The 144179-nt window shown below is 40.0% G+C and overlaps 5 protein-coding genes across 12 annotated transcripts in view; 3 read left to right on the top strand and 2 right to left on the bottom strand.

The window, feature by feature from the left end:
- Positions 1-9982: 9982 nt before the first annotated feature.
- Positions 9983-74555, bottom strand: anapc1 (anaphase promoting complex subunit 1). 2 transcript variants are annotated; one of them, XM_040139472.1, is made up of 53 exons: positions 74393-74555; positions 73022-73261; positions 72466-72630; positions 72125-72167; positions 71913-72010; positions 70470-70552; positions 70203-70276; positions 69959-70104; positions 69724-69881; positions 68766-68897; positions 68026-68244; positions 67318-67413; positions 66921-67011; positions 66062-66127; positions 65815-65952; positions 65236-65379; positions 62803-62863; positions 59809-59864; positions 59230-59361; positions 59040-59114; positions 57664-57786; positions 56728-56897; positions 54694-54785; positions 53378-53526; positions 50252-50330; positions 49512-49548; positions 48719-48792; positions 48036-48214; positions 47424-47510; positions 46962-47101; positions 46313-46431; positions 45344-45474; positions 44764-44904; positions 40272-40424; positions 39160-39241; positions 38267-38358; positions 37256-37390; positions 36361-36443; positions 35474-35552; positions 35278-35352; positions 34093-34145; positions 33758-33905; positions 33348-33541; positions 28612-28698; positions 28326-28443; positions 23480-23557; positions 23155-23222; positions 22791-22929; positions 20107-20193; positions 15928-16023; positions 14604-14793; positions 12216-12347; positions 9983-11091 (listed from the first exon to the last, which is right to left on the bottom strand). In XM_040139472.1, the coding sequence occupies exons 2-53, from the start codon at positions 73235-73237 to the stop codon at positions 10943-10945; spliced, it is 5952 nt and encodes a 1983-aa protein (XP_039995406.1). In that variant the 5' UTR covers positions 73238-73261; positions 74393-74555; the 3' UTR covers positions 9983-10942. The 2 variants fall into 2 exon arrangements, with proteins under 2 accessions (XP_039995406.1, XP_039995405.1); XM_040139471.1 differs by having other exon boundaries at positions 9984-11091; positions 33348-33544.
- Positions 74556-88275: 13720 nt separating this feature from the next.
- LOC120796559 (vasoactive intestinal peptide) lies at positions 88276-95557 on the top strand. The gene is made up of 6 exons (XM_040139543.1): positions 88276-88371; positions 89299-89403; positions 90228-90332; positions 91905-92030; positions 93365-93476; positions 93946-95557. Coding segments are annotated over exons 1-6 (459 nt in total). The 5' UTR covers positions 88276-88369; the 3' UTR covers positions 93955-95557.
- A 13278-nt stretch (positions 95558-108835) lies between these two features.
- fbxo5 (F-box protein 5) lies at positions 108836-113223 on the bottom strand. Its single transcript, XM_040139355.1, has 6 exons — positions 113049-113223; positions 111665-112314; positions 110991-111161; positions 110634-110724; positions 110042-110269; positions 108836-109587 (listed from the first exon to the last, which is right to left on the bottom strand). Exons 2-6 carry the CDS (start codon positions 112288-112290, stop codon positions 109327-109329), a joined length of 1377 nt encoding a protein of 458 aa, XP_039995289.1. The 5' UTR covers positions 112291-112314; positions 113049-113223; the 3' UTR covers positions 108836-109326.
- Positions 113224-115297: 2074 nt separating this feature from the next.
- mtrf1l (mitochondrial translational release factor 1-like) lies at positions 115298-121441 on the top strand. Of its 7 annotated transcripts, none has more exons than XM_040140154.1 (10): positions 115299-115607; positions 115997-116040; positions 116117-116403; positions 116690-116769; positions 116919-117023; positions 117414-117492; positions 118128-118291; positions 118720-118837; positions 120153-120289; positions 120688-121441. In XM_040140154.1, exons 3-10 carry the CDS (start codon positions 116220-116222, stop codon positions 120898-120900), a joined length of 1080 nt encoding a protein of 359 aa, XP_039996088.1. In that variant the 5' UTR covers positions 115299-115607; positions 115997-116040; positions 116117-116219; the 3' UTR covers positions 120901-121441. The 7 variants fall into 7 exon arrangements, with proteins under 7 accessions (XP_039996084.1, XP_039996088.1, XP_039996089.1 ...); XM_040140155.1 differs by having other exon boundaries at positions 115299-115458; XM_040140156.1 differs by having other exon boundaries at positions 115533-115551.
- Positions 121442-123021: 1580 nt separating this feature from the next.
- desi2 (desumoylating isopeptidase 2) overlaps positions 123022-144179 on the top strand; it is a 21201-nt gene continuing 43 nt past the window's right edge. Inside the window, exons 1-5 of the mRNA XM_040139932.1 lie at positions 123022-123320; positions 133414-133486; positions 133686-133779; positions 137686-137827; positions 141485-144179. The exon at positions 141485-144179 is cut by the window's right edge and continues 43 nt beyond it. Coding sequence (XP_039995866.1) covers positions 123273-123320; positions 133414-133486; positions 133686-133779; positions 137686-137827; positions 141485-141763 — 636 coding nt within the window. The 5' untranslated portion in view covers positions 123022-123272 and the 3' untranslated portion in view covers positions 141764-144179. The remainder of the gene's footprint in view (positions 123321-133413; positions 133487-133685; positions 133780-137685; positions 137828-141484) is intronic.

Below are 144179 nucleotides of genomic sequence, written 5' to 3' on the forward strand. Positions count from 1 at the left end.
CAATACCACAAAAAAATAGAATTACAATTTAAGTTGTGCTCAATAAGACAATGCACATCGTCTGCCCATGCTTCATATATTATTAATGCAGGACATTATGTAGATTTATTAAAAGGTGTCATGCATAAAAAGACTGGGAAATTCTGTACTTTTTCATTAACGTATTCATACAGAGGAAGTAAAAGCAGAAGTTGTGGCAAAAGCTGGAGAGACTTCCCTGCAGCTTGTTTCGTTTATCTCTTGATGCCTTGATCAAAAGTAGACACGGGCTATTAATAGAGGGGAAAGAGCGTCCTTTTCAATGCCCTGCATGTTTGGAAGTACCAGCCCCTGTCAGTAATTGTTCTCGCTCAAGTCTCCATGGGAAGGATATTATAACTTCCTTGTGTGGACACACAGTTCTGTATTTAACCAAATGAGCTGAGATGGACCCTGCCCAGATTCTGCATAAATGCCAAGTGAGAAATTTCCTGTGAAGATTTACATAATTTCTCTTTCTTCTTTGCAAATTTAGTAGAAACACTAGATTTGATGCAACCGCTGCTTGTAATGTTGACCTGGTGAAGAGAAGTGGACGTTAGAGGGGAGGGAAGTACAGATGTGGTGTAATGTCAGGGACTCCACCCATGACAGATGTTTCAATAAATAAAACTTAAAAAAAAAAAAAAAGACCTGAATGTTGAATGCTGAATTTTTATTCTTTAGTCATTCTGAGGAACACAGAGCAGGATTTCTATATGTTTTTGGAATGAAACATAGACAATTAAGCAAGTAAGGGTGTCATATAAGCCTATATTACCTAAAGCACAAGGGGTTGTGAGATTAACAGGATAAGAAAACAGAAGCAGGCAATTAATTTGTACAAAGCTTTGTAACCAGTGACTTGTTTTCTGTTTTCATTTCTCTTTGATTTTCTTTCACGTTGTGGTCACATTTCAAAAATTAGACTGTAGTATCAGTTACTCATACAGGAATATAACCAGTTAACTGAATGAGTGGAACTGTGTGGAACTTAAAAGAAGAAGACGTATGTAAATGTTGAGCCTGTACGGTCTCAGCCCACCCACCAGCCACAGAGCCAGGGTCCCAAGAGGTCAGGGGGACACAAAATGACCACAGAGATGCAAAACACGACAAAGAGGTGGAAGGAAAAAAAAAAAAACAGAGACAAAGTGACCACAAGGAGACACAAAATGACCAAAGAAATGCAAAATGACGACAAAGAGATGAAAAAAAAAAATGCAAAGAGACAAAATGACTACAAAGAGACACAAAATGGCCTGACAAGCACAAAGAGATGCAAAATGACTATAAACAGGTTGTGTCATTTGTAGTTGTTATTTGGAGTGTAGTTGTTTCGTGTCTTTCGGTCTGGGGGGTCCTATATAGGAGGGGTGGGGGGGCTTTTTACCTGTCTTTGCCCAGGGGCCCATTTTCTCATAATCTGTCAGCTTTGACTACTCGGTGATCAGCAGTCAGGCTGTGGTTTTATGGGCAAGTTCCTGTCAGATCCAAGTCCTTTAAAGCGCCCTCGGTAAGGGTTAACACAAAATGCACGTCAATACTTTGTGCGCCCGTGTGTACAGTTGCGATGTGAGAAAAGCCACAGAGGGTGTGTTCACTGTGACACACTTAGATTGGCTTATTGTGGAAACAAACACAACAGGATTTTTTTTCCTGGAGGCAGCGCTCTTTTTCCCACAGGCTCATTACAGACAGACAGTCATTACAAACACTGGACTCAGTCAAGGCTGTCTTGTTTCACAACACATGCCTCAGAGTCATCTGGGACAGAACACAACTCCCACATTATTACATAGTCTTACAGTCTTTTGGGCATTTAAATCTGATCCAGAGTGACTTACAATAAATCCAGCGAGAAAAATGTTCTGCATCTTCAGTATTATAAATTCACTATTGTAATTATCTATTGGAAGGAAGCCCTATGGGAATAATCAGTGACAGAACACCCCTGGAACTGATAAAGGAACAAACTGCCTAACCTTGACAGCTAGTATGACTAGATAGCTTTTCACCTTTTGTATAAGAGTGGAGGTTCCACTTGGTATGCTAAGTATTTTATTTATACTTTTTTTTTTTTAGCACCACTGTACTCCACAGCAACAGTTCCAGTCAACATCCGACTAATGTCTCCTGTTGCAACAGGGTAGGCAAAGATATAATGCTTTTGATGGTATGTATGAAGTTACTTGCTCAATAAGCTTGCAGCCCGGAAGTCTGCTATGCTGCCAGCAAAAAAAAAAAAAAAAGGGTTTAACACTTCCAAAAAAAGTGGACACGCCAACACGTTGTCATGTCATGATAGCATATACCTCAAGGCACAGCTGAGGTTGGTGACTAGTGTTTAAGGTATCCCGTGATGGGACTGTCCTGAGAAAAACTACAGAATTATTCATTTTTAGCAAATGCTGAAAAAGAACATGGACTCAAGTGCGGATGAGAGTTTTAATAGTTGAAAAAAATTTGATTCTATTTCAGTCCGCACTCTTGTCTGAACTTGTGTTCTTGGCCCGAGATCTAACTCAAAGTCCACATTTAGCCAAGTACAGTCCTAATGCCCAAAAGTGATTTTGCATCACCTGTTTTATTGAGGAGGCATCAGCTTCTGCTCTGAATTTGGGGAAAACGAATATCCCAGCATACATTATACAAATATTAACATAGCGCCCGTTTGTCACACCAGAGACCGGGGTTCGCATCCAGAGTCCCGTCTGTGGTTTGGCTAAGGTTAGGTAAAGATCGTGCTTTTGGTTAAATGTAAATAAACACGCTGTGTCTGAGGTCACTGGGAACTTTTTCTGTATTAAACAAGATGATCCTTCCCTAGCCTTAACCAAGTGCTGTGAGTACATAAGCATAACCACAAAAAGGTTTATTAATGCTGTAGTCACTGCAAGTGGATATTGTACTGCAAATATCAGATAATTTGGTGTAAAATAAATATATTGTCTGTGAACATTTTACTGATACGTTCAGTATCAACATTTTTGCAACTTGCCGAATACATAAATGAACTACATTTTCTTATTACTTTAATAGATAACGTAATCCGGTAACAATTACATTTCCTTCAAAACATATTTGCTGTTGGACATTAATTGTATATCAACGTAATTTCAAGCCCCCAAGATTAATGGTCAGTCAAAGCTCAATATCATCCCAAGCCAGAACAGTCTGTATCTCGGCAAACCCTTTGGTACCAGTGGCACACTTGATACAGAAATTATAATACATATACAGTAAATGACTGGAATTACCATCTCGCAGTTGTATGCCTCCGCTAACCAGTGAAGTTGCACGAAATGTAGTCACAATCTCCTCTTCCTTTCACAAGTTATGGCGTTAAATAATGTCCAGAAAAGTCTTTTTTGCAGAACATTATGCTGTCACAGGGAAGTTGACCTTTGACCGTGTGGATATAAAATGTCATCACTTCATCATTTTATCCTATTAGACATTTGCGTTTAATTTTGTCAAAATTAGCGTTGGAATTCTTGAGTTATGGCCAAGAAAGTGTTTTGTGAGGTCAGTGACCTTGACCTTTGACCACCAAAATCTATTCAGTTCATCCTTTAGTCCAAGTGGATGTTTGTACCAAATTTGAAGCAATTCCCTCTAGACGTTCCTGAGATATAGCATTTCATGAGAATGGGATGGACGGGCGGACAGTCTGAAAACATAAAAATTAACAGAGGCAGGTTAGTGTATAGCTCTCAGCATGAACGCTGGTGTCCCAGTTGCAAAACTGAGTGCACTATATCCTTCCATCCTTTTGAGATTGGACTTCCAACTCCCAAGAACGTGACTTTGAACTTGGCTTACTCTGTATTTAGAAAGGTGAACAAAAGGATGAAAAAGGTAAAAACCCACCATAACCAGGTGGATGGAAACCCACCTATTGTAATCACTTGAGCTTCACTGATAGTTTGGCTAAAATCCAACGTCTCTTGCTTCATTAAGTGGAACTCTTGATAACAGTTTCACCAGAGGTTGCTTCCCCTTTATTTTGATAAATTATAAAGTGTTTGTATATATATATATATATATATATATACACACACACACACACACACACACACATACGTATATTCAGTGCTAGGTCAAGTCAGAATCTAACTGACTTGAAGGCACATCTCAAAGGGCCTCATCTCCTCCCCCTTTGTGAGAAAGTCAGCCCCTTTGTTCCTGAACGCCACAGCCACGTCTTAAGTGAGTCACATCTGTATCAAATGTGTTATCTGCTCGTATTTTTAATTTAGAAAGCAACCACAAAGAAATGAAGACCAGATCAAGTCAGTGTCAGTTAAGTTTCACTTTCACTCAATTATACTTTGCCCCTCTTTGATTCCTATTTCTAATTTCCATCCCTAGTTTCAACTAGGTATCAAAACAAGAAAATGGTACTTTGTGTTTGAGAGGGGAAATTGAAAGATAAGCCTGAGCACATTTTTGATGATCAAGCATGTGTACCCACAAACAACCTGCATCTTGTAATGATCTGCAGTTAGTAAATTACTTTCAGAAATCAGGACATGGCTTTAGACTAAGGATCTCTTTGTGGGCACAAGACATAACTTTTTGCAATTCCCAGCATTTAGCCATTTACTTACAACACACTTTGGCCCTGCGGCTTCACAACAGCAGGACTACAAGTAGCTAATACAAAATCTGAATAGAAGAGCAGTCCTTTAAATGGCAGTCAGTGGAGACTCCAGGACTATTAAAACCAGAGGACTTTGATCATCTTAAAGACACCCACAGGCTGTCCCAGTTCCTGTTAGTCCCAAACTCTCTATTTACTGGTTAATTTCATGTGACATTTCCCTGGAATGTTTTTTGAGACACGTTGACTGAAACGGCACGTGTTTCCATGAAGCAACACACACACACACATTATTAGCCAGCTAAACACAGAGCCAGTTGCCGAAGGCTTGGTTATCTTACAAATTGCACTGAGATAGTGGATACCAAACCTTAAACTATGATGCTAAATGAGAAGCGTGTTGGCATAGTGAGAAGGGAGGTCAAAAAAAAGGTGGCAAACTAATCCAGAGTTTAATAAAAACAGTGTGCAAGTAAACCTTACCCATTTTAATATGTCCCCACATAAGCTACAGCCATGGCCGGAGGCATTATGTTTTTGGATTGTCAGTCCGATCCATCCATCCGTCCCATTTTCGTGAATGCGATATCTCATGAACGCCTTGAGGAAATTTCTTCAAATTTGGCACAAACATCCACTTGGACTAGGGGATGAACGGATTATATTTTGGTGGTCAAAGGTCAAGGCCACTGTGGCCTCACGTCCATTCCATTCTTGTGACCGCGACATGTCAGGAACATCTGGAGGGAATTCCATTACATCTGGAACAAATGTCCACTTGGGCTCAAAGATGAACTGATTCGATTTTGGTGGTTAAAGGTCAAAGGTCAAGGTCACTGTGGCCTCATGTCCATCCCATTCTCGTGAATGCAATAGCTCAAGAACACTTTCAGGGAATTTCTTCCAATTTGGCATAAATCTTCACTTGGACTGAAGGATGAACCAAATAGAAATGATTAAATTACTACAAAGTCTTCACTACATGTTTTCTGGTTGTCCGTTCGTCCGTCCACATGTGCGTCCGTATGTCTGTCTCATTCTCCTGAATGAGATATCTCAGGAATGCCTTGAGGGAATTTTTTTCAAATTTGGACCGCGTTCATTTGGACTCAAGGATGAAATGATTAGGATTTGATGGTCAAAGGTCAAGGTCACTGCGACCTAACAAAACATGTTTTTGGCCATAACTAACGAATTCATATGCTAATTATGATAAAATACACTTAATACCTTTCATTAAATTCCTTCAAAGTCTTCACTACACATATTGTGAGTCTGGACAAATATGTAAACTGCAACTTGACTGGTTGGCAGAAGAATACAACCAGAAGGTGGTAATTCTATTTCTCTCTGAAATTAATGCTTAATTTATATTTAGAGATATACTGTTTTATTATAATTCATCTTTATTTACCTATATTTTGGAGCATTAAAGCTCCATTTAGTTTTTTCATTACTTGAGGGCAGTGGAACAACCTTTAACAAAAAAAAAAACAAACAAAAAAAAAACACAACATTTACTCTTATCACCTTTAAAAGTTGTGATGGTGAACTTGTTACCAAACCTACCAAGCAGGCAGGAAGCATCAGTATTATTCATTTGGAGTGAAATATTCACCCTCCTGAGGGAAATACCTAGCACTCAGGCTTTAGCTGCTAAACAGCTGCATGCTGTGCCTAAAAAAAGAGGTAGATGAGAAGGGAGTTTGAGGCACAGAAAACCAAAATAATGAGCTAAAAGATGCTACAAAGGCTCTGTAGAGCTGGGGGATGAAATTTTTTTGTGGGTTCATCCCACAGGGATTTATCACATTATACTTCGTCATTTGATCCACTGTTAATATAAAAATATTATTGTTATTATAATATCAAATGTGAGGATTTGCTGATTTTCTCAGTTTTAGATCACTGTAAAATGATTACCTTTTGATTTTGATTACATCTTTTTCCATCTGAGCTCCACCCACTTCAAACCAGTATGAAAAGCACAGAGAAAAAACACAAATGCAGAATTTTCTCATGTGAAACATCCAAAACTGTTAAAACTTGGCTGAAAACAGTCTTGTCCCTCTGGCATCCCATTACTCATAATAAGAGGCAGATTGAGAGAACAGATCTGAGGTGCTTTAAATTCTTCAGTCACCATTTTTATTTTGGTGTATACAATGTCCCTGGAGAGAAAGGGATGCAGACAAGAGTTGTCTCATACAACTGAGATTAAACAGAGTAATTACAGCACGAAGAGTCTTAACAGTGATGAGAAAATGAACCATTGGTGTTAAGGTGGAAGCAGGAACCCTGTGAAGAATCCACCCAAACAACTGAGTGATGATAAAAGCCAGGGAGTGTGTTAGAAAGACATAACAGAAATAACCACAAATGTCCTCTTGTGGCAAAATAAAACTCCACACAGTCGTGGGTCTGAAAGTTTCTTTTCATCCATGAAAAGCACGTGAGTCATGTCTGGTTGCTATTTTTGGGCCTTCTCAAAGTTATAATGTTGAGAAAACTGTTCAAAGAAGGTTTGTTTAATACTTTGTTCAGCAGGATTAACAATGGTGTTTAAACGTGGGTGGACCAGGCAATTCAGAGCTTAACAGATGCTTCAAATCCTGCATTTTGTCCGCCCAAACCAGGGGAATTAGCCTCGGTATGAGGAAGAGTGCACTTAAAACACATAGAAAGGACACTTATTTGTCCATTGTTATAACCTCCTTTGGTGCTAAAGACTGACTACCATTGACAAAAAGTTTTTTCCCGAGCAGTAATGGAAATGTATTGTAGGCAGTAAATGATTCTGAGGCAGCTGAAATGTTTACTCCAGCTATGAATTAGGTGAATGAGCCCTTAGAGAAGAACATATTTAATCTCTTTGCCCACATAAAACTAAAATATAAACACATTTTCCCCATCTAAGGAGTTTGATCTGAGTGTGAGGAGCTGCTCTGTGTGTTGCAGCTCTGTGAGGAGGGTGTTGGCCACTTGTTTGTTTGGATGTTTTCCATTTTCTCTGGAATGTTCTCAGAGCTGTTGGTTAAAAGTGATCTGAGACTCTGAGCGGAACACACACTGCACATCCTCCCACACACTAACTTCATGACTTTAGGGTTTCTATTCTCAGCTGGGCATCAAAATCCAAGACTTTTCAATGGTTTTAAAGGCTGAGGCAGGGGTTTTTAATGTCTGACACTGGGATACAACCACAATGAGACATTCTTTGGGTGTACACAGGAAGTATATTCTAATGTTGCCATGGAGTCATTTAGTTAGCTTTGGGCTACTACTAGCCCCAGTTTGTGCCTCTCATTTATAAGCATACTGTACATTCAGGTCATAGAGGTAACCATTGGTTTCTCTAAAAGATAATTAACGGAAGATGTTTGATAATCCCAGGTCTTTTAAAAACTTACCGTTGTCCTGACGCTATTTTTAGAACTATAAAAGACTCTTCTAACCATCTGGATGAAAAAATATTTCATCCACTGTATTATAAAAAATATTTTTAATTTGTTTCCCAAGTTGCAACTCTGTGACCTATCCAGGCGGCTAGCAGGCTGCCATCTTTGCTTTGATTCAGAAACAGGGGCGTCTGGTGAGTCTGGTTTATTATTCAGTGGACAGAATATTTTTTCATTCAGATGGTTACAAGAGTCTTTGGGGATTCTAGAGATACCTCCAGAACATTGGTAAGTGAAGAAAATTGATAACCATCGCTAGTTAATTATCTTATCTAGAAACCAATGGTTACCTCTGTGTTCTGATTTGACTGAGTTATGACTCTGAGAAGGAGTACAATTTTAAACACAATTTGGGGATATTGGGCACCTAGGGTTTTCAATTACAATTACTGACCTTAATTGCCTCCATATTCAGAGTGTCACTGCTGCAAGTGGGCCAAAGTACATTAAATAGTTTAATTTAATTAAGGCTCAAAATGAAAAAATATCCCACCATTTGACTTACACCAAACTCTAGTTTATAGAGATAATCTGATATTGTTAACATAAAATTATGGGTAAATATCACATCTATTCATGTAAATGGAAAAACCAGAAACCCTCGTTGACTTGGTTTATTGATGAGTTTAAGAATTCTTTTTCTTCTTTACGGACACTTGCGTTACAGAGCAGCCAATATAAGAACTAGGCCTATGTCAAACTATATCACAATTTCTTGTGTTTTTCTTTTTTTGCGCCTTCATTGGTCATTGGTCTTTTTTGTTGATTGTATCATGAATCATTGACACCCAATGATTAATTTTAGTTATTTATTTAATTATAAGTGGAAACTTGATCTATTGACTCCTGAAGCGTAAACTTACTCTTTGCGCCACGGTCTAGAAATCTTGTGGGAAAAATTCAGCATAGACCCAAGAAATGGTCGATTAGATTTTGGTGACGATCTGGGATTTCCACCATCAGATATATTTAGGCATTTATACTGCATTCATGCACTGTTAGGAAAGTCCCACAGTCCTAGTTTTCAAAGTTGCTGGCTTAACACAACATACAAGTGCAGCCTTTATGAGAAAATCCAACAGCATTACAGAACTTTGAGAATGTTTTCAAGAAAACACCCTGACACTGTGAAAAATATCTGATTTCATTAGCAACTGTAGCTATTTTTGTGATCACTAGCTGTGTGTTGGTGTTAACTGCTACTGACTGTATTTCTTGGATTTTTTTTAAGTTTAGTTTGACCACTCAGAATATTATTTGGTAATCTTCTCTTCCCACACATCAGAGACTCAGCTGGTAGTGAGGATTTCTGAGTACCTTTATCATTAACGTTTGTTTTTTTGTGTCTTTTAACTGAGCTCTATCACTTTCAAGCAAGAAATGGTGGCCCCAATGGGGCCGTTATTTTACAGTATGAGAGAAAAAAACTTGTGAAAATATGGGCTGTTGAATTTTGGACTACATCAGTCTCAAATATTTCGATTCTGTTTCCAGTTCAGTCCTTGGTTTCCATGAGGACATAAAGTCTATTTAATTCTTTCGTGGGGTAAAATATTGTTAGAAGTCTTCATCAAATATTTTTGTTATTCTAATTTTTTCCAATTAATTTAATTTAATTTAATTTTTTTTACGGATTCTTTTCTTTGTTATATCTGTTTATAATAAGCCTAAATACAATCAAACAGCTTGATCAGAGGCCATAGGACATGATCAGTGCGCCAGATTTGTTATACGGAATCACAAAGCAATTTAAAGGCATCGTTTGATTTATTCAACTCATCTAGTTTAAGAGCCAAAAACAGCCAACTTTTTCCCACTAAGTGCAAAAGTTGAGTAAATTCAGTCTTATCTGTGGAGGACATTGCTTAATTACAAAAACACCACTGGAAGATTAGGGGGATTCCTTTCATGTGGGGAAGCACCCGAAGCAAACCCACAGCCCGTTTTGATCTTCGACTCACTTCAAAAGACCTTCATCTTGACCACAGGGATGCAGTGCTGGCACCACAACAGTAAGATCTGTTTTAACAAATACATGATGGACAATGTTGTATGGAGGCTGATTAGGGTTCAGCCAATGAAGGAACACAGCAAAACCAAAAAAACAGAGCGCTCTTAGAGGTTTAATGAGCAGCAAAACCTCAGCTGGTCTTGTCAAACATAAAATAACACCCAGGAAAAAGCACGAGTGTTTTTCAAAAAGATGTCCTTCAGATTTTCTGCCTCATGGGGAAATGTTAAGACACAGAATAAAACACAGTATTCATGAACTGTACAGGTACTCTTCCATTTTATTGTCTCGCCTCAGTTTTCCTGTCGTCACAGCACACCAGCCTGAACTAAGGAGAGTCCTCAAAGGCAGCATGGTCACTGGTACGACTTTTCATTTTGTATTGACCAGTTGTTTCTGTCCTTGTTTGGCAGGGAGGAAAAGTTGCCTGCTGCTGGACTTTTGAGCAAATGGTACGCATCGAAAAAGTCCGCCTCCTGGTTTTGTTGCACGACAAAAATGGCTCGACACTGCATCATTACTGGAGCCTAAACATTCTTTATATTAAAAAAAAAAAAAAACTAAATAGAAATATTATATTACAAAACTCTAATATTAGTTATTCCATTTTCTAGTGGCAGAGAAGGAAACAAAGTCTGCATTTTTCAAACTGTTCTTCTCAGAGGCAGGGCAGCCACAACACAGGGATGCAAGACGTCTTATGGTCACATTTTGTCTCACTTGCTGCACACGCCCACAGGTGTTACAGGTAGAAATCAGCTATCTGTCCTACCTGTGCTCGCAACGGGAACGTTAAGGCTATGAACTGCATCTCTGAGAGGTTACTGGCCAGCTGAGTCGTTCTGAGCATCAGGATGAAAATGCTTGCAGAGTGAAGCCTGGCAGTGTCTGAGGTCTGGATGCAGAGTCCAGCAGGATGGGTACCAGCCTTAGCAGGTCTCTGAGAGGGATGCCCAACTGGCTGCTACGTGACAATAAATCCCCGAGTGAGCTGCAGCCTGCAGGGAGAGAGGACAGAGTTTCAGACGAGTTCAGCATCACTGTCACAAGAGTAATTTCCTACGATGGTATGCAGTTTTTCCATATGAACATGATGTTGGGAACGGATTTGGCTAGAGCAGACTCAATTATATAATTTGATGAAAGTAAGTTCTTTGTTGGCAGAAGCACCCAAATACTTTAGTTCAGTAAGAGTACATATACAATAATGTAAAAAACTCCATTACAAATAAAGTCCTGTATCCAAAATCCTTCTACAGTAAGAGTACAAAGGTATAATCAGCAGAAACTGATATATTATTATTATATGTGACATTATTAGATTGTTAATACTAATTAAACAAACAACATGTAAACAGGTAGTTTAGTCCAGCGATTCCCCACCTAGGGTTCAGGCCCCTCCAAACAATCAGAAGATAAATCTGAAGGGTCGTGAGATGATTATTGAAGGATGGAAAGAAGAAAAAAACAAAGTTAATTTCTGGGGACTTTTATCTCATCTTTGCTTTTTTGTGAAATATTAAGAGAATTTTACCCTTTTGGGCCTTGAAGAATTATTTGAATGAAACCATCTGAGTAGAAATATCACTCTGTTAGAACTGCTAACAACTCATAGACATCTGAAACCTGAGGCCAAGGGCCTCTAGTAGACACCGCTTTTTTGTATTGGGTAACAAGCCAAAAAAGGCTGGGAAACACTGGTTTAATCTTTAGCGATGCATCAGATTTTACAAACTCATCATGCGTTGTTTTTTTTTGTTTTTTTTGTTTTTTTACAGTTTGTAACCTCTTAATCAAAAAGAAACTTGTAACTACATCTGTCAGATAAATGTTCTGCAAAAAGTGCAATATTTCTATCTGAAATGTATTGAAGAAGAACTGTCAAGTAGCAGAGAACGGATATACTCGAGTAAAGTACCTCAGGATTGCACTCAAGTACAGTACTTATGTAAATGTACTTAGTTACTTTCCACCACGGAGCGAGTCTAAAGTAGTGTGTTTTTAAAACTGCGTGATGGAATTAAACTCCTGACGCTGAGAACAGCGTCCTTTTGTTTACATGCAAATATAGGTGTACACAGGTGAAGCTATCCACTTCAGTGTGATCATGTGTTTGTCTTACCCTCCAGCTGCGTTTGTGTGTTCCTGAGGCAGGGGATGGAGCGGTACACCAAGAAGCAGGCCAATGTGATGGACTGGGACTCCTTGGGGAGGGCTTCGCCTCTCATGTAGGACTTCAACACTGAGCTGTTTTCTAGAGGAGGAAACGCACACAGGGAATACAGGTATTTTCATTTACAGTCGGGTGTTTTGTATATCAACTTTACCTACAGCTGTCATTAAAATTACTTTTACCCGGCGAAAAATTCAAGCCAAATGTTCTGTATGCAAGACAAATTTAACACAAAATTCAAGAAACAAACATCGTTTCTGATTTAACATAAGATAAATGAAAGCATACAGGATAGTGTTGACATGTTTGATGATTTGAGGGGCTCGTGCTAGAAACAGATTTGTTCTTAAATTGTATGAAATTAGAGTTTTCTATACGATCGAACAAAATTGACAAGTGGCCCAGAGCCGTCGTACAAGTCAGACAATCTGCCTCCACAGAGTTCAAAACACTTGTTAACACCTTAATCTGAATGAATTTAGAGTTTAAATATGAAACTGAAATTAACTAAAATAAAATACATAACAAAAGTAATCTCAATGTAAAATTAATATTTCGTTCACCATATTACCATCATCATGGTTTGACAAAACTTACTGGGACTGCAACTAACTTGATAGTTCCAATTATTGTTTTGTCCATAAAATGAAAGTAAATAGCAATAAATGCCCGTTATAATTTCCCACCGACCAGGGTGATGTCTTCAAATGTCTTGTGTTATCAAAGACATTGAGTTTATTATTATGTGTGACAAAGAAAAGCATCAAATCCTCAAATTTGAGGAGCAGGATACAGAAAATATTTCACATTTTTGCTTAGGAAAGACTCAAATGATTGTTCAGTTGTCAAAATAGTTGTCGATTCAGTTTCTGTCAATCAACTGATGAATTAATCGACTAATCTTTGCAGTTAAACAATTTACTGAGAGGTTTTTCTTAGATTACATGATTTTTATTGGCATATTTTTTTTTTACATATTGTGCTAATTATTTCAGGGCTTTTAATACCACTACTGACACTGCTACATCTGTCTCTGGCTTAAGGACTTGAAGCTCAGCGTCGGGGAAGTCTCCTTTTTTCCCCTTTTGGCAACATTTTAGTGAATGAAACTTGCCCACAAACGGAGCAGAACAGCCAGCCTTAAATGGCAATTTCAGGGTCGTCGATTACACTAATGATGAACCTCCTCGTGAACCTCCTCATGAACAGGTGACATTCATCATGCTGAAATGAGCAATTTAGAACAAGGTCTCAGAACCAGCTGATACAACAGATGTGTGCTGCATTTCTGTCACGTTGACCATTTGTAAAATTCTGTGATAAATAAGAAAAAATAACAAGGACAGATCTAGACACATATTTCATTCATGGGTGAGTTCCAGAGAACAGGAACATTCCTGATGCTTGAGGTCAACGTAGTTCGGTTCTCCTTCGAAACATCCGCCAGAGTCAAGAGGATTCATGAAACATGAAAGTGAAGGCACGCTTGAACTGATTAGATTATCACGGTCTCGTCCAGCTACTTCACCTGTTTCCCACGCCTCTCGCTGTGCGTTTATCACTGTAAATGTGTGCATGTGCATGTACGAGTGACGGAATGTGTTTTTTTGTGTTTTGGGTTTTTTTTTTTTTTTTTAATTGAGTGTCTTCACAGCCTGTTTAACTTCATTGGTATGACATTGGTGTGCTACACCCAGTACAGGAAAACATGTTGAAACACATCCAACCTGTGAAATTTTCAAGCAGTGACACTGCTGCTCGACAGAGCCAATAGTTACTTCTTGTGTGAAACCCAAATTAGATTTCATTTTTGTTTTAAGAAATGCTCTCTCTTTACAGCAAGAAAAAAAAAAACTGGGACAGTCCACATTTTTAACTGTTATTTTGAATGTTATTTTTAACTGCATTTGCAGGAATCAGACTCATTACTTCGTAGGCTTGACCCCTGACTTAACTGCATCCTCTTTTGTTCAATTTAAGGCCTCAAAAAATAAATCGGTCAATCATTTGATCTATAGAATGTGTGAAAGTTGTGACTAACGCCCATCGCAATTTCCCAAAGCACAAGGTGATGACAACAAATTGCTTTTCGCCTTTTTTCGTAGCCTCTCTACTTTCAAGATTTTTAAATTGAAATCTCTTAACTTTTATAAACATCTGTGCTTACTCAAAGACTGTGTCCACATTTGTGCAGCCATAGACGGAGCATTTGATATTTTTACTTGATAAATGACTCAAACTACTGCTAGATTATCATTTAAGTTATTTCAGCACAATCCATCTGTCCAAACACACTCCTTCATCCATCCGTCCATCGTCCGTCTCGCCTCTCCTCACCTTTGAGCCAGCTGTCCAGTGCCACATCCACTGTGTTCTTCATGACGGGCAGAAACTCGGAGGTGAGCAGGACGTCATGGCGATTAGTGGCACCCCGCAGCACCCTGCTGTCCCACAGCTCCACCACCAGACGCAGCTGCCAGAGGGGGAAGGTCTGCATCAGGTCACCCCGACGCAGGGCACCTACCGCCTGAGAGACACCAGTGAAGACGTGGGTTAACGTCTCTGCCATTGACTTTAGATTTCAATCTGTATCAGTCACCAGATATTTCACAACCCCATAAACAGATTTCCATTATATCTGATTGTCAGACTGGCCATAGCCAAAGAAAAACATGTTTAGATTTTGGTGGTGATTCAAATCTGGGATTTTTGCCAGTGGACAATTATTGTTTGTTTTTTCCCCCGATTCTTTATTACTTAGTTTATTACCTTCATTTTTGTGGTTCGTTATGTTGTTGAGTGTGTTAGTCATGTGATACCTTTATTTCACTCATAGAAAAGTCAGTCAAGATATTAAGTTTACCATCATGTATAACAAAGAAAGGAATCAAATCCTCACATTTGAGACGCTTGAAGCAGCAAATATTTTCCATGTTTGCTTTAAAAAAATGACTAAAACAATTATTCTTTTATCAAAATAGCTGCGGATTAATTTTCCATTGAACTGATTAATCGACTAATCATTGCAGCTGTAATTGAAACACCACAGCACCAGAACAAAGCATTATACGTATTTCAATTTATTTCCAAATTTACAGGTTGCCGTTGGATTCAGTCCTTTTCACTACAGAATGAAAACCAACGTAGAGACCCAAAAAGAACTGGAGACTAATCTTTACGGGTGAAAATTTCATTTCACTGCGTTTACTTATTTATTCATTGGAACATTGGCCTTATCATTGCTTGATAATGTAATTGCACTACAAATAAAACAGTGACAAGCAAGAGTCAGGTGGACTATTCAACACTGTTATCACACAGCATGTGTGTGTCTGTGTGTGTGTACAGTTGTCCTTCTGGCTTTGTACTGACCGGTTTGACTTTTTGGCCTTGAGAGCGAGGACATTTTGGCTGGTCCCTCACTCTTTAAAAGGGCTATTCAAGAGTTAAGATTTGGTTTTAGGGTTCAGGTTAGATTTAGGTTTAGGTTAGGGGCTAGGGAATGCATTATGTCAATGAGTGTGTGTGTGTGTGTGTGTGTGTGTGTGTGTGTGTGTGTGTGTGTGTGTGTGTGTGTGTGTGTGTGTGTGTGTGTGTGTGTGTGTGTGTGTGTGTGTGTGTGTGTGTGTGTGTGTGTGTGTGTGTGTGGTTTTTTTTAAACCTGCTCAATAGCGATGTATGTGGGCAGCATCTCCGGACACTCCTGCGTCACACATTCATAAAGCATGGCCGAGAACAACACCAGAGTATCCTCCCGCTGCAAAAAACACAACACAGATTGCCTGAGTATTTGTGTGTGCGTTTGTGTGCGTGTGTTTGTTAACTGAATAAAAACACAAACAGGTTGGTGCATACATTACATAAATTCTCTCTAAAATAACAGAAATCTCTACAATATGTAGATATATCCATGACACTAAAAACTCAAATGCTCTCCCCTTTGATCCAAGCTCATTTAGGTTTATTAAGCAGCTACAGTATTTGGTTATTTCAGCTATTTATTTCAAAATGATCCTTTTTTTCTCTGTGTGTCTTGGTGGGTTACAGTTTTTGAAGTTCCCAATTACGCTCAGTTGCATATTCTGCATGAACATGTGGTATTGATGATGGTGAAACTGGAAACATTTTGCTTTTAGCATTAAACACTCCCTGTATACCAGCAAGTGCATTTAAGTTTGTGTTTTTTTAACAGAGGTCCTTTACACAAGATTAAAGACTTTCAAATGACTTGGAAGGTCACGTCAACGAAACTGAAGCCATGGAATGGGGTCAAACAGGGAAATCATCAAACCTATACATTGTATAGGGCCTTGTTTGTTACTCCTTCTCTTTTTGAGTCACAAAATCTGAGTTCATGTAAGTGAGTTAATTAAAAACAGCGATCACAGGTTTTTCCTCAGAACACAAAGCACTAAGCGCTTTATAAATTTAGAAGTTGTACAAACCAAATCAAATGGTTTCAAGGCCATCGATTCGTTTTCACAAGCCTTTAAAAACTAGGAGAAATAAGGGGTCGGGAAGGATGCAGCCTGTACATTCGGGTCTAGACATGGAGCTATTTCACGCTACATTAATAAAACCAGACAGCAACAAATCTTGCAATTACCTGCCAGGCAACACAATGTCCAAAATGTAAATACAAAGAATGTTTTTACATTCAATAAACAAGGAGAGGCAGAGCTGGTGTGACTGGACTGATAATAACAGATAAACGGCAAAGGAATCTCATCCTGTTGTCGTTAAATTCAATTACAAAGGTTACGCTACAGAATGGCGAATTTTCTTCCATTTCACTATGCAAGCTGCAACCAGTGACCCAACCAATCAACCTGCAGCTGTGATGAAGCAGCCTCTTTACACAGATAAAAGGAGTCAAGTGATTAACAGGCAGATGAAGCATTGGTCGTGGCAATCTATAAAATCGGTTACAACTCTGAAAATTACCTTGTGTATGACATGTGCTTCACATCTAAAGTTGCTTTGCGTTTAAAGCTGAGAAAATCTGCCTTGTTGCAGCAAAGACACCTGGAGAGCCTGCTCTTAGTGTGCTGCAGTTAAGGCTTTTCCCCCCCCCATGAATCTTGTTTGCAAACCTGCTTTTAGCCACTCAAGTGGCATGGCTCTATGGATGGCAAAGATGGCCTCTTGTTGAGCCTACCACTTTGGTGCAGACATTAAATTTTGTAAAGACATTCATGGTTCCTGAGAGATTAATCCTAATGACTATGGTGACCACCGAACTTTTCATTAAGCCTTGTTCATTCTTGCAATACTTTGGTTTATGACTGAATAACTGCAAAAAATAATGATATTCCCATCAGCTGTACTTTGTGCCATTTGGCGAATGTTAGTTCAAACGCTAAACTAAGATGATGAGAACGGAAAACAGTATGACTCCTAAACATTAGCATGTTAGCATCCTGCTGCTGACACTTGGCTCAAGTACGGCCTCACAGATCCTCTAGCATGGCTGTAGACTCTTAGTCGTGTTGGCATTTTGAGTCAAAGTCATGGTTGAAAGCCCTTCTCAAAATATTTCCACAATTTCGATCAAGAGCACAGACATTGCTGAACCCTGGAAACTGTTTTGTTTTTGCTTCTTCCTAATATAGTCACATTTCAAGGTGTTTCATTTAACTTATCTACAAACTATTACTGAATGTAAACATACAAAAACAAAGACAGAAAGTCTGGCCAACAATTTATATTTGATTTTACTTCTAATTCATCTCTACTGAAGGCAGACCTGGTTGTTTGTGGAATTAGTTTGACTTTGAAGTGCAAGATCTGACATTGATAATGTTTGTTACACACATTTTAAGTGTTGTATGTCTTCATGCAAACTGATGCTCTAATGCTATTAAAAGGAAGCAAAGCAAAATCGTTTTAAAAGAGCTGATACATGTTAACAACATTACCATTTACTGAAATGGGAACATGTATTTTCCCTGACTATTAGATGCTGGAATATTCTAGCTCTGGTATACAAAGATTTTATCCAGGACACATGTTGGCATTCAAACTTATCCTGGCGTTTATTATTTGCTCTGGCAGTTTCAAAGTTTGTTTCTAAACAAGTGTTGTTCACATTTAATATTCAAAATATTAAACATATTTGTGACTAGATACGAAGGTGCTTATAAACAGTCTATCCTTAAGAAGACTTGAATCAGGATATACAATATTAACAGGAATGCAAGGTGTATGTAAATATGTTTATTCTGGTTTTGATAAATACAACAAACATGTCTGAGCATTTTCCCTGCCGGCTGGGAGGAACTTGTTTGGGGCTGAGTTTCAACAGAGCGGAGAGTTTCTGCAGTGATAGCCAGGCCGACCACACACGAACAGAAAATTAATGTTGCTCAAATTGTGAAACAGTGCTCAATTTCCAATGTGGCTCTGGAAAAGCATAAAATTATCCTTTCATGACCTTCCGTGATTAAGGTCTGATCACCTCCAGGAACTAAAAGCTTGACTCCATCCTGGTCTGTTAATGTTATTTTAAAAAGGGGGAGAACAGTTTCGTTTCCACTGCAGAAGCCAACTGTATAGAGCAATAAATGTGTGAGTCAGCCTATTAAATACATGGTATCTACATAGTAAAATAACCATATGCTCTCAGACTTGCTGAGAAAATCAACAAACTCCCCAGGGGTTTCCTGTCCATAATAAAATTCTAAAAAACCCATGCTTTTGCTTAGTTATAACATAAGTGTTTACAAAGTGGCAATTTACTCGTCTCTAAATTAAAACAGTTTGCACCACACACACTAGTTCTTACGTAGAGATTAGTTGTTCCAAAATTTTATCACGGTCACAGGTTGTCATTTGTTATTTTTAATTCACTGCCAAACAGAGCAGTTCTCTCTTAATTTGAGTCTGTCTATGACACCAGGGAGGAGAGTGGAGATGTGATAGCATGAGACTGGTGTGTTGTTATTAGACGCCACCTTTCACTGAGACTGTACAATGAATGACAAGTTAAAGTACAAATACAGCAGTGTAAAAATTCTCTATTACAAGTAAGAGTCCTGCGTGAAGTTTTCTTCTTACTTTGAGGTCTAAAAGTCTGAGACTTGAATGGGAAAGTGGCCTCAGGTAAGTAAAAGTCGAAAAGAACTATCAGCAAAATGTACTTAAAGTATCAGAATAAAAGCCCTTGCTCTGCTGTGACTGATACTTATTCTATCTGACATTATTAGATTGTTAATAGTTAGTCATCAATGTGTCAGCAGCATTTTACTGTTGTAGCTGCTCAAGGTGGAGATAGTTTCAACTAATCTATTTTTTAGTCACAAGGATAAAAGGTTGTGGACAACTGGTTTAATCTTTAACAATGCGTTGTATTTTCTAAACTGTAGGTGTAATTGGATATTTCCATCATTCCTCATTCTAAACAATGCTAACTCTGAAACACATATTGCTCCATGTGCAAATATAAAAATAAAACAACGTAATACCTGAATTCACAAAGAGATTACTGTCAAATTTTAATTGCAGTCGACCAAAAAAATCTCAGGCATCTGAAATGATACCTACTCTTCAACCAATCAATTGTAAACAGGAGGAAAAAAAAATCTGCACGTTGAACTAGATTAACTAAATCGGCCACAGTGTATTCTCAAGCTTTATTAGCCTAAATGAATTATAAATTAACGTAACTATTTTTTAAGATGGGCTGGTGAAAACAACAGTATAATATATTGCTTTAGATTGTTGGAACTGATAACAGATGTTTGACCAGTCAAACCGGCCATGAAGTCTCTCAGGACAGTAAAATGGCTGCAAGGACATGGAATCAAGGAGCCCACATCTATTGTTGTGTGTTAAAACTCACGTGTTTCATTCCTTCAGAGGTTTTACAGAAGAACTCGGCAAAAGAGACCAAGGCGGGCTCAGAGGTGAACATAGAGATGGCTTCGGGCTGCAGAAAACACATGAGGAAGTTATATAGATTACCCAACACATAAAGGAAGTATAAAGAAACAGGGACAGACACAAAAGCCAGTCAAGGAAGAGTAAGAGGAACATAAGAAGAAAAGGATTCTTTGGACAATACAAAGCCAGGAGGATGAATGGGAGATTAGGGTATATGGAGATGTGATCGAGAGAACGAAGAAAGGAAGGAAAGATGAATGCACAAGAAGAAAAAAATGAAGGGGGGCAAGGACAGTGAGGACGAGTGGAATAAATAATGTGTGTTTTGTGGACCTGCAGGTGTATTGACAGCATACACTAAGGCCATCAGGAAACCAATAATAGTCTGTCAACAACACAGCTGCCTGCTGCACCTGTAGTGACAACCTGCCAAGACTGGACACAACCAGCCACAGGGGAGGAGGCCAATTCTATTCCACTCACTTCTATTTGTAGTCTGTTGTTGGTGCAGACTCATTTCTTAAAATGTGTTGCTCTGTTTTCAAGCTCGGTTATTCAAGGAAAAGTCCACTGTAAGTGATAGACATTGCAATTTTGGGTCTAGTTTGAAAACATATCAGGACATTTCCTGCAGAGTGCAATGGAGTTTGACTGCAGAAAATGTTTCAGTCATCCAAAGCGTTCGCAGTAAATGTCAAGTTCTGGCTATTTAACAATCACACAGTGTGAAACCCATTGTAGAAAAAGACCCAAAAAAAGACTGTGAGTAACGAAGCCCTGGCTGAGGCTCAATCACACAAATATAGATGATCACAAATTACATATCCCCACTAGGCTCACCTTTGACTAAAGAAACAACACCTCACCTCTTCTCGGCGATTGATAGAAGGCATTGGAGAGATGAGGGAAATCACTAACAGAGGTACTTGGAGCAGATTTTAGGAAGCTGGGTTTACCACAAAACCTCAGCACTGAGTAACTGACTGAATGAACATTGAAAATCTACAAAACCTGCATCTGCTGAGCAACAGACTGATTAGCTACTGAGAGCCACGGCCAACTTTCCTCAGGCTTCCTTAAGATGTGTGCAGATTAAACACTAAGCAAATCTTGCTGAGAGTTTGTTTACATACTTACTAAATGGCAAGATGTAAACAGATGCAAACAGACAAGAGTTTGTCCAAAGTGGTGCAAATCGATGATGTGAGGATGTGTCTGCACAACTTGACTGAAAACTTATCCTCTGCAGCATGACTTCAGGAATATACTGAGGTAATTGTAAAAACAAAAAGGTAAATTGGAGCAAAAAACTGCTGTTCTTGTAATCTTTGTGTAACTGAGACCAAGACGTCACTCTCCACATGGGAGACTCCCGACAGACCGCGACAACCTGCAAGGCAAGGTTCAGTGGGACAGAGGTCAGTGGGCTAGTTTTCGGCAGCCTTGCTTGTTTGTCTACTTGTATTATAGAAGAATGTAAATGGTGAATTAATGCAAGATAATACAACTGTCCTTGGGAAATTAGTACAACTTTCTACATCAAAGAGAAAAAAAACAAGGTACAGCTGTTCAACAACCTGCCGCATTTCTTTCTGTATTAAGAAGAGCTGCAATGAGTCGTCGATTAATCGATTAGAACAGAGAGAAAATGAATGAGCAACTATTTTGCTAATCAATGAATTGTTGGTTCAAATGTGAGGTTTTGCTGCTTTTCTTTACTGTGTATCACTGTGAACTGAAGATAGGTTTTGGACTGTTGGTTGGACAAAGAAGACATTTGATGACGCCACCATGGACTCGAAAATGTGATTAATTGTGAAAATAACGGGCAGATAATATCATCAGTAATGAAAATTATTAAATTTTGACAAATTGTGATTTGAGCAATGCAAAAGTTTAAAAAAAAAAATGATCATTAGAGAAACACGCTTGTAGCAAGCTTACCTTCCTCCAAAACATGACATTATATTCTTTATGAATAACTAAGCAAACAATCAAATTTGATTTGATTGAAAATCCATTTTCAATATCTTACAGTTCTAATTTTCCTCAAGAATCTTCCTTGAATTCTCGAGTCTGACTTTCAGCAGCTCTGTTCAGAATTTCTGGAGACATATCAGATTATGAAGAGGACACACCTCAGTGCAACTGTAAATATAAGACCTAAAAAATAAAATAAAAATAAAAAAAAGATTAAAACTCTTAAAATAACAATCTCAAACCCACAGCCAGCCTGTGACATAACATTACAACAGTGGTCAGTCAGCACTAACAAGCTAGCAGATTAACAGCCAAGAGCAGCCAGCTCCAGTGCCCCTGTTGGTCAGTGACTCTTGCCTTGTGGTCGTAGTGGTCCATCGAGAGTCTCCCATGTGGATTGTGACAACTTGGTCTTTTTTTTCTTTTCTTTTTTCTTTTTTTTTTTTTTTACCTCTTATTTTCCTCAAGACTTTCTCAGTGTATTCCTTTAGTATTATTATAAATATAAAAAGGAGGAAATATGATGCGTTCGGTCAACACATTCTCTAAAAGGTGGCCAAGTTGCCCAGATCAGCCCCTCAGCTCTATTGAAACTAAATGGACCTCTAGTGACGGATGTTGGCATTACTGGGTACAGTATCTGGGACATCTCCGCGTGTTTACCTTGAAGGCTCGGACTCCAGAGTTGCGATGGTTGACGGTGGAGGCCAGCAGGCTCTTCCAGCCCTGAGGGTCGTCTTTGTAGGGCAGCTGGCCGGCCCGTAGTTTCACATACAACACCCCATCTCTAGACAGGATGGACCTGAGGGAGATATAGAGAGAAATTCTCCTTTAAATCAGTAACCCAAATCCATACATGAGGTCAAATGAGTCTCTCCCTGTATTCCAATAAACCAGCTGTGGCACAAAAAGACGAAGGGGGTTCCTCATCACTTTCACGCACTGTGTATTTAGTGGTTTAATTTGACTGACTGAAACTGAAGCAAAGGGTTAAAAGGCAAAGAGATGCAGTTTCCTCTATACTTACTTCAGATGCTGCGTTTCTTTGCTGAGGTCTACGGACAGTTCCCAGTAACGTGGCCCCTTCACCTTTACCTGCAATGAATAAATAAACATACATTAGAAAATAAAAGCACTAAGATATCAGGTTGTGCTTGATTTATCTTCAAATAGGTTGGGTGGCATGAGGAATCAGTACTGTTAACATTCTGTACATTTATCAATACACTAAATTCAACCCATCACATGGTTCATCCCCAGCAGAGAGGGAGCTGCTATTTCAACACTGGAAAATCTAGTTACCACTGGGCTACAAAGTCCAGAAGCTGTAAAGTTTTGCTCTCAGGCTTTACCCGTTTGAGGTGGTGCAGCTCAGGAAGCATGGTGGGAGCCATCAGTTCTACTGTCGTCTCATCGTACCACTTGGTCTCCTGAAACAAGAGGAAAATATGTCATCACAACGTACACGAGCAAAAGGGTCATACTTACACAGATTCACACTCTCACAGATTATTAAACCTAACAAAGGATGCCTTAAAATCGGTCGGCAAGATCTTAAAGTCTGATTTCCACACGCAGCCCATGTAAAGCGGCTGAAATAATCTTGCCTCCTGGAATTAATGAGAAGTCTAGAGGCGTGAATTCTGCACAGGCTGCAGGCGATAGTGAGAGTCTCGCCTCTGATCAGAGTGTGGATAATTAGCGGCGTTCAGATATGAGCAGTAAAAAGCACAAACCCCTTTTAATTAAGACAATTTATTACGAAATGAGTTGCTCCTGAATCAGCTTAACCAAGTAGGAGAGGGGCTGTAGACTTATTTGTATTCAGGTGAAGGGAGTTAAGGGGCATTATGGGTGTAATATTTGACAGAGAGTACATGGGTGTACAGTATGTAGCAGCAGGAGTCATCTTCAAGTGTATAGAGAGCCGGATATTGTTTATGTAGCAATGAAACAGGTTTTTGTGCTTAAAAATATAATCACCAAGACGTGACAATGCGCAACAGCCAAGAACTGAACCCCGAGGCACAAAACTTTGCTTTTCCTCTCTATTTAGGGTAAATGCTAGAATATATAATTAAATTTAAAGTTTCTGAAAGAATTTTAGTCAAATGGACTCGAACAGAGCCTATAAAATGTGCATGAATGTTTTCAGTCCTGCCACACAAAGAGTCACGAGATAAGTAATTGACGGTGGTGTCAATCTGAGCTTTCCACTTTGAATTAAATTAAAGTGAGGAATGCTGTCAGAGCTGGTCCTCACTGTGGACAACAACCTCCATCCTTGACCTTCGTCCTTCACCTGTGGAAATACTGAAATAGCGGGGGCTTAAATCCATAGTGAAGGGCCGGCCCATGGCCTAGGGGTTAAGACGCCAACCATGAACTGCAATGATGCGGGTTCGAGTCCATCCAGGGACCTTTGAAAGATCCACTGTGGTTACAGACGCTTTTAATAAATTGCATCACAAGTCCTGCACTGACCTACAGCAGAAAAATCGTACAGACAGAAGGAGGAGTTAGGCTGGGTCCAGACAGAAAACAATGGATGCAGGTGTTTTAACTAGCGCCACACTCCACCTGTGTGCGTTGCTCTTTTTCAACCATATCCTGACTTTTGAAGAGGTTTATAAACATTTTGATAGTTCCAGCATTCACAAGGCAAGTCAAGTCAATTATATTTATATTGCCCAATATAAGGGGGCTTAACAATCTGCACAGCATACACCCTCTGTCCTTAGACCCTCGATTAGGATAAGAAGCCTACAATGGGAAAAAAAATGGAAGAAGCCTCAGGGAGAGCAACAGAGGAGGTATCCCTCTGCCAGGAAAGACAGACATTCAAAAGATGTCAACCAGATGTCAAACAGATGTTAACCAACTTCATTTCCTCATATTCAAAGCTTAAACCTGTTGCTGGCTGATGCAGCGTGGGCTCCTTAGTTTTTGCAGAAAACTGAGGTGCTGTTCAATGACTTCACTAAGATTTTTCCAGATGATCTGGGATATAAATTTGCAAATTTTCAGTCACAAGTCATCCTGCTTCAATAAAACTCTATGACCTACCCTCCCACTGGATGTGCACGTTTTTGATCTTCTCAATGTTTCCCATTCCCAAAGGTCACACATCGCGCTTTAGCAGACAGCAATGCACACTGGCCTACTTTTTACCGAGAGAAGGATTCACAAATACAAAATTTCACAGTGAGAACAAAGTGAGATATCTAAAAACAACCACACCTATACAGAGCAGCAACAAAACCTCACAAGGGGAGATTGAGAAATGACTGCTCCTATAATTCAGGAGCTATTTACTGCATCTGTGAAGACACAGCTATGGTATTGCAACAGAGGCTGTGGAATGTACATGTTAGAAAAAGCTGGGGCACTCCAAATAGACTCGGAGAAAATTCTAGCTGAGTAAACCTGGAACACTAGAAAAACATCTACAGTTATTCTCATCTAAGCATCTCATTTTCTGGTCGAACATTATGATGGTTAAGATAATAAAATTGTTAGTGTATGCCTGTTTCCTGCTTCACATGGAAATTGACATGACAGAACGCACATGATCCAAATGACATAACTGGGGCTTAAATGAATGGACACGCAGCAGTCTTGTGCAAGGTCATGCGACACCGGATGTCTGAACCACTGTGGTTCAAAAATCCAGGACTGGCTGAGCAAAAAGAAACCAGAACTATTGACTGGTTTCACGTGTTGTTTTTTGGATTTGAAAAGCAGTTTTGCACAATAAATCTGGTTTTATTCAGATTTACATCAATTTTGGATGTCCGGCAATTTATCACCATGATCTGACTTGTCTGGTGGTAGTCACCATTTTCTGCATTGTCTTCTACAGAGTCAACATTTCCTTGGCACACGTGTTTTGCGTTATGTACCTCGTTGAGATTGTGCAAATTCTAAATACCCGTACTTCTAGACACGTCAAAACCTCAAAGTGACCTATAATTATATTGGTAAAACCATTTTTTTATACCCTTTAGTGAACTGAAGGTAGGCAGTTTCCTGTCCTACAAGATAGATGGATCCACTTACTTCTAGGGGTATAATGAAAAGCTACTATCTGTATCTGTTTATGTCACATAAATATCTGTGTTTGTATCTATGATCTGATTTTCACCAGAAGTTGTTTTTTTCTGCATTCAATGGTTTTCTACTGCAATTTATATTCCTTATACATGTGTTTATACGTTTAGCTGGCAACAAAGTGACAATATTTCAATCATGTACCTGAATTAATCAGATAATGAAACGTGAATTGTATTTGAAACCCGTCTTCAAAAAAAAAAGAAAATACAAGACAGAGTATGGCTCTCTATAAGCACTGGAGGTTGCGCATATAACTGGAGCGGGTCCAGATGAATCTAAAATCGGTTTTAAGAGTCTATGATTAAAAAAATGAGTAAGCTACTGACAGACACTTGAAAAGCTGCCTTGGCCCATTTACATACACTTTTAAGATGTTCCCTAACTTCAGGTCATTTGTTTCCAGGGGTGCTGGGATGAATATTACTGCAGAAACTCAGATGTTTTTCATATCTTTCAGAGCGCATTATTTATGCATATCCCTATAGAGTACATTTATTTGTTTAGAATCCTACTCACTACCTTCTGAAGTTATATTTCGCTAACATTGACAAAATGGATTCCAAATTGACCCTTGCTGCCTGTCAAAAGCTGATTTCATCGACTGATTATGGTGCTTATGTAGAAAACACTAAATGCACAGTATCCTATTGTACCAGGATGACTGAGACAATTATGTCTTCCAGACCCTAAAACAAATTATTTGAAGGACATAGTTCGATGCAGACCTTGCAGAGTTTCCTCAGACCCAAATTCCTCAGACTGGAACCTTTTACCAACAAACATCAAATACTTACTAATCCAAGGAGCCTAAAACTAAAGAGAAATATACTTCATTTAATATGGTCTAATGTAAACACTTAACTCTGTGTTCCTTTTCCTCTCTTTCTAGGGGCACACCAGTGTGGCCTTGTTTAATAATTGCGTAATTAATTATCTCATTTTTCTTGTATTCCGTTTTTTTTCCATGTTATTTTCGTCTTCTCTCTTTATAACTGTTGATGTCTAGCCCTTGTCCCATTTATATCTGTGTGTATTTACAGACCCCAGAAAGCCTAGCAACCGCATCAGCAGAAGCAAAACGGGATCCTATGAACAAGTAACGATAAACAATATTTCAGCTGGTTAGAAAATGGTACTAAAATATAAAAAACAGCTGCTCTCACAATGCACTACAGTCAAGCATAAATATGAATGCGATGCAAGATGCCACAAATGTAGTGTTAGGAACTTAGATTAGTTTGTTACGATTTTTATATTTTTTGAACTAATTCAGGGAAAGAAAAAAAAACTGTGAACCTTATTTATCTGAGAGAAAGCAGAAAACTGGCCTTGACTGAATGGAGTGAGCATTTTGCAAAAACTACTCCTCCAGCATCTGAACTGTGATCTGGAGGAAGCGGCCCAGCTGACAGCAGTAATGCTGACGAGAAGCAGAACACGGTGGTTTCGTGGGCAGGAGCGTTTTTTTTTTTTTTTTTTTTAAATGAACTGACACCAGGACATATTGTACATTACAGTTCATGATAGTATGTGTGCGTTAGTGTGTGTATGTGTGTGTGTGTTTGTGCGTTAGTGTGTGTGTGTGTATGTGTGTGTGTGTTTGTGCGTTAGTGTGTGTGTGTGTGTGTGTGTGCGTTAGTGTGTGTGTGTGTGTGTGTGTGTGTGTGTGTGTGTGTGTGTGTGTGTGCGTGCGCGTGAGTGAATGTGTTTGAAGAGGAAGTGTGGTGATCTACAAGTAAGTGTGTAAGAGATAGGTAGGAACTGTGCAGTTATGGAACAGAAATTTTTTACAAATTGCTCTTACGGACATAAAGCTACAGAAAGTTTCATTCTGTAATATTAGAAAGAAAGAGCTTGTGAGTTTGGATTATAGTCCTGGCTGCTTTACAGCTGACCTTTTTTTATTTACTCCAAACACACTTTGTGACATCAATTTAAAGACAAACTACAAAATCAGCCGCTACACTAAAGCAGCGTTGGGACGCACGCCTCACACAAGGGGAGCTCATGAAGCAATGGGGGCATTTCCTTCATTCACAGGTTTGTGGCTACCTTTGTCAGCCAGACCAACCTTGATGAATTTACCTTGTAGGTGACCTCTAAGAGGGCGTAGCAGGGCTTCAGGGAGTCCACGTCCACAGGGACCAGCAGGCGTGGCTCGGCAGCCAGCACGGCCAGGTGCCGCAGGGCCTGCAGGTGGTATCTGCAGCAACAAGAGCAACATCAACAAACAGCTTTGGATTTACAGCAGAATATAACTGGGGCAGACGGATCCAGTATACGGTATATTCTATGTACATACGGTACATACAGACAATAACAGTCATGTTACTCTCCTGTACGATGGAAGCTAAGTGTGTGTCAGTCTCACCGGTTGTCAGTACTGTGAGCAGGGAAGTGTGGGTACAGGGCACACAGCAGAGCAGCGATGGCTGAATCGGAGGTGCTCAGGGTGTACCTAGCATAGGACAACATCATAAGTACCGTAAATGCGTTCCTCTCCCTCAATCTCTTTCCTTCACTCACACACACACACACACACCATTAAACTCACCCCACTTTCCACAAGCATCAGTAAAGTTTGCACTAAAATTGCCCATTTGTTGTAACAGTCCTAATCAAAAAAAAAAATGCCGACCAACTGGCACTGACACACACGCATGCACGCACACGCACACACAAGCACGCACACACACATGGGTATGTAAATAACAAGTGGGACAGTAGAATAACAATAACAAAATTACAGTGTTGATGATCACAAGAAATGCTTTCTTGCCTTGCACTTAAAACAAAGCACAAAGCACAGTAAATAATTCAAATTTTGAAAGACACACTGCTCTAAATCTAACACTTTTTATAAACCCTCTGTTCTCTGTTAGTGAAACCAGGTGTGTGGTGTGAGTTAACGTCATCACAGGCCACAACAGAGCCTCTTAAACATAATAGTTTGCAGTCAAGTGTGTACTTTGACTAATGGAGTCATTATAATAAAGTACGGTCGGACAATAAAGGTTGCGGTCAACTGAGGTAAATTATGTTGCTCTTCACTTAAATGGCTGCTTCTGTCATGTTTAGCAGGTTTCCAAACCTCAACTTCACTGAAGATTACATTCTTTTCCCATGTGTTTACAGCTCAAAAGACCTAAAATACAGACACATAGGCAGTAAAGATGATGAAAAACAGGCATACTTGTGGGAAAATGAGGGCAAGTTTCACCAGAATTGGGCAATGAATGAACGGTGACTGACAAAATTGGAGATAGTAAACTGACAATTTTGATGGTGGGAAAAGTGACAAATCGAACAAAAAGCTGACACTGCTGCCATTGTTATCAAATAGCCAGTGAAATCTTGAAAATTGTATCCACCAGTTGTTTCAAAACTGTTTAAGGCTGAGGAGAGAAATTTTCTAGTATCAGTTTCAAACTGACCTTTAAACTTGTGGATTAAAAGCAAACAAACTGTGTTCAGTGAGAGGTCTCTCAGTGGTCAGTGGTCAGTTCATGCTTACAAAAAAAGACCACCAAACAATACCACAGCGGAAAAAAAAAAAAAAAACATCGGCATATTTCACGAAAGGCTTTTTATTCCTCTACTCCAATGGTTCCCAGCCTGAGGGTCAGGATCCCCTAGAGGTCCAAAGAGTGGGTTACAGGAGTGTTGAAACATATACATTCCTGTTACACAAAAATACACGTATTTTCGTCTTACTTTTCCCTATTTTTTGTTGAAATAGTTGATACTTTCACCTCTTCATACCGATATATTTTAAGAGGTCAAAAGTCAAAAAGGCTGGGAACCACTGCTCTACTCTGGTGGTTAAATACTTCATACTGCTTCAATAAGTCACCTTGATCATACTGCAACAGTTTTGTGTTTTAAAACAGTCACATACTTTCGCTGACCATTACGTGAAATCTGTAACTTTACAACTGAAGCTCAAACTGACAAAATGTAACACTTGTGACAGAAACTTCCTGCCCTGAGGGTTTGGTCCACTGCTGCTACAGAAACCGGACGATGGAGGCATTAAAGGGAGGATTGCTGGCAACAAGTTCTACTGAGTCACTTTCCTTTTATGCTAGGCTTGGAATTTTCAACTGCTGATGTATAAACTTCCAGTATGTGCAGCGAAAAATACATCTTCAAGCTGTTGTACTATTGTTTCTACTTCCCATAAAGTTGTGTGAAGTTATACTTTATTAATCCTTCTGGGGAAATATGCCCTCGACATTCGATCCACACTACCTATTTTAGGAGCAGTGGACAGTATCCAGGGACCAACTCAAGGTATAAGGCCAGTGTTCGGCCAAGGGCAACAGCAGGAATATTCATAATACCTCACATGCTCCTACTTGGTTTGGAAGGAAAACAGAGCACTCATAGGGAACCCAAGCAAAACGAGAAGAACATGCAAACTTGAAAGAAGAAAAGCTCCTGTCAGCCTTGGGTATAGGCTGTTACAGTCCCACAGTATGCTGTACTGGCAATCAGTGTGAATGCAATATGTGACTTTGGGTGGACAAACTTAACTTTCACTTCAGTTTCCTGCTAGAAAAACTGAATAAATGGGAAGAGAAACTAACTGAGCGAACAGACAGAGAGAGGGAGGAAGGAAGGGTGAGGAAAGGAACAAAAAAGACGCCATGCAACAGAGATTGCAAGAGGAAACGAGGAAAAACAGGGGTGAGAAAATGAATGAGAAAAACTGAATTACACTGATGCAGAGATGACGAAATGTTCGGCAATGTGAATAGAAAAATGCAAGTGGGTGAGGGACTGAATGACTGACGAGCGGAGGGAGAGAATGAAGGATATACAAAGACATGGCATGACCCTGCTCTCCAGCATGACCTCTAACCTCTGCAGGCCTCTGGGTAACACACTCACAGTAACACACTACAGTGACGCTCTGCATGTGCATGGGCTTTCAGTCGGCAGGTCTAAAATAAAACGTAACCTAAATAAAATCAGACGGCTCGTCTGATTGTGGCTGTAGGTGGAGATACATTTGCAACATGTAATGAGAGTGGGAGCTGTTGTTTCAGGTCAGTGGTTAGAGGAACCTGGTTCGGGTGTGTTCGTGAGAGTGTATGAGTAAACGTCATTCATTATGCGCAAAACAGTACTCAAAACACACTTGTGTGTATTTGTGTGGCTAACCCACACACCCTGTTTGTGTACGTGGCATACCTGGTCCTTCCCAGAAATAGACGTCCCAAATCTGATGGGTATGTTCTGGTATGTATGTGTTCAGTTTGAGTCTTGTTGTCCTACAGACATTCAGGTGCAGTATGACAGGCTACACCTAAAACATAATAAACTTCATTGTCCTCGTGGTAAATGAACTGCACTTATGTAGCACTTTTCTAGCCTATCGACCACTAAAAGCGCTTCACAACGTATGTCTCATTCACCCATTCGCACACACATTCACACACTGATGGCGCAACATCGGGAGCAGTTAGGGGTTCGGTGTCTTGCTCGAAGACACTTCGACACACTCTCTGGAGGAGCCAGGAATCAAAACAGGAACTTTCCGATTACTAGATGATTAACAGCGACAGTTTGGTGCAGAGTGCCTTGCCCACTGTGACTAGTGATTGTAAAACAATCACTTTCTAACCTCTTCTTGTCCATGTATATGTGCCTCACAAGTTTCTTGCCACAGTGGTCATATTTTGGTCTTTGTGCTCTATACCTTTAAAGTGTATCGTATTAGTTTGCTATATCTGCATTTTGGCCTTACATACACACATTATGCTCAAGGTGGGAAACTGTCTGACAACAGCAAACAATACTCGAGCAGTTGGGTATAGTTGACAAAACATACTGTATTGCTTAAATGCGTAGTTAGACTCAATGTTCCGCCCTGTGTCTGCCTACAGCACAATTTGGAAAAGTGCTGTTTTGGCTAGGTTACGGAGCGAGGGAGGCTTGCCATGGGGGAGGTATGTCTTTGAAACAAACATCTGTCCATCTGACGCAGGAATACTGGACATGAAATTGGGGTGGAATCAGAGTGGGTAGCAGATTGAAAAGCTTAGATGCTAGAGGACAGTATCTGTTGTTTGACCCGAAATTTCAAAGATGTAGAAATCGTGACTGGTCCTGAGCACCACAAAAACAAAGGAGACCATTGTGGACTTTAGGAGATCCAGGGAGACCACACAGCCCCCTCTGCACATAAATGGTGAGGAGGTGGAGAGTGTCAACAACATCAAATTCCTGGGAATCCATATAACGAAAGATCTCTCATGGTCCCTTAACACCTCCCACCCGGTGAAGAAAGCTCAACGGAGGTTTTTCTTCCAAAGAAAACTCAAAACAGGCCAAACTTCCCTCTCAGCTCCTAGTAAACTTTTACAGAAGCACCATAGAGAGTATCCTCTGCCACTTTGCCACACTGTGGTATGCCAGCTGCACTGCCGAGAACCTGAAGGACTTGGTCCAGGTGGTAAAATCGGCACAGAGGATTGTGGAAACTATGCTCCCAAACCTGGGCACAGTGTATGCTAGCCGTCTACACAAGAAGGTTAGTAACATCAGTAAGGACCCAACCCACCCAGGTCGCAGTCTGTTTGTCCCCATGTCAGTCAGGGAAGAGATATAGAGCCATCAAATCCCGATCTAACGGCATGAAGAACCGCTGTAGCCTCCGTCACATTTTATTTACTATATGCAGACAGAGGATACTACTTTTATGCTAACATGTCTCTGTATTGATTTAATGCTGTATTTTTCTCATTTTTATTTTATGCCTTTTTGTTGCAATAACAGCTGTCTAATTTATTGTGCAATATATTTTATACTGCACTGTTTGCTCCTCATCCAAGTGCCTTTATCATATACAGATAGAGGATGCTACCTCCTCATATTTACCTTATGAGCATCATGTGATTAACTGATTTATTAACTAATCTTTTCAGTATTACTTTAGTCATTTCGACCCCAAATGTACAGTGGCTTTAAAATAGCTGCTGTGAAAAAAGGTCAATAAAGCAGTACCTGAAAAGTGTGTGTGTGTGTGTGTGTGTGTGTGTGCGTGCGTGTGTGTGTGTGCGTGTGTGTGTGTGTGCACGTGCGTCACTGCCTGCGTCTCACCTCCCCCCTCCAAGGAAGAGCAGGCCCAGTGCCATGTGATGAGCCATGTGGAAGCCGTAGTTCATCTCGCCGCCGGTTCGCTTGTGGAAGAAGCGACAGAGCTGCAGGACCTTGAGGTTCCCGGTACCGGACATCACCATGGACATAGCCAGCAGGATCATTGACAGACAGGTCTGCAGATTGTAATAACCTGTCTGCTAGGGGAACCAGCACACATGTTGACAGACAGGGAACGACAGAACAAAGGGGAAATATAGGAAATCATTACCTTTAAATCATCAAATCATTTTCTCAAAGTATACGTTAGTGAGGCAACAAAGCACTTTTTTTTAACTGTGACAATCTTGTAAGGTCATTCTTACAATGGATCAAAGTACAAATTTAAACACACACATAAAAAAAACACTTACAACAGCAGCTGTACCAGCGAAGGACATGATCTTCATGAAGCTCCTGGCAAACTCGTAGAGGCAGTCGAAGGCATCGGAGTTGGCAGAACCGGCGAAGCGTAAGCCCAGTGCCATACAGGCCCCAGCTGTAATGTAGTCTTGGGCTTGGCTGAGAGAAACAAATAACATGACATAATCAGTCATGGTGGTGGGACATTGTGGAGAACATCACTACAACAATCACAGAGGGTGGTGATATAAAGGAATAATGGATTAAGTTGAATTCCCCTGAAGAGCTACAATATTCAAGGTTTAAAAGAGAAAATGTAATGGCCATTTTTGTCTCAAATACTTACGCCATTGTCTCCATGTTAATGTCCTCTGAAGGGTCAAAAGTCCCTCTCATGATCTGAAAACAAAATAAATGTAGAAAAAAAGATACAGAGGTAAGTGGCCAGGTATCGGGGGTAACAGTCTGATTGATACTTTGCTTACTTGCTGTTGTGGCGTTTGCTGGAAAGATAGCAGAAGTACAAGACACCGTATATAAAAGACAGCGGTTGCATTAAGAAATAGCCAGTCAACGTCAATAAAATTGTTTTACCAGTTCTGGTCATGACGGGCTGAAGCAAGTAAGTTCTCTTTAGGGTTATGAACCAATTTAAGCCCTCTGGTGTGGTTTTTTGTTCCTGATTACAATGACCAAGTGTTCTGAATGTGCTAAGGCACTGGTTACTAGTATTTATTGCCATAAACATACTAATCTAACAGGAAAAAAAACAATACATTGCTCCTATAATACCATGTAATTCTCTAGAAGACTCCCATGTTTACAGAGGAGACAAATATTCCCAGCACACCAGTTCCACACATTTTGTTACTTAACAGCAGACAAAAACAGACAACAAAAATCTTGACAGACGACTAACTGCACTAAGCGGAGCAGTGTGAGGTTCACCACCTCGCTCCTCTATGGTAGGTGTTAAGGTAAAAAAAAAAGGTTGTTTTTCCAAAAGATCCATGTTATTTTTAATATCATCTGGGGTATGTCAGATTCTAAGCAATCATTGTTGAAGTGTTTCCGCAAAGCAATTTCTTCAGATAACTCGTCAAACAAACATTCCTCAGCGGATTAGCGGTTTATGAAGTTGATCTTTTCTTGTTTATCCAGGGTGGCCATTTCCTCTGTGCGCGCATCAGGGAAAAGCTACTAGGCAGTGAGCGTGCGTGACAGCAAATGGAGAAGCTCTCATGAACTGAATATGCAGTAGCTGGAGTAACCATTCTGTCACAACGATCACAGACGAAGCAACAAAATCAGTGCACTGGCTGACACAAATCAGCCGCTGGAATTGATAAAATAACTGAACTGAAGACGTTAAATCTGCCCCCTCCGCAGAAATGAACCAAACCTCACAGCTGGGAATTCTTTACAAGTCACAGTGACTTGTTTGCCAAGACTGCTGTATCACAGCTCCAAATATGTCCGCTCCATAATAATGTGTATGCGTGCGTATGTGCATGTGTGTGTATTTTCTCACCTGGGGTATGTTACTCTTGACCCACTCAGTATTAGGGAGGATTTCATCCCACATGATAATACACCGAGCAAGAGTCTGTGAGGATAGAGAGGCAAAAAAAAAAAAAGGAGAGAGATAGGTGTACCAGATTAAGAGAAAGGTGAGAAGAATGATCTCACACACAAACACACGTGTACACAGCTAGAGCCACACTAACCCTCAGCAGCAGAAACTCTGGCTTGATGAAATCCAACAGGAACCAAGTGTCTGGAGGTTTCAGCCAATCAGCAATCGACCTAGTGGACAGAACCACAGAGAAACAAGGAGGTGTTAATACCCCCCTTCAGCACCCACTAAACCAAAAGACAGCCGGCATCAGGTGATCCTTGAAGAAGACAGGAACCTCTTGACCAATAGCAGAAAGCTAGGAGATGGAGGAGTCTTGTTCTTCTGTGGCGTAATGTGACGACTGGACTCACTGAGAGATGATATTTTCCATCAGGCAGGTTACGATGCTCTGCTCGATGACATAGAAAGCACCACACTTTGGCCTTATTTATAAAACTAAACATACTGGTTAGCGCAGCAATGGTAGATGATTCTGTGCCTGTTGTAAACTTTGTTGTTCTTAAATGTACAACACTGGCTCCGAGGTACCACATACTGTTTACTCTAACTTTTTTTTAATTTCTTTGTCTCAAAATAAAATGGAAAATGGGTCAGTATGATATCTCATTTTGATTCAGAATAGCACATAGTCATATCAGTAATGCTTCCTGACCTGTACATATTGTGTTCATATTTAACGGATCAGGGGTCAGCAGTTAGGCCTGACTGTGGGCCAGTTTTTTTTTTAAGCAGCCCTTTGGACACCTGGAGCTATTGTTTAGTAGAAGCACTTGTGGCAGCAAGGGAACAATCTGAAAATGTCTTGCCAGTGATTCATAAAACTGAACCACTGCACAAAGGTTGTTGGTGGTAGTACCAAATAACAACACTTGGAAAGTACAAGGACTCATTTTACATCTATAAAATGAGTTTCTTGTTTGGTTCTATGCTTGAAAAGATGGTGGGTGAATTGATCAGTTGTTTGTCTTTTCTCACCTGTTGTTGGTCTTGAGGTAAATCATGGCAAGGGCCAACGTGGCCCCTGGACACGTCACATCCACATTGATTGTGTCACCTTCCTGAAACGACCATTGATAGTAATTGAAGAAGGGGCGGCTGTAGGTGAGCTAGCTAACCACAGTAACTAATCGGCTAATGACCAGTGTCTTGTATTTCATTTTATCATCTGTGAAACGCCGTTTTGTGTTGCGCTGACTCTTTATCTAAAGAGGTGCGCGTACCACTTTCATACCCTTGTCATAACTATGTAATGAAAACTGATGAGAATATTATATGAATATCAATATGTATCAATTTGTATGACTCATTACAACCAACTGACAACTACCTAATCAGCCAATATCGGCTTTTAAGGTAAGAGCATAAAATAAACAATTGTTGTTGATGAGGATTGGATTACTAAAGAATTGTGACCAGGACACATACTGAGTGGACATTTCACAGCTGAAAAATAAAACTTGTAGGCACTCTCTGATGGAGTAACTATAGAAGTGTTTCTGATGTATCACAAAAAACTCTTTGTAATATTTGTGCTGCAGTTTCTTGTTATTTATCAGCAGACTTCCATGCCAATACAGCATATTTGTGAAAAACAAATATTGGATACCATACCAAACGTATTCGTCGGGCTCTACAAGGTAGCCTTTATATATAATGAAGTTAGAACACTATTAAATGCTATAATAAGAGTGCTATGAATCAATTACTGGGCCTTCAAGAGACATGGAAGAGTTTAGAAGACCCATAAAGCTAGCACTAACGTGTTATTACATATAGTGGTACAGTTTTCACCGTTATATTAGTACAGCGAAATACCACTGTTGAACATTCGAGAAAAATAACAGAAAAAGACAAGGATTTTTCCACCTACCTTGATTTGGTAGCTGGGAGACTTATGTCTCTCCCGGTTGGCCCCGGCCTGAGCCCTGCGGTGGCCCCCCACCATGTACTGGTACAACTGCTCAGGAACATTCAGGTCTGTCATCCCAATCAGGTTACTGCCATGCTGCAAGGAGAGAGAGGGGGAACAGAGGGCGGGCAAGGAGTTGGTTACCTCGCCGAGAAGTCGGAGGTGTGCAGCCTTTCGCCTGCGGCTCTTCATCTAACAGGTCAATGTGGCCGCTCCTTCTTGTTCGGTTACTCCCTGCAATATTTCAAACTGATCCGCTGTCCAGAAATGCCCGAAATGACCGTTGTCTTGTTTTGCAGACGCATTTTTGATGAACAACAGCGTTAAGTGCGTAGCTCAAAGACAAACATTTTATTTCCTGTTACTACTTCACGATAAAAGTCAACTCATGTTTCGCCAGTTAAATGTTTTTAACGTTCTCTTTGAATTGGCAGTAACTTAATACTGCATTTTTTCGGGTAATGTCGCCAAAGACACCCAGTTTGTAACACTGCAAGTATATAAATATTGAAATACTTTCATCAGTGGGCCATAGCCTCAGTCACCATTGTGTTACCTCGTTCGGTGATAGATAGTGACTGAACAGACATTAATTTGAATGAAAATTTTTGAAATTGCCACTTAAGGGGCAGAAATTGTTTCTGTTCTAAAATATCAATGATAAACATCAGGTTTTGTGAGAAAGCAGTGGTTTCTCTCTGGAGTTGCCCTTTGGCACAACGATAAACACATAAACAAGAAGAAATCCAGAGGAAAATAGCACAATAGCACAGCCACAATATCAAATCATAACGCAAAGGGCAAAGTAAAGTTCATGTAACTTTCTGTGACCGCCAATCTCCCTGAAAACAATCTGATTCATTCTGAAATGAACCCCACCCTCCAGCAACTTCCAGCAGGTTAAAACAACACTAACATTTTTCTGCAAATATTTGTTTGAGCAGCAGCATGTTTTCATGTGTTGTGACTTACCCCCAGACAGACCATGCCCAGGGCGAGTCCAGCAGCTAGTGAATAGGACTCTCTGTCTGTACAGTACTCCATCTCCGGACCAGGGGGTCGACCTAAGAGACACACACAGACAAACACAATTTTGCCAACTATCCGTGACAAGCAAATGCAAGAAACAGACTCAAAGCAAGATTACAGGTCAAGAGAGGAACACCATGGTACAGGAGGTCAACCACTTCTACCTGAATGCGTATAAAGTCAGTGCTTTTCATATTGACCAACAGAGCTTGAGTATTACTTAAAACCAGGGATTTTCAAAGTCCGGGCCAAGGTCAGGATCCAGACTGACCGCCTAATCAATCTGGATTGGACCACAAGTCACTTATTAAGTTATTAGGATATATTTTCTTATGTTTAAGTGTTTGGGTTAGACTGTTTACACTACAAAGACAGTGCAGAAAATATAAGGTAAAGACAAGTTATCCAACGTTATACAGTATGTTTCCCACAGCCCAATGAGGTGTATTAAAATGTCTTGTTTTATTCAACCAACCCACAGATATTCAAATTTACTATCATATCTGAAAAACAAAACATCAAATCCACTTATTTGAGAAGCTGGAACCAGTTTGGCATTTTTGCTTGAAAAATGACTGAAACGATTGATGATGAAAACAGTTGCTGGTAAATTTCCTGTCAATCGACTAATCGCTGCAGCTCTATTTATGAGTTGCACATTTTGAAAGCATTAGGTCAAGTAAAATTCACCTGCATATTTGATTAAAAGTTTGAGTATCCCGGTTTTAAACCCATAGTTAATCCGGGTCTTGTTTGAAAAAGTGTCCTCTGTCTGTCCACCGTGCAAAATATGCGCACACGCATGTACACACGCACGCACGCACACACACACACACCTATCTCAGACAGCAAGACTTCAGCATTGTGTCTGTGTCCTGTTCCCTGGTAGACCAGCCCAATGCCAATTACAGCAGCAACCTGCAGAACAGACAGAGAGAGAATTGATCTTGTAGATATTTGTGAGTTCTTAGTTCTTAATTGTAGTTAACAACTAATTAACTGTAGTTCTTAATATAAACCATACAGAGACACAGTTAGACACATAGTTACTTAATTACTCATATATAAATCACTTACTGCAATTCTAACTGCACCGATACACTGATCTATTCTCATGCAGACTTTTTTTATTCTTACTCTTATTCTTACTCTTAACTTTTATTTAACCAGGTAAATCCCACTGAGGTTATAAACCTCTTTTCAAGGGAGACCTGACCAGGACAGCAGCATTACAAGTTTCGGACAAGACAAGACAATAGTAAGCACACAAATAAACTATAATTAAAAATCAGGTGACGATCGATGGAGGCTAAATAAACAACAGAGAAAGTTACCAAACAATAAAGAGCTAAAAAACAGAGACTATTAGTCAAATGTATTTTTAGAGCCTATTTAAAAACAACAACAGGCATTGTTGTGCAATGTGCTTTACAGTGAGAAATTACAATACAAGTCACAAATTAAAACAAGACAGCTAAATAATAAAATTAAATTGAATAACAAAATAATTCTTTAATTAAATTTTATAAAATTAGTTAAATCATGAAAACAAAAAATAGAAGGGTACTAACTTTGACAGACAACATATAATACTTTATAATACTATATAATATTTTTAAGTTACTATTTATAAAGACTTGAAAGTAACTGCATAAGGTTAGGTCTTTAGCCACGATTTAAAAGTGACGACAGATCGAAAAGATCTGACACTGAGGGGTAAAATGCTCCAAATGTACAAGGAGTCATTTACCATACAGTTTTGAATAGCTTTGAATTCACTTTGGGATACGCAGTTCTTTAATTCAATTTCCCTCTGTAAACTAGTCCAAGTGCCTGGGGCAGAAAACATGAAAGCTTTCTTTCCCATCTCTGTGTGCTAGGGACAAACGGCAGATATGTGTCACGTGATCTAGGATGATTTGAGCTAAGTATGCACTCTCACTCTTACCTGAACATTGTGTGGTACATCCAGCTCAGTAGAGGTGGGTGGGAGCAGGGCAGGGATGTGTATACTAAGCAGGCGGGTAACTGACATGTCCATCGTGCCCAGTTTGGCTGAAGACACGCCCAGTAGGAGCCCAATACTGGTCATCTCATGGCCCTGACAGGGTGGAGGGGATACAAAAATGTGGATTTGGGGCGACAAAGAGATAGCCGAAAAGTTGTCAATGATAAATATGAATAATAATAACTTCCTGTCACAGTATTAACACACAATACAGAGAGTGGACACTTTGAAAGCTGAGATCTGAGGGATTCTTTTCCTAAGAACAGTATGTCCGTTAAAGAATGGTCAGTTTTAGCAAAATGTAACCGTCAATCTATATCACACCACGTAACGTGATGTTTGTCTCTGTGTACAAGATAACGGCTGCTGCAGAAAAAATTATTTCCAATGTAATCGGCTCTAACTGTGACTCTGATATCTGAGGAGTCCAAATCAGTTTCCACACCAGCTCACCATGACTGACAGCTTTCTTTGGACTCCTGTGCATCACCTGTGTGTGTGTGTGTTTAATAATAATGTGTGTCTAATGACAACATGCGAGTAGACCATGCTCTGCCTGCAAACACTCTGAAAAGGGTCATCTATAATTTAAAATTTTGAGTGTGAAGTCAACACTCAACACTTTTGCTCTTTATTGAAATGAAAAGATCCAATCACCATTTTTTTATAGGATAGTCAGAGATCAATCACTCTGTTTAAGAAACTGACTGACAATTAACAATTAAAATGCCAATGAACCCTTCCAGTTAGGTCCGTAAGTATTTGCGCAGTGACACGATTTTCATAACTTTGCCTCTGTACATCACCACAGTGGATATGAAACGACAACATCAAGATGTGATTGAAGTGTAGACGTTCAGCTTTAATTCAAGAGGGTTAAAAAAAAAAAAAAAAACATCACATTAACCGTTTGGGAATTAAAGACATTTTTATACATAGTCCCTCATTTTCAGAGGCTCAAAAGTAGTTGGACATTTGACTGACAATCAGTTTCATGGCCAGGTTTGGCTTGTTCCCTCATTATTTCATGACAAAGGAAGCAGATAAAATGTCTGGAGTTTATTCCAAATGTTGAACAAGCATTTAGTAGCTGTTCATGGGAACTCTCAACATGTGGTCCAAAGAGGTGTCGATGCAAATGAAGGAGACCGTCATGGGGCTGAAAAAACACAACAAACCTATCAGACGGCAGAAACTTTAGGAGTAGCCAAATCAACAATTTGGCTCATTTTTAAAAAGAAAGAATACACTGGCAAGCTCAGCAACTCCAAAAGGCCTGGAAGACCACGGACACCAAATGAAGTGGATGATCGCGGAATTCTTTCCTTGTTCAAGAAAAACCCTTCACAACATCTAGCCAGGTCAAGAACACTCTCTAGGAGACAGGAGTATTATTGTCAAAGTCTACAATCAGGAGATGCCTTCATGAATGTAAATACAGACAGTCAGTGTTACCATCAACTACTGGTAACACTCAACCTTGTGGTAAACAAGGTGCAAATTGCTGGTAACACTCAAGAACAGAAAGGCCAGAATAGACTTTGCTAGAAACCCTCTAAAAAAGCCCAGTTCTGGAACAAGAGTCTTTGGACAGATGAGACCAAGATTAACTTGTACCAGAATGATGGGAAGAGAAGAGTATGGAGAAGGAAAGGAACGGCTCATGATCCAAAACATACCACATCATCTGTCAAACATGGTGGAGGCAGTGTTATGACATGGGCATGTATGGCTGCCAGTGGAACTTGGTCAGTGGTGTTTATTGATGATGTGACTGCTGATTGAAGTAGCAGGATGAATTCTGGAGTGTACAGGTCTATACTATCTGCTCAGATTCAGCCAAATGCTTCAAAACTGATAGGACGGTGCTTCATAGTACAGATGGATAATGGCCCAAAACATACTGCGAAAACACCTCGAGAGCTTCTCAAGGCAAAGATTTGGAATATTCTTCAATGGCCAAGTCAGTCACCTGACCTCAACCCAACTGAGATTTCTTTTCACTTACTGAAGAAAAAATCTGAGGGCAGAAAGACCCACCAACAAGCAGCAACTGAAGGCAGCTGCAGTAAAGGCCTGGCAAAGCATCGCAAGGGAGGAAACTCAGCATTTGGTGACGTCCATGGGTTCCAGACCTTAGGCAGTCATTCACTACAAAGGATTTTCATCCAAGCATTGAAAACAATCCGTATATCATAATTATGTTAGTTTGTCCAATTACTTTTGAGCCTCTGAAAATTACAGACTATGTATAAAAATGGTAATTCCTAAACAGTTAATGTGATATCTTTGTTACACCCCTTTAATGAAAGCTGAAAGTCTACACTTCAATCACATCTTGACGGCTGTTTCGAATCCACTGTGGTGGTGTACACAAGCAAAATTAAAAAAATTATGTCACTGTCCAAATACTCATGTAACTAACTGTAAATTGTCAAACAAACATTCAGCCATTCATGAGTTAACGCCCCGATCAGTAAACTTTAAACCTTTTTTCTATAAACATAAACACAATAATTCATTCCGAAATTCTGAAAAATATCCAGGAAAAGATCCAACAACAAGATTTCAAGATTTTTGAAAAAAATGGGAAAATTAAATCCCAGTGTGAGTGTCAGACTACTGTCATTTCTCTCATTTTCTTTCTTTTAAAATTGTCTCATCAGAAAATAAAGGAAAAAAACTGAACTTTTAAATCTTTTAAATGAACAGTAAAACTCAAATGATTGATACAAGTTTAAAGATTTTAAAGCCACAATTGAAAAAAGAAAATACGCTGTCTCAGTTTGTCTTCGTAAAAGGCTGCAATAACAAGTTGAACACACTGGGATGCTTAAATGAGGGACACACACACACACACACACACACAAACACACACACACACACACACACAAATTCTCTCTAAAACCACAACGATACACAATTCTGATGAACTGATCCAAAGTATGTCAGTGTAATTTTTCTTCTACAGCGAGAATAGAAACCAACAGAAAACCACCAGCTACAAACAGGCTTCACTGTAAACCACGTTCATGGCTTTCATTCAGACTTGAGGCCCAGAGTTACTGTCATATTTTACTGTGCAACTTTACATCATTTTTCATCTGAGCTGTTAGTGTCTCTGTCCAAAAATTAGTTTCTGTGTATTAATTGTAATGGATAAAATAGGGGACTCTGATTGCACTGTATAGTTATTTTACTTACAGTATAATTAATCGCAATAGATTCTGACTACCATAAGAATTTAACCAAACATAAAAAACATATTATTGGTGGAGTTTATAATGTGTAAGGTGAGATGAGTTAGTTACGGTTTTGATGATTCCCTCAACACACCAGACCAAGTTCCTAACTTCAGCATTGTGAAAAAAGGAAATTCTGACCAATTACATGATTTCAGCATCAAATTAATACCATAACCTTTATGTATATGAAGCCAGCTTGAATTTACGAGAAAACTCTTTTCGAGCTAGAACACCACATAGAGGCAGAGAAAAAAAAGATTGAAAATGTCGTGGAGAACATCTTGCAGATCACATGAGCATTTGGAACCGAAATTTTAACCCTTTTTTTCCTGAGCTGGCAGCTTTCTGAATGGATCGGGGTCGAAACAGTCACATTTCAAATCGACCACTTTAGAAAGTGGATTTTCTCTAAATTTAAGGTACTTTAAAGTCCGTATGAGAACACTCTCATCTCGTCTATAGAGAAATGACTGATACGGAAAGCTCGCTCGTCTTTATGACCTGCTGCTTCAATTCACATCTTGAATCAAAATGGGAAATGAAAATGAATCAATCTCGAACCCGGTGTGGATACTGTGTGGATTTGGTGCAAGGGTTCCTCTTCATCTTTAACCACATCTTTACACTGACTTTTTAATTGAGCAAGAATAAGCTTTGGCTTGCAGCATCCTGTTATTTTTCTCACCTGAAAGTGGGAAGGACTCGTCTTGTTTCAAAGTTCTCGCAGAGTTTCGATTTGACTGGCTGCCTGGCTCTGCTGCAAGTTTACATATCTCATTTACAGTCATCTAGAGAAAAATGTGTGTGTAAGGGTGTGTGTGTGTGTGTACGTGTGTGTGTGTGTATGCGAGGGTGTATGTGCATGTTAATGTAAGTAGATGGGAGGTACCTTTGCGTAAACTGTGTTTAGGTTAATTTTTGCTTTACTTTCTTGCAATTCTTTGTAAGTCGGTGTGCGTACTCTGTGTGTGTGAGTGTTTATACCGCAGTAGTTTAGAAAGAAACAGTCATTTAGCGCACCACCTACAGTAAACTGAGCATTAAGGTAGAAAGTATTCGTTAAAGCCTATAATTTGTCTGCCTGTGTATGCAAGTATGGTTATAAATAAAATGTGTATGTTTGCTCTGTTTGTGCTGGGAAACTCAAGGTGTGAAACATGTACGCTTTTGTGTGCATGTGTGTGTACCTTGGTGAGGTAGTCATGTATGTTGAGCGTGGCCAGCTTGGTGAGGTGTCCGTTGAGGCCCAGGGCCATAAGGAAGCCCGCATACTCATTAGCCAGCTCAGGGCTCTTTGGCTTGTTGTACGCAATCCAGGCTGAGTCCACCTTAACAAACAAAAAGAGAAGTCGCGTTTATTTGTACAAGAATAAGGAAGGTTTGTTTACTGCGGGAGGGTGAGAACGTTTACAATGCAAGCTTGAACAACCGCGACCAGATTATCTACGAGTTTGTTTGAGTATTTCCAAATTTAAGAAGTTTTAAGGGATCATGAATGCCCTCGATACATTTCATGTTAATTGTTTTTCCTTGTATACAAGTCGAAATTTCAGCCTTATGGAGACATTAGAGGAAATGTTACAGCTTCATCAAAAACATTAGGTTTTATCATGATGACTATTAGTACACACAGCAAATTTAATTAAAAAAAAAAAAAAAAAATCCAACAGGGCAGACTGTAGAAACAACTGAGTAATGAGCCGCAGGTAAGTAAAACTGAACACAAGTCCTGATGAGGAGTTAATGCAGCTCTGGTTTCAGACTGACCTGTGAAGCTGGGGCTATTTTAAGTCCAGCAGCCACTCCATTATGGAAGCTGGGCCAGCCAGTCATATTGGGAGGAACGTCAATATTCCCGCTGTTCAGGTCTACCATAGTGTTCCGAGGCGGGGCGCGGCCTGGAGTAGAACAAGAGAAATACACAGACTCTGAACATAACATCAACATTTAACATTTTCTGTTAAAAGAAACTTAAGTATTCACAATATTAACATTAAGAATGAGTGGGTGGATTTCAAGATATTCAACAGGGCGTCCTTCTTTCTCAATGATTTTGTATATTTCTCTATACGCAGCAATCAGACTCATTACTTCGTAGGCTTGACCCTGTCTATCATTCATCTATGCGGTTTATTTTCAATCTCGGAACAGGAAATCATTTCTGTAATCTATGCAAGTTGACTGGACGGACTTTCTCCTGTTTCTAACAGCTATCATCCAGATGGATAATCTGATGTGTCCCTAGAGTCTGCTCAGATTTTAGTAAAACTGCACGTAAACATCATAAACATAATGACAAAACTGGAATGACTTTCTTCATACCACACACTCAAACATCATATTCAAAAAATGTTTCATGAGAAAGGCCGTTGTTTTAAACAGTAAAGTTTTTCTCAGTTCCTGTTTTGTTGTCTTCTCCTGTGTTAGATGTGATTGTTTTAAATGAATGATGTGTGTTCTTCTGTAACTATTTGACACTTACAGTATTTTACAATGCCATTTTGGACAGGTCTCTCTTACAAGAGATATAATGTATATCAAGAGATGCCCTGGCTAAATAAATAAAACCCAGTCTAGGGTGAATATTTAAACACCAATGCACTAAATGAATTTTTCTCAGACTCCCTGTCTGTAACACACTTTTTTTCAAATTTCCCAGTATTCCAAATATTTAATGATATTACCCAATGCATTGACACTGGTGAGAATGTTGACATTTCAACGTTATCACATTACCTGTGAGGTTGAGTTTGGGGACAGGTAAAGGTTCAGTCGGTACAGGGTGATAGGAGAAGAGAGTGAAGAGGCCTCGGCCAACTGGGAGAGCCATGGTCCTCTGACACAACTGCAGGAGTCTGGGGAGGATACAAAGACGTGGCCAAAAAGAGAGCAGGGTATCAAAACTAAGGAAACATTACAGAGTCTGAGTCAGAAAAAAAAATATGTAATTTATACTGTATAAACCCTGGATTACAGCAGGCATCCCAGTGATTTCTCAAAGTTAAACTGTGAGACAGAGACAAAATGAGGACAGAGCTTGAGACGAAAGAAAACACTGAAAATAGAACTGTCAGCAAAAGAACATTTTGGAGAAACCCAGACCGATTTGAAACAGTAGAAAAGAGTAACAAAAATCTCAAATAAACAAATGAGAAGAAAGGCACCAGAGGACAGAAAACCATACTGTGTCCCACCAAACCAGAGTTTAACCGTCTGTGTGTATCTATGTTCCAAGACAAGAGGCAGTCAGGACACACACACACACACACACACACACACACACACACACACACACACACACACACACACACACACACACACACACACACACACACACACACACACACACACACACACACACACACACACAGTACATTATTCTTACTTGTTCTCTTTCTCCTCTATGTACTCGTGGTCAGAAACCTCCGGTAGCTGGACAACACTGACTCGGACCGGTCTGGAACTCTGCAGGAGCCTCCGGACCTCCTGGACCCTAAGATCCTGACTCCAGATCAGCCCTGTGACCTGGAGAGGAGAGAGACAGGGCATGAATACTGTAAATTTTCAAATGATAAACAGATTCAAATAATGGCTAAGTCTGAAAATAATAGTCGGGGCACGGTTTATCTGGAAGAGCCTCAGAAAACAAACAGCTAGCCTGCACTAGATCAGTGATTCCCAACCAGGGGTTAGCTAAGCTAAGTAATGGTAGAAATGGACAACTAAAATAATTAGTAATCAGTTTAGAGAACCACTTCTCTAGATAACTAACAATGATTAGAGAACATTATCTTTGAAGTGGAGCCAGACCAGTAATGTAGGAGATGATGTTTACTCAGTCTGTTACCTCTTGAATGATGTCTGACATCCCATCTTCCTCCTCATCTGCTTCTGCCGTCGCAGGAGGCTCCAAGGACAGACCTGAGCCTACAGACTGGAGACGCACGCAAGTGATACACATTCACATACAGCCACAGTGACAGCTGCCGACAAAATATACTGTGGCTATAATCCAATTTTAAACTCTAAACCCGTAGAAAAAAGTCTGGACAGTCTTCAGTGACTCATGTTTTGTCTCAACAAGCTCACTGGTTTTAAGATTTATTACACAGACAGATGTCCATTAATTTGGGGTGGTGAAAATGGCAGGAAAAATCTGCCGTGGTTTTGGCACTTTTGAAAATATTGTGAGGGTTGGGCCAAGCTGCAAGCCCTCACAAATACTGCTGGGATTGGGGGCAATTTGCATACGTTGTTTGCGCTCACAAACCTTTACCTGGGGGGGTAAAGGTTTTGGACTGAGAAATACAAGGTGAGTCACAATAAAATACCATTGTATTTGTCCGTGATAACAAGACTTGTAGTTTTATTCACAGCTGAGATGTAACAGTGTCTGTTTCCTAATCTAGCTCTTAATGACAAAGAAAAAGCTCTGGGTTTCAATTTATTTCACACTCACAGCTTTGCTCTTGGCCAGGGTCATCTTGTGGGCTTGTTTGGTCAAATCCTGTCGCCCAATCAGCATACAGACCTCCTCAGACCAATCAGAACACGGCTGTTCCCTGCAGCGGTAGATGGCCTCTCGGATGGGCAGAGCCACGCCAAACGGGACTGAGTCCAGGTCCTTCAGGGTGAAACCTAAACCAGTGAAATGAGAGGGATGAGTGTTTATTTAAACAGGTTACACACAAAGCTGTGCCCTGATATAGAGGTTTCCGCATCTGAGATTAAAAAGAAACGCATCATAACAGATAACGCAGCTGTCCCCTTCCAAATAGAAATGCAGCTTTTTCCACTCAAATTTTGTTCAATGAAGCACTTAAGCCATTAACACCACAGTTTTTATGTTGTATGTACATGCTTTACATCATTATCAGATCACCGTTATACACTTTAAATACTGTAAACTTTCATTGGATTTATAGTGTAGCTACTTTATTATAAGAAGTGTCCAGGCACAAACAAAAACTCTGAATTTACTAACACTTCACAATGTGTTTTGGCTGTAAGAGAGCCCCGTTCCCAGGCTGTGGGTTCACTGGAAAGATGTGAATGCCTAAATTTGCATTAATGCAAACTGGTTTGGTGCCGATATGGCGGCCCTGTACAGATAAAAGGGGAAAGAAGACCTGCTCGTCTTACCCTCCGAGGTGAGCCAGACCACAAGCTGCTCAGACAGACTCACACAGGAAAGCATGGTCTTCACGCTGCTCTGTCTAGAATAAATACATATGAACATCAGTAAGACGAACAACTAACGATCTAATGTAATGAAAGGCAAAAAAGGAATAAATGCAGATGAAAATAATCAGAAGAAAACATAGAATTTCAAAGCCTTTTTTAAAAATTCCTTCTCAATTCTAATTCAAAGTTTTAACTTAATCGGTTCAAGCATAATGGCTCAAAAAATATTTTGCTGCAATTTGATCTTTGAGTTATTACACGTTGGCATGCTTTTTTTGAAAGAAAGAAAAAAAAAATCCAAATCATAAAAAGAAAAAAAAACTTCAAGGCGGTGATTTTCAGCTATTTTACTGTGACTTCAAAAACCTTATCATTGCACGTAATTCTGCTTTGCTGCTATAAAACCACAAAAAAACTAGAATGGCAATCAGCAGAACGTATACCGCCGCCGAGGCCAAACGATGACGATAATGTTGAGAAACGGCCTCTCTCGCAATGTTAAGAAAAGTAATAAAAAAATTCTTGGGTCTGCCCCTTTAACCGAATCCACACCAAAATTTAATGGGTTCCTCTCCGGCCCATGACCCATCCCTCCACTGAGTTTGATGGAAATCGGTTCGGTACTTTTTACGTAATCCTGCTGACAAATAAACAAACAAGCCAACAAACAGACGAGGGTGAAAACACAACCTCCTCGTCAGAGGTAATAAAATCATAAAGCTCTTCCTCTCACTGCTGTGAGCTGAATTACCTTCTGTAATGCGGTTCACTGGCACAGGACTTCTGGCCTGAGATAGATGAAGATGAGAGAGAGAGAAAGAGATTGGAGGGGGCGACAGCAGGGGAAAGAGGTCAACGGAAAATCATGCTCATCACATTCTATTCTCGACCGTATTCCAGCATTTTCAAACCTACACTGACTGGTTGTTAAATTTGTCACTAAAAAGAAACGGGCGCTAAAATTAAGTGGAAATTAAGTGGAAATTAAGTGAAATTAAGGTGTCATTTCTTTCCTGATGAGTGGAGGGCTGTGTTTATGTGGATCACATCTGTTGTTGTTTGGTTTTGTTTTGTCACTGAAAAAGGCCATCGCAGCGCTGGGAAAAAAACAGTCCCTCTGGATGCACCACCCACCAAGTCAAAATCCAATTCTGCGTCCGTGGGATAAGGGCTGATCAAAGACCTGCAGCGACTGCTGTCACCTCAGCACTGCGTTGGGTTTTTTTTGTCGAAGCAAAGAACAAATAGCAGAGATCAGGTGACACACAAACCTGCGTCACACACCTTTCTTTCTGCGTTACCGGGCCATGAAGCAGGGAACTACGGGCCTGGCAGATAATAAGGGCTGATTGTCAATAAATGTTCACAACCACAAACAAAAACAGTCAAAGGGTTCAGTCAGAAACACATACACAGTCCCAGGATACAATCAAAGACAAGTACAATGATCTTTGAGGCTGGTGACAAAACCCACATGCACATGCAACAGACCTGCAGAGAGCTTGACCAGGTACTTTGACACATCTGTCGAAGTAGCATTTTCATCTCCGGTGATGTAGAGCGCATAACTCTGAGGGGGAAAAAAAAAAAACGACACAGAAACAAAGACAAAGAGGAGGGATAAGAAGATCATAAGGCAGGCATCATTTCTGCATAGTCAAAAGCTCGACTTCATAACAGTTACATCATAAGATTTTGGTTTTCGCAGAGGAAAGGTATCTGAAGATGGATCTTTCTAACAATTCAACTGATAAGCAGAAAGGAAAAGCTTGGCAGACAGAGTGGGACTGAAGATACGGGCTGTGGGGAAAAATATATTTAACTCAGGGGGCATTTAGAATTACAGGGAGGTGAACCAGAGGGCTAGCTCCTAAGCCACTTCTACTATAATAGCATTACTCTTCCTACTGCAGATCCCGGCAAACATTACATCCGTCACGATATAAACTATCATAGTGTACGGAGAAGCTGCGTAAGGGTCAAAGCAAAGTCTAGAGCCAAGAGCATGCACATACAGTACATGTTCACATACTGTACATGCACACAGTTGTGAGTAAAAAGACTGTATGAGGGGCCAGTCTGCTTGTATCCATGTCAGGCTGTCCTGTACTCCGCCCGAGAACGCAGTGTTGTTGATATGAAGCATCCAAATTTAGGCTCCCTTAACGCAGCCAGTATTATCTACTTGCAAGCTGCAGTGTCAGACCTGCAGGCCAGTGCAACCTGCGCCACCTATGGGCAAAAAAAGGGAACACCTGCAGCAGCCGAAGTGCGCCATCTACACAGACTAACTTCTATCTCTGGTGCTGAAGATTTTAAGTGCAATTTTAAGTGCCATGGGAACCGTTGCATATCTGATGTTTATGGTAGAATAGGCCAGAGAGCGAGCTCTGGGGCCGGTTTCATCAAGTTTCACAAAGCTATTTTGCGCTTAGATAAGTCTAATGCAATCAGACAGTTTCACAAAAATAAAGACTGACTTATTTTAAGCCTAAAAAGCTCAAAATGTCAGCTTCCCTGCCCCTAGAATGAGCCTAGGCTTCCATGTTTCCATCTGTCTCATAGTCGTCAGTAGCCCAAGTTTGTGCCTCCCCTTTATTAGCATACATTCGTGTCACAGAGGTGACTACCAGTTTTTTCCAAAAGATAATTAACCAGCGGCGTTTGTAAAACGCAGAAGATTCGTTTAACAACACTACACACTGTTCTGAAGGTATCTCTGGAATCCCCAAAGAATCCTCTAACCATCTGGATAAAAATAAAAACATTTTTAAAAAATCCGTCCGCTAAGTGATGACAAAGGAACAGAGTCGCAACATGAGAAACGGGTTAAAAATCTTTTTTTAATCATGCAGCGGCCTGTGACCCAGATCGATGCCATTACATACAGACAGACTGGGGCTAAGTCATCATCACCGTCATCACTGTCTACAGTAACAATAGTGGCTGGAAACAAAGACTTCTTTTTAAGTGTCCTTCCTTCCTCGATAAGCGAAGGTTGAATCCATCAGCCCCACACACATGTACTGTACATGTACACGTCTCCATTAATACCATGACGCAGTTGCTCTTTAGGTTCAGAAAAAAAAATCACCGACGTGCTGCACAAACAGATTATATGACTGCATCTCAATCAAAGCTCCACTCTTTATCTTCACTATCTCTCTCTCTCTCTCACACTTGATGGCTTTCACTACTAAGCCTGAAAGCAGGTGGAAAGTCAAGTTTAAAAAGACCAACACAAAGATGTAAAAGCTAAGTACAAAACACGCAGTTAGCAACCGCAGCCCTCTAAATTCTGTATAATTTCTGACAAATCATATCCGCGCTTACTAAAATCAAGTTGCACTAATGTGAAAATTTTACTTAACCTTTCAGTTACAGCTGCAAGTAGCAACAAAATATTAAAATATAGTGATTATCTGAGGTCCCAGTTTAAGGATTTTGGTGCGATTCGGTGAAAGTAAGTCCCCTTTTCTTTTGTATTGTACAGATTATAATGACTTTCCACGAAATGGCTTGACAAAACCCCGAATATGTTCAAGTGTACAGATGATCAAATGTGTGTTTAAGTTTGCTGATTTTGCCTCAGAAGCCTGAAAAACAAGTCAGGATGGCCTATGTAATTAGGATTTACTCTGATTTCTCCAGTACTATATGTTTTTGTTGGTGATTTTATGAACTCTGCTGTAGACAATGACAGGTCAGAAGATTTGATTGTGGAAGTTGCTCAGTTGCTTCTCTACTTTTGGACCTTTTTGATTGTGTTAAAATGTATACGCAGCACTCTGTTTCTGTCTTATATGAATTGAGTGTCTTCTGAGCACATGTGGGCTGGGGATGGTTTTACATATAACACAATAATAAAAATTCCATTCATTGATCTATCTTTCAGATTATTTTAAAACTGATACTACATATTACACTACACTCCTACATGCTAGCCAGCCAAATATATCTGAACTATTTTGCTCAGTGATTTCTATTACTGTATATAAATGTAATTTAGTCACCATCTGTACTTGTTATACGTTTGCATTTTTTATTACATTTTGGGATCCTGATTACTAATAATATTCACTCTTCCTTATTGTTTCTTTTTTTGGGGGGAAACATAACTAAAATTTTATTTTTTCACAGCAGCATTATTATTATTGTGTCCAAATAATAATGATTACGTTTGGCAGCAGCAGGTACGAGCCAAGGATGGACTGGTTTTTCATCACCTACATTAAAAACAAATTGTTTGACGTCCTTGTAGCCTGGTCACCTAAGAAGTGTACCATGTGACCGTCCCTGGTTCGGTGACCTGGGTTGCGTGTCTTCCCCCTTTGTTTCTACCCATGGTTTCAGTCTTCCTCTACTGTTTACCATTATATAAAAAGGAAAAATGCCAACAACGAATGACTGACGATAACCCAGTTTTATGAACTTCAATATCGTTTTCATAATTTTCCCCAGGAATTTCGATCTAATCTGTTCGGTGTGTCATGATTCTATTCTCCAACACTTAAATTTCATGACTGCACATTACAGAAACAAGAATTTCAAACTCACAGTATTGACTATACTACAATAACTTTGTTTTTATCAAATACAGAGGAGCTTTGGTCGTACCAGAACCAGCAGCCTGGTCCTCTGACAGATGCCAGGCAGGTAGGGGAAAGGAGGGATCTCTTCTCCTCTCAGACAGCTACTGAGCCAGCTGAACACACATGGAGGCTCCGCTCTCAGGAAGGATGGACGCTGCATTTGACCAATCAGAGCTGAGGTAGGACAGGTGAGGAGCAGGAGGAGGAGGAGTGAGGAATAGAAGGAGGGTGAGGGAACAGAGACGGAAGAAGCGGAAAGAGAGGGAAGGGTTGACAGTGTGTGAGGAACACGCAAGTTGGGGTGGAAGTGGAAACAATGGAGGATGGAGGAAGGAAAAGGGTTGAACAGGATATGGTTTTTAATGACAGAGAATGGGGGAGGAGAGGAAAGGAGCAAGGGAGGAAGGAGATGATACAATCAGTGAGTCAACTGTGTTGAAACGTTTTTTTTTTAAAAATAGTACAGAGAGACAGTGCACTGTTCTGCTGCGAATCACTAAATGTGTATTATTCCACCACTAAAAAATAGTTCCCAAAAAATTAAGTCCTGTCTGACCGATGTTTGCTAAAAACTACAGTGCCCAGCTATATTTGGAAAGTATTTTTGTCTTTGTCTTAAAAAAAAAAAAAAAAAAAGAAACTATATATTTGTTAGTCAGTTTTAAAGATTTTTGTCTTTCGGAGGATCAGTGGGCTTAGGGCTGAGAGCCACAGACAGGGTAGGGAAATCAGAGAGAAATATATATTGTTGATTTTAGCCTTTTTATGAAATTTCTTGACAGTAAGAAAAAATATTGAATAACAAAAGTCTTATCCTTTAATGGCCATTCTTGAGACCTTAATTTCCCATATTAATTAGGGAAATACCCCTTTAAGAGGCAGTCAATCAAGTGTACATGCGTGCATTTATTCCAGAAGGATTTCCTTTTTCACGTCGTGTTAATGTCGCACACGTTGAATACCAGTTACATACAGAGGTGGACAAAATCACAGAAAACACCTTGCATTCTAACAGATCTGCAAGTACCCATTCACTGAGGCACACATAGTGTTTGCTGACCGGTGTAGATAAGATAAAACAGTGGTTACAAGTGGATCTTCACCAGCAGCGACTGAATGGCACTTAACAAGATATTACCTGTTGTTAAGTGCCTTTCCTATTATTCTGTCCAAACCGTGTGTAAATTCGCTATTTAAGAGTTATACTACACGAAACCCCAGACATACAATGGAACCGTAGAGCCGGCCTTTACCAGCAGCAGACAATCCAGCCCCACCTCAAGCAGGTCTTGTCGGTTTCCTGACTTGATACCATTTATTAGATTATTAAAGGGGTCTCACCCTGGTCTATGAGGCAGCTCTCAGTGAAGCCGCTAATTAATGAAGGGTAGTCTCTCCAGTACAGATCCACATATTCATCCAACTGGAGGTCCCTGCAAACAAAAACAAACCGATCAATATTTATCAATATTCCTGTATAGCAATGACTCCATGTACATGAATACATCACACACACTCACATACTGGAGATACGTACATCATAAGAGGATTGGAGGTTGGATTTTTTTGTTTTTGTTTGTTTGTTTGTTTAACTACACCACAGTGACGAAACGAAGTTATTAAGTCTACCTCGTACCAGGTCTTTCCTAGTGTCTATCTCTGCCTATCCGGACACTAAATTGCTACAGGACATTGAATCAAATCTAAAAATGGCTCTACATTCTCAAAGTGCCTCTGTGGCATTAACTTGTTTTTGAGCAGCACACGAACTCACAGCCAGAGTAATTAACAGCTGTGAGTCATTCCCATTCTACTTAACATCAAATAATCAATAGTTTTTAATCCTGGTACCAAGCCCCGACTCCCACACAATTTGAGAGTGTGTGTGTGTGTATGTGTATGTGTTTCCTACATCGGGAAGTAGTTAATGTGTTAGTTATCCAGTTTTGAAAACTGATTAAAGAATTCACGTGTATGCCTGTTAATCTAAATCCTTTAAGCCTTCAGCTTTCAGCCTTCTCAATTCCCTTTTATGCTTTTACACAACCTAATTACCATGTGTTTTTTTTTGTTTTTTTTTATATTTATGGTTATTTTTTATGTGTTTATTACCAATTCCACATATAGTTTTTAAGCTTATAGCTTTTGATTGTTTTTAGGTTTGTGATTTTAAAAAAGACTGTATAAAAGTCAATAATAAGCATATAGAAAAAAAAGAAAAGAAATAATATATTTTAAATTTAATATTTAAGACTGTATTTTAAATATCTAAATCTGATATTGACGGTACAGTAATTACACTACTGAAATTGTAACATCAAGAAATGGTACTGTACAGTGATAAGTCAGCACATAAATGTGACCTATATTAATGTGTCTGATCAGGGTGTAGGTAGTGAAATTTGCTGCAATCTGGGAGATACCTCTGGCTTTTGCCCTCAACATTTGATGTGTCACTTTCCTATGGGGTAGAACTTTCCTGCACCAGGAAATCATTTCTGTAAAATATCAAAGCAATGGAACACTCTTACATGTTGAGGCTGCACTTTGCGACGTAGCCTAGTCAAATCACTGTCAATTTACACGATATTCTCTACGTATACTTTTATATTATTATTTTTTAAATCTGTTTCGAGATTACGAAACTGCTTTATCATAAAATGGTATTATAAAATGTGTGAGGAGGATTAAAACCAATTTCTTCCTTAAATCCTTTAGATAAAGTTTAAAAAATGAAATCTACCCCGAAGAATATCTAATAAAACAATCGAGACCGCCATTTTCACCATAACCAGCCTGATAAAGCAGCAAGAGTATAAAAAAAAATTGCACCATACTTCACAGCATCCCACATACTAACCAACACAGGCCAATTACTCTGTAGAGCGCTTCACTCTCCCACTCCACCTATTATGTTTATGCCATTGCCACCAATCACAGCAGTCACTTGACAACCTGTTGAAGTTTATTTCGAGGTACACACCACTAAAGAGCCTTGATTACACACAAGCTTTCACTAAAAACAAAGAACAACGTGTTCACCCTTTCTTCTCATGGTAGGAGTAAAAAGTAGTTGGTGGAAAAGTAGACCAGGTTTTCTTTGTTGTAATAAATGTCACAAGTCTCTTCTTTGTTTAGTAACCTTTATGTATCAAAGCAACCGTTCTTGCTTTTTCTGCTACTTCACATTCATTCAGATCTATGTGAGCAATACTCCCCAAATCAATTTGTAAATACACAGTACACTGTACTCACCTGGCCAGCCTGCACCAGCCACATGCTATTTACTTTCCTCGAAGCAGCTAATAGAGACATTAAAACACACACACACGCGCGCACACACACACACACACACACACGTACAGCAGTGGTTACCTGGCCAGCTGCTGCAGCAGACAAACCAGTGATGAGGCTCTTGCTCTCTGCAGCTCGTCCAGCTGCAGCTCCTGATAGAGCAGATGGAGAACGTAGAAAAGTGCGGGAATGTGGGGGAAGAGAGGAGCTGAACTGTCCAACTTCAGGGATGGACTGGGAGGAGAAGACACCTAGGACAAAGGAAGAAGAGAAGAGGGGGAAAAGTTAAGGGTACAAGGCAAAGAGGGGTGTACGGAAGGGGTAGATGTATCAGTAAATTTGTACGTACACAACATAATCAAGAAGACTGCAGGTATTACTATCTATTTTTACTAAAGACGTGTTCATGTTAGGGTAAAATGGTCTTTCAAATATCATTTAGACAAGTGATTCCCAACCTTTTTGTCTGACGTACCCCTGACATACCCCCACAGCGCTGTCAGATAAGCTCCAGTACCCCTTCATCAGCACCACCCGTCACGTTCCAAATGTGTTCTTGTGTATTGATGTTAAACTGGATCATATTATGATAACTCTTTTGATCCTAAAATTGTTGATCTATAATGTAGGTTTGGTCTCGTTTTTACAGTAGTTTGGGCCAAGGTTGCATTTGGACTTTCGCAACTTTCAGAACTCAGAGTTTCAACCATTTATCCATTACTTTTCACTATTGATGTCCTCTCCACACTTTTCACTCGCTAACTAGTTTAAACACACTGTGACCTCCAGCAGGTGGTGTTCTGCTGACGCAGGTTGGTGGGTAAATATACTAAAGATGAACAAAGAGGAGGTAGACGAACACATGCATCAAGAAAGATGCAGCAGAATCTATGTAACATCAAGTCTTATCCAAACAAAGTGCATCATATCCATCATGATCTAAACCAGATATGCAGCGCAAACAAACTAAATCAAACATCATACAATAAACAGATCCACCCAGAGTGAGTTACATACAGAGGACAGGCCCTCAGTTTCTGTGGTGAGAGTGTTGTTGGAGCCACTGGAGTCCACTGGACCGCAGGAAGGCTGAAAATTCATCTGACCGTGGTAATGAGACCCCAATAAATAGTCCCAGTCCTGCAGAGAGAGGAGACAGGTATAAAAATGAGGTAAAAAGGTGAGTTAACTGTTTCACCAGTCAGTGTTTTGGCTGTAGAGCATAGTATCACAAATAAAAAGAATAAATAAAAGGCTGAAAAGATCTGAAGATTTTGTTTTTGATGGGAGAAAAAGGTAGCATGTGTTAAAGGAAAAAGAACCTGAACATTATTGTTTACAGAATAGAAAAAAAACATTGAAATGAATCTTGTGTATCTATTGTAGTGCAAGAATAGTTGTGAAGCATGTGGAAGACGCAGGGCTCAGAGATCACAGGCTGAAGAGGTCAACAGTATGCTTTAATCTGAGTAATGCAGACAGACACACACACACACACACACACACACACAGAGCAGAGCCTAAGCCTCCAGCTGATTGACATTTGACAGTCACGTTTCGCTCTGATGAGAACACACACAAACACAGAGATTACTCCACCTCCAGGAATATTTTTAAAAAGTGTGTTATGTGCGTGCGTGCGTGCGTGCATGCATTATTGTGTGTGTGTGTGTGTGTGTGTGTTTAGGACTTCAGGACAGACTACACGTTATTTTCTCTGTTATGTCACATGCTTATTTCAGAAACACACTGTCACCTGGGGTAACCAGGTTCGTCTATAGTACTGGGCTTTCCCCATAGCTGTTAGGGCACATTTTCTGGCTGCAATGTTTTTATTTTTTATTGTTTTTATTTTCTCACCCACGGGAAATTATGAAAGCAAAATAATTTCTCAGACTGGCTTTCCATGGCACATGAAAAAGGCTGCCAAATTTTTCTAGTGTCTGTACAAATTTTATATCACTTATTAAATATCTATATAAAATGTTTCAGGTTCTCTTCTTACCTTAGGGAACTCCCAGGCGCTGTTGGCATTAATGTTTTTTCAAAACCTAGAAACTATGATTTCCAGGATGTTCCCAAAACATTTCAGAGATAAAGTCTAGGTCTGACCTTTTCTGTCGGGAAAACTACCCTTACGCTAGTTGGTTGTGTCACAAGGTGGTTGAGTCAATTTAGAGTATTTATCCCGTTTTGAAGATCACTCTAGTTACAAAGCACCCTCTTTCATTGTCTTTGCTCCACATGAAAGGCTGTACAGTCCATTCCTCACAAAAGCGTAATGTCCCTAATATTTTACACATCTACAAGTTTTCTTAAACTAGACATCAAAGATGGTTATTGTTGCTAATTGTGCCACAAACATTGCAACCAATCACACTTCAGTCCCACACCTCATCAGAGCCTCCGTCAGATGGACGAGCCTTCTTGGCTGCAATCACCGGAGAGAGAGGCACTTCAAAATGCAGCTGGGGAAAGACGGGGGAGGACAGAGAGCAAGGTCAAAACAGGTGATTTAGCGTTCAGAGTTAAATGAAGGTTTTTACAGGTTCGGAACAGGAGACACTTCTACAGCTGACTTACGTTTCTTGTCCAAGTCAGGCGTTCAGTGTTGTAGCCCATCAGTGTCATGAAACAGGTGACAAACAGGTTCCACTCTGCATGGGCACTGGGACCGCCGGGGGCGTTGTAGATGTTATACCACTTCACCAAAACCTGCACAATAACGTGAACAGTTTTTACTGAATTTTTAAATTAGCCGACTTGAAATTAAATGTATAATGAGTTTCTCAATTATCACGAATGGATTTTATTCCAGCAAATATATCGATTTAGATTTATGTCATTTTAAATAAAACATTGAGAATGCACTTGCCAAAAAATAACGATGGAGGCTGGGCATAATGGTTACTTTTCATAGCAGACAGAACATCTGGTTGCATTGTACCATTGGTTCTCTTAGTGAAGAATCTCTGCACAACACGTTACATATTCGATATATACAGTTCACCTAGAAACAACTTCGCTGGCATGGCATTACTGAAGTAATAGATAATGCAGTGCCAGTATGGGTTTGCCCACATCTGTCTAAAGAAGAATCCATGCAGCCTGATGTGGTTTCTTTCTGCAGTGTTTCCAAAATTAACCATCAGTCCCACAAACCTTCATGGCAGCTTCCTTGGGCAGGATTAAACGAATCGCCTGAAGGCATTTCCTCACTGAAACAAATCAGAGAGAAAAAAAGGTGACAATAGAGAAATACAAGATGTAATTTTATAGAAATCTTTATTCCATATCAGTAAAATATTAACAAAAACTTATCAATAGTTTTCTTTAACAAAATCCCAAGTTATTTATTTAAAAAGGACCACTCTGGGATTCCCTGGTAGCCTTTGGGTTGAAGGCGCTGACCATGCACTGTAAAATCCCACTTTTTTTTCTGACACTCCATCTTTCTCTCCCCTCATTCAACTAGTGCTGCACCCATTTTTTTCCAGTTTAAAATTTTCAGTTTATAAATGAGCATGGATTCCTTTGCTTTAAGTCATATATTATATCAGTTCTTGTCTTTGTCCCTCGTGACAGCGTTTGCAGTCACAATACAACCAATGACACTGTTATCTAATATCATTCACATTGCTCAAGTACCCGAATTACAGACCTGTCTTCATCACAGTTTGTGTTGTTTTACTTTTGACCAGAGAGAGAAGACCGTCTGACACTTCGTAGACCCATAAATAAAAAGACCCATTGCAGCCTCGATCATGTAGTTTTTTTCCATACTAGAAAAAAGAGGGATTTCTGGGAAATTTTAACCTCAATGCAATGCATCCTGGGAAGTATATGCAAATAATCTAAAAATATTCTGAAATAACTTAAATCAGTTGTTTACGAAAACAAACCATTGGACATTTTTGTCGATTGAACTCATTATTATTAGTTCTCAAAGTGATAATTAAACAATTTCAACTTGAATCTGACAAACGCGAGCTGGCCGAACATTCTCTATTTGTAATGGATCACAGATTAAGATTATACATTCTCAGGACTTCCTCACTTTCAAATGGAATTCACCTCAATCTCCTACAAAATTAAAATATGTTTTAAATCTGCTTAATCTAAAGTGTTCTGGCCTCATCTAGAGCTGAATACCTGAAAACAGAGATCATGGTATGTCCCCGCACTTCTCCCTACATCATGAGCAATAACACACATCTCTCATGGCTACTAATGCAGTCCGGTGTTCAAACGTTGTTAGTAGAGTAACATAGCTGGATTAACTTTTGACCTGCAAATCATAAATATCAAACATTCAACATTTTAACAGCCTGTTCTTCTTAAGATCAGAAAACAAAAGAGGAAATTAAAAAAGAACCACCACTAGGACAGTAATTAGTGTTACTGTGTCTCCTACCGACTCAGACCAATCAGATTCCTAATCAACGTCACCAGGCTATCTTAATTGGACATCCAGAGTGGGAAAGGTCAGGGAAGAGGTGGATAAATGCCATTTCATTAGAGGGAGAAAGCCTCATCTATAGAATCGATTACTAAATAATGGGGAGCAACGCATGGAAAAGACACAAAGGCAGGCACACACAAGGCAGACAGTCAGACACACACACCTTTGTGACGCAGTGGGCTTTTAAAAAATAAATACGTTTTTTGTTGTTGTTTTTTTTTTTTTTTTAAAAGGTGAGCTTTAACCAAAGCTAGAGGTGATTCAGAAACTTCATTCATTCATTCATTCATTCATTCAAGGTTCATGGTCGGAGCAGATGTTGAGATCTGAACAGATCCAGGGTCCCATTAGTGCGTAAACAACAAAGAAGATGACCAGGTGACCTCTTTATTTTGTTAGAGAATAAAATATATCGTGAGTGTAATGCATATCAATTATTAAGTACTTGGTCATTGACTAGTTTTTGTATTAAAGAGATGAAAATCAGGATGGAAATGGAGATTTTTATTTTTGGTCGAGCAGCTGCAGGAGCAAGTCATTTTCAGAACTTTGTTTACCAACCATTTGTGAACCAACTAGGACCTCAGCACAAATAATAAAGCACATGTAGGAGGTTACCAAGTAATAGCAGACATGAATCTTTGTGCTCAACTTACAGACCTAGAAACCAGCACATTACCTTACCACCCTGGCACATTAATCTGTTTAAAGAAAAGCTGTGAATTTTACTGACCCCAGGAACAGAGAGGTTGTGGGTTAATTTGCTTATTACCTGAGGTTCCCAAGCCATACCCATATTATATATTTCCCACGTAATTAGGTCTTTCAATTCCGCTCTTATTTCCCCCCAAAAGTTAATATCTAAATGCCTTAAAAGGGTTAATTTAAACTTTGCTCTGTAAAACATAAAGCTCCCAAGGGAGAAAATAAAGATCAGTTCATGTAAGATCTTTATTTATAGTCCACTAACATGCTTGCCACAGATAACTGAGAAGAAAAATAGAATTAAAAAAAGCACAGAAACATGTGGTCCTGATTTTTTCTTATTTTTCTCTCAGAGCTACACATTGAAATTTCACTGTGGCTTAATGATTAACAGTGGGATGCTGTGTGTGCGTGTGTGCGTGTGTGTGTGTGTGTCTCCCCTGTAATGGCATCCTCAATGCATCAAGATTATACGTCACTATGTAACGACGCAGGGCAGCTCTCAAACCTGATTTCCAGGACTTAACAGCTCTGACTCAGCCATCTGTGTGTGTCTGGTTGTGTGTCTGGTTGTGTGTGTGTGTGTGTGTGTCTGTGTGTGTGACAGAGTGTGTGACAGAGTGTGTGACAGAGTGTGTGAGAGTGCGTGTGTGTGAGAGTGCGTGTGTGTGAGAGTGCGTGTGTGTGTGTGTGTGTGTATGAGCGAGAGTGTGTGAGAGTGTGTACATTCGTGTGTGTCCGTGTGCGTGTGTGAAAGGGAGAGTGTGTGCGTTCGTGTGCGTACCAAGTTTGAGTTTTAGACCTTGTAAGTGAGAGCATTTTGGGAAATTGAGGATATTTTGCCTGGTCCTCACTTTCTGACACACCTCCAAAGGGCTGTCTTTATGACCTGGGTTAAGACTTGGTATTATGGTTTAGGGTAGCTCTTTAGGAAGTATAAACATGTGTGTGCGTGTGCGTGTGTGTGCGTGTGTGTGCGTAAGTCTCACCCAGCTCTGAGGTAGCGATCTCTGGAATAGAGATCCTCAGCATTGTGCCACTATTTAGTTCCTAGACAGAGAAAGAGAGGGTGCACAAATTAAATTCATACGCTTTCAGCTCAGTTTCATATCAGGGCAATACAACTGGATCAGCTCTCAAGCAGAGTTACAGTGTTGTAGCAGCTCTATGACAATAAAATATCTGCAGTTAATCCTATGCTTGACTATAAATCTATTTCTACAGAGGAACGAAGAATCAGAAGGAGGAGACATTTTGATTTGTCACAGAAGGAAAAGCATAGATGTCACTAATAACATTAACAATGGCTCTGTTCTAGTCAAATGGTCCAGTAAGCCATGAGAGTGGGACAGCATGCACACAAACCAAGACTCTGGCTAAATGGAATCCATCATTCACACCTGTGCTTTTCCTGCTGTGACATGTCGAAATGTCTGCTCAGTGTTCACCACCAGGCAACGAAATACCTCTGCAGAGAATTTAAAAAAAAAAATCCAGCCTAACAGAAAAATAAAGTAGTGTGCAAATGATTCAGTGTCTCCGAGTACGCAGACACCAGCACTTAAAGAGTAGAGGCTGAAAACTGCTGCTGTTCCTCTCTGTATCAGACTAAACTTTCAAGCCTCGCCCCATTCAGCGATATCACAGCAGGTACTTACCGACTGGGGTTTCGCCACAAAAATGCTTGAAAGTTTCAACCCATATAGACACAGTCCGACCTACGCTGACTCCATGATACGGTGAGTTATTACCTCTTGCTTTGGAAGCAGTGTTTCCTGTATATATCTATTTGTTCGGCCTACACAAAAAGTTATGTATGCTTTTTAGTGTCCTTCCTCTCAAACAGGTTTTAGGAATCAAATAAATGCAAGATGGAAATCCTAGAAATCTTATCCATTTTTGACACTGACAACAAGTAATAAAAAATAAAAAATAAAAATAAAAATCTAGCATACTAGTTGGAATACTTCAAATGTAATCCGCATGAAACAGGTTTTATACATATGATCCTGACAAAAATGTTCCACATCTAAAACCTGAATTATGCAGAATAATTTACAACCTACCGCAGCAAAAAAAAAAAATAAATAAAAACACGCAACTCAATTTACAAGATTTCCAACATCACACCTCACATTTGTCACGACCAAAAAATGACTGACTGAATAATATTTTTACCTGTGAATGCGCAGCTCCCATTTTTTAGGAATCCAAGTGTATACATCATCATTCTAAATATTTCAATTACTTTTGAATAGTTGCTTTATAGAGGAAGAATAGACCACTACATCTTGTTAATTTAACGTCGTGTTTTCTCCAGCGGAGTGGCCCCATTCTTGTCATTATTTCACAGCACTGAACTGATAAGCGAGAACCCCTGATGTGCGGCTTTGATAAGTCCAGCAAGCTGCATTTGCAAACAATTAAGTGTCCAGACACATCAAGGAGTCAAAGGATCAACAAACAACACTGTTTGGTTAAGGGTGGTTGCTGTTGATGTGTGCGGGAGAGAAAGAAACTGTGACATTCTGTTGGTGAGTCCCAGGACTGAAGAGGACTGCCTGTACCAAGTCTGACAGGACTAACCCATGGGGCAGAAACACACGCAGAGAGATACTCAAGGCTTTGCGGCTCTCATTCACAAATATTAATGGACCTGAATCACACATACACACACGCATCACTGACTAGAAATACCCCCTGGAGGGAGACTATGCTGTTCTCTATGAACAATCGGAACGGCAGCAGCAGTCAGTATGAAGTTCCCTTTAATGCACTACTACCCTCTACTTTTTTGTTTAATTTCTGCAGTGTGTGCCACAACAGCAGTTCCCCAAAAGCAGACCAAATCATTTACTATAAAGAACTGATTCAACTTCAAAGGATAAGTGTGGGTTCAATCAGTAAACTGCAATGAGCGTTGACATATGACTGCCATTACTTGAAACTTCCAGACTTCACAAACAGCAATTTAAACCACTGCAGATACAAAATTACGCATGATTCTGGAACAGCTAGTCCTATATTTTGCCTCAAAGTTATTCAAAATGTTTTTCTGCTGGACAGACTTAGGCAAATCCAAAAAGGTTTGTTGAGAAGTCGTCTTTTTCTTCCACTAAAGTCACAATAAAATCGGAGGACAGTAAGTTTTGGAAGGGTTCCTGCTGGTGATCATCCCTTCAAAATCCATTTTCAGTCATAGTTGCCTTAATTTAGAATTACTACTTCTTGCAATTTCTAATTCTTGAGAAAATAAAACGAAAAAGACTAACTTGATCTGTCCTAAACCCCATTAGCATTTGATGCATTTGAATGAAATTTTCTGATGTAGAGTACCAAGCATTTCTACTGGTCAAAGTGTTGGAGTTAGACCAAAAGTCATGTGTTTCTCCTCTTGAAGACACACACACAAACCAACCTACCAGAGTGACGCGGTTGCAGACGGGGTCCCGCAAGGCATGGATGTAGGGCATGGCTTGTTGGAAAGTGTAATCTTCCAAAAATGAGGCTTCGTGGTGTTTCATGTTTGAACTCCTCAGCTCTGACACTGGTGAAGGCATCACGGCCTGGAGGAGAGGAGAAGAAAGTGAGAGGCGAAGCAAAAGTGGAGAGAAAAAAGGAAAACGGAAGGAAAAAAACTGATCATAAATAAAAAAAAGTCACGGGTGTAGCAATACAGGCTGTAAGGTATAATGTGTGTGAGAGTTTATTTCCCGATTATTTCAAGCAGCAGAATGGAATAATTATAAAACAGGAAACCAAATCAAGCTTCCATGTGTACTGTGACAGATTATCTCGCGCTGTGGAAATTGTTTCTTACACGGCAGCGAGGAGGAAAACTGATATCTACAACTATAACAACTTAGTTCAGATAACACAAGGAGGAATGCACCGAGGCAAAGATAACCTAAAAATGCATTATTACAAAAAAGTACCAAAAAATCCAATTATTGAATCTATCAACGTGAAAAGGACAGTATGTTTACAACACATGGCAGTACCTCATCCAGTCTTTGGAGGTGCCTGCTACCAGCGTTAGCCGGCGTGCTAACGTTCTCCACCGGCGTGCTGAGGTGAGGGAGGTGGTTGGTCAGGCTGAAGGTGGGCGACAGGAGTCCAGGGACAAACACCTTACTGACCTAGAGGAACATGTCCATTAATTGTTATCATTTGGTAAAGGCTGTTGTGGATCAAACTGCTGTGATGGACTAATCTGACTAAGTCTCGGAGGTTTGACTTGGTCCTTACCCTGGTGATTCCTGTGTAGAGGACCAGACTGCCACAGGCCTCCAGAACCAGCATGGCATCTATATTCTGAGGACCAAAGTTTTATGATCCGATACATTTTAAATGCTGCAAATAATAATTATTTTCAATACTGATTAATCTGCTTATGATAATTCAATGCAAACTGTATCTAAAAACTAAACTATGTATTCAAGGTTGTGTTTTACACAGTTTTGAGAGAGTTTTGTTTGATGTTAAGCATAGCAGAGGAACACGGTTTACGATATCGCAAATCAGTTTGATTATTTTACATGATTTTGCACACGTTTGCCATGAAATGGTATATAGTTATAAACCATACCTTGTATAGCAAAGATTAACGAAATATTAAAAGCTTTTTTTTTCTTTTTTAAATTAAAAACAGGCTGCTATCTGGCTATTGACACAACTAAAACACTGCTGGAAAACCCCGCACCGTATCGTCTGCTTTTAGTACCTGCTTGGTCTTGCTGTACTCTACTGTAGCCTACAGTGAGTTCAGAATGGCCTCTAGCAATTAAATGATTTTAAAAGATACACAGGTCACGTTTAAAACTGATATTCATTGTTTTTCATGAGAGTACAAACCCTGATTCAGGTTAACTATCCTAGATGACTAATATACCAGCAAATGTTCACATGTGAGAAACTGGAGCTGGACAACTTTTAGCATTCTTGTTTTAAAAAAAAAAAAAAAAAAAAAGACGACATAAATTTTCACTCAATTAGTAACATTGTTGCTGATTAAATGTAAATCAACTAATTGTTTGTGCCCTAACTTGTGTCGCTAACCTTCACCTACTCTCTGAAAATTGTATAAAGCCTAAACATTGCAATGTACCTGCAGAGGTTCGGCATCTTTGGCAGGGATGGTCGTTACAGAGGCGAAGATGAGCTGAGATGTATCATTGCTCTCAATAAACTTCACACATCTGTGGAAACAATGAAAAAGATGTTCAATCGTAAATGGAGACGTCACCGCAAAATCCCAAGGTTACATTTTAACTGCATGTATTTTAAGTGGTTTGTCCGGTGTTCTACGTACTTGAGAGATCAATGTTTCTGTGAGCATTGTTCAGTAACTGCCGGACTGCTCTGTAGAACCTTAGATTTAAATAAGTCGAGACTTTTCCAGACTGTTTTTATGGGCCCCAAGATTCCATAATATATAATATGTGCCTGCTAGGGTCTATTTCAAATATGCATTGTGTAAGAATACAGTGGGTATGTTTGCTCACCTGAGCTGTTGATGGGACTCCACCAGGAAACAGAGGTAGCGGTTCTCACAGACGTCAGAGGTCAGGAATACTTTAGATGCCTGGCTGCTCATCTCCCTGAAAACGCAAAAACACAAACAATCCGAAAACAATCTCACATTAAACATCACTGTGAGGACCCAAGCTCATATGTGATTTAGAAATAATCTTTCGAGCTAGAAAAAGGACAAGAGCTTTGAAGTTGGTGATGATGGTTGCAGATGTGACACCCTCTTTTTGACGCCGTTATCGGCATAAATCACAGGAACTTTTTAACAATTAAGTAATTCTAAATAAACTGGCCAATTTGGGTCGGTCAGTCAAAATGAAATGCTGCACTTCTCTCTACCTGGGTGCTAACAAACTTCCTCATGGTGTGACAGAGAAACCCACAAAAACATGTGTTTGAGGAGTACCTAATTACAAATGTACTAAGATTACATTAAAAATCCAAATTTATCAAGAAAATTATCTGACGTAACACAACGGAGGAATACATTTCTGGATTTCTGAAAACTAAGTAGCTTTACATAACTGAACTCACCAGAAGAAAGGCCATCAAAGTCGAAATCACATTAAAATAAAACTATCGATAATTCACCCTCAATAATTGTCTGTCACTGACAGAAATGAATCATGGGCCAGTACAGACTGCATCTGTTTTCAGTAGGGTCCAGTCCTGGTAATCACCTGTGACAGCCGGCGGTGACCGTCTCACTCCACAGCTGTTCCATGCAGAGGTCGGGTATGATGGGCTCCATCTCTGGCACGAGCATCGTCTCATTGACCGTGCTGTTGGGCGACGGTAACAAGCCATGGTGCCCCCTGGGGGACGGGCTGTGGAAAGACGTGTTGAAACGAGCCACACCTGAAAAGGACGGAGCCGCCATGCCTGGGGAGTGGGCGCGGCTGGGAGAGAGGGATGGCAGAAGAGAAAAAGTCGCAGAGTAGAGTTTTTGATCGCTAGTTGTGTTGTGGAGGAAAGTTTCAATGAGCGGATACTACTCAAGGACGCACATGTAGGTGCATTTCTGCCAACTGCAGGAGGAGATGAAGCAAATGTGTGTCGTTGGCAATAGACCAAACAGAGTAGATTTACAAAATGCTTACTCTGAAGCATGTTAGGATTTTAAGCATGTAACTAGATAATCCTGTGTCCATGCCGGCTTTTTTTTTTTTTTTTAAACAAATTTTTGGTCTTACCAGTTGTGCTAATAAAGCCTTATTCAGCTTTTACATTTAATGCTTTTAGGGCATTCTTAAATCTGCCTGGGAGGGTCAGTAAGGAGCTGGGTCTGCATTTGTACCCGATGTCACATACTGCATACAGTATATTCTCTGAATTGTTTCTTTAAAAAAAAAAAAAATAATAAAAATAAAATAAAATAAATAAATAAATACGTGCCTCTTCACTTTAAGGTCAAACTCACCTGAGGGCAGCCATGTTGGATATACTCGGGGAATGAACACGGGAGTGTAAACCTGGTGAGGACGTCATGATCCTGCTCTGGTTGCTGTGCAGAGCGCTGTAGTGGAGAGGAGAGCCTGTGCCAACAGGACAACTAGAGGCAGAAAAAACAAGGATGGGGTCAGACAACAGCCAGGGACCCGCGGGGTTCAACTGAAGTCATGATACCATTGGAAACATCTGACATTATGAAAAATGAAAATTTGTCATGCTTTCCTTCTCTCTTTTCTGTGCTTGATTGATTTGTTTTTGTCATTCTCACACATTTACTGTTTGTCTTTTAGTCATTTAACAACAGTCAGTCCAAGGAGAGAGGGAGCTGTGTCAGGATTGACTGTGTCATCCTTAAGTGTGTGTTTGTTTATTCTCCATGTACGCATTATATCGAGATACTACTGTATTAATATTGATGTCTTGTCAAGGTTTTGCTCGGGAAAAAAAACATTTCTTATGCATATAAATATTTAATAATAATTGCAAACATGATTGAGGCCCTTTCATATGAAATCCAAAAGACTCTGAAGTGGACATAAGGCTGCAACTAAGAATTATTTTGATAAGCAATTAAATCTGTCGATTGGTATGTCTTTAATATATTAAAAAAAATAGTGAAAAATGTCTATTATAATTTTCCAAAGCCCAAGGTGATGTCATCAAATTTTTTGTTTTATTCAACCACCAGCCCAAAAAAACAAAGGTAATGTGTTTACTATCATATATAACATAGAAAGCAGCAAATCCTCATGTTTGAGAACCTGGAACCAGAGAATATGTGGCATTTTTCACTTTAAAAATGACTAAATTAATGAATCAATTATTCAAATGGTTGCCAATTAATATTCTATCTATCAATTAATCGATAAATCAAATAATTATTGCAGCTCTATATGCATACAACACTTTCACCTGACTTTCATTACCTTGCTCCGGTTCCAGGACCGAGCCCAGCTGCCCCACTCCCACCGGGGGAGTCGAGGCGGGAGATGTTACGGAGGTGAGAGGTCAGGAAGCCTGAAGCCATCAGACCTAACGGTGTGCCGACTGGCTCGGTCGGACACCGCAGGACTGCAGACCGCTCCTGATGGAGGTAAGAGGCTCACGATTAGGGACAGGTAGACTCTGTGTGTGTTTGTGTGTTTGCGTGTGATCACTCACATCATGCGTGACCTTGCGCAGGGCCCAGACAGAGTGTATTCCCTGAACAGTGTCATAGGAGACAACGATAGAGGGCTGACAGCAACAGAACACTATCTTCATGGTGGAGTCAGACGCATACTGCACACAGGAGCCTTCAAACAGGCCTGGAAAACACACACACACAGATTCAGGTCAAAATATGGTGGTTACTCATTCAGGGAGAGAGAGACAGAAAATGCGTGTGATCATGTGTGTGTCATACCCGCAGGCTTACACACCACTGGCGCGATCTCGTCTAGAGGATGCAGCATGCTGAACAATGTGGGCAAAGGTTCCCTGTAGAAAAAAAAAAAAAAACTCAGTGACTCAGTAATCTTCCAAATGACAACGGTTTGTTTGTACACGAGTGTGTGATTGGGACGATGCCTTTTATGTAGACACATTTGTTCAAGTTCCGAGCTTGTGTGTGTGAGACTTCATCTTCACCGTGAGCCTGTGCATGCACATGTGTGTGAGTGCTGGTGCGTACCCGGGGGGGCTCAGTTGGGCGTCGGTCGCTGTGTTTTTTCGTTCCAACAAAAGTCCAAACTTGGTCGCCAAGACATCTGAGACCTGGAGGAGACGAGAGGTTGGACAGGAGAGACACGTTGTTGTATTATAGTTTAATAATGATGGCAATATTGATCAATTAATATTCAGGAAAAGATGCCATTCTATGGACCTTGTGTTACACGGAAAACCAGAAGTGCACTTTCCCTTTAAACTGACCCATCATGACTACAGACAAACAAGGATACTGACGTTCATCAAAAGACATTATTTAATGAACATTAAATATTTGTGGCCAAAACTACTAGTTCCATCCTCTAACGTGGGAGCATTTGCAGGTTTTCTAAGCCTTCTGTGATAGCACAATTTTGGACTTTTAGCATGACAAAAAAAGGAATTTGAAGATGTCACTTTGGGCTCTGGGAACCTGTGATGGACATTTTTTTTTACTGTTTAATTACTTTTAACTGATCAAACGGTTAGTTGATTAATTGAGAAAATAATCAGCAGATTATTTAATAAAGAAAATAACTGTTACTTGCAGCCCTATTGATATTCTTAGCCACCAAATAGAGCTAAAGGGTCAACTAGAGAGCAGCACCCCAAGGGATTCAGTGTCAATTACACCCCAGCGATGTCACATAGGCTCTCACAAGGATTTTCTTGCTCTGCTGACAACACAAACCAACAACTAGTAACACTCATAACACTTCATGACCATGTTTATAGGCCTCAAACAAGAAAAACACACACAGGAACAAAAACTTGATTTCCCCTGAGCAGCTCACAAACACTGTTTCTACAACTTATTTGTAATAACAGATCCCTGAATTGAATTACATCTTGTTGCTGTGCAACAGACTGATGAGACCCACACACACACACACACAGACACACAAACACATAACACTTAAATTCACATGTGCATACACACATATACACAAACACACACACACACACACACACACACACACACACACACACACACACACACACACACACACACACACACACACACACACACACACACACACACACACACACACACACACACACACACACATAGGGGAGAAAAGCATCCAACCATGCATACACACATACACACACTCGTTCCAGCTCAGCACATACACAAACACAAGAGGGGATTTATACACACACACAATTAAAACACAGACATTTGATATGGATGAGGTTGATTCCCCATTGTCAGTGATCCAAATTTTCCAATACTATTAGTTAGCCAGACAATAGCTCAGTCCAGGGGAATAGCACTAATCTGAGGCATGCAGCATATATGTAGAAAAGACACAGTTAGGGACTTTCTCCGGCTAACTGAAATTTAACATATGCTTTTTGAATTTCTCTGAATCTTGACTCCTCTTATCCTGTAGAAAAAAAAAGTTTTTCCACCAGTATCCCTCACCTGGAAGGGTAGTGGTGAGATGAAATCCTTCCCGGTCACAGTGTGAACATTGACACAGCTACTCTGGATGATACACACTGTCTGCTCCACTTCTTCCTCTGCAAAACAACATTAAAGATAAATAGTTTCTTTATAAATTGAACAGAACTACAACATACATTAAAAGATAACTAGAAATAATAATTGCTTCTTAAATTTTAATGATACTGTACCATCTTTCTTTGACTGAGGAACAGCAAAGTTACACCATAAGGCCTGCAGACAGAATAAAAGAATGCTTGAAATGTTTTGCCCAAAATAGCCCACATTATATGGCAAAAGAAAACTTTTCTTATTATTTTATTCACATGCATGGCCTTTGTGTTACCTAGGAAGATGAATGAAATTTAACTGGCACCTGAATTACCATCTAAAGTTTCAAAATAAGATTTAAAAATGAAACACTTAAGGTTAAGCCAAATTACATTTTTCCTAATAAAAATCGACCCATCCTCAGACACTAGAATAGCATTGCAGTTAGCTTGCAGTCTGAAAACAGGGTTTAGTGACCGACCTGCTGCACTGGGCTGTCAACGGTGAAGGCCTTGTATACATTGGAGGCTTGGGTCCGACTGCCCTGGCTCCAGACGACCACATTTCCTGCTGCGTAGAGCTCCTCTTCAAACTCCACATCCTCCTCCCTGACTCCCATGCAGCCCTTCCTAAGCTGCCAGCATTCCTGCCAATCAAAACACTGGTCAACACAACAAGGACAAAATCAAAAATACACACAGTTCCGAGTTATGTGTATAGAAGTATTACTTTCATGATTAAGGAAGTGATGAAACATTACTTTTGGTAATGTTTAGTACTACTATGTTACTTTTAGAGACGAAGAAAAACAAAGAAAGAGTTTTTCAGTGCCATGCAAGAGAATAATTTTAAAACAACAAACGTGATTTAAAAAAAAAATTTAATTTTCCTTACTTTATTTTGTTGTACTTCCAATTTTTCTCCTTATGCACTCCTGGAGCTTTTATCTTAATTTAGTGTTTTATAAAGAGAAGCGCTCGTATAGCTGTCATATTAGCACCATTATGTTAAAGCCATGTAATGCCCTGCAATCTCACCCTCTCTCGCTCCTGGAGACTCACTTCCTGCAGGGACCCCACAAGGCCGGCGGCGCCGTCTGACGACCAGAGCTCGGAGGCAGGCTGAAGCTCTCTGAGCTGCAGGTTGAAGGCATTTGGATGGTTCCTGCAGTGCTCGCGGCCAAACGGGACAAACGACTGCAATTCCCCTGCGGCGATCATCGTGGCTGTCTCTTCATACACGACTTCCGACATGAGTTACAGATATCAGCATTATTTCTGGAAAGAAAATGGGATGAAGAAGACAGAAAAAAGTTTATAAGCTGTGTTTTGTTTTTTTCCAATTTACTGGCCATAGCACAATCTGATGGGTTTAATATATTCTACCAGACATTTCACTGTTGTGCATGTAGATAAGATCATTCAGAGTATGACAGGAGAGCGGGGAGAAAAGAGGGACGACTCTGTGTGCCATAAAAGAAATCTAGAGGCGTAGCTACACCAATCCGAAACCTAGCTAAAACCTAGATTGTAAACATGGAACAACTACCCACAGTCAAAAACATAAGTAGAAGGTAGAGGCAGAGTGACCGCGGGGTTTTCCAATGGAGTTAACAAGGTTCTCTGTAAATAAAAAAAGTTGTGTAGCTGTTAAGACAGCGGTTGTCAAATGATGGTACTGGGTCTTGAAGCTGTACTTGAGGTGGTCCCATCAAACAAACAAACGTAGAGCTGCAGCGATTAGTCGAGCGACAGAAAATTACTCGGCGACCGATCTGACGATCGATTAATAGTTCTGAGTAAAAACGTCTCTGATTCAAGCTAGTCCAGTGTGATTATTTGCCGTTCTCCCGAGTGTTCTACAATAAATATTTCAATAGTGATGGACATAAGATAACAGGCAGATCAACTGGTAAAGAAAATAAATGTCATTTCTTCGCGCCGACGTAGCTGGAAGTGTTGTCTGTATGTTGTCTCTATTTCCACAGCCCTAGTTTGGCCATGATGACACAGTCTCCAACCAGGCTTAAATTAACTTTATCCCTCACAACAGTTCATGATTCACGGTGCAACACGGCATACAAATCACTAGATAACAATTTTGCAGCATTAATATCATATTATTTCTACTTTTACATGGTGCTGTTGACTCTGACAGATGCTACATGCTAGCAGATCCTCAACTTGCAAATTGAGCTCAAACGAAACTCAGGATTTGTCAGTGAATATGATGCAGTGATTAAAATAAATACACGTGTTGACATTTATTCTGTGATGTGACTGGCAAATTAGCCTTAGCACGCTAACGCTAAACACCCGTAGAGTACCGTTGATCTCACTGGCTCGATTAGCACGCATGCTAACGTTAGCCCCAGCTGGCTTTGAATTAGAGACAATTTGGCCGCTAACCTGATAATAAGGAATAGTCTGGCTCTTGTCGCGGAGTCCTTGTCTTTCCTCTGTATGAGCCTCCACCGGCGGCAACATAAAAACAAATCGGATCAGGAGCCAAACTGCGGATTTGGCTACGGCAGGTTTTCAAACAAGCGCGGACATCATTGCTGTCCCGACATCCTCTTCCTCCAAGAGTCAGCCAATCAGCGGCGAGGTGCAGGCAAGGGCAGAGCTGATTGGCCGACTTCATCAAGGCCGTTTCATCCAGATGTTCAGCAATCTGTCCCACTTCACTCCCAACATCTGCTCTCCTTGACCCCCTTCATCCTCTACCGTCAGGGGTGGAGGTAAAGATTTGGATCAGTAGATCAGACTCTTTCTCAAAATAAACATCTGCTTCTGCTCATGTGTAGTAAAATACACCTCGTAGTCACATTTATATGCGACCACAAAATGCAGTTGTCATCATCAAATGCTTCCTGCACTGCTCTTTTTTACTTGACTTTTTCAAATGTTGGACTTAAGATAGGAACATCCTGCATAGTATAGTTCCTTTAATGTTTAAGTTTTGGCAGCAACATTAAATATTTTGGCTATGGTACCACTTGGGCCACTTCATCCAAAAGAATCATATATTATATAATGTGCCCTCGTCAGGCATTTTACTGCTTATTGCTTTGCTCTCAAAACAGCCTCAGTTCTTCGTGGCATGGTTTCCACAAGATGTTGGAAAACTTCCCTTTGAGATTCCAGTTCGTGTTCACATGACTGCATCACATCATTTTTGCAGATTTGTCAGTTGCACAGTCATGCTGCCAGGCTTCCGTTCTACCACATCCCAAAGGTGTTCCATTGGATTCAGATCTGGTGACTGGGGAGGCCACTGGAGTTCACTGAACTCATTGTCATGTTCAAGAAACCAGTTTGAGATGACTTTTGCTTAGTGACGTGGTGCATTATCATGCTGGAAGTAGCCATTGGAAGATGGTAAATTGTGGCTATAGAGGGATGCGCATGGTCAGCAACAACACTCAGATAGGCTGCTGCATTCAACCCATGATTGATTGGTATTAAGGGGCCCAAAGTGTGCCGAGAAAAACAATCTCCACACCATTACGCCACCAGCAGCAGCCTGGACTGTTGAGACGAGGCCGGTCGGGTCCATGGATTCATGCTATCGACGCCGAATTCTGACACATGGTAAGCAGATCGTAATCAGCGTGCTTCAACTTGAGATTGTTCAAACCAGCCTACATTTTTTCAGTCTTCAACTATCGCATTTTGATGAGCCTGTGCCCACTGCAGCCTCAGATTTGTGTACATTTTGGGGGTAAATAAAACTTGAAAAATGTATAAAAGCTAAGATTAGTTGATAAATCTAATTGGTAAATGGTAGTTCTAAAAACCAACTGGCATAGCTTATCTTAAGGTTAATTAAATAAATGATGAAATGAATCTATGAACTTTGACCCCCTGACAAGAGGTCTCAATACAAAGATAATATAAATTTCAAAGAGTGATGTCTAATCGACTTTCAGACCTGACAACATGGTTAAATGTGGAGGATATTAATAAATGTTGCAGAGAGAATCAGTGTCACCCTAATTAAGAATAAATAAGCTGATATTTATATGGGGAAGTGGTGAGTAATTACCAGCATCTGTTTAAAGTCACACTCAGATTCAGACCCAGACAACAATTATTTAACTATTTTACATTTTATTTTTATATTAGATTATTATTTTTAGTTTTTATTTTATTATGTGAGAAATAAGTTATTTGCAGAATGCTAGCTTTGTTTAGAAAAACAATACAATATGATGTTGACATCAACATATGTAAATCAAATGTGATTAGCAAGTACAATAATAATATATAATAATAACGTATATTCATCCTATGTAACAAGGCTCTCCAAAATATAATCAGGTCATCTACTGAACATCGGATGTAGAATGAAGTTTCATATTGTTGACAGACAGATAAATGGACAGACTGCATACTGTACTGTTCATGTAACTCCTTCTGCATCTAAGAAATCAAATTCAGCAAAAGGTGGTCATGAAAAATTATATCAGAAGGGTAAATCATCAGGTCTGGGTGGTACGGTTGCTGATGGGTGTGATGGATGTCGCACAACAACACAGAATGATCAGACTGAGTTAACTCTCCCAAACAATATCAGTGGAGCTCCCTGGGTGGTGTGTGTGTGTGTGTGTGTGTGTGTGTGTGTGTGTGTGTGTGTGTGTGTGTGTGTGTGTGTGTGTGTGTGTGTGTGTGTCAGAGAGAGAAAGAGAGAGTGAGAACGTTTTATCTATTGAATCTATAAGGACATGTTAAAGATATAAGACAGAAAACAAAAAATGGGAGAATGTGTGTTCATATGTATGACTCCAACAGATAAAACTAATTATAATTATTATTTTTCCCCAATTCATTATTCCCTCTCTGTCTCACTCTTTGTTTTATATTCACTGTATTTCATACAGACATCAGTTTTTTGCTGCTCTTCTCACTGGGGAGCGTCTTGATTTCAGATGAAAACAATTTGTGAAGTTCAAATAGATGTTAGAAAAGTCTTTGGGGACAAAAACATGTGATTTTTTACCAGTTTCATTTGAGGCAGGTGAAGACAGTAGTGTAATTAGTTTTATTTATTTTGTGATCTCAACATACATTTAAAAGCATCGCTTTGATGCGTTTCAGTCGCTTGTTACGTCCAGATCGTCCAGTAACTATTTTTTATGCAGAGATCATAATAAAATGATAGAAATTCTTGTTATCTTAGGAAAACAGGCTTGTTATGTCAAGATCACAAAATAAATTTCTCGGGCTACAAGAAAACTAAATGGTCTTCCCTCTATATATTTACTGTGCAGACGATTTCTGGGCAGGAATGAGTATAATGAATAATGAATAAGGTACCCCTGGAACTGAGGATTGTGGGTTTAAGTCCCACCTGGGTTGATCCTCACAGGGTTATTTGTCCAGTCTGAGAAAAACTGAACACATACAGTAGTAAAGAGTTGTAAAAACAGCAGTTTTTTAGGTAAATTCTGCTGCAATCCAGGCTGCTGATACCCTTCTGAATACCAGAAAACAGCAAAACAATGAGCAAAACAGACGTCCGCCTAATTGTTGGACAAGCTGTTATTATTTTGGGCAAAATTGGCCTTTTTCAAGCTGCCATTCCACGAAAACTGGGAAATAAACTTTACAGCGCTGTAACTCCGCAACCAGCTCCCATACAGCCACGGCAGACACCTCATTATCTTCATTTAGCTGGAGCAGGTTGGGTGTTTGAGGTGAGGTCATCCTGCCACAACAGGTGCTCAGATTTCATTACTGCAGGGCTGCTAAAGCATCCATGAGCAACAACTGTCTGTGGTGACGCACTGCAGTCGACCGGGGAGGGACAGTGATAGAAGTGGACAGCGAAAGAAGAATCTGCACAGAGACAGAGCTCCCACGGTGACTTCAATCGTTTGCAATGTTTCGGTCCATTACAGACCTTGCTCAGGCACTAAGTGAAAAATGCAGTTTACAAATGCATCAGATACACATGTACAATCTGATATAAAGCTGCACGTAAGCAGTACGTAAGCCCTGCAACACATCTTACCTTCGTGAAGCTCATCATTTTGCTGCTTCAGAGAAGTGTTGGTTAAACTCAATGATCATTTTTAAGCCCATAATTAGTGAATTTGTTATGTTGAAGTATGTATTGTTGTATTGAAAGCTGCTCATGTTTTTATTGCTACATGAGTAAAAGTAGCAGGGAAGGAAAACAATGTTTACAAAAGGAAATGTTCGATGCTTACGTATGTACGTTAATATACACACATCAGCTGTAAAGTCGCAGTCAAAAGAAAAACGTGTAAGCTTGGGTAACTGATTAATTGTTTTAAAGGAGAAATGCCAAATATTCTTTCAAATATGAGGATTTGCTGCTTTCTGCATAATATCTGATAGTAAACATATTATCTGTGGGTTTTAGACTGTTGGTTGAATAAAACATGTAAGCTGATGACATCAACTTGAGCTGTGCAAAAGTGTAATGGGTAGACAAAACAATTAACCTATTAAGAATTAACCTATTAACCTATTAAGAATAAGAACATAATCAGCACCTAGAGTCATTTGTTTTACAAAAATATGATCATAATCCTTTTGTTTTGGCTTCTCAAATGTGAATATTTTTCTGATTTTCTTAGTCTTCTATGATAGTAAACTCAATATCTTTGGGTTTTGGACTGTTTCTTGTACAAAACACAAATAATGAAGATGTCAACTTTGACTTTGGGAAACTGGGATGGACCTTTTAACGATTAATCAAAGAAAAATAATTAACAGATTAATCAACAGTAAAAATAATCATTAGTTGCAGCCCTGGTCGTCAAATAGTGAAAATCAAACCTAAGAGAAAAACACTGTGAAAAATCGCAGATGCACTGTTTGTATTTCTAGTGCAGTGCGTATAAGATATGGAACATGCAGAGTAGTGGTAGGTGAGAGGAGAGTAGAGCCCTTTTCATAATGCTATCCACTGCAACACATCCACTAATTACGGCCACAGAAATGACCACAAAGTTGAATCAACAACTCGACCACAGTGTCAACCAACTAAACATCAGCTTCACATATTTCAGATTAGATACATCATCAGCCATTAGTTCAAAAAAGGCAATAAACTTTCATTTATTTGATTTATTTACTTTATTTATTTGACAGTCGTCTACATGTCCATAGCTTAAGACCTCTCTCAAGACATTTTCTCATGTCATAGCTGAAAGGCACAGCCGCAACTCACGTCATTAACGATGGCTCTGTTATATGCAGGTGCGCTGGTGACCATCCAAATGGAATGCAGCCCTTATAATATTATTAGCTACACCTGTTTGATGCATGAAAATGTCTGCAGCAACAAACGTGCGTGTACGAATCAAGACTTTGCTTTGATTAGACACTGTTACACTTTCCCTCCCCTACAAAGAGCTCTCAGGTCTGACACATGGCACAGGCACATGGCAGATAGATAGATAGATAGATAGATAGATAGATAGATAGATAGATAGATAGATAGATAGATAGATAGATAGATAGATAGATAGATAGATGGATAGATATCATCTAATGTCAAATTATGTTGTTTTCCCACACATGGAAGGCAAAGTAATCCGATTGGTCCCCATGCGAGCTAGACCCGAGCACAACATGGGTAGGGTTTTGCTGGTTAATGAGAGCTAATGATGTTGAACTAATTAAAGTCTCTAGATGAAATTGCTCTACGTAATGTCTGCCATGGGGCGGAATCCAGGCCAAATGTATTTATGTATTTACTTAATTTAGGATGCAATGAAGAGCTCTGGCGGTGTAATCGATCTGTGCAGGAGGCCACACACCAAAAACAAGGCCTCCATTAACGGAACCTCCAGGGACCCGGGCTCTGATGAGTGTGTGAGGTGTGTGACTGTGTGTGTGTGTGTGTGTGTGTGTGTGTGTGCGTGTGTGTGTGTGTGTGTGTGTGTGTGTGTGAGAGAGAGAGAGAGAGAGAGAGAGAGAAATAAAACTGGACGATTCTCTATTTGTGTGTGTTGCTTTGTTTGCGTGAAAAGAAATACAGCTAAATACCGAAACCCTGGACAGGGCGGTCTCTTGACTAGTGGAAACAGGTACCCAGTCGTTGTGTGCAAGGATTATCGTGAGGGTCCAGTTATTGGATGTCTTGGGTCATGATAAACTTTAAAAGGAACGTTGTTGGGAAACACACCTATTTTCTGTCTCTCTGAGAGTTAAATGAGAAGATCGAGACTAGTCTCATGCCTTTGTGTTACATACAGAGTTCGGGACATGCTTAGCCTAGCTTAGCAGAGGGGGGAACAGCTAGCCTCTCCAAAGTAAAAAAAAACAAACCACTTCCAAAGCTCAAACATTAACACAATGTACCTAGTTTGTTTATCCTGTACATAAAGAGAAAATGTACAATCGACAATTTGTTATTTTAGGGCAAGTTACGTGACAGAGCTATTTCTTGTCAAACAGTAGTCTATTCGTCACAAAGTGATATTCGCTCGTACACGTGAAATAGGTGAATCTGGAAGTCTAGAGCAGGGCTAGTTTGTGAACTGCTGTGACCGGTGAGCTAACTGTTAGCCCACTAGCCAGCCGGGCCAGGCTGGTGCCCGTCAGTCGCATTTGCTCCCAGAGCTTCTCTCTATTTTCTCTCTGCTGCTCTGGTTACTTCCCCCTGGAATTTTAATGAGGATTGCACACCATTTCGTTCAATAAAAACCGACTGACGAGGGGAAATAAAGCTGACAAGCTTGCTAACAGTCAGCTAGTAAGCGCTTAGAATAACGGGAGGTTTTCGTCTTCTTCCCATTCTGCCGATATTTCGTGAATCCAGCATGAGATATATGGTAGTCACTTAGCTTTAGAGTGCTTCAAACAGAGCCGGGCTAGGTGTTTCCCACTGCCTCCAGTCAGTTTGAGTTACCTTACTTTGGATCTAACCACAGTTGAAACTTGCCAAAACGAAAATTGTGAAAACGGCATGTGTGACCAGAAAATGCTATTATCCAGTTCATTGGGGAGGAATTATGTACACATGATTTGTGTAGAAAACATATCATTTGCATTACAACATTAATACAGCTCATTTCCCAAATTTCATCCGGCAGTGTTGACCTATTGTCTCCATTTTCGGCTCTGAATGCAGCCTGTCTCCTGCTGCAGTAAACCAGGTTTGGCCGTCAGGGGAGTTTTGCTGTAATGCATCAGGCTAATCTCCTCTGGCTGTGGAGGGCAATCCATCACCAAACCCAGCTGGGTCCACCCTGAGCCGGGAGGAGAAGAGTCTCCCGCACGGGATACGGAAACCTGTTTGATACTGGCACCTATGACGACATTTCAGATGGGCGTAAAGGCATGTCATTTGTCTGTGGAGGGATGTCCTGGCACTGTCACCTCCGCTCTATTGACATAATGGTCAGGATTTAATCATACTGTAACGCATAGTGATGCATATTCGATCATTTTTTGTTAGCTCCCTTTTTACTGTACCTCGTAGCATGAATTTACCTCCATCACTCACACACAAACCCTCAAGTTTTCCAGAAGTGTTATTGGGGCACACTACTCTAACACAGTCCCTGCACTAGTGTCAGCCATTACATTATATGTTATACAGTGGAAAGCGTTCACACATTTCATGTCAGTCTTGCACACGCGAGGCGAGGAAATGTTGCATTTAAGATTCATGATGAAGAACATGCTTTATTGCTTTTTTGTGCCATGAGCACACAGGGGTTGAACTACTAGCTTTCCCTATAAAACTACTTTAATGCTCTGTCAATATTTTTGAAGGCATGTGAAACAGTTATCTTAGTCTGTCTCACCTCAATTTCTATTGATACAGGATTAATAGCAGCTCTGTTGAAGAGACTCAAGGTGGGTGACAACAACTATGTTTATTTTAGTTATAAAAAATATGTAATTGTTGCAATTTTGCACGTACTTCTGCAAGTATTAAGAAAATTTGAGGCCAACAAGAGCAAGTATTTCCCTGCGTAGGAGATGAGCTGCTTCTTAATCAAATAGACATGCGAAGCAATAATTTTACTATTCAACATAACATTATACTACCTGCAAAGACAAAGGTTTCTGTGACTTTATCTAACTCTGGTAGGAACAAAAAATGAACTCAAGTTCTTGCAAAATGTGAATATCTAACTTTTGTACTCTCTGATGGTAACAGCTGCTAATTATCTGCTCATTTGAACAATTTCCATATTTCGCAGTTAAGTGATCCTTTGACAAAAAACAAATGGATGACACATTTATGCCACACCTGAGGTTGATGTTAAAGATTTCTTCTGCCTATGTAGGTTTGCACTACTGTTTGTTTGGTGACTGTAACCTTTTACAAGCTGGACGTGAAAAAAATTGCCGGTTCAGTTTTAATTTCAATAACTTGCTTACATTTTCTTTCTGATTTCATGTTGATTCCTCAGATCATGCTTGTCTTTCACCGCTCTCCATCTTTTCTCTCAGTCACTCTCCCGTCTCTGTCTCTGCCTTGGTGTCTGTCTTTGATACAGTGTCTCTTTTCTACTTTTTCTATCATAATTTCTAAGTGCTATACGAAGGCAACTGGACTTGCTCGAGGTTTCTATCATCGTCTGTTTCTATCTTATCTCGGTATCTTTATTCCATCTCTCCACCTGCCACATATGCACTCACATAGGAGGCACAGAGTGACAGAGAGAGAGCCCATCGAGTCTCGTCAGGCTGCCAACAGTAATATGCCATCAGAGTCGTCACTCTGTGGTTTGCTAATTGGATAATGTGGTGCAGAGGAGGCATTCAGCAAGCCAGGGGATTCCCCTCATCACACAGGTTGGTGGGAGAGTCGTGATGCAAAGTGTCTCGTCACGAAGACATCCACCATTTGCACCTAAAAGTAGAATCCACTTCTGAGCTTCACCCCATGTATTGTTATTTAACACAGACAACTCTGTCTTTCAAAAAGTCTGTAGGTACAAGTAGTTGCAAAACTAATGTTATTTGTGCAATAAGTAGCAGTAGCAGTGAGGCTGCTCCCACAGTTTGACACTACCCTTCATCATGGTTCATCATGTTTTCAGCATTATAAAAAGTATCATCCATGACTTACTGTATCTTAACATGCATCAAAGACACACAGCAAGTTTCCATCATATATATATTTTCTTCAACCTAAAAAAAAAAAGTAGAGTCTCTGGAAAGTTTGACCTCTCAAACAATGAAGACTGCTAATATGCTGATCCTGTTTCTTTAGAAACTTAATTTAATGAGCTGAATGAAGTGCCTACATTCATTCAATTCATTCAAAGATAGAAGAACTCATTTTTACAAGTTCTGATGTTATTAAGTTGTAAATTGAAAATACTTACATATTTATATTAAGTAGATTAGTTGATTCCACTAAACTCCTGTATGATGTTTTAGTGTAGACGTATCACTGGTGACAGTAGCTGTAGTAGCAGACGTGGATGTGATATTAGAGGTAACAATAATAATGCCAGCAGTAGTAGTTGTTGCAGTAGAAGTGGTACAAGTAGACTTAGTAGCACTAGTGGAGGTTTCAGGGGTAGTCAAAGTACCAGTAAGAAACAGGAGAGGACTTTACATTGTCGTTGTCTCCAGTCCTCTGTGTCGTACAGAGGTGAGGCGGCCTGTTATTCGTCTATAGGAACGTTTTCTTCTTTACATTCCATCAACATCAGCATAATAACGCTGATGTTTCCTCCATCAGCTTCCTCTTCCTGCAGCGATCTGTCTCCAATCACTGCTGTCAATTAGACCAGCTCCTCCTCCCATGGACTTCTGCGTAATCCACTTTCTTTCTGGACTGATCACATTAAGGTTCCGATGGTGCCATCATGGTTGAGAAGAAGGGGGAGGAGGAGGAGGAGGAGAGGGGGGCCAGAGACACTGTTGTCATGATGTAGAGGTAAATAAAATTTGTGATCATCATCGGGTACGCAACCACAAATGCCAGCAAAAATGAATCATATTCTCCATGTAATGCTTGCTCACACATTGTTTTCATATAACTCATCATATATCTCACATTACTTTTGAAGTTTTACAATATTATTGTCATTGCAGTGAGTACAAAATTTAGTTCTCCTCCATTATACTCTTAATACTAAAAGTTTCTTGTTTTTGTTTTTTTGTGATTTGCGTGATTTGTGCTTTAAAGTATTTTGAGCACAAAATGGAAAACCATATGGACCCATTACATTTATATTTATGTAATACGATTGAATATTCTGTGTGTTGCATTTTACTGTGTAAAGTTTCTCCAGTAAATGCCACATCAGGTTTTTAAATATGAATAATGAATGGATCTGAAATGGATAATACATAAAACCATTACCATTGCATTAATTGATTTTTGACCACTTGGAGGCAGTGTAAAAAGCTGTAAACCATGTTGCAAAATTGGACACTTTTCCGGCCAAATGGGCAAATTTTTATTTGATTGGGCAAGTAAAAATGGCTTTTGATGGCTTGTGACAATTTGGCCTACTTGTTAATTTCTGTATTTGGCATGTGGCAAATACACTGATACTGAATGTATTGCTAAAATGTTCATGGACAACAAAATATCCGATCTTGCAGTATAATATCAATCTGTAGTGACAACAGCATTATTAAACTTTTTTATGGCTATGTTTATGCACTCTCAGCACAAAATTGAGCCAGCATTTACAATTACCACAACGTAATTAAGAAAACTGTTCAGTGATATATGAACATAATTTCTAAGCGACAGTGTTGAAAAAAATATGGCATGTCTTAGGACTTGAAACTGTCCAACATCTGATATAAAAACTGCGTTACTTTTTTAGCGATTGGATGGATTTGAGGCCCAGCTTGTGCTACTCGGTGTCAGTCAAATCTGGGAGACAACATTAAGGTTTTATCACCTTATATAGTTAAGATGGCGAACATGTTAGCACAAAATTTTGGGTCTCCACTACCTCCTGAGGGATATATTTGGCTCTTTAGCTGCTAAATGCTCCACTGTGTTCACCGGCTAGTTGATAATTGTGTCTGCCTGTCGTTTGGTGCTTATTGTGAACAATGTGTGTTTCATAGCTGAAAACATTTGCCGGCTGCAGCCAAAAGAAAAGTGGATGTGAGCATTGAGAGTGAACCAAAACAAAGTTTCGGGCCATAAAACCAAAACAATGAGCTAAAGGACCCTATAGTGCTCTGTGTAGTCAAGGGAGCTGCAGCGTTGGTGATAATTTCGTCATTCCGAACCCTTTTTACATTACACGCAGTCACGTGATCTATTGTTAGTATAAAAATACTGATTAGAGCAGCTTTAATACATAAAAACAATAATATTAGCAGGATAAATAGGACCAGAAATTCCTGAAAGCACGGATTTAGTTTGCCCAGCAAAATCCAATCCAAAACCGTTTGTTTTAAATGTCAGATATAATCCAGAAGTGTCGTCATTCTTTGCAGATATGGACATGATGGTGAAGTTTTATAAAATTTACTTCATACACTCTTCATTTAAAGGCCCAACGTGTTTCAGAGCGAACAGGTTTTTTGTACAGAGCTGTGCTACACGATTGTGCAAACACTGTGTTCAGACACTTAAATGTCCTTACAGGAACCAAAATCAGGTCCGTTTTATTTCCTTAGCCCGAAATCACAATTCGTCCAAGAGGGCTTTACAATCTGTACAACCTGCGACAGCATCATAGTTAGACCCTTGATTCAGATATGGAAAAATTTCCCCAAAAATGCCATTAAGGGGCAAAAAAGGGATAAACCTCAAAAAGAGCAACAGAGGAGGGTTCCCTCTGCCAGACTTGCAATACCTGTCATGAGAGTATAGCAGTAGCAGGACTATAACATGGACACGGACTGCAGAGCTTCTATAGATGACAGAGCAGAGAGATGAAGAGAAAGGGAGAAAAACTCTTTTCCTCTCCGTCGCTCTGTAAGTCATGTCAAAGCCAATCATGTTTTTGTCTCCAATGATACTCACTAAATGGTTCACACTAATTTAGATGGATGGATGGATGGATGGATGGATGGATGGATGGATGGATGGATGGATGGATGGATGGATGGATGGAGCGCCGGCCGACGTCACGGCTAATTCACGTGTAATTCCCGCAGAGCAAATCAGACTCATCAGGGACACTGTGGGTGGATTCAGTAACACTTCAGTCCTGCATGGTGTTCTTTTGTAAAAGCCCAACACAACCTGAAATAGAAAACAGTGGCAGTATCATGCAAACACCCTCTAAAATGTTATTGTCTTTATTTAAAGTGGTAATCTGCAAGATGTTTGCGTTTTTATTCAGTCTTCAGCAGCATCTGTGGTCCTCAGCACTCACTGCCGTGGAGGTAGACAAGTGGATATAAATAGCAGCAGCAGGATTTTGATAATATTGTTGAGGAATTAAGTATTTGTGTCGTGGCAGGACAATCCATGAGATAAGAAAGGAAATGTTTAAAGCATAAAATTATGCCCGGAAACACAATCTTTTTCTGTCCGATATCTTGCACAAAAATATCTTTTTAGGACAAGAATAAGCGCCATTCAAACTGGGTTCCACGAGCAAACGTTGGACTGGCACCCTCTGAAAAAATTAGCCCAAATCTCCAGGCATGGTACAGTTTCTGTATCTTTTTAAAAAAATCAATGAAAAAAGCATTGTACCACGTAATGTCCAGCGTGTTTGAGAGCTCAAGATCAATGAAAACTACATATAACTCATCAAAATTTAACAATCCCCGTGCAGCAATGTACATCAGAGCCGTGTCTTGCCCGAAGACAGATGTGACAGTCTCGGTTCTTTATTTGCTGAATTTTATATTACAGGCTGGACCGTTTTATCGACAGTTCTTTATGATTTGTACTCTGCGCCGTTTGACTGATATTTAGTGTTTCAGACGGGATTATATACAGCAATATACTTCGAACTGATTACTGCACATTTTACACTCTCAGTGAGTAGCCTACTGATGTTTTGCTGACAACTTCTCTCCAGTCGCGTGTCGACTGGAAAGTTAGGAAGCTGATTTGGGTTGATACTAAAATCTAAAAAGAAGCTAAATGACCTCTAATAGGTGCGGGCTGACCTAACTGTAGAGAGCAGTTCTCAGACATTGTGCATTAAACACTTTACATCCCAGGAGCTGAAAGAACAAGAGCTAAGTGACCTTCAGAGACGCTTGTCAAGGTAATCCTGAGGGGAAAAGTCCGACAGAACCTTCCCACTTCATAATGCACAGATTTCTCCACAGTACAATCATCAGAATAATGTAACACTGAAAGTGTAAGAATCAACACAACAGGCAACTATATATCAATCCTTCTTTAAATCCGCTCAACATAGATGCAAGACATTGCATCTATGTTGAGGCTTTTACCCATTAGGTTTAGCCCATTTTACCAGTTCTGGGCACAGTATCGGCTCTATGAGTGCACCAGCGAGAGGAACACAAAAGCTCACACGTCACCGCACATCAAGCACAATGGAAGTACAACAAACCATGGAAAGCACAAAACCACATCGAAGCCTAATTACCTCAAAGATTCAAAACTCATTGACTAACTTGTTTGCCTTTCTTTATCTCGGTCACTGGCCTTGTGATCAGTATGTTTGTTGATAAAAGAATTGAATGAGGGATACAAATTGTTACAAGGTTAATCACCTTCACCTCACGGAGAAAGCCTCCCAGGGGTCCCTAAAACCTTTGTACATGTACGGCGACAATGTGGCATGGATATTTATTTCATATATTTTAAGGATATGGGTATTTTATTTCTGGATTCCCTTGGATGCTTATTGAAAATATAAAGCTGTTTTTTTTTAAAGTAATTTCACTTGGTTTGTCCAGACTTGGCCCTGTGCCCTGTGCCCTCTTCCTCTTTTCTTTTCTTCTTCTTCTTCTTCTATCTTGTATCACAGATCCGCAGAAAACTTTGAGTTCGACTTCGAGTCTCACATCTTTTCCATTTAGTCCAATTTCCAGTTTCTCCCTTCCTGGCCCCCTCCAGCAGCTGACCCGCATTGTGTTGGGAGAGGAGCCCAGGGGAAAATGATCAGATGAGTCAACAGCATCAGCCCTGGCTTATAAATGAGTTATTCCTACGATTAATTGGAAGAAAAGGAAAAAAAAAAATCCCCATTAATTTCACCATAGGTCTGTTTGGTCCCGACCGTAAGCAAGACCAATGACGGAAGCAGCGACCTACTGACGTCTCAGGCCCCTGATTGAATCTGATGTCCCCTCCTGCTCCATGAGAAAAATCCAGGTGTATAAAACGGGAGCAGAGCTGAAGGCGAGCAGAAAGACAGACTCAGGAAGCATCGGATCAACAGAGTGGACATACAGCGCCGGCTCCAGATCAGGACTTTGGAGAGCGCAGCGGGAAGAGCCAAACGCAGACAACTTTCTCTAGAGCACATGTAAGATTTCATATTTCCATAGAAATGATTTTAGGGGTTTCTTTAAGACGTTGCGTACTCGGTGGTCTCCGTTTTTGGTCATTTTGAACTTGTGTATTTGCTTGTTTTTTTGCGCGCTCCATCCAGGTTTTGGATAAGTCTTTCCATTGAGTGTTGTTGGGTTTTATGTCGAATAAATTGCTCGCTGTAATCGAAGGAGCAGCTCCACACATTAAATCCGGTTTGTGGTCTGTGACGGTTAACAGAATGTCAGCGTCTCCGCGGTGTAATAAGGTGTTTAAGCATCGCTACTTACCCCGCGCTCTGCGTAATTACGCATGGGATTCCGAGAGTTCTCTTTCTGTCCTCTGTGGGAATTCCCAATTAATCGAGAAGTTTGCCAAAGATCAATACACCGGCAGTCCTCGGAGGCTAAAGCATTCTCTTTTGTTCCTTCCAGGTGACAAGTAGTTCGTTGGGAGTATGAGAACTGAACTGGTTAAAAACTAAAATGATCTGTCGAAATGCGCAGAGGAGATTGTTTACATTTCGACAGATGAATTTACTTTTACTTTTTTTTTTATTTGATGAAAATTTTTTATAAGTCGACCCGTTAAATTTGGTTTGTGGTGCAGTTTCAAAATATTTCGTCCTGGACAGTTCCCGGGCCGTGCGTAATTACGCATTTGGATTCCACTGAGTTGTTTTCTTCGGTCAAAAATCAACATCAAACAAAGATCAATGTCCAAAAGGCTCCTCGTGGCTGAACTACTCTTCTTTTTTCTGCTGTAGAGCAATTCTCCACTTCTTTACGACCTGAAAATGCTAATGAATTAAACCTACGGGGTAATGATGAGAGGATAGTGCATGATCTTTTTTTTTTCGCCGTCGGTGGACTGGTGTGTTCAGGTCAGAGGGAGAATAACCCGTCACCGTTTCCATCCTCAGGTGTAAAGCGATGTTACAACGGACCGGCCCCCAGCTGCTTCTCTTAATAGCCCTGTGCAGTGTGTTGTGCTCCCGGACTCTGGGTCTGCCGTACACATCCATGAGGTGAGACGAAAACCTGTGCCCTTTCCAACTATGTCTCCGGACTCCCGCTCGGGTTCGTTCATCGCGACAGCAAACGAGAATTCTTGACTTTTAACGCATGCCGCCATCACCGAGGTCAGAAATCGTCCCGAATATTGGCGCCGTGTTCTGTTTTTAGTCGATGCCAGAGGTCGCAGATCACCTGAATGTGACTCAGAAGGAGACTGGTTGTGTCGAGGTGAACAGAAAAAAAACCTCCCTCAATAACAAATGCTTTAATATTTCCATAATCTATTCACGACAGTTTATGGTGAGCCTGGAAAGAAAGGTGATGCTTGGGTTCTGATGTTGCCGTGTATCTATCTCATACGGCATCATCATAAACCGTCTGGTCGAAGGGCTCACACATGCTGTGATCGAATCATAGAATAATAATAGAGCAATGATAACATTATTATTATCCATAATAATGATGATAATAATAATAGAATTTGATGTATAATGATTGAGGATATATTTGATATATACATGGTGATGAATTTACGCACGTTGGTACATTTAAGGAATGAAGTCAGAAATCGTTTTCATGGCAGGTATGCTGAGTGTAGAATTCTCTTTTGGATCATTATAAGGGCTTTTGTATTTTTTTTGGAGCAAACGTAAAAAAGAAAACCTCTGCACTGCTCCTTTTAGACCATAATGAGAGCTATTATAACCAGTACACCATCGGGTTCTGGGCTGGTGCGCGCCCATTTTGCATTTCTTGGTTGTTGTTTCAATCCACCGGTTGTGCTCAGACTTTAATGCCACCGTTCCCGTGTGGATGTAACTGTGGTGCTGTGCAGAACGACGAGACACGCGGACGGTCTGTTTACCAGCGGATACAGCAAGCTCCTGGGACAGCTGTCGGCGCGGAGGTACCTGGAGTCTCTGATCGGCAAGCGGGTCAGGTAGGTTGACCTTGCCGCCCGGGGAGCTCCGGGGGGCGGCGAGCTGCAGAGGGGCAGGCAGGCAGGCTTCGGAGGAGGCTGAATTTCGCTTTCGAATCGCGAGTAAAGGGAGAACGTCGTGCTGTGTTTATCTAGTTATTGGCCAATTTTGTTTTCAAAGCTACGCCTTGAATCGTTAGATCGGATTTAAAGCCACCTTTAATCAGTTTTTTAGGTTTTCAGATTTGGAAAAAAAGAAAAATCGTTTTTTGTTTTTGTTTTTTTCTGTCAAGACTGAAGCCAATTCCAGGTCTTGGCTTTATAAACCTATGCGTAGACCTGTCAAACCCACACTACAAGAAAATGTCTAGACCAAAGGCTTTTTAAAGCCTGGTTTCAGATTAATAAAACTTTTAATTCCATTTTTTGTAAAAACATAAACATCGAAGAATGACAGCACGACCTGAAGCCAACCTCAGCCTCCTCCTAACGAATAGATGGAGTTCTTCTGAATGTATAATCCACAAGGAATTCGATTTAGTGGGTTAATTGTTATAGGACAAAATGCACAATGGTTTCTGTTTTAGAAAGGAAACAGGAGGCCAAAATGTCTCCAGACTGTCTTTGTTCACTTCAGGAAACAAACACACAGTGAATTTCGAACCTTTTTCCTGTAGTGGACAGTTTGAAAGTTGACAGCGGGAAAAGTGGAACATTAATGTAGATTAAAGGCAAATGGACGTAGAAGTCCAGAAGTATGTCATCCTAAACAGTGTGTGAAATGTAGAAAACCTCAATATAACACACTGCTCATGTGAATCACGTTTAAGGAGAAAATATCAGGGCTTCTCTGGCAGTCAGAGTTGTTTGTGTTCACACAGAAGTTCACTCACACAAAAACAAAGAAAACACAAAGCATTTTTGAAATGTGGGTTTTAGTTTTCAGGGAAAATAGCTTCATTGTGCATCCCCTCATTCTGGCTGTTCAACTTAAGTCGGCAAATTCTCCATCAGAACACAAAATTCAGAAATGAGCTTAAAGAACAGTCCAAAAGTGAATCAGGTTCTTGATAAAGCAAACATCAAAAGGTTGATTTTACTTCCCAAATTTCATCCATGGATTTCCTGAATACCTTTAGTCATGCAAATCTAGGGAAATGGAAATAAAGTACATCAAAGTTTTTGATATTTCTTGTCAAAACCACATTTTGTAACGTTCACATCAGGTTAAGACTTTTTGCACGTCATGTTTAACTATTTCATGTAGAGAGAGGCCAACCCTTTCCTCTAATGTTCGCTGTTTAACAGAGAGGACCCGCTGACATTTACAATGAAAGGACCCGCCCTGCTCGATGATGCGTTTCATAATCGACTAAACATTTTTAAAGGTTAATTTTTGCCATTACGGCATCATTACATGTTTGTTGTACAGCCAGGAGGGACTGTCAAAACACACGACGAAAAGACACCGTGAATCACGGATCCTGAGCTGCGGTGACCTTGTATTGTGACCCGCTGCCCTCTGAACCGTGGTCACGCTCTAATGCAACCCTTCTTCTCTTTGTTTCCTTTCGTGATCCCTCCTCTGTCCAGTGATGAGCTGATGGAGGAGCCAGTGAAGCGGCACTCAGACGCCATCTTTACAGACAATTACAGCCGATTCCGCAAACAGATGGCCGTCAAGAAATACCTGAACTCAGTCTTATCAGGAAAGAGAAGGTAGTAATCAGTCCTCCACATGCCCACCTTGGTTCCCCCCTCTACCTCTACCTTAAGCTGAGTGTATACAGTAGGTAAATAACCTTATGACTCATTGAAAGTACCTCCACCTTGGATAAAAGTAAAAGTGCAAGAAAATAGTCCCGGTATCAGTTGGCCCTACCGACAATACCTTTGCCTTTTTATTTTGGCCTAACCTGAATGTCTCGAGCTCAGTTTTTGTAATGAGATGTAAAAACGAAAGAAACCTCCTCATTTAAAAGAGGTTGGGATTTTAAATGGACTTCTATACAGCTGATGATCTCTGATGAACCAGTGCGTACAGCAGCGGCCTTTACTTTGGCTTTGCCACTCAGTTTTGAAGCTAATGGAAACCTCATTAACCGACAAATTATGAGTTCAAATGATAACAAGACCAAAAAAAAACCCCCAGAACCTTGTGCGCAGCTTTTTAAATATGGCATGGTAGATCTACACTGGGCCTAGTTCTCCCCTCAAATGTATTCTGAAAGCAATTTTAATGGATAAATAACAATGAATGAAGCTAAATCAGCTGACTGGTATGCTGGACTATCACTCCTGTCTTTAGGAAGTTCATTTTATGGCTCAGAGACCCAACCAGTTCAGGTGAACTTAAAAGTGTCTCCTCCTCGTGCTAACGAATAATGTGTTTATTAAGGTAAACTTTTGATAAAGCACAAAAATAATGAATTTAGTATAATTCTCCTACATCCAAGTCCGCCATAACAGTTTGGAACGGCATGAATGGAATGGCCTTTAGCAGCTAACGTGGACTTTCCCAGCAGTAGATTAAAACAGCACAATCAAAAGTGCTAGAAAAAAACGATAAACGCAAAAATGTCAGATCCAAAACGACATAAAATCGATTCAGTTGATTTTTTCACCCAGACTAAACAGGCACATCTGTAGCTTGAAAGTTTTGGAGGTATCTGGCTTAAGAAATACACAGACACTTAAAGCACAGCCAACTCCGCCGAACATGTTTAACCTCATGTTGCTTCATGCAGAAATGAAGACCTGTGCAGTCACAACAATGATGACAAAATGAGAAATTGTCAATGGATACAATGACATTGGACTAAGAGAAGTATAAAGCTATACATCTGCAGAAAATGCACTTGTACATTTTAATGTATTGTTAAGAGAAAAAACATAGGAAGGAAGAATTTAGGCCAAAAAATACTTTTTTCCCTGTTAGGTGTCACCTTATATTTTCCATGATCTTTTCCCTGATTGGGCCTTCGACTAATAAATATTTGTGTAAATAAAATGTTATGGAATAAAACTCTTCATACGTATTCATATGCACACAGCCTAGAAGATCCTGGAACCACTGACCTGGAGGAGTCCAGGGATGAACCCAACACCTTCCAGGAGAACTACGACGACATCAACGTAGATCAACTCCTAAACAACTTTCAGCTGGTAGGTGCTGACACAAACACTTACACAAAGATGTTTGTGATGTGTGTTAAGCATGGCCCACACTGACATATTGACATATTTCCTAAACTTAACCTTAACCTGATTGTAACCTTGAGCCTAAAACCAAGTCCCAAAAGTCTTCATTGGAGAAGCGAGGACCAGCAGAGAAACCCTCACTTTCAACAAATGTCCTCAATTTTGAGATCTAAAACTCAAATGTGTCCTCACAAAGACGGAAACCCAAGAGTAAACACATAATGTCCACGCTTGATATATGAACAAACATACACTCGAACAGTATGAAGGACAACTGACATTTGCAACGATATTAGATTAATACATTTGTGAGGGGAATACTGTATTTCACTCTCTCAGTCCAGCAGGATTGTCATTTGTCCTAGATCAATAACATCTCTCCTTCTCTGTCCACTTTCTCTCCTGTTTTTTTTGGGCTTTTTTTTTTCTGCAGCCACTTTGAGGAGGGGCCCGTTCTCGTGTGAATACCTCAACTCATCCTCATGAAACCGCCCATTCCAAAAACGACACAATATTAACCCAAAGGACATTCGAAAGTCAAACGAACCAACAATAATGTGTTCTCCAATGTGATTATCTATCTATCCATCCACAAAGTACATGTTTATACTGTATATATATACACACACAATACTTATTACTAAAGATTCTGGCCCAAAGACTCTTCAGGCCGCACCGAGCAACATGCAGTTTGGCCAATCAGCATTTGAAGATGGCACCAGGCAACAGTAATTTTAAACAGAAGTACCACGTTTGTTTTCTTTTTTAAAATCAACGTTGTTCCACTAACTTTCAATGGAAACATTTCTCCCCTGATAACTTTTATAAGGAATCACTGTCTTGTTAAATTCGAGTGAAATCTGTCCAATCAATTTTCCGTTGAACATTTGACCCACTGAATGTCAATAGAACAACATTTACTTTCAATAGCGTACCTTTCCCCTTGATTTTCAGTGGAGATACTGTAACTTCAGCTGTATGTGACCAACGCTTGTTCAGTTAACGTTGGATGGAAAATAGGTCTGATTGAATTCCTATGAATTTTCACTCACATAAGTTTCATTAGCTTTCAGTGGAGAACATGTCCAGTTACTCTTCAATGAAACGCTAGCACCGTTAGCTGCCAGTGGAATCACTGCTTGATTGAAATTCAAGAGGAACAAAATGGATTAGTAACTTCAACTGAACCATGTCCCATTTATTTTTATTAGAACAATAGTTATATAAAATATGAATGGAATATTTGTCACATTTTGTTTCAAGATTATTGTTGCACTATAAACTTTCAATGGAAATATTTCCCAAAATAACTTTTAATGGAATAAATGTTCTATTAAATTTGAGTGACTTTTATTTATTTATTTAATTGTACTCTCAGTTGAACATTTGACCTGTTGAACTTCAATGAAAGAGCCATTGAATATACTTTCGATAGAAAAAGCTGTCCCATTTATTTTCAGTCGATCCACTGTCACTCACAATTAGTTAATTTTGAAAGGAACATCTCTATGAGTGATTGAATTTCTTATTTCCAGTTATCAATATTTCCATTACTTTTCAGTAGAGCACTTGTCCATATAATCTTTAATGGATGCTGGCACCATTAGCTTGAGGTGGAATCACTGCTTTGGAACCAATTGTACTATTAACTTAAACTGAACCTTGGCCCCATTTACTTTTGATAAGGCAATACTTGTGTAAAATGGAATTTCAAAGGAAACCATTTTGACTAGTAACTTTTTAATGGAAACGCTTGACCTATTACATTTGAGTGAAATTTGTCCCGTTAGATTTCTTTTAAACATCTGACCCATTGAATGTTAGTGAAACCACATTTCAACAACTTTCCCACTGAATTTTGGTGAATCTTTTGTAACCTTAGTTTTGTCCAATGAATGTCCTGTGAATGGAACAACTGATTGAGTTCTGACTTATTTTTCACTAACCCACAGTTCCACTGACTTTCAACAGAGCACTTAAAAATTAATCTTCATTAGCTTTCAGTGGAATCACGGCTTTGTAGAAATGTCAATGGAATATTTGTCACATTACTTCAAGGTAATTGTTGCTCTGTTAATTTTCAATGGAAATATTTCCCAAAATCACTTTTAATGGAACAACTGTTTATCTCATTAAATTTCAGTGACTTTTATTTATTTATTTAATTGTACTCTCAGTTGAACATTTGACCTGTTGAACTTCAATGAAAGAGCCATTGAATTTACTTTCGATAGAAAAAGCTGTCCCATTTATTTTCAGTCGATCCACTGTCACTCACAATTAGTTAATTTTGAAAGGAACATCTCTATGAGTGATTGAATTTCTTATTTCCAGTTATCAATATTTCCATTAGTTTTCAGTAGAGCACTTGTCCATATAATCTTTAATGGACGCTGGCACCATTAGCTTGAGGTAGAATCACTGCTTTGGAACCAATTGTACTATTAACTTAAACTGAACCATGGCCCCATTTACTTTTGATAAGGCAATACTTGTGTAAAATGGAATTTCAAAGGAAACCATTTTGACTAGTAACTTTTTAATGGAAACGCTTGACCTATTACATTTGAGTGAAATTTGTCCCGTTAGATTTCTTTTAAACATCTGACCCATTGAATGTTAGTGAAACCACATTTCAACAACTTTCCCACTGAATTTTGGTGAATCTTTTGTAACCTTAGTTTTGTCCAATTAATGTCCTGTGAATGGAACAACTGATTGAGTTCTGACTTATTTTTCACTAACCCACAGTTCCATTGACTTTCAACAGAGCACTTAAAAATTAATCTTCATTAGCTTTCAGTGGAATCACGGCTTTGTAGAAATGTCAATGGAATATTTGTCACATTACTTCAAGGTAACAGTTGCTCTGTTAATTTTCAATGGAAATATTTCCCCTAATCACATTTAATGGAACAACTGTTTATCTCATTAACTTTCAGTTTAACATTTGACCTGTTGAACGCCAATGGAACAGCATTTGTTTTTATTTATTTATTTTATTTTCAGTGTATCTAGTGAAACATTTGTCCAATTAACTTCAAATGGAATATCTGTGTGATTGGATTTTGATTAATTTTCGCTAACCAATAGTTCCATCAACTTTAAATAAAGAACTCCAGTACCACTGACTTTCAGGAGAATCACTGCTTTACAAAAAATTCTATCATCCCATCTAGAACAATAGCTGCATAGAATTACAATGGATCATTTAATTTTCTTTGTTTCATTAGGATGATAATAATAAGTAGATTTATTGACACAAGGGATAATAATTTGGGACAAATTTCAATAGAACATCCATTGTGTTAAATTCAAATTAACAGTTGTGCCATAAATTTTCAATGATGCAGTTGCGATCTAAGTGCTGAGTGAGTTGAATTAGAGAACCCGAATGTGGTCATTTGATGATAAAACAGAGATCCATGAGGAAGAGGGAGGGGGAACACATTTTGAATGGACACAGATGCATATAATCACTTTATACTATTCAATATGTAGAGCTAAGAAGTTATAACTGAGCATAGACCTGCCTTTAGTGCGTATAGTGATGTACACCTCTCACCAAATAAAAGATGTTGGTTTATTTTTCAAAGCTGAGTTGTTTTGTCTGGCTGATTGTTTGACGATTGAAGGACATGAGTGTGATCATTTCTGGTTTTTGATAGATAACGCGTGCAGAACATAGGCTGCTGATGGTAGCTACTTGTGCTTTTGACGGTTTTCCTTCTAGAATCCGCTGAAAATTCTACAGGATTGTGTATTTTCCCCAAAATGTCATTCTTTTTTGGGTGAAAAGCAGCATATAGACCACTGGGACTGAAGGTCCAGTGAATTAAAATTTTTGGGGTGTCTGTAATGCTTTAAGAGGAGCTTTAAAGTAACACCTTAAACCATCAATTGCAATGAATATTTATTTAAATTTTTCTCAAAATTACCCTATATTTCATTGTTTTAAAACAAATATTGCTGTCCCAGGGTAGCTAATCAGACTTTATGTTAAAAAAAAAAGAAGCCTTGGATGTGACAACATGCTGACATATATGAGTATAAAGCAGCAAGCGACCTTCACTTCTTCCCCATGGGTGTCAGCTGACTGACTTGAAGTTCACCGATACTGACATGAAAAGACTGGGTACAGACCGAGTGTGTTTCTTTAGCCTTAAAAAGCCTCCTTCTTTCCTCGTTGACCCAGGAACTGATTTAGGTGCCACCACTTGCCAACTTTCCCAGTACCGGGAGAAGCAGGTTTGAGACCTCCTGGGAAGCTTTGTCTGAACATCATATTAGGAAGTATCTTGTCTTCCTCATTTGTTGCACTGATAGATGCTGTGTCATGCTGTTTCCAGTTCAGAAACAAGATGAGGAAAGTTTTTTTTTTGTAATCAGCTTTTTGGAAGGAAATGTACGGCCAAAGCAAAAAAGGTTCCCAATTTTGTTCTACTGCACCCTTTTTTTTAATTCACTTTTGCCCACTTTTCAATACTTCAATCCAAAATTGTTTGTGATAGGAGACACAGGATCATTTGGGAGGATTCAAAAAACAATGGACAAGAGACCTGGCTATGGTCATTTCTCTATCTCCTGAGGACTGGAAATCAAGTTTGAGTAACATTAGTACAATGTACTAAGCAGTAGGTTTAGCCAACTGAAAATAATAAACAGATGGCATCACACACCATGGCAATTTTATAAATGGAAATGAATACCAGTAGACTCTTGCTGGAGATGTGAAGAGGACGGTGCCTCTTTCCTACATGCAGTATACTTCAGACATGTTCAGCATTTAAAGATTGGTGGAATAATGTCCAACAATTTTATTTCAGAGGTCCTAAACAAGAAGTTTTGAATCGCTCCAAAACCATTTTGGGTTCAAGCAATGAACTCCAGGACTCTGACTTCTCTTCGGCTGAAAGGAAGAGATTTTGGGTGTTTAGTTTTATTAAGTCTCCTATTAAGTTAAGGGATCGTTACCCATCTTTGTGCCCTTGTTTAAACTTTCAATAAAATGTTCATTACGAAAAAAAAAAAAAGAAATACTAGGTGAGAAGAATAAACGAGCAGTAGGAAACAAAACAGAGGGATTGTGAGACTCTGGGTGGACAAGAACAAGAACTTCAGCACCATGGACAGCGACCCTTTGTCAGTAATTGAGTTTTGGCCGAGTTTGTACAAAGTTTTGTACCTTTTTTTCTGTATTAAAATATTTTCTTCTTTTAAATCAATTGTTATGAGGTTCACCGATTAAATGTCTTCTTCAGTTACCAGCTTAAAAGTCTTTTTATAACAAGGACTTTCTGAAACGCTTCCAGAACCCAGACCAGTGGGAAACAACTGCGTGATAATGTTTCAACTCCGTCTCTTCCCGCTCAGCTCAGGCGGGTGTGGAGATGCCACAGCTACTGTCAAACCTGCTGGCTTTAAAGGGGGAAGCTCTAGCCACCTGGTGAGAGGAGAGGGAGGTGGTGGCAGCAAGACTGCTATATTACAAGTGTTTGCAACCAGAAACCAAAATGATCAGGTTAAACAGCAGTTTGGTTTCTCACTCCCTGCGTCTAATACTTCTTCAGGTTGTCAAGTTTTTTCTCTCCAGAGGTTTAAGTACACAAGAAATACATGCACTATGACAGAAACCTGGTTTGATGGTGGTTAGGATTAAGCAACTGAACAAAATTGTTTAAAGTTATGGTTAGCTCTGACTTAGAGTTGAAGAAAACTAGAAAATGAAAAAGGTTACTGTTACTGTTCTGAGTTGGAAACTGAATCTGAGTTGTCTCACATGAAGGATAAGTCTAGTGTTTCCTAATTTCTGTCTTGTTCTGGGAATTGTTTAAAGTAACAAAACTATCAAATATTGCCACCCTTATTCTGAAAAGATTTTGTCGGTCTGCATTCCTGTTCGTGGCATAAACCCGGGCTTTACTTTTGTTCAACATGGTTTGAATCAAAACACTCAATACAATCAAAACATGGATCGCAAGATGTCCGCTATTATCTATATAACTACATCGTAGGCTACAGAATCAATGTACTATCACACAGTTAATTCCTATTCAGCCAGCTTTCACAGTTGTGGATGGTTGGGAGGTTGTTTAAAGGTCTGGAAGTAGACTTGCTTTCAGTCATGTTGTCTGCTAATGCTTCACACCATTCACACCATTAGCAGACTTCTCAGTCAACCAACTGTGACTTTCCACAGCTCTGCTCTGTAATGGCTCCCGCGATAAGAGGAAACAGGTGATGAAAGAAGTTCAAGCATACACGGACTGTTCTGTTCATCACAGTTTTGTGGCATTAAAAAGGGGTGTCTTATTTTCTCTCTTTAGTAGCTTTCTGTCTGTCCTGCAATGCCTGAATGCTAAATCGGGGTCGTAATCTGTGACATTTCCGTAAATGTCTTTCTCGCTGCTCCCTGTCCCAACTGCAGTGGCGCAGTAATGATTCACCCTATATGCACCTCACGAACGCTTTTCCATGCACGGCTCTAGTGCTCAGTGTTTGGAGCGCTTTCCTGCAGCAAAGGTAGTTGTGGTACAGATGTGAAGCACTTTGCGGCTTCTGTCACAAACTAACGTATTCTTGCCGAGCGGGCCGCGGCTTTTCCAAGAGATGGAGCTCTCTGGTCATTGTGTGACCAGTGCCACACATTGCCAACCTGCGCCACCTATAGGAAGGAAAGGTAGCAGCCATGTAGACATGTTGATGTCGCCATCTGCTGGCAAAGAAAAGTATAGCTGCCGTAATTTTAACATGAACACCACCTGCAGGCGATGACTGTTACTACTGCAGCATTTTCTAGCTGCTATTTAGAAGATTTTGTGATTTCATTTATCATTTATTTACCTTTTTGAACATCCGTAAACAAAGCTTAAAGCTTTTTACCACTTATACTACTTCTCAGTTGGGTAATGCTTGTTTTTACCTCTACTGTCCACAGGCATTTTTGCATCAAAGTCACAAAATAAAACAAACAAATGAAAAACACCATTCCCACACTGTTTTCTCCAAATTAATAAATTCTGGTGTAAACTTGAGATATAATTGTTCACGCTCTCTGTTGTGACTCACTTTGTTTACAAGCGCCAAAATGGCAGCGGATATTTGACTCATAGAGTAAATGTCATAAGCAATGTTCTGCAGGGCTGCGCCCAGATCAGCCAATCTTATTATTAGAAGCAAAGATGTCACTCTCTGGGGGTGAACGACTTAAAGGACTTTGCTGACTCAGCAATAGTTAGTATCGTTTTCAATCAGATGGCTTGACTTCACGTGTGGTAAAACAAGACCAAGATTCTACAGCCATGCTAGAGGCTTCACTAGGCTGTATTCAGGCACAGAGGTGCTTTGAGCTAAATGCTGACATCCAGTGTTGGAAAAAGAAATATTGTTATATTAATAATAATGTTTCTAATAATGAATGAATAGTGATTGAATATTTACTTTGGTTTAAATGAAGCTTTTCCTTGAAGGACATCCCTTCTTTGCCGGTTATTTGTATAGACTTACACAGTTTTTTTTTTTTTTTCAGGTAGATTCTTGGAAATTGACAGGAAATAATGTGAAAATTACAGAGTTGTAAAATAGGGTTACCAAATATATTCCTGAATTTAAAAAATTGTAAAGCAAACAAAATCCCCCCCAAAAAAACGAACCTAGAAAATCCACTCTGTAGAGCGCAGACATCCGCCAAGGCCAATGTCAACAACATACACCAGACTTCAGAGGAAAAAATTCAAATTCATAGTAAATGATATGGATCTGCCCCAAAATTTAATGGGTTCCTCCCTGGCCCATGCTCCATCCCGCCGCCAAGTTTGGTGCAAATCGGATTGGTAGTTTGAGCGTTATCCTGCTGACAAATACACAAACAAACAAACCAACGGACGCCGATGATTACATTGCATTCTTGGCGTGTTGAAGTACACCCATACATTATTACATCAACTTGACAGTATTAAGCTTTATGTGACCATTATAAAAGTAAGTGGAAAGCTGCATTTGGTGACTTGTCCCGAGAAAAAGCAGTCATCCTTTGTGAGTGTGTCTTTTGACTTTAACTGTCTTTTTAATGTATACAGTAAATCTTGTATTGTTGCCTGTTTTAAGCACATCCAATAGCCTTCAACAACATAAGTACACACTGTTAATGTGCTTATGTTTTTATGCATGTTCGTCTGTATGTGTGTGTGTGTGTGTGTGTGTGTGTGTGTGTGTGTGTGTGTGTGTGTGTGTGTGTGTGTGTGTGTGTGTGTGTGTGTGTGTGCTTGTGGGTCTTCGGGACGTTTGTGATTACTGCCTGTTTTGTGGAGAGAGTTCATTGATTATCTCTCATCTCTGCTGATCTTAATGGACCAAACAGAGTAAAAATAGACAGAGAGAGAGAGAGAGAGAGAGAGAGAGAAGGGGCTTCGGCCTTTTAACACCAAGCACTGTGCGTGCGTGCGTGTGTGTGTGTATGTATGTGTGTTTGTGTAAGTGTGTGTATGTGTCATTCATAACACAAACATAAGTTAACAAAGATGTCATTAGTGCAGATTCTGACCATTCAGTCTGTACAACACCCACAAACAGTCATTATTACAGTTGTGCAGGTTAAGTGAAAGATGCAGTTTGCGTGCAAAATCACGAATCATACACAGAAATAAAATGGTGGGGAACCTGGTTTGGGGCTTCATTGGTCATTTTTGCTCCAAAGTCCCCTTGAGGATTAATCTGGCCCGAAGTTGAACTGGGACGTTGGTCTGTGAACTGTGATCGATGCACGCAACGGACAGCTTCGGTAGCTTCTCGTTTCTCCTCCAAATAAGTTTGGCTAACATGGAACTTCTGTTTTAAAACTGTTTGATCACCTGACTGCTTGTCCTACCCTGTCTCTCAAGTGTAACTGCAATAAGATTACGTTTTATTTTAATGTACTGAGGACATGTTGTTAATTTACGTCTTTGGCAAGTTGCAAATCTGTTGATGCTGAACGTATCAGTGAAATTTTTACAGTCAGTTTTATTTGTTTGCTACCAAAATATCCGATCTTGTAGCACAACATCCGCTGGTAAACTCTGTGGCTATGTTTTGGCAGTCACAGCGCTTGGTTAAGGTTAGGTAAAGATCGGGAACAGAAAAAGTTCACCGCAACTTCAAACACAACATGTTTATTTACATTTAACCGAGACCCCAACCTTTCCCTAACCTTAAGCAAAGTGCTTTTGTCGCTTAAACGTAACCACAGATGGATTGTGGGTATCAACCTTGGTCCCTGGTGTCACAGTCAGGAGCTTTGTACACCTGCCATCCACCGCAACCGCCCCCTGGCCACTTGGTTGCAGGGCAGAAATCTGGAACGTCATTCAATCAAAAAAAAAACCTTGCCGCTGCAGGAAATCCAGCCAGCGATTACGTTGCCACCACAACGCCATCGGGACACAATTTAGTAATATATGAGCACAATTTCTAGGAGACAGGGTCGGCTTGTTGTAGCAACATCCATCTTTTTAGTGATGTGAAAGTGTTCCCAGATCTCAGCATTAAGAAAACACTTTAGATGCCATCTTGCTCCCAAACAGCCGATAAACTACAGAACTTAGCATTCATGTTCTGCCTGTGTTTTGATTAGACACATAAAGTCACCAGCCGGGCTTCATTTTTCCCTCAGTCTGAAAACTTGATTCACCTCCTGCTTCCTTCTCGTTTCCCCGGAGGCGATCGAGTTTCAGGGCTTTTACAGTTCAACTTTGGTGACATACGATCGACATGTGGAAGTCACTGTGCATCAAGATCATCAACCTGAAACAAACACACACACAAACACACACACTCATCTTTTTCTGCTCATCTTTTGAATATCAAAAGATGAGCAGATAAAATGCTGAGAATAGTGACAGAAAAGAGTAAAGAAGACGGGATGATGGGAAAAGGACAGACACTGATTTGCCTTGTTATCAGGAAAACACTTTCAAACAAAATAGTGAAATTAAAACACCTTTTCTTGCCTTTCATCAACATTATAAGTCAGTGGATATTCTGTGTTTTGTGACATAACATATTTAACAAAATGTTGACCCGCAGCAAATCGCTCTAAATGCTTTAACAACATAGGAGGTTTCAGCTACAGTGTAAGTGTTCCAGTTACCATGGTTATTAACACGCACACACACTCACATACACACACACACACACACACACACACACACACACACACACACACACACACACACACACAGTAACACACACACAGACACACACACAGCTCTAATCTCTTTTACAATTAGCAGCAGGTCTGACTGTGTAGGGTTTGTGTCTCGGTGCAGCAGCCGATCAATAAATCTGCCAGATAAATGATCCTGAGTCGCGGAGGGAGCGAAAGGCCACAGCACAGATTAATCAGCGGCCCGCCACCACAGGGACATCGGCAGCTCTGACGTTTTAACAAAATACTCCATTTAGTTCCATCATCGTGACATTTTCTTACATGTTAGGTCTACAGCTGCTGCTCTTCTCTCTGCTATATTGACCCACCTGTGTCTCTTCTTCAGGGCAACAGGTATGCGTCGATTCTAAGCCAACAAAATGTACATTTGTTGACACTTCGCACACGTCGCGTTGAAAGAAGAGCCTGGTAGATACTGGATTTCCGAGACCGACAACTATGTCAATATTGGAAAGGTTAAAAAATCTGATAACTATATTGCAGCTGAGATTTGTTTTTTAACTTAAAAATTTCCAATAAACGTCGCTTAAACCTGCAATAACGGGGTTTTTTTTGGAGACAAGTTGTGAACACAGCACTGACATATCATCATCTTTTAAGTTGATATCAAGAACTCGTCGGGAAACAGTTGCTTATTTACACATCAAACACATACGCAACATTAGCTTTCATGTGTGGTTTTGTTTCTGACCACCTCTAAAACGTAAGTCCGCTATCCCCTCTCCTTTTGCTCTGCTTTTGGTCTCCACCAACTCCTGAAGGAAATATCCGGGCCTTTAGCTGCTACATGCTTCACTATGTCCACCGGCTCTTCCGCAACTGTGTCATCCAAAGGGAACATTTTCTAAACTCCCGTACTGATTCAATGGGGAGACATTTTTTGTCCGTGCTTTAAAAAGAAACCAGAGAGACGGTAACTTTTCTTTACATCGAAGCCAGTCGCAGAATGTTTTTAGGCAAAATTCCACTCATTCTAAGCAGCACTGAGGATTCCTTTTACTGATATTTTCAGGCCCAGCGGTTCGATTGACATGATACACAATCGTTTTACGGTAGCCTGTTCTGACAGTGACCGCTAAGAGGGGCTAAATATCACACGGGAACATATACATGTACAAGCACACCACAATAGTGTTTGTTGATGAGTGAAACTACAGCTTGTAGTTTAAATTACACAGTAATGATAAATTACATGGGCTTTCATATAATGTGTTCTCCCCTTTTTGCTCTTTCACTACACAGTAAACGCAGCAATATTTTAACACAACTTTTTCCTGATTTCAGTTTTGTTTCCAATACTGTTCCTCATGGGTACCCAGGATAATTTGTTTCTGCTTTTCCAGCCTATTGTTCCCCATAGTCTTGTTTTCTTCCGCCGTACCTACCCACTGTTTTATTTGTACCTGATCCACCTACACACACACACAGTAAAAAGAAATACGACAAAGCTAGAAACAAGAGAAAGTACTAACTCTAGCCCATATAATTTAAAGACTAACTATTAGGAAATACAGTGTTTTATGGCGCACTCTAACAAAGACGCACAGCCGGATGGATACATAGTGCCACAACTACATACTGCAATTTGAATGTTTTCTGAGAAACTAGCAGGGTTTTTCCACATCACAGGACATCCAGCTTAACAGAAATAATTCCCATGCAAAGAGTTGAAACATGAATGAAAGTTGACTGACGTTAACATGTGTCATCACAACAAAACACAGAGCGACTCAGCTACAAAAGAGAGAGAGAGAGAGAGAGAGAGCGAGAGAGAGACGCGGGAGCCAAATGGGTCATCCTGCAAATGTCAGAGGTAACCATCTAATGTCAGCGATGCTCATTCGTAGCTTCACAACTCTCCGAAACAACTGATTCAGGCAAACTTTGTTTTCTGAAGAGTTTTTTTTATCCTCAGAGGAATTTTCCAAAAGCTGGTGGGTGTTTGTTTTCCCAGTCAGATTCTCAGGGATGAAAAATGGTAAAAGATATTTCTTCTCTCGAATCAAAGCAAACTGATAATAAAATGACCACAGCGCAGTTTTGTCAGACTATTCACAATTTACCTGAAGTGCAGCTCACAAGGTGTTATAAAGCACTACAAGAACAGTATAAAAGCACGGTGAGTGCACTTTGAAAGACCCCTTTTAGTGCCACAATATAAAACTTGTCTCATCAGTATTAAAATATGATGGAAAACCAGCAGAGACAGTATGAGTATGTCCTAAACTTATTTATTATTATATCACAATTACACATACAACAATAACTCCTGATATAATGAATTAAATTAACATGACCCGGACCAAGATAAGCGGAAGTGAACAGACGGTTTAGTTAATTCTTTTAAGTTTATTTAGTTTTGTTAAATTTGACTACTCAGTGCTTGCTGCAGGTCTGATGGTGTAGACTGAAACTCCACCAATAAAAAAAAAAAAAAAAAAATGAAGTGCCCCCTGAAGCACAAACACTGTCAGAAGCAGTCCCACTTTTAGTTTAGAGGTGTGTAATGTCACCACATTTTTATAACTAACATTACTGCCTACAGCAGACGAGAGAAAATATTTAAGACTTCTGTACATTAAATTCAAGATTTTTTAATACCTTCTAAGGAATGTATGTTTTCACAAGAAACTTTTTGTGACGAGAATGATTTTAATGTGTCAAATTGGCGGAGTTCGCCGTAACGTTACACCTCAAGTTATTTAATACTATATACTTAAAATCTTAAATTTCAATAATGCCCCAACTGCTCAAAGAAAGTGGTCTCCAGCATAAAAGTCCAGCTACTGAAATAATTCTTAATTTCTATGTTTCCAACACGACATTTTATTTCACACATACAAGAAGCAGTAAAATATTCACATCATGATAAAAGGTTCATCAGATACTGAGTTCGCAAATATCCAGCCTATACTGTTTCACACCAAAAACACATTTCAAAAGGTGACATATTAGTGGTATCAAGCACAAATGTTAATGATATTTTGCAGCGCCACAGGATAAAGTAATTCTCCTGAATGTGTTCTGAGCATTGATAGACCTATTTATCTAAGTATTTGCATGTGCAGTTCACATCAATTTAATCACTCAACTTGCAGTATGACTCTGTTGAATTCAATTTATTATGAGATGTGTTTATTCATCATTATACGTATGTATCGGACTAATTACTGGAAGAGAAATTGTCTCTTGTTTCTGTGATTTGACCTCTTCAGTGACATAGGTTGCTGTCTGTGGCACAAAGACACTCTTTATTGTATTGCAGCATGCAGCAGTTAGATCTTTACTTTTTTTTTCTGAGTTTCAAAAATACTCTGAAAGAAAAAGCTGTGAGATACAAAACGAGAGGCCCGGTACCAGCGATCCAGAGATGAGGAGCCCTGGATCAGAGGGAGGAAAGAATGCTGCCCTCTAGTGAAATGAATCAGAACGTGACCAGGGCTGAAATGCCAGAAAAACTGTCTCCTCATGTGTGTCCACGCATACAGATAGTCCAAGTAGTGAATGACTTTCAAGTTTCCCTTTAAGTTTAAAGGGTTAGATAACACCTGACACATTTACAACAATGCAAAGGAAAAGGAAACACTGCTTTTCCTTGAAGGTTGGAGAAGTGTCAGCGCATGTGCTCCTTGTTAAATAAAGTAACTTTTTGATGTCTGGGAGAACTGATGAAACAGCAAAAAAATAAAAATAAAAATGTCATTTTAAATATGATATTTGGTGTTTTATTCTGTTCAAACCCTATTTCACATTTACACACCTTGGGGAGGGGTTTGTTTACATAACACAGAATCCAAAATGGACGAACTTTAATGTTGATGAACTCAGATCCTTTACTTAAGTAAAAGTACTAATACCACACTAAACATACTCCAATGCAAGTAAAAGTTCTGCAAATTATGTAAATATGATCAGGAAAATGGACCTAAAGTTTTAGAAGTACTCATGCAGAAAAATGTCCTGTGACTGTTACTATATATTATATCAGTAGATGATTACTCATACATTAATGCACATCTTCTTTACAGCAGCATTTTACTATTGTAGTTGGTTGAGGCTGAGCTAATTGTTAACTATTTTATACAGCGTGAGACTGGAAACTAATGATTATTTTCATAATGAATGAATTTTCCCGATTAATCAATAGATTGTTTGGTTTGTAAAAATTCAGAAAATAGCGAGAAATGCCGCCACAATTACCCAGAGCCCAAAATGGCACCTTCACAATGCGCGTCATGTACAACCGATAGTCCAGACCTCAAAATGATTAAAAAACAAATAAAAATGAAATAATTAAAGCAGCAAATCCCCACATTTGTGAGGCAGGAACCATGAAATGTTTGGCATGTTTTAAGTGAAAAATGACAAACAATTCTCAAAATAGCTGCCAATTAATTTTGAGTCAAACAATCATTAGTGTGACTGTATATACTTTGGAATAGATTAATCTATAATAAAGTGTGATATTTGATAAGCTCTCTATATATTTAGTATGAAACAATCTTAATTTTTAAAGTAACTAGTAACTGTAGCTGGCATTTAAATGTAGTGCATTAAAATGTACAATATTTCCCTCTGAAATGCAGTGGAAGTATCATCAAATGAAAATTCTTAAGTAAAGTACCTAAAATTTGTACTTAAGAACAGTACTTGAGTATATGTACTTAGTTACATTCCACCAAAGGAAGTTTAAAACAGAAGAGAAAAAAAAAAAAAAAAAAAAAAGCACCAGGTCTGCATCATTTCTCAGAATATATAGCATTTTTCAGACTGTAAAACATCAGAAAAGTGCCCATCGCAATTTCCAATATTCCAAGGTGACATCTTCAAGTGTCGTTTTGTCCTATCAACAGCCCAAAACCCAAGGATATCAAGTTTCCTATTATGTGAGAAAACAAAAAACCACAAACTGTCAAATTTGAGAAGGCGGAACTAAGTCGGCTTTGACATTTTGCAAGAAAAATGACTTCAGTTATCAAGTTGACCCAAAACAGTAAAGATATGCATCACTTCCTATGGTAAAAGAAAACCCATGATCAAACTCAATTTTCACCATTTCACTGGCCAAACTCTGGGATAAATGAAGACCCACAAAAACACAGGTTAAGTTTTATGAAATATCTATTTACATTAAAACACAAATACAGTACATATGAACATTTAAAGACCTCTTGAGGATCAACATTTATTTAAAAAAAAAAAAAGTATCCAAATACTTTTAAAAATTACAATACGATATATTTACATCCATTTCATTTTAAAACATAATAAAATTGTACAATTTAAAGCGTATCAGTCTGCATTTCTCTTTTTTTTGGCATCCGATTTGTTTGTTCACAAACAACAACAGTTTTAGCCACATGACATTCTCTGGTTGATTGTCCCAGTAGTGTTTGTAACAAGTGCTTCACTCAGTTGATTCAGATAAGTAGAGCCAAAGATCTGCATGTAACACAAAGTTTAACTGCCTCAGTGCGAAACCATAAGCCACTTCCAGACTTTGTTTGTGTAAAAACCTCACTGTCCAAGCTACTGGAAACGCCGCCCGTGCAGAGAAAGACGACCCACCCTGTTAAAACAGTCAGTAATTAAGACCGAAGTAAACTTCCATCATAGGCGCCTGATGTTCTTCCTGCTGCGAGCGCTCCCCGGTATGATTGAGGATGTCTTGGAAGTGAGGAAGTGGGTCCTGGGCTGCACTGTTCGGCAGGGGGTTGAGCCGTGGAAAGCCTCTTGGCAGTGGGTGCAGAAGTCGAACAAACAGTTGAGGCGTGTGCACGTGGCCCTCCGGGCCTCGGCCGAATGCCTCGCTGGTGAGCCACAAAGTTTGCAGGAGCGCAGAGACTCGTGCTGCTTCAGACTACTGGCGGCCTGGACAGAAGAACAAAAAACACATGGATGTTTGTTAAGGCTGGGGTCTAAAGAACAAAGTGTACATTAATGCATTTTCCATAGCTTAAAATCCATTGTTCTCACCATATTATGCAAGAGCAATGTCATACCAAAGCTCTTATTAGCAGGTTTCACTGTGTGACACCCCTAATTCACCTTTATACTAGGGCTGCAATATTCTGTCAATTAATGGGTCAATAGAAAAATAATCAGCAAATGTTCAGGTCGTTTTTCAAGCAAAAATGCTTTAAGTCTAATGGTTCCAGGTTCTCAAATTTGGACCGTGGGACAATTGTGATGGACAGTTTTCATTGTTTCCTTACGTTTTCAGGACCAAATAATCAATCAAAATAATAACCGGATGGATATCCGGAGGATTAAAAGGATAATGAAAATAATCTTTGGACACAGTCCTTTATTCCCAAAAACTCACCCGCATGTATTCTTGGAATCGTGTACACTGGGAATTGGGTGTGCTGGCCTTTTGAGAGGGAGCAGTCCGTCTGTTGACCCTGCTCAGGGAGGATGAGGATGAATAGGATGATGAAGAGGATGGAGTGCTTGAGGAGGCCAGGGTCTGCATGCAGGATAGCACCAACCTGGATACAGCCACGTCTCTTGTCAGACCACAACCCCTTTGTCTCAAAGAGCTACTTGACTCCTAAAAAAAGCAAAAAAAAAAAAAAAAAAAGGTAACAAATTAGAAAACGAAAGACACGTGGCATAAGTTTCAGCCACCCATTGAGTATTTCAAAGGCATACTTGGTTAAAAAAAACCAAGCATGCCTGCACATAGACTGTAACTTCACATGTATGTTTGTTTTCTCCTATTCTTTGCCTCCATTTTAGTTATAAAGTACTGTACACACACACACACACACACACACACACACACACACACACACACGTTAATTTTACAACCTTCTAAAAGCTGTGATGTGCTTAAATTTTTGGGTAAATAATAATTTCTGTACAACATATCTTATATTTCTTAAACGAGAGTACCCTTGTGTGGGTTTCCTCACCCTGAGTGACTCCTCAGCTCGCTGACACCTGTTCAGAGCTGTGGTATCTTCACAGATGATCCTCCTCCAAGTCCTACTCACTTTCTTACAGCTGTGAGAAAAGGTGAACAGGTGATTAACATACGCATGAAAAACATAGTAACTATGAAGAGAAAGTAGAATTCTTGACAATCTCTGACAAGTATCTATACTCAATTTTCCTCTAAACTAGAATAGATCAAGGCTCACAGGTCTTGCCTTAATCTGAGCTCTCTCACTCACACACAAAAAACTACTTAAGCTGATCAAAATTGCATGTTGGCCATCGCTTGTGTGTACGAGCCCTCTCTCCACACGGGGAAGCATTTTGTAATTTACCTAATGAGGTCCATGTCTCCCAGCAGGGCCAGGATGTTGGTCAGGATGCTCCTCATGTTCTTGGACAGCAGAGATGTAAACATGTCGACGTACTCCTGACCCATCTTGCCTCCGATCACCTGATCCAAAAGATGATCCTCTGCCACCTTTGTGACAATGCTCCAGTCGTACCTGAGACACAGGGAAACAATTGTAATTTGCATATTTACGGAACATTTTTACAAAAGTCATTTTTTGATCAACTGAAACAAGGATTCAAACTGGACCTTGAATGCGGTGGAGCTACACTACCCTGAGAGTTACCCAGAGAAATGAGACCCCAAGATTTGTCTTGGGCACAGTACTTGTCTGCTAGTGTGGCTCCTGGTAGGATTTCTTACCATTTTCAAAAACAAATTGTGGATGTGAGCAGTAGTTTTCTGTTTTAACCCATAATATGGTTTCACTGAATACAGGGCAGTTATGGAAAACAAAACTAAAAACATTCACAATTCCATTTAAAGTTTTTGATATTGTTAAGATATCCCATAGGCAGAAAGATTTGCTTTTCTGCCTCTCAATACAGACTAAGTACTGGTAGCTTCCAGTGTGTACAAGTCCTCTGTTTTGCAGCACAATGAAGAAAATGCCTTTGTTGCTCGCTATAAAGCCAAAATATGAGAATGTAATCCTACCTCTTATTCTTCAGATAGTTCTTGGTAAGCTCTTCACACACAGCCCGCTGGAACTTCAGTATAGGCAGATTGGGGTCACTGTCATGGTCAAAGGGGGGGGACGACAGTGGGTGAGCTGCTGTTCTCCTCCTGGGACGTAGTACAGGCGTGGAAGCTGTCACCAGAGCTACTGGTGAGCTAGAGTTTTTCCTCCCTTGACATTTGGAAGGAGAATGATTCGGTGTCCCTTCTTGGTGTGTACTAGAAGGCAGCAGGGTTGCCGTGGGTTTTCCCTGGACGTGGTCATCCTCTTCATCCTCGTGGTGGTCATCAATCTGACTGTTCTGCAGAGACAGATACCCACTCTCCTCAAGCCCTTCATCCAGAGTCCTTTCATGCTCCTTGTTGGTGCTGTTTTCCTTGTTGTGGACCGCTCTGGTGTCGTTGTTGAGAGAGAACAACACTGTGGTCACACTTGCAGGGGGCCACTGGGGTTTGATGGGGGTGGGCTCTTTCGCTGGGGAAGGTTTAAGGTGATGCACCTTGGACTTGGCAGCCGCCACACTAGCAGAGCTTTTCTCCATTTTGTCGGCCCTGGTAGCCTCGTAGCAAGAGCATTTAATTGTGGCTTTCTTAGAGTGAAACATATAGCCTGTGCAGTATGTAGGTACCTGGATAAAGCAGACAGATCAGGGGACTGTGTTACATTTTACGTGCTGAATGTGACTGTTCAGCATGGCTTCTCTCGTGCAAGCTAACCTAGCTACCTCTAACATCAAAGTTAGCTATTAAGTTTGCCAGGCAAGACTAAAGAAATATCTCATGACTATATTGCTATTAAACTGTTAAGATAAACTTTGAATATAGTTAATAACTCTACCGCCAAATATTTTACGAAACGAATGGTTTGATTTTGGCGCGATGCAGATTTGGCGGAAAGTTACCAGCAGTGACGTGAATATACTCAGACGGGAGACCAAAGTTTCTAGATGCATATATTAGTATTTTCGAAACAAAATTCCTCTTATGACATAACCTAGTGCTCACTACGGGTAAATGTTCAGTGCCAGATATCATAGGTTATTTACCTCAATTTTCGCGCGTACAGTGCGTGTATGGCAAGTACTCTAACTGCGAGGCTAACTTACCTTACCATCTCTTTTTGCACCCGTATTATTCAAATTATCAGTACTAAATTTACTCTGAAATTACGCATAGTTTCTGCTCGTATTGTTAGTAGACACTTAATTTCCCTAGCTTTTCGACCGACCGAGCTACCTAACTAACTAACCTTGCAGGTAACGTTAGGTCGGCTAGCTAACGTCGCTGACAGACCATCATTTCTCGACTAGCGTCTTAATATCAATACTTCGGAGGCTGGGAGACATTAAGTGAAGCCTCTTACCTTACGTTTGTAGATATTGCTATCCAAAGCAGACCCTTGCTTGCTTCCTCCCTTCCTTTTACCCGGGGACTAAGACTCTCTCTACCTAAATTAAATGCTCCTCAACTGAAAATCCGCCACTCCTGCCTCCTGATTTGAAATCCGTGCGCAAAAGGCGCAAACCAATCATAGCGAAACGGGTCTGTCCCTTTAAACTACCAACCAATGGGAGCTAGGATTTTAACACGGTGTAGTGACGTCGGCGCGCAGTCGACGTAGTCCCGCTAGTCATCGCACCCAACGTGAAACACGGATGTTAATTGCCTCGCAGCAGCTTTGTCACCGTACTTGTAGTCTACATAAATTAGGTTATACCAGCAGTACTTAGTATTTAAGTATTTGAAACTACCAAACCTCCGCCGAATTGAATATAAGGCTACATTATTGCAAAAGCAGGAATATTGTAGAGGTAGTGCACGGTGATCATTCAAAAATCATAATAATATTTATATAGGTTAATATTGCTAAGGGATTTCAAAGTAGCATCTACATAATTGTTTTTACATGTGAAATACACCTTCACAACCTTTCGATATCCAGTGAATATTTATGATACAGTTTCAAATAGTCCACACAGTTCACTATTTCTTAGTTTTATGTTTTTTTACATTGTTGCAAATATTGTATAAGAAATTTAAAGTTAAAAACTGCTCCGTATTGCCTCATCTTCTTCTTTAATCCTATGAAAAGGCTGAAAGATACATACTAATGTTGCTTTGATGTACACGAAACAGAGTATGTGTAAGGTATAACAACCTAAATAGCACAAAATGAGTAATCCCATGTAGTCCTGTTTCAAATTGCATCATACAATCCAAGAAGGTCATTTAGCCTTATCGGTGTACCAGTAACTGGGGTAATTTTGCAAGGAAAACACAAAAGAGGAGACTGGAAGAGAGCTAAATTCTCTTTCAGGAATCCCACTGTTTGAGAAAAGAAGGAGAAAAAAAAGGTCATTCACGGCATAGTTTAGTTCACACCCCTGCTTGGAATGTAAGAAGTGGCTCTTTCATTGAAACCAGACAGGGGGGGAGTTGTTGGGGGATTCGGTAATCTAGTTTAGTTTAGATCACATTACCTAATGTGTTTTTAACTTTTCACTTTAATTGTGTGTTTTTTATTGTGCATTATAGGCGAAGACACAGGGGCAGAAATCCTCACTCAAGTCAAAACCAAACTTTATTAGGGTGCTTTAAGTAAGTGGCTGTTCAATGTACAACACAGTGAAATAGGGAGACAAACAAGTAGAAGTTAAAGAGGAGATGAGAAAACTAAGGTCAGTGACAGACAGAAAGTGTAAAGCTGTCTGTGCTCTGTCTCCTGACATCTTTGCATACTGAAGTGCATAATGCTAATGAAATGATGATCCCAGAGTCAGTCCTATTTTCAATGCAGCGTCCCATTTACACACCCACACAGTCATTTTAATCACAACTAGAGGACAGGACAGGCAAAGCAGGTAGCTGGCCCAAAAGCCCTACGTTCACTGCCTGTTATTTGGTTAGTAATGCATTTTTACATATGAGTATCCACCAGTAAAACAAAATATCGACTGAAATGCCATAGGCCTTGGATCCTGCATCATTCACTTATCCAGATGCCCTGTCCTGGTTGACTGATTGAAAAATTACGCAATTAATCATTTCAGTCATTTTTCAAGCAAAAAGAGTGAAACTATGCCAAATATTCTCTGATTCCAGGCTCTCAAATGAGAGGATTTCCTGATTTTATTTTTCATACATGATTGTAAAAGAAATATTTTGGGGTATTTGGTCGAACAAAACAGTACATTTAAGGACTTCAAGTTGTGATGGGCATTTTTTTGACATTTTTTTTTGACATTCAATAAACTAAACAATTCATCCAAAAAAAAAAAAAAAATCAGCAAATTAATTGATAATGAAAATAATTGTTAGTTGCAGCCTTAAAATATACTGTCGCGAGGTCTGGTCTGCAATTTGCATTGCAGTGATGAGGGATTTATGCACAATGCACAAACATCTGGACATGAAATATGAGACATAAACCCTGTAAATTCATTAAAATAAATATCTACCATGTAATTTAAGCCTTATCTTTCGAAATTTATATATTTTTTTATGTCCTCTCACATCCGCATTCGCTTATATTTCCCTACTCGGGGCTGAGAGGGCTTTTATGTTTCGTTGCAAAGTGCAGTGATCGTGGGTGGGAGTCATCTTTAGCCTGCTGCAACTTTGCCTGCAGAAGAGCATGTCCTGTCCACCGCGCATGCGTGTAACATTCAATATGTCTGCACCCTTCAGCAAGGTGGTGAAGGGGCAATATTTGAATGAAAAACCTTTATAGTTAGCGGTTAGATATTCTCTAGACAGTTCACGACTGGAAACAGGTTCGTTGTAGCCGTATCGATGTTTCCGATAGCAGGAAAAACCTACCGGAGTCGTTCGACCGTTTGTTATTCGACTCACAGATCACATATTAGGTAGCTAGAAAACTCAGTGAGCTGTTTACTTTCTCAATTTCTTCTTATGAAGTCACGTAAGTTGAAATCCAGCCTTTAAAGGCTTTTTAAAATTCCAAATGTTCAGCTCGGGTTGCGGTGGTCGGTTAACATCTCATTGTAGTTGTTGGCGATTTGAATCTATTACACAATTTGCAATAAAGCCTTACTAGGTGTACTAAACGTATGCCGAATTAAAATCTGCCTGATTTAATTACAGAATATCAATTGTGATTGAAGATATACCGGCGCACACTTCTGTGAGAAATAAGAACATTTAAAACTGTCACATTTTTGAATGAAGTTTGGCTTCAAGTTCCTTCCGCAAAAGAGAACAGCTTGTGCCGCAGGCAAGTCATATGAGCACCTGTTTGTGCCTCTATAAAGTGAATTTTCCAACCAAATCTGCTTATACGATGGCTTACAGAAGAGCTGGAACCCTCCTTACAACAGGAAAGGAGTGTTTCTTCAGTAAGTCTATACCTCTTTTTCAAAATTCACCAAATGTCATCAGCCAAACTGTGAAACTTCAAAATCACCGTGGCAGAGCCACGAGGACTCTTCACACCGGTGCACCGTTGCTGGTGGCCAAGTTGCTGTCGGTGGATGAGCTTTTTGCCAGGAGGTCTCTGCGGGAGTACCTGAAGAAGATGGAGACAGAGTACAGTGAATGTCTGAGGGCAGTCAACAGGAGTCCCATGGAGGAGCCATACAATGAAGACGAGCTGAGGACCAAGAGGAGCAAAGTGCCCCTGCTGGCTCCTCTCATCCAGAGCATCAGAGAGCTGGACACCAAACACAAAGAGATCGCTGAGACGGAGATGCTCCTGAAAGGTGAGACTGCTCTGCTGCCGCCACTCAGTGACAATAAGTAGTTTGATTGAAGGTATTTTGTGAAATATCTCTAGTTACTAAAGCCACAGTTCCATATCTTCTCTTTTGAGAGGCGGAAATCGTCAAATATTTGACATTTCTTCACTGTTTTTGCTTTAAAATGACTGAAATTAACTAGTTGCCAGTTATTTTTCCTCTGATCAACCAAAACATAAATCGACCCATTGTTTCAGCTCCACATATCACATTACCCTAGTTTACTGTATGTTGTTGTTTTTCCTCGAAGATGAAGACCCGGCCCTGCGAGAACTGGCGGAGCTGGAAAGAGAAGACTGTTTGCAAGATATTCAAGATCTTAGACAAAAGGTAAAACTGACATTTCAGTTTTGCAACAAACTGCTGCAGTGTAAATAAACACCAGAACTAATGTTAAACCATGATTTAACTGAAGACATTTCCATTTGCTGTTTTTTTTTTGGTTCCTTTCTGTCATATCAAACTGCTTCACCAATCAGATCCTGGATCTGTTGATCCCTGAGGAGGAGGCTGATCTGAGCGACCTCATCCTGGAGGTCACAGCCGGTGTTGGGGGTCAGGAGGCCATGCTGTTCACTGCTGAGGTCTGGAATTACTTATATCTATCATTTATTATTTTAAACTGTTCTTGTTGAGTTGATGGACTTTTTAAAACAATACCTGGACAAGAAATTAGCAGCACGTTAATTTAGAGAAAGATCAATAGATACATTTTATAATAATTTGGACACACATAAAAAATTGGGACCCAAGTAAATTGGTAATTGCAGCAAACCAGAAAGGAGTATTTTTAAGTTTGGGGAATGCCCCTACCTAGTGAGGTGCCATATGATTTTACATCAGGACAACAGTAGGAACCTTAGAGTGAATAGCGAAAAAGTGACAAGGACTCATGGCTCATAATTAACCTAAAAACCCCAAAACATTTTCTGTGTGTTTACCTGATGACTCGTACCGTCTCCTCTCCTCTGAAGGTGTTGGACATGTACCAGGGCTTTGCTCAGCATCACGGCTGGTCCTTTGACATCCTGGAGCACATGACCAGTGAGCTAGGTCAGTAGATACACACACAGACTAGTGATTATAGCCAGATTAAAGGGTCAGTTCACCCAAAGCATAACAAACTTTTTTCCCATACATTTCATTTTCACCTCACACCTATTTTTCCATTTTAGCACTTATATCAGTTTCATTCAGTGGAGTCTTTGTTGAGTATGATGGTATCTATGTAATATCTTATAGATTGTTTAAACTTCTCCTTTGCTTCCTTATATTATGTTTATATATTTTATATTTTTTCACCTACTGCTGTGGTCACGTTATAGTTGTGGATATCTTAAAACCTTGGCAAATAAAACGGAAAGTGGCTCAATTTATGGCTTTCTTACTTCAGGCAAACTGACATTTTAAGGCGATGCTATTTATGCAGCTGTCATGTAAACACCTTGACAGGGTTATCATCTAATTAAGGAAACAATTGGGCTCAGTGTAACCCTGCGAGTTCCCGAAATAGCACAGAGTAAATGCAGACATGTGGAGTGTTCACTAACTTAATTTTTGACAGGAGCTTATGAAATAACTGCATCTCATTGCCACCAGTTTGCAGTGAGACTGTAAAGAATCACCTGTATTATAAATAAGTGACTGACATCCTAGTATCCCTGTACATATTGCTCACCTACCACCAGGTGGACTACGCCACGCCTCGGCCAGCATCAGCGGTCCTCAGAGCTACAAGAGGATGAAGTTTGAGGCTGGAGTCCATCGAGTGCAGAGGGTTCCCAAGACTGAAAAACAGGGCCGAATGCACACCAGCACCATGACTGTGGCTGTACTGCCCCAACCCACTGAGGTACAGTTTTTCATGATGGATGGATGGATGGATGGCACAAACAGAAACAGTGTGCTCATACGTGTTGTTTTCCTTCTTGCTGTTAAAACAACCCAGTTTCCCTACAGGACTCAAGACAGATGGAGTAAAAAAAGATTTTGAACAGCATGTTGTTTGTGTTGCTTTAATCTGTGTGTATTATGAAAATCACAGAAACAAATTCAAAAAATATGAAAGAAAAGTCTTTTATTTTGGTGTAACTTAGTAAAGTCTTACCCCAATTGCTCTAATTTAGTTCCCGTTTTAGCTGTTTCTTCATTTCTCACTCACTTCTCGTTTAACGCTGATTTACTGTGCGGGTAGGATGATAAGAGTAGCTCTGTTCTTCTGCTCACCTGCCGTTAATTTAGACGTAAGTAAAATTGCGAGTGTTTGTGTGTTCCTGTCAGATCTCTTTCACGATAAACCCAAAGGACCTGAGGATAGATACTAAGAGGGCAAGTGGAGCTGGAGGCCAACATGTCAACACCACAGATAGTGCAGTCAGAATAGTCCATCTGCCTACAGGTAAAAACTGCAAACACCTTTTGTTGAAATAGATAGAACATACTTCACAGTTGAGCTTATTAAACAGTGGGACGTGAACCGACAGGTGTTGTGGGGCTACTCTTAGTTCGTCCCCAAATGAGGGAAAAAAGTTTGGCCTTTGTCGGACTTACTTTTATTTGACATGCTTAAGAAAGAGTGACGAATTGTTCATAGGGTACCTAATCTATCCACTGGCACTGGGCACTATAGTGCTGTTAATAAATGTGCTCGATAGAGTGTGAAAAACTGCCTTTTAAAACACCAAAGACCAAAGGCTAAGCCATTTGTAATCAGGATTCCTGATTTTAAATTTCTCCAGCACTGAACGTAACTTTGTTTTCCTCCAATTAGTGAATATTTAGATTTTAAATAACAAACTTTTAGTATTGATAAAGTTGGGAAATAGATACAGGGGGTTTTTCACTTGTGCATAAAACCCCTCTACACCACCATAAATAAATATTCAGTTTACTAAAATGTAAGACCATCATTTTAGAACCTGGAACCATCAAGTTTGGACATTTCTGCTTCAAAAATGACTAAAACGATTAATGGATTATCAGAATAGTTGCAGATTAATTTTCTTTCTATTGGCTAATCGATTTAGTGGTGGTCAGAAGCCCCCTTTGAACAGGGGTTCCTCTGCACTCCTTTGCTTGCTTGATGTCACCTAAATCTGAGTCAGTGTACTCTCAGGAAAACAAAAAATGTAAGGGGCGTTGTCTTCGTTGTAAGGTTATGAGTTATAGGAGTGTCGTTCCTTCAGAACATGAGGTTCTACTACTGTAATTAGTTCAAACAGTCACAAGTCTAACAGTCAAAAGTTAGTTTAAGTAAGTATCTTAAGTGTCTTTCTCTTAAAACACCTGAAAAGTCTGTTTCTATTCTCAAGTATTTCCGTATAACATTAAATATGCATGACAAAATACTGTAAGCACAATTAACATTAAAATTAAAGTTAACAATCAAAACTCATCTGCTTCATCACGAACGTGCTTTGAGTATACTCGATTGACAGTAACCCACCAACTGTCATCAGATTTTGAGTCAACTGTTGCTAAACTCTGATTGGTGCTCAGCTGAGCCCTGCCCACCTCAGACCAATAGGAAGTGCGCAGACAAAAACACAAATGCAGAAAATATCTCGTGTGAAAGAACCAACACTGCTCTAACAGAAAACTGTAAAACTATAAACTGGTTGGGAATAAAGGTTTTCAGGGCCTTAACAAGAAGAAATGGGTATAAGTTAATGGGGTGCCCACATAAGTGTAGTACGTTTGTGTGTGTTTGCTAGGTGTGGTTGCAGAGTGCCAGCAGGAACGGTCCCAGCTGAAGAACAGGGAGAAAGCCATGAAGGCTCTGAGGGCAAAACTGTACAGCATGAAGCTGGAGGAGGAGACCAGCAAACGGTACAATCAGCGTAAAATACAGGTGAGACGCAGTGAGACACATATAATGTAATCTACAGGTGGAGACGTTCCAATATAAAAATACAGGTCTGACAAGTGATGCCGTCTTTCCGAAATATCGGTAGCATTTTTTGTTTGAAAGATCTAGGATGTTGAATTTCATTAGTTACTGTCAAAATAAAATTAAATCAAATGCAGTATATACATTATAAAAAGCTCCACATGTTTGAATGTTCAAGTGATTTTGTGTCTTGTTTGCTTAAAAAGTGGTGTAAAGAATAAACAGTGCAAGATAAAGGACAGCAAGATGAAAAGGATGCATGCCAAATAAAGGTAGAACATAAATAATGTAGAAAACTGAGGGAGCGAGGGAGTGTTGTTTTTATATTTTTACCCCCCCCCCCTTTCCTCCTCCTCCAGATTGGCAACAAAGGCAGATCAGAGAAGATCCGGACATACAACTTTGCCCAGGACCGTATAACAGACCACCGGATCGGTATGACGGTGCACGACGTCAAGAGCTTCCTGCTGGGAGAGGATCTCCTTGATGAGATGAACACCTCGCTGCAAGAGTTCTCCAACCAGGAGACGCTCATGGAACTGCTGGGAGAAAGCGACCAGGAGGGTTCATGAGTCTGCCCCCGAGGCGGGCGGATGTTGTGGGAAACTTCTCGCTACGTTCAGTATCTCAGCAAAGCGCTAACACTGGAATATGGGTCACCGCTACTCTGCTTCAAATTCTGCAGTGACAACTGTACGGAAAAGGACCATGACGGTGCCCAAGTCTTAACGCTTCTGCCCGTCCAGAGTTAGAAATGTGTTTGAGTGAATGAATTTTTTTTGTTTCCCATTCTTCGCAGATGGAGACACAGGAAACCGTTTTTGTAAACCGTTCGCACATTCAGGATTGAAAAGTGACGTAAGCACAATATATAAGTGGCCACTAAAGTGACTGCGCCACGGAGTGATCGTAAAGTCTTGTATTTGAGCATGAGCAGCAAAACTAATGACTGTTTGACAGTAATGAGAGTTTCTGGCCACCAGTGGTGGAATGTAACCAAGTACATGTACCCGAGTACTGCTCTTAAGTACAATTTAAGTTACTTGTAATTTACTTGAGGGACATTTTACAGAGTAAAAATAAACGGGTCAGAGCTCTCTGGTGGACAAACTATGTAATGGAGACTGTTTCTAAATTACCTAAAACATAACTTCGGGGTTTCTGATGTGACATTTTTATTACTGCTGGCGTATACGCAGAAACAGATATATTAGTATAGTGTAATAGTGACGTATCAATACTCCTTTAATTGAGTAGGATTTTGAGTGCACAGCTTTTACTTGTAAAGGAGCATTTTTACATTTTGGTACAGGTACTTTTACTGAAGTAAGGTTTCCCCACTGCTGGCCACATTTACTCAGCAGCAGTTTCTCACAGAATTTCGAGGGATTTTAGGGCCACAGCTTATACCGAGCATTCATTAAAACCTGACAAAAAATACTTTTTAAATGCTACTTTTTCTACAAAATTACAGTTGAATGCAAAAGCTTGGGAATCCTTAGTCAAATTACATATTTTGTTGATTTTTTTTTTTGAAGAGAGAAGGAAATACAACCCCTGCAGAAAACAGTAATTGTGGAATGTGCAAAAGTTTGTGTCCCCTACTAAGTCAATACTTAGTAACACTGCCTTTGGCAGATATTGCAGTTTCTTTTTGTAGCCAGCTTAGACTCTTCATATTCTTGATTTAGGAATTTTCATTCACTCTTCCTGCAGATTATTTCAAGTTCTAAGATATTCTTAGGCTGCCTGCATACACAGTATGTTTAAGATCTACCCACAGATATCCAGGTCAGGGAACTGTGCGGGCCGTTTCCAAAAGCTTTGGCCCTTGATTCTTGAAATAGTTCTTAAAGTAGCTCATGGTGTATTTTGTTTTAAGCGACGCTTTTGGATCTGCTGGACATATGCATTCAGAATTTGCAGATATTTACTGGAATCCATTCTTCCCTCTGTCTGTGCCACACAACCCTAGGGCAGAATATTTCTAGCCCCGTGCTTTACACTTGGCAAAGGGACGGTTACGAAGTATTCATTTTGTAGGGTGCACAAACTTTTGTAGACGTTAATTAAACACTCAAACAGTTACTGTTGACACCCCCATTATACGTTTAGGAAATAAATGTGACATCTTTTTTACTTCAAAAATTGGAAAAAAAAAAAAAAACATGTAACATGTACATTTCCCAAACTTTTTTCATAAAACTGTATTTTTTATCTGCAGTCTCCGGTTTGACTCAAGAACTACGCCACCCATAATTCTCAGAGCACCGAGGTTGATTAATCGAGTGTGGAGTCATCGCACCGCTCCACTCCCCCACTCTCACCGACCAATTTTCTCCCGGCGGTCGCATCCTGCCTGCCAGCTCCAGCGCCACCGTTAGCAAACACGTAAGGGAACAGCAAGTCATTTTTTTCACTGAGGAAATTACGTCGCAGTATCGCCACATTATGCCGTTTTGCCGAGCACTTCCTCCGGGAAAATGAAATTACAATACCTCCGTGCCACCACGCCGCCTAGAAGACACGATATCCCGTGTAAAGTCAGCTTTTTCACCTCGACCTCGGTGGCTGAGCGGGTGTAGTGAGTCAGTTCGTCTTGACAAGCTTGAGGCTCAGCTGTCCGCCGCCGCTAGTGCTCTGTGAGGGTAGGTGGTGGTGGTGGTGGTGGGGCGGGAGGCGGGAGTCGGGAGGGGGGTTTGGACAAAGCCAGTCAGATGTTGGACGGTGAAAAATATCCTCCGAACTTAAACGCCTTTCCACCGCGTTGTGAACATGAATTGTTAAGCTGATCATCTGTCGCGAAGGTGCAGGGTGATAACGGGAGGGGTAAGGTCTATTTTTAAGAGGGCGAGAGTTTGGATCCCGCACCGGGGGAAGGAGTAGGGGTGTGCGGAGGAGGAAGACCCGCAGGGAAGAAGGGACGTAGCGGGAGAAAATCCTGATGCCAGTGATGGCAAACGAGCCGATCATCCTGAACGTCTATGATATGGTAAGTATGAAAAGTAAAGATGGGTATTTTATTACTTATTTACTACTTTATCCAAAGAATATGGTTCCGTCGTGTTTTGACGTAGCCATAACAATTCCTGGACGCAACGCCAAACTCCATTATAAAAAATGGTGATTTAACGCTACGTTAGTTATCTGCAGAGGTGCAAAGAATAAAGTTATGACTTTAGCTCATTTACGAATGATCACGTACCACTCTTCAATTCGGCATACATTAATAACATCAGACTCGGCTAATTTTAATTTAATTTCAGTTTTGGTTCACCTGTTCTTTCTAACTTATTCTCGAGCAACGTACACGACGGAACACGGCAGCGAGACACTGAATAAACTGCCCAAAAGTTTTCATGACATGAAGTGCTTATGGAAAGGGTTTTCGCTATTCAGATAGTGTTTAAAAACCAGAGCTTTGTTAGTGTGTTCAGTGCAACACGCCTCATATCAAAACACATCTGTCGGGACACAGTGTTTTAGAATAGGGGCTGGAAAAGCAGGACTTGAAATAACCCACAGCAGCATCAAACACACAGAAATGTAACGTTGTATTGTTTTGTAAATACTGGGTTTCCATATCAGGAGTGGAGCAAAATGGTCCTCATTGGAGTTTGCCGTTGCCAAAACAGAATAGTGACAAAAGTGAAACATTATAACATGCTGACCAAAGAGTCGCCATTTCTTTATCTATTACTTTTTGTATTCATTCACCCACGTCAAGGCTGATTTTTCTTTTTGGGATTTCAGTTCACTTAGCACCAAAACGGGAAAACATGGGACTTGAAACCAAACTGCTGATAAACCACAAGTGGACGTGAAAGGAAAGTGAAAATATCACCCAGTCGACACTGAAATGTACGTCTCTTTGTTACAGCATGAGCCAGTTGTTGGATTTGAGTGACTGTGTTGTCACCGTGCAGGGGGGAGTCATCGTGGTGGGTAGGGTGGAAATTGACTGATGTGTTGATGAATCATTGATTGGTATGGGTTCAGTGCTGGACAGATTACACTTAAAATGGGGGTTGGCTTGTTAAGGGTTATAAAACAGGCCAGAGCAGTGTTGTTGGGATAACGTGAATGGACACTTGGCCGGAAAACCACAACTTGCCATAAATGCTCACCGACCCCCGGATTGTTTATGTCTCTCTTTCCATCCCCCAAAACTTGTAAAAGTTCAGAGGATATCATGCGATACCAGAGACATATTTTTATTCCTGGATCAATATGAAGATCCTCCTTTTCTAGACATGATTCATTTTTCCTGCTCCTCTTTTACTTCTATTTTTAAATCTTATTCATTGCTGCTGTTCTTCCTTTTAGCTGATGGTTAATATATCATCACCGGCCTGAGGTCAGAAGGTTGGAGGCTGTTTTATATGGATTAACATTGAGGGCCACTGGGTCATTCCACAGTCCTTTGATAATCTGTAAATATTTTTTTCTTGTAGAACAAAGTAGTACCGTATCTATAGTAGCACAACACATCGTGTGAAATCAGGACTTGGCTTTGATAAGTGCTGTTCCTATTCATATTTGTCCCCATTATTACTGCATTTGTTCCATCCTGTCTTTCTTCCCTACTTCCCTTTCTTGTCATTCCCTCTTCTTCTTCCTCCCCCCTCTCACTTTCTTCTCTCCTCCCCCTTCTTTCTTTCACTTCCTCTTGTTTTTTCACTTGCTGTCCACATTAGTTTCTGCTCGGCAACTACTGAAGAGCTTTTATCTTTTCTGTCTCACTTCCATTCATGTGAACTGCTGCAGGGTTCTTCTGCACACTTCCACACGCAGAGGCTCGCAGAAGCTACTCATCCACGTCTAACGCACACACATGCGTAACTTTCTTTTACAGTTGCTTTTGTAGCTGATACTAAAGTTCTTATCTGTACTGAGGTTATGATTTTTAGTGTACATATGAGTATGTGAGAGAAATATTAGTGGGCACATTTCACTCATTGAAGGAAATTTGTGCTTTGTGCTTGTGCATGCAGATCGACCCACACCCATGTATATTGTTGGCGTTTGTATTTTTCTGTATGCTACTATGGGAACAAGATTTTGGCTTGTTTGCAGTGGCGTTCCGGCACTCATTGAAACCCAGGAGATGATGGCTGCCGTCCATTCATTCATTCAATCATTCCTCTACTTTAAACACTTCCTCGGTGTACGGTGATTAGGCCGTTCAGACATGCATTCTGTAGAAAAAGTGACCAACCAACTTATGGGGTTTTAGCTGGCTGACTGGCTCCTTAACTCTCAACTGTGTGGCTGGTGGACTGGCTTCACGCTCACTGACTGACAGACTGGTGGACCTTGTCTGCTGGTTGGTTACACGACTTACAGAAAAGAAAAGAGAAGTGTGTGATTGGGCCAAATCTTTCTCGTTTTAACATTTTATCATTTTTGACATACAGATCGAATCCAGCAAGTGCTGGATGACTGATCTCCGTAGTGGCTACTTGTGTTACTTTGTGGCTGACTGACAGTTTGTAGACTGACTCACTGTTTGCAGGCTGATTGGTCCTTTCTTACTCATGATTGACAGGGGTTAAAGGACATTTTAAGAAATGTCAAACTGTTCCTCCTTGCAGAGATTTAGGTGAGAAGATTGATGCCACCCTCGTGTCTGTACACTAAATGTATAGCTATTTCTGTTTTTTGTGCAAATTAAACAAACGAGAGTCAATGTTTTAATAACCAAACTTTATAGCTGCATATTTTTTAATTCTTGGAGAGAGCAAGGCTAGCTGTTTCCCCCTACTTCCAGTCATTATGCTAAGCTATGCTAATCATCTCCTGGCTCTGAGCGTCATACTTGGCACACAAACACAAGAGTGATATTGATCTTCTCATGTAACTCTAAGTAAAAAAAGTGAATAAGCATATTTCCCAAAATGTTAAACTATTCCTATAGAGCTGCAACACCTAGTGAATTAACTGATGGAAATTAAATCGGAAAATTGATCGAAAATGACTTTTATAAGGATTTAAGTCATTTTTAAGCCAAAGACCAACCATTTAACGGTTCTAGCCCCTCAAATGTGTTTCCCTTGGCTTTCCCTTGTCTCAACATTATCGTAAACTGAATATCTTTGGGTTCTGGACTGTTGGTCGAACAAAACATCTACGAAATTGCGATGGGCATCTTTCACTGTTTTCTGGTGTTTTATATGTCAAATAATGAATCGATCAATAAGAAAAATAATCGGAAGATGATTACATAACATAATCACTAGTTGCAGCTCTGTATTCCTTTAAGAGACTTGGACCAAGGTTAGATTGAAAAAAAAGCAAGGGGCCGTGTTGTTGTGTCCATGTTGCTAAAGGTGTTGGCAAAATGAAATACAAACAAGGCATTCTACGTTGAATAATACACCCGCAACTATAAGGTTTTTTCATTCATAAAAATGAGACTGCTCTGCTGTTTCACAACTTTAGAATGTTATTACATTGGCAATAATTTTATACTCCATCTCAGTGATTGCAAGGCAAACATTAGGGCCACATCAATTAATTGCTTAGTCCATAATGTGTGAGGGGATAGCAAAATTTCAGCTTTTTAATACTTTAAAGCATCTATAATATTATTTTTATAATAGCAGTGTATCAAATGATAATCTGAAAAGTTTCTCATTCAGCTTTACAAAACAGATATTGCAGTTTTAACAGCCCAAATCTGAATTAATTATTACATATGACAAATAAAAGACCCAAATCCTCAAAATTTTGAAGCTGGAACTAGGGAATGTTTGGTCATTTTTGCTTGGAAAATGGTTTAAACAAATGAATGAATCAGTTATCTAATTAGTGATTTCTGCCAATTGATTAATTGACTAATTGTTTCACTGTAGTGAACAGCAGAATTAGCACAAGACTAAATGGTAAATGCTACACGTTGTTTTGTACCTGGAAAGTGCATTTCACTGGCCAAAGCAGTGTGTTGTTGGATGACACTGGACTGTGCTACAGAGGAAGTCAGGAAACTGTAAAGATCAGATAATAGCTGAGATCCGGTTAGCAGCGACACACACTGCAGGATCCCCACCGCCATGTCAGATGTTCACATCATGTAATGAACAGTGGCAGCGGGTGCTAGCTGAGGGGCAGCCTGGTTGCGGGCAGAGGCGCAGCATGGTGGCAGTTTGGTCAGTGTGTGATTCTGCCTGCCCTGTGGTGTGCCCTTGACCAAGACACTGAACATTTACTCAAAAAGACTGATGAAAGGACAGTTTCCCCTTTCCATTTTGAGGATCAATAATGTCACGTGACTTTCAGGAATATCTGTGCAGACATGAATACAGACACCCCCCACCCTCTCTTCTTCTACAATTCCCATTCTGTCAGGTCCTCCCGCCGTCCCGCTCCCATCTCTTCTGCTAAGTGGATTTCCTGGCCAGCTCTGAGTGCTTTAGTGCGCTGCTCTAATGAGACAGCATTATCTGCACACCACCTGTCTGCCTGCCAGCCAGCACCGTGGAATACTGTATCTGTGAGAAAATGTGTTGGGACATTTGGTTCAACAGGATCACGTAGCCAGGTACTCAGCAGGGCAGGTCGTGTTTTTTCTCGTGTAGGTGGAGAGTTTTGCTGTGGATGCTGCTCCGAATCTATTAGGGACATGCAGCAGTCATGAGTCCAGTTATTCTTTTGTACCGTCCAGTTATCAAAGGTAAAATGTGCCAAGACAAAAGACAGGAGTTAGGAGTGAACAGTGTAGCAGTGCTAGGAAACCGAAGCATCAGCTGCCAGTGTCGTGTAACGTAGCAAAATGGTCGGAGCCATTGCATGTCTACTGTCAAAAATCTTGCGCAATACAGAAACACAGAAGTCAACTAGAAACTGAAACAGTACCATAGGTATTGGTTTGCCAGTAACACAGTATATACAGGGTATCTGCAGGTCTTGAAAAGTCTTAAAAAAAAAAAAAAAGCATTATATTCAGTTCCCTAAAAAAGGCCTTAGAAGGTATTTAAACGTTTTAAATTTCCGATAAAGGTCTTGAATATTTTTTCTTGCTTGCTGTAGACAGTAACATTAGTTATTACCTTTTTTTAACAAGCGAGACTGTTGTGACAGTGGATTGTGCATTCATGAGGATGTTTAATTATTTTTTTGTGGAGTTGCTATGTGTTGTTATTATGATTTATTATTATTACTGCTAGGCAAAGCAGCTTTGAACCTTATCAACTCAAAATGAGCAAATGTTAATGTTAGGAAAAACTTAAATGAACTAATTATTTTTTAATTGGTGTATCTGGACGTCTAGACAATTTTCTGCTAATATTTTGGGTCCAGATGACGTTAACTGATTAATTATATTGCTAAAAAATATGTGTCACATACAGCTGATAAGTACTGACCAAAACATGAGAAACCTTAGCATTTTTGAACTTCAGGCTGTTAGTTGTTAAAAAACAGTTTTCACTATTTTCTGACATTTTATGGAAAAAACAATTAATTGATCAATCAAGGAAATATGCAGCCCTACGGGTAGCATTTCCAGGTTTCTCTCAAAACTTGGACATGATGTGTGCATGCACAACATTTACCTGCGATACTCCGAAGACCTGGTTATAACCAGGATACTCATGTGCATGGAAACGCACTCATTGCTTGGAAAGCTGCTAGGTAGTGTTTTTGTAATTCTTCTTTATTGCAGTTAGGAGCAAAACATTGCCCTGTGGTTGTAAAATTGATCCCAAGCATCATAAATCACAGAGCTCATCCTCTTAAATTCACCCTAATTTTGAGGCTGTTAAGGGCGACGCTTAACAGTGCTTCTTATGGCTGATTTGCAATCACCTTACACTCTTTGCCAAAAATAAACAGGAATTTTGTTTTCTGAAACGCTGGCTTACCTAATATAGCACTGCACACTTTACTAGTTTCATCAGTTCAGCAACTTCCAAATTATTTCCTTTTTTTTTTTTTAGTCTGGTCTCGGGTTCAGTGACTGGAGAAAATCAGCTGTCAGGACATTTACACTTCATTGAGACATGAATCGAACTTTTGTAGTACAATGTCCAAAATTAACTTTTTGATTTACAAGTTTAGAACAGGATTGGCAAAGTCTAATTTTGTGGCCAAAATACTATTTACTAGAGCAGAGCAGACTTTAGAGCAGACTATTCATTTCAAACACAGAAAAAAATTGACCAGCATTTGTCTTTTGGCTGGTAACAGTTTCCTGCCTTCAGTTTGTGTTTTTCAGCTTGGTTTCAGTTGACATGTTTCCGCTACAGCAGTTATGCACATGCTAAAAAGCTAAAGACATTTCATAATCTCCCTGCTCATTATTCTCCTTTACAGAGAAGAATTACAGCACAGAAATACGGCATGGAGTGAGATGATTAGATAAACAGACATTTAACTGCAGCACCCAGGTTCACTTTGTTCATCCATCTCTGTCGTTACTTTCCTCCACTTGTCTGTCTTTAATTCATTCATAAACACACAAATTTACTGTCACGCTCTCACACACACCCAGCCCATTCCGCACGCTGTGGAGGAGGCAGGTTTTAACGAGCTTTAAAGTAATGAGGGCTAAGATAAGACTCTTATTTCACCACCGAGGGGTGGGGGTTAGGGGGTGGGGAGCAGCACTGCACGAAACGGACTTTCTTTGTTATTCCTGTGAACAGACAGGGAAGCGTTCAGCTTTTTCCTGCAGATGCACGTAACTTGAAAATGTTTTCCCACACACACACAGTCATCCTACATCGAAGTGTTCATCCAAACTGCAGCAGCTGCTTTTGCAGTTACATGTGTGGGCATCTACCTGACACTCTACTCAGAGGGATTTAGAGTTAGTGCAACAGCAAAATAAGCTTCTGTTCATGGTTAAGGTCTTTCCTTTTTAGGAAAAGCCCTGGATAGAGAACTGAAGCAGTGAAGAAAAGCTGATACAGTTGGTTTCAGAACTTCCAAAAAGACAGTTTAAAGCCAGCAGATTATATCAGCAGAGGCTTCGTCTCAGTCCAGTTGATATAAGCACAGGCAGCTGTTATTCCTGGGCCCAGAGAAAAAAACCACAAAACCTATACAAACAAGATTTCAATAATGCTTTTGCTCAGTTCACATAAAATTATTAAGATGAGATGGGCTAATGCAAGAAATTCTCTATGATGTTTGAAGCTGATTTGGCAATGATGTGGACGTTGTAAAACTGTGGAAAATATATATATATATTTTTTTTTTAGGTCCAATTAAGTATATCTGAAAGGGGTTTTTCCTTTTCTTAAAGTAAAGCCACTCACCGACTCTTGCGGTAGCCTTTTTTTTGCAACATATCAACCTTATGTAGGTCAGGAAACAGACAAGCAGACCTACATACGGTGTGAGACGTTTGCGCTGAAATGTTGTGCAAGAAAACCATGTGTGCTCAGCAGTTTTATTTTGTCTCTGACGGTTCAAAATCCACTTCATTTATTTGTCTAAATTACGTAGAAGTTATAAGGATAGACATTCCAATCTTAATTAGTCCTTACCATGTGTAAACCTGTATCTGATTATTTCAAATGACCAGGAACAGGAATGCATTTATCCAAAAAATCTTCCTTCCTCACTGAAGACGATCAGAAGGATGAAGAAAGCTGAGCAGTCACCTTTAGAGTCATCATTGACTTGCCTAAACTTTTTATTAATGGGATAATGCTCATGAAAAAACCTTTCTTTCCTTAACTCATGCATCATACCTGCTCTGTAATGTAAGGCAAACAGCCAGAGGCCAGTGCAGTGTCCCCATTACTTTATCACAACAGTTTGAACTGTCACCAAGTGCAGAGGAAACAAATAGCAGTTCAGATGTTTGGCGTGGACTGCAAGCTCCGCCACTGCTTACTGTGTGCAGTTACATACTGTATTTGCATAACAGTAGACGGGAAGTATGGGAATAGCTTTTAAAAAGCTTTCTGGGGTTATCGGGCTGCTAAATATGTTTTGCATTGTAAATGTTAATTGTGTCTGAATATCAAGAAGGAGAGTCTGAATGTGCACAGTGCAAGATACCCACTCCAACTGATGTCACTCCTGCGCTGTAATTTGAGTTCAGTTGGTGTTTAATTGACTCGATCAGGATCATTTTCTGTCATGCAGAGGGCGCGTGGCATGAAAATACGATGGACCTGTCACTACTAATCTTCTCACACTTCGCTAGTGTTGAAAAGATTAGTCAGTTTACTAATTAGTCGATCAGTAGAAGATTAATCGCCAGTAATTTTGACAATCAATTCATCTTTAAAGTAATTTAACAAGCAAAAATAGCAAACACTTGCTGTCAGAGCTCTAACAAACTATAATTTCATTATCAGTGAATCTGCTGATAATTTTCCTCATTTATTGCTTAAGACCTTTGGTCTCTAGAATGTCAGAAAATAAGTCGATGTCATCAGTTGCCTTGTTCTTTCCGACCAACAGGACAAAACCCAAGGACATTGACTTCACTGTAATATAAATTTAAAGAACAGCAGCCAATCCTCACCACCGGGGATCTGAAACTTTGTAATGTTTGACATTTTAGCTTGAAAAATGTCCCACGGCGTCAGACTTTTTAAACCTCCTCACTTAAATGATTAATCAATTATCAATATAGTTTCCAATTATTTTTCCGTTGAATCAGTGCATGAGTTAATCATTTCAGCTCTATTTGATGGTTCCAGCTTCTCAAATGTGAGAATTTGCTGCTTTCCTCTGTTTTATACCATTTTAATTGGAATATATTTGGTAATTGGCTCTATGTACGGTGGTCCACCACTTTGGTCCAGACCTAAATATCTCAACATGTACTTGGTGGATTGCCATGAAATTTTGTACAGAATTTTTATGGTTCCCCGAGGATGAATCCTGAGAACGTTGGTGGTCTCCTGCCTTTTCCTCATCAGGTCAAAGTCTTCACTTACCAAGTGAAAGATCTACTACATATACTAGCACAAAATTTGGTACGGACTCTAGAGGAGGTTGACAGTTGTTGTTTTGAGTGAAATGTCTCAAACTGTTTCATAAATGCCCCCCCCCCAGGATTAATTTTAAAAACTTTGTTGATCCTTTGACTTTTCATCTAGCGCTAGCTTGTGTAGGAATGCACACTGTACCAAACGCTTGTTTGTGAGAGTGATTTTGGTAACTGTAGCGATGCTGTAGGTGGATATATTGTAGATTTGCTTTATTATTTATTATTTTGAGTTATTATTCAGCGTCTTTAGAGGTCAAATCAAGCTCTGTACCACGTTCCCCATGTCCATCCTCTGTGATAAAAGATATTTTTCACACAAATGAACTCTGCCTAGCAACAGCCTGCCCAATCACCTTGTAGCCACGAGATGTTAGGCTGACACACTGCTGAAAAGATGGACGGTCATGTCAGAGATCAGTGCTGCTGCAGTTATTGATTCTGTGTGCCCTTTCATATGTTTGTGTGTGGGCTTGTCTTTTGTTGTCTGTGTGGGTAAGGATTCTTGTGTAAACATCAGAGGCTCACTGATCTCGTATCAGTCAGCTGGGATCTTGGGACTGTCGAGTGTCAGCAAGACAGGGGCAGACTGCAGACAGTTTGTGAATATATTTCTCTGTATTATGTCTATTTTACACGATTCTTATGATGTATCAGGTATGGACTTTCCATTTTGTGATTCTGCCCTGGTGAATCATGGAGTTATTTAGTACATGACGGTGAAACCATCAAAGTACAACAAAGCAGCGTTTGCAGCCAGTTCTGGCACAGAAAGCCTTCGTGAGTTTTCAAGCGTGATCCAAACATGGATAATGCCTCTCGAGCTGCCATCTGTTGTACAATTGTAGTGGTCTACTTGTTTCCAAGTAAAGGTTACAACATATAAAATAATGACCATTTAAGAAATTCTAATATTCTAATATTATAAACATGTGGAGCTTATGTTGGTGCAGACCCATTTCAGCAAAACACTCTACATTTTGTTCACAGCACAGACACAGTTATACAGGAGTAAGGAATATATCATCAGGCACAGTTACAGATGCAGCGCTGAATGTATACAAAGACATACTGTGTTTTTCATTCTTCATCTTTTTCTTATTCTGTGTCTGTTTCTGTCTCTTTTTGTCTTCAGTACTGGATCAATGAGTTCACCAGCTCTCTGGGCATTGGGGTGTTTCACTCAGGGATTGAGATCTATGGAAGAGGTAAGATTACCCAGGTATACGACACCACACACATCAGGTCAACTGCCCGAGGATGGGGGTTCAGTGAGAATATAATACATACATCCCTGCTCTCCCTTCCAAGCATGTCTGGCTGAAACGTTATTATTTGTCAGAGACAGACTTTTTGCATGAGAACATTATGTGCTCTAATGTGCGTATTCATGTTGTGTGTGTTAAGAGTTTGCCTATGGCGGACACCCGTACCCATTCTCAGGGATCTTTGAGATTACACCGGGTGATGCAACCGAACTCGGCGAGACCTTTAAGTTCAAGTAAGTGTGGGACATTTGGTGTGAATGTGCACAGAATAACAGGTTTACATGTGTTCTCTGTTCTCCGTCAGCAACTGTCAGACCAGCTTGCAACCGGCCAGTGAGCTGGTCAGATACTCAGCCTGTCAGTCTGTTTTTTAAAAGTGAGTCTGTCTGTGTGTTGGTTGTGGTCAGGTTGTGTGGGGGGCGCGTTGCGTGGCACCAAAGTTAAGAAGACAACCTTACGTTTGAACCTTACTTTTTCTGTAATCACACATTTTCAACGCCGATACAACCGGGGATACAACAAAGCCGATGTCATTAACCTGTCATTCAGTCCACCACTAAATGCGTCAGTCAGGGTTTTGACATGCACTTAAGTAATTCCTTACTGACTTCTCCAGTAAGGTGATTTTGTTAATGTCATGAAAACGAGATCAGCGTAGGAGATCAGATGATTTCTCCTTTAGAACACCGATTTCGAATGGTTTTTTTGTTTGTTTTTTTATGCGTGCATGAGAGACTGAACATCTATCTTGCCTCTCTTCTCCATTACAAACACACACACAACCAAAAACAAAAACACATTTAAAAATTTTAAAAAAATTGCAAGAAGCGACATCTTTTATGACTAATACGGTTAAATAAGAAAGTCATACCTCCAAAATAAGGTAGGGAATATTACTGAGCTGCTGCGTGTATCATGGATTTACAGTAAAAAGGTTACTACAGCGCATGTAGTCGTGTTCTCTGATATATGCATTACCTGGTTTCTAAGTAACCTGGTGCATGTAAACATACTGAGTAATCTAGTCAGTCATGAACTCCTGGATACACTCTGACAGGTAAACCAGTCAGTCCAGAGATCCCAGGCCTTTTCTGTGTATCCAGTCAACCAGTCAACCAGTCAGTCAGTCTGGTATCTTCTTGTAATGAGGGCTACTGCTGGTTACTGCTGCTACAGGAAAGAGAGATTAAGAAAAAAAAAAAAAATACATGGGTCATTTCACACTTCCTTCTTATGGTTTGTGGGAACTGATTTGTCTTGGAGAGGGAAAGAGTGCGAGAAAACCGAAGAGACTGAGCCGAAAAAACTGTAATTTTGCTTCACGTCAGAAAATAGTGAAAAAGGCCTGTTATAATTACCCATAGCCCCAGGTTACGTCATCAGATATCTTGTTTTGTCTGCCAGATATCCACAGCCCATGGATATTGAGTTTACTATCATATACGACAAACAAAAGCATCAAATCCTCACATCTGAGAAGCTGGAAACAGCAAATATTATGCATTTTGCTCAAAAAATGAGTAAAACGATTATCAGATTATCAAAAAAGTCGCCAATTCATTTTTCGTGTTGGTCTCTTAAGTGACTTTATGTTGTAGCCCTAGCACAACTACGTGAGTTCAGAAAATTAAAGGAGTTGAGTAGAAAATTAGTTTATTTAGATCAACTGCAAAAATTAAAGCGCTTGTAAATTTCTCAAACACGAGTGCGGCGTATGGGCCATTTTATCTGATTTTTTTACTGCAGTTAAATTAAAAACTGTTGCGATGGTGAGACAGTGGGGCACCCAGTCAGTTCAATATGTTTTTAGGTTCCCAGAATCAGCCGAGGCTGTGTGCGTGTGTGTGCGCGCGCGCGCGCGTGCGTGCGTGAGAGCTACTATGCTGCTGTGTGTTACTTCTGCTCTAGTTGATCTGCCCCGTGGCTTTAGACAGACTCTGCCTGACACAAACACACACACACTCAAGCACAGACATACTTACTGTCTCCATGCAGGCCACTAGACCATAAGTATGGATCATCTGGGACAAATGCCGACTTATCTTCCACTGCAGCGCCTCGTTGCCACATGAATCCAGCGCCCTCTCAGCCTGAATCCATAATATTGGTCTGATACCAGTGTAAAACGTTTGATTAAGGTGCCAGGTGAAAAGCTGCTTATTGAACATACCTGGTAAATCCATTTTACCAGGTATAAGGTTGACATTTCTCTTATTTTCTCTTTACGGTTGATTCAGGATGTTTTTGAATGAATGCCTCACAAGTAACGGTATTTTTATATCAATTCAGAAATTTGTCAGGCCCAGTCACTCACAAGCCACGGACAGAGAAACAAGTGGAGGCTTACAGTTCAGCCGGGAAAGGAGTAGAGATGATTCAGAAACATTTGCATTTTCAATTATTTCCATGTATTGTTTAATATTAATTCAAACATTTGGGGCAGCAGAAAAACCCCGCTTAAAGGTCACTGTACAGATTCCCCCTCAAAATAAACATTTCTGGACCATCGGCTTAGGTGCCTTGTCTTCTGCCGTGCAGATCACAGACAAGCCGACATACAAGCAAAGCAAGACACAACAAATCTGCCACGTAGTTTCGAAAATTAAGTAGAAACCTTTCTTCGCTCTTCCTTGCTGTGTTTCAGAATATTAGAAAAACAATTAAATTAAAGATAATAACAAAAGTATTGGTGTAAAACTGTAAGGCAATGCAGGAAAGAAGCAGAAACCTCAAATCATGTTTTAATTAAAATCAACAATAGAAGGGACAGAGTGAGAAGGACAGACGGCAGTAACACAGCATCGTAGCTCTTTACACAGTGGTTCCGTCATAACTGAATGAAGCCATAATGAACATTTCCATAACAGAGACACCTATGTCTGAATGACAACATTCATTACTTTATTACATAGATTAAAGTCGATGACAACAATGGTTTTTTTCCTCATGTATGAAAAGGGGTAGCGATAGGAATGAGGTCACAAAAAGCCCTTTCAAAATAATTACTTGTTCGGTTTTGAGAGAGCTGGGACATTGCACCTCATGCAAGAACTTTTTCACGTTCTTATCCTAAGATTTATTTTTCTAAGTCGGATTCACCAAACCCTCCGAACTGCACAGACTTGTCATAAATTGCTCGTTTCAACTCGATGAATTGTGCCCGTCAATGAAGAAGTGCGCGTCTGTGAGATTTCATCATTAGCATAATCAGTGGCCCTAAATTTGCCATGTGAGGCTGCCTGTTGTGCTCCGTGTGAGGACGAGTTTCATTCACAAAAGTGTTTTTTACCAAAGAGTAAAAAGAAGACTTCCAGTCCTCCTGCTGGAAATCCAGGGACAAAAACAGACAAAGCCTAAAAACAGTATACTACTTTAATAAACTGTCATCAGGGAAGCACTGTACTGTGACAGAAATAAGGAGGGAATGACTCAACATGACGTTAAATGCTAAAAAACCTCTTTCTAAAGCGAAGTGGTCGGCGACTAATATGAGAGACGATCACAGGGGACCTGACGGTCATGGAGATATCAGACAAAGAGAATATTGTAGCCGACAGGAGGTGATGTTACGCCCCCGGGGTTAAGGCCCCCGGGGCAGCTGAGTGAGATAGCTGAATTGTATACATTTTCTGTCGCGAAATGTACTAATAAAAATGGTAAAACCTCACAGTAAGTTTGCAAGACGTGATGATGATGATCTGGTGAGCAGATATTAATTTTGCATTAAGTTTGTCTTAGTTACTAAAACACTAAAACATCTATTGTACCAACAAATTATATTCAAACATAAAACTAAACAGATTGTATATACTGTACATAAACCTCTGGTATGTATATAAAGGAACTTATTACATCACGTTATTGGTTCCAGCACCCTTGCACTCTCACACTCCGTTTCACTATTTGTGACAGAGGTCTGGACCACTCGCTAAGTACAAGAAAATTGGTGAATGCCACAGATTCTCGCACATGCCACGAAAGAACCAATCCGTTCGTACAAGTCGTTCTTGCACGAGGCCCGTCGATTGTGCAAAAGAGGCTGAAACAAAATGTCCTGAAGTCATTCCTGATGTTTCGTCAGTGAGCAATGCTATCTAGTAAGACCTGCCCCCGCACCCTTTCCCCACTCGTCTCCGTAGAGAAGCCATAGTCCTGGGCAGCACAGACTTCACAGAGGAGGATGTGGAGCGGATCGTGGAGGAAATGGGGAAGGAGTACAAAGGCAACGCCTACCATCTAATGCACAAGAACTGCAACCACTTCTCCTCAGCACTATCAGAGGTAGGCGTGCACGCACGCACGCACACTCACACATGCTTTTTCTTCAGCAAGCTCAACTGACCTTACCTGACATGAGGTCCAGAAAAAAAACACTTAGTTAAATAAACTGTAGCCCTCACTACATCTTGATTTTGTCTCTCCTGTTCTGAGTGTGAGTGCTTGAACTAGCTGTGTGTGTGTGTGTGTGTGTGCTTTTAATCGGCTTATCGTGGTGTGACTAATGAGCAGGGAGACTTACAGCTAGCATCCAGCACTGAGATGGGGATTAGGACACACTGATACAAGCCCAGACATGCAGAGCCAGATGGCAAACACACACAGTTACAATGCACTTACACAGATGTACAAACCACATGTAAAGATACTCTCAAAGAGAAATGCGCAGTTTCAAACTGTGATTTTCACACATACGTGGACAAAAAACATGAATCATATCGCAATAATACACAGAGGAATATAGAGAAACACACAGGGTTTACCAGATGGAGGCAGTTTTTGGCCTCAGGCTTTGATTCTCATGGTTACTGTAACCTTATTAATATGGGAGGTTGACTTAAAGAGAGCCGGAGGAGTAAAAGATCGGACACGGTTGTTGCAGCTTTGAAAGATCAAGCATGACAAGTAATTCTGCAGAGAGAACGTTTGAGGTGTGTGACTCTGATGTCAGTCCTCTTTTTAAAAGCAGTAAACATCCTGTGCCCCGTTACCACTTCGGTTCTGTCTCATTATGTAAGTGGATTATCGGCACGCAGCGCTGTTGTTTATGTGAGAGACGGACAGGAAAGCACACGACTAAACATAGTAATAGAGGACGTTTGTCTGCAGAGCATAAGACAAGAAACAAGTCCTTAAAGGTCCCCAAAAGTACTGACCATTACTGCTTCATGTTTTTTATATCTCTTGAGTTCGTCAATTAAAAAGCAACAGTGCATTAACATTTGAAGAAGCACATTTTTCAGTGTCTGGTCGCTGTAGAGGTTGTATTTACTTCATTTGACTTCAAAAATCTGTAAAAAAAATCTATAATTTGCCCACCGGTGCCCAAACCTTTGAGTACAGCTTTAAATAGCATTATAAAATGACATAAAATAGAAGATAACCATAGGCTAACGTAGAATAAGACACGTTGAATAGAAGAATCAAAGCTGAGACACAGTGCAGTGTAATATTGCCAGTAATGCTATAATGCCGTACATGTGCTGTGTTTACATCTCATTGCACTGCCTGGTTTAAGGAGGTCTGCTCGGACAGAGGGTTAAAAAAGATTGAAGAAGATCTTCATGCCTCTCTTCTGTCTTGTTTCCTTTTCTCACCTCCTGTCTTTATCGTCTCTTGCCTCCTAGTCCTTACGTTATTTTTATCCAGAATCCCACTCAGTGTCCTCTATAAAAAGCCAGCCGATATGTCGTGACCAGTCCGTGTTGGTGGTTTGAAAGCTTGTTTCGTGAGCGCTAAGGTGTATTTCTGAAAACACACGACGGTAGTGTGAAATCTGCATCCAAAGCTTATTTTCATGCGAGCCAAACACTACACCAGGTGATTTTTTTATTTTTATTTTTATTTTTTTTTATGGATTAACTAGAGCTCGCTCTAGTGGATTTAGGCTCCCTCCTCCTAGCCGAGGCTGTGCTCGTCTGTGAGTTCGTCTGTGTCGTCACGATACAGGTCAAGCCACAGTGATTTGCACTGATTTCTTCCAGTCACAGCACAATCATCTCTCTAAGGAGGTGAGGAATCTTTTTTTTTTTTTCTTCTTTATCTGGCAAACATAAAGACAGTTGTTGCAGCATACATGTAGTACACAACCTAGGTTCATCTGTTGCCTGCATATGACATGGCACATTGTGCAGAATCAACTGCTTTTCAAGACGTTTTTGTGTTTAAGCGAATCCACTGTCTCTGTCTCACGTGCGTCATAAAAAGCAGCCAATCAGCAGCTTTGCGAGGCCCTCACACTGACAGTATTAGTCTGTTAGGGGGAGGGGGTGGGAGAGAAATCCAGTCCATTCCTCCAACCAGACCTACTCATGTATGAGCAGGTGGTTACTTACAGTACAAGGGTATATTGCTGCAACAGAGGCATGTGTCATGGCATTTTGTCGGGTTGCCACAATGTAATGGGATTTTTATTGTTTGTTTCTTTAAGACACAGAAAGTCAGGAAATGTAGTATATATTTCTCTGGACATTTCATATTTTTTTTTCACTTGGATCACCTCGCAAGGGAATGGCAGGATGTATGTGCAAGTTATGCATTCGTTGTTTGATTTTTATTCATTTATATATAAATAATATATATATATAAAACACTGATTACTCCCTCAGATGTCTTCTGACTTGGAAAAAAATTAAAAAGCCAAGAAGAAGTTAGAATTATTTTTAGATCATTAAAGCATTTTTGTTCAAGTTGATTTTAACATTCATTTTCACTTACTTCTCATTGGAAAAATTAACTGTTATTAGAAACAAATACTTCCCTAAAGCTTGGCATATCGTTGGTGTTATATTGTCCTTGTTGAAACCAGTATTGTTAGAGCAAGAGAAAAATCCAGAAAATGATACAAAGTAAAGGAGGTATTTTTGTGTGAGTACCATAAATTTCACTGACAAAAAAAATGTACCTAAAAACATAAATATAATTCATAAAACATACAGTATGTACTGTACATGTGAAAAAAAAGGTACCAAATTATATCTAATATCTTCCTCCTCACAGAAATATTGCATCTAAATTTGTCTGTTCTCTTCTGTTGCGCCACTGGTAGTCTTATAAGATATGGAGTGTTTGCCATATATTGCCTAAAATCACTCATATAAATGGGATGAAATTCTTTGTAAGTTCAACATTATTTTTTCACAGGCCATATACGAAGCTGTTTCCCTGAGCCAGACGGAGCTGGAAGGTGGATTTTTATTCATCCATATCAATGGAAATACATTTGTTTCCAGCAATTAAAGCTATTTTTAATGAGTCACGTTCTATGTCTTCTATCTAAGAGCAATACCGATGAGACACCTAGCAGGATAAGGCAGGATAAGGCTGGTTAAACCTGGTGCATCAGCGCTTCCCTGTAACATACAACTACAAAATATATGTTTAACAGTCCCTGTCTCCATTTTACATCTGGGGCAGAGCTCTGCACAGGCCTAAAACCAGGACCTGCCTTGTACTGCCGAATTTGAGTCCCGAACCTGACCTGAGTCGAGGCTACATTTTTCCTTTTTCCTCTTCACAGCCAGTTACCAGCTTTCTTTTGGAAAGGCTTTTTCATAAATAAAGAAATAACAAATCCAACAACAGCAAGAGACCAACACAGACTATGGCAAACCCTAATCAGGGTCACACTTTTTTAAATACTGTTGTTCATCCTGTGGAGTTTTTCTAATGTAAAATAAGGATAACAGGGCTACAACTAACAATTACTTGCATTTTCAATTAGAAAATTTTTGGCATTTTTTCCCTTTGAAAACTGACGGAAAGCATTCATTGTTATAGTTGCAGGTTAATTTTCTTCTGATCGACTTGCTGCTTAATGTTTCGATCGACTAATTGATTAATTGACTAATCGTTGCGACGCTAGAGGATAGTATTAAACTGTAGAAGCATGTGACAGCTGTTTTAAGAACTACAATGACATTTTTCTCTCTTCCCCCCCAGATCCTGTGTGGCAGGGAGATCCCTCGCTGGGTCAACCGCCTGGCCTACTTCAGCTCCTGCGTGCCATTCCTCCAGAGCTGCCTGCCCAAAGAGTGGCTGACCCCGGCTGCCTTACAGTCCAGCGTCAGCCAGGAGCTCCACGGAGGAGGAGAGCTGGAGGAGGCCGAGGACGCCGCTGCCACGGCCTCCCTGGCCTCCATGTCGCCCTGCTCACCCTCATCCTCCTCCAGCCCCTCCTCCTCCGTGCCTCGTCACTCCCGCCACCAGCCCCGGCGGTAGAAGGTGCAAGGTCTGCTGGGAAACTTGGGGCTGGACCTGTGGTCGGGAAATAGACCAGCTGCAGCAGCTGAGGAGTCCAGCTACAGCCAAATGTCCTGTCAGACTCTCCTCAAGCGAGACACTGAACTGCTGCCTGCTCTGGGTAAGAATGTCAGCCAAAATCCCTGCAATGATCCTGAGCAGCGGAATGGTTTTTCCTCGCAGGGGGAACGAGCTTTTGCCACTGACAAAGGCAGCATTGTCCCTCAGCGAACATGGCTGACGGATTACAACATCCCATCCAAAATCCAAAAACTATTGCCCCTCTAGTCTCTTTCGTTATTTTACCAGCCTGGAGGCAGGACCGTTTGTTTTCCCACCAAAGCATTGCATAGTTTAGGAGAATTTACCAGCCGCATCCATATTTTCCGAGCAGTTATTTGATAGACGGTGCTAATCTCCACCTTGTTGTGGAAACCAGAGTGAGGGGATGCTGAAAAAGAAGTGCAGGTTTGGGTCAGTTTTTAGCCATGAGCCCACGCTCAACCCTGATTTAGATTTGACATAGAGCCGATGTTCAGTGAGATCGCTCTTTACTCTGCAGGCACGTTTTTGCCCTAATAACCATAGAAATCAGGGTAAACACGGACAACTCTGAATGAGGTCTGTGGTTTCTTAAGTTCCCTAAGGTTGCGGCTGAGTTGCCCTGAGACTTGAACTCTGAAAGGCTGACATGGGTTTGACCTTGGCACTCATTCCTAGTTTTTCATTTATTTGGAATCTTAAAAATCCAACTTCTGTCAGCCAAGCTCCATTTGGCTGATTAAAAACACCTGTCAATCAAATCAAACCTGTCATAAACATCTGTTTAATCTTATTGTTTATGGAGCACTCATTCTCAAAAACACCATCAGGACACAATAACCAGAAGCAATAATCTTTTGAGAGCCTAATGTCTTATGAAAAATAATGTATTTCTAGAGAGACTTTAAGGCAGGCGTGTGTTTATAGCTGTTCCAACCTCCAGACCTCTTGACATTCATTCAGATGAAACAACCTGAGAAGGATGAATCACTGTTTACATTCAAATTTGTTCAAACTAAGGCCACTGATGAAAAAAGTAAGGCCTTGCGCACTGACTCCAAGCCACGAAATTTATTCAAAAAGACAACATTTCGATCCCAGTTGGATCTTCGTCAGGAGGAAACGCTTAAAAATGTACACCACACCCACATATACTGTATGCTGTGACACGTGTACAGGTTTTTCATAGCAATTAACAAAGAGTACGAAGGCAACACATCAAAATATCAACAATACATTAAAAAAATATCATCAAAAAAAGGTGGAACCTTCAAATGTTGTCCAAAAATGGAAAAAAATGGATTTATAACCCAAATGATCACACCTGTGCAGTAGTCTCGACTGGGATCGAACCATTGTTTTTTAAATAATTGAATTGGTTTGCAGTTGGTGTGCAGGCGTTACTTTTTCCCCCGATGCTGCTTTTTAAAGATCCTCACACCTAATCGTGATGTGCGCATAATTACATCCCTTCAGTGGTCTGCCATCTGAGGAAACTTCTCTCGAGTGAAGCCTCTGATCATTATCAGGTTTTGAATCCCCTCTGGCCAAGCGCTGGTATAATTTGACTGTGGCTGGTAAATGTTTACACTGCGGCCTGCTGTGGGTAAAATGTCCTGAATATTTGGCTGGTAAACTTTTGAAAGCAGCGGGTGGATTCTGGACTCGAAACACTTTGCCTCAGAACTGTGTGTGCGCGTCAGGACCTCAGCCTTTCGTTCTTTTTCTATCACAGCAAGCTGGATAAACTACAGTCAGCCTCATTTTTCCTACAAATGCCACATAGCAACAAATGAACTGATCCAGAACCAGTGTCTAAATGGGTTAAACTCCCTAACGCACCAAGCCTCTTTCTTTGTCCCTTTTTTTTCAGGTATCTGTAGCAGCTCTTAAAACCCTACCTGCCGATCATGGAATAACCACACGTGATTTGATCAAATTAAACCCAGTGAAGTGGATTTTAAAAATGTATCTGCCTGTAAAGTAATAATCGTGAAATAGCCACAATTATTTCTTCACCAATAATGTAATCTCGTTCATTTTTTCTAAATAATTTAAGAATTATGTTGAGAGGGCAGGCAGTGACTTAGAGGTTAGTGAAGACTTCGTTACCAAGAAAGTTCTGCGTTTCTGCGTAATCTCAGAGTAAAGTAGACCGAATTCTTTCTTAGTAGCAACTGCCAAGGTGCCTTTGAGCAAGGTACTTAACCTGTAAGTGTCCCAGCGGCCACCAGTAGAAGACTGGTCGTAGTGGACTGCTCCCAGTTGTCGGTGCGGTGTGTCCATCTTTGCAAGTGTAGGGCAAAATGTTTCGCCCTGACCCGAGTCAGTCAAGTATCTGTTGATGGACACG

The sequence above is a fragment of the Xiphias gladius genome, chromosome 11 (assembly GCF_016859285.1).
Source record: "Xiphias gladius isolate SHS-SW01 ecotype Sanya breed wild chromosome 11, ASM1685928v1, whole genome shotgun sequence".
Taxonomy (NCBI): Eukaryota; Metazoa; Chordata; class Actinopteri; order Istiophoriformes; family Xiphiidae; genus Xiphias; species Xiphias gladius.

What these genes read in the sequence shown, in the direction of transcription:
- anapc1 (XM_040139471.1), bottom strand. Translation starts at nt 73,237, where the DNA reads ATGTCGGAAGTCGTGTATGAAGAGACAGCCACGATGATCGCCGCAGGG. An exon ending in GTCACCGCCGGCTGTCACAG is followed by an intron (nt 67,414 to 68,025) that starts GTGATTACCAGG and finishes TTGCGTTTTCAG; the next exon opens with GGAGATGAGCAGCCAGGCAT. An exon ending in GGACCAGGCTGCTGGTTCTG is followed by an intron (nt 50,331 to 53,377) that starts GTACGACCAAAG and finishes TTTCCCCCTCAG; the next exon opens with AGTTATGCGCTCTACATCAC.
- LOC120796559 (XM_040139543.1), top strand. An exon ending in CTGCCGTACACATCCATGAG is followed by an intron (nt 89,404 to 90,227) that starts GTGAGACGAAAA and finishes GGTGCTGTGCAG; the next exon opens with AACGACGAGACACGCGGACG. An exon ending in GTCTTATCAGGAAAGAGAAG is followed by an intron (nt 92,031 to 93,364) that starts GTAGTAATCAGT and finishes ATATGCACACAG; the next exon opens with CCTAGAAGATCCTGGAACCA.
- fbxo5 (XM_040139355.1), bottom strand. Translation starts at nt 112,290, where the DNA reads ATGTTTCACTCTAAGAAAGCCACAATTAAATGCTCTTGCTACGAGGCT. An exon ending in AACTATCTGAAGAATAAGAG is followed by an intron (nt 111,162 to 111,664) that starts GTAGGATTACAT and finishes CCTGTGTCTCAG; the next exon opens with GTACGACTGGAGCATTGTCA. An exon ending in GATTCCAAGAATACATGCGG is followed by an intron (nt 109,588 to 110,041) that starts GTGAGTTTTTGG and finishes TCTTCTGTCCAG; the next exon opens with GCCGCCAGTAGTCTGAAGCA.
- mtrf1l (XM_040140150.1), top strand. Translation starts at nt 115,478, where the DNA reads ATGTTTCCGATAGCAGGAAAAACCTACCGGAGTCGTTCGACCGTTTGT. An exon ending in TACTGCCCCAACCCACTGAG is followed by an intron (nt 118,292 to 118,719) that starts GTACAGTTTTTC and finishes TGTTCCTGTCAG; the next exon opens with ATCTCTTTCACGATAAACCC. An exon ending in ACAATCAGCGTAAAATACAG is followed by an intron (nt 120,290 to 120,687) that starts GTGAGACGCAGT and finishes CTCCTCCTCCAG; the next exon opens with ATTGGCAACAAAGGCAGATC.